Source organism: Haemaphysalis longicornis, unplaced genomic scaffold, assembly GCF_048455015.1.
Source record: "Haemaphysalis longicornis isolate Haplotype H1 unplaced genomic scaffold, Haemaphysalis longicornis Haplotype H1 scaffold_1, whole genome shotgun sequence".
NCBI classification, from domain to species: Eukaryota; Metazoa; Arthropoda; class Arachnida; order Ixodida; family Ixodidae; genus Haemaphysalis; species Haemaphysalis longicornis.
Window position 1 is genome coordinate 446,873,749 of NW_027526203.1, and position 143,568 is coordinate 447,017,316.

The following is a 143,568-nucleotide window of genomic DNA, read 5'->3' on the forward strand; positions in this document are numbered from 1 at the left end:
ACGACCCTAAAATGATCTTTAAAGTTACTTGACCTTGCACATAACCTAGACATGTTACGTTGCTTAGAAAGGATTATTTAGCGTACACTTAAACGGGGCAGCGTAACAGGACATGCCCACCTGTCTCTTCTGACGCACATTGTCCCAGCAAGATCAGAAGATGAATCCAATGCGGAAACGGTCGCTGTTTGTGTATACGCTGCATTGAGTCGGAGCTGATGACATAATGCTTCTAGGTGACGATAAAGCTGGCGGGGGAATCTGGGCTTCAGCTCAGCGTCGAGAGCGGAGAGAAATTGATGATGGTGAAAGGGAAGAGATTATTTCCTGCTTCTTTCTGTAAAAGCGTAGCGTTTATAGTATAGTCGTTTATAGCGTCATTTATAGTACAAAATATTTTTAGAATGCTTGAAAATTGTGGCCTTTACAGGCAGCTTCATCAGCTTTTTAGTTTCCTATGATCCCAGTGACCCACTGAAACACAATACTATGCCCGACAATGCTTTAAAGATGGCGAAGATAGGAAACATCGTGTGCTGCAAGTCCAGATGGGACTGCAGAAGGTTGGCAAGGAAGTTGTTTAGCAAGGAAGGGACAGTACATCTTAAAGACTGCAGAAGATAGTCAGTTCGCCGAAGGGGAACTAGCCACCTGTCACAACCTCGAGTGCGCGAATCACTCTGTTGCATTTTTAAATCGCCCATGCGTTCCAAAAAAGCTCGGTACCTTTCAAATGAAATTCATAAATGTTCTTCACAGACATGATTTTATAATGAGAGAAGAAAGACTGAGTTGAGTGCGAGTAGGGTACATTGGCGATGTAGCGCAGGGCCCTTTTTTTGTAAAGGAAAGAGTCTTTCAATATTTTCAATGGTAGTGCTGCCCCATATGAGAGTACAGTAATGTAAAGGTGCAGCGAACAGGGCATGGTAAATCTGAATTTTAGCTTTCACCGGAAAATAATGTCTACATCGCGCTAGTGCACCAGCCGCTGACGACAGTGATCTAGTCAAGGCTTCTATGTGACCCGTCCATGTCAAATCAGAGGAGAATGTTACTCCCAGTATTTTGTGCTTATTCACTATCTCTATAGGTACGCTGCCTAAAGTTATCATTTGATGCATCCTTGTGTCCGTGTTTTTAGCTCCAAATAAGATGGCTTTTGTTTTGCTGGAGTTAATTTTTAAGCTGTTGGAATGTGAACAGTGGTAAATGATCGACAGGGCCTCCTGAGCCTTTTCCGCCATTTCGTTTGTGTTTTCCGCAATTTCGTTTGTGTTTTGGCCTGAAATAAACAAACTGGTGTCGTCTGCATAGAGAAAGAACGTGAACGTGAACGTTATTTTGCCTGTTTCAAATTTTCAAGCAGAATGCGATAATTCCACATAGTTTGAACAACAAAGCAAGAACTGACAATACACGGCGCCGATAACTATCTCAAATGACCTCCTCAACTCAGTTATTTCAGGCTGCCCTGTTTGTTTCGATAGGTGTCAGTCAGCGATTGCTTCCTTTGTGGCTTCCTTATCAACCGTTCAAAGCTTTGAATTCCAGCCAGCGCCCACATCACAGATACATGTATTGAAGGCGAAAGAATGAAGAGTGCACGGGAGTTTGCTGTGCGAATGGCGCCGTGCAAAAGGATAGTATACGTCCACTCTTGCTTAGCGCAGCCAGTTTCAGACGGGCACGCCGGCCTTTAACACCCTCTTTTAGTACGAACCCTAATTAGCTTGTACTACCCTATGATGACGTCATGCTTTGTCTGTAACGCGCCTGCGCACGTATAGTTGACAGGAATTTTCAGAATGTTAAGGTCCTGCACACCTGTCATGTGGTGGAATTAGATGTGTTTCTAGTTAAATTAGTTAAATTCGAATGCAGTTTAGCAGCGTGAAGTGTGTGGTCTTGTGATATTGTTCGATGTGTTCAAGTTTCTGCGAAAGTGCTTTTACTACAGTAATGTGTTTTTTTTTCTTCTGAGCAGGCATATTTCGAAGAATACTTTCCAAACCAAAACATTTAGCTGCCGTTATTGAGCTAGGAGACTAGTAGCGTGAAAAAATAAATAAACGAAAGGACAATGAGTTCCACCAACTCCTTACGCGCGCTGTTCAATGAACAGAGTACTATACAGCGTAGCGTGTCTTTTCCTGGAATCAGCTCGTCCTAAGTATTTCACGAATAAAGCGTAAAAGTATGTATTCATTGACAATGGTGAGCGAGCCTCATTCATTCTGGGAATTTCACTTTCTATTGTGCGTTTCCGTTCACCCTGCCGAAGCAGACACTTGCGGCGACGAGTCAGAGCCTATCGCTCAGCCGGTAACACCTGTTGTCACGAAATGCCACTGAAAAGCCGAGAATGCACAATTTTTTCGCCGAGATGTTATTCATTAAAGGTCCGCTGGCCTTTATTGTTTGACGCGAACGGCACACGAAGTATACATTCAGTTTTATGCTTTGGCTGATTGTATACGTTGAATGGCGCTTTTCGGGCGATCTACGACTGCTCCTAACGACTCTTGTTCCGTTGCGCTAATGTGGGCGTGGTATAAAGGTCATTTATTAAAACAAATCTCTGTCAAAAATCTGACAGAGGCCGGCAGTTTTGGGTGGTTGATTCGGCTCATGAGAAGACTTCTAGCTGGGCTAGTTGGTGAATAGTTGCCATGATTTGAAGTGCAACAAAAAAACACAGACGAAGAAACGGAGTAGACGAGACTGGCGTCTGTCTCGTCTACTTAGATTCTTCGTCCGTGTTTTTTGTTGCGCTTCAAATCATGGCAACGATTCTGCACATGAAGGGTGGGCATGGATTATGGGGCGGTTAGTGTGGGGTACGAGTACTAGTTCTTTTCATTTTGCCCCTTCTGCTCCCGCTGTTTCCTTACACACAGTCACGTTTTAAATAACGTGTATAGAACTAAAAACAATCACGGTAACCAGTTTTTTTAGGTTAATGTTTGCAGTTCATCTGTATGCCTGCCCTCGGGTTTTAAACCTAGTGTAAAATACATAGTAGAGATGTTCTGGGGTTCTTTTTACTTCCGAGCCAGGGTGTGGAACCTAAAAAAAAAATACCGGTTCGTTTTGGTTTCGGGGGGCCCCATTTCGTTCCCCGTAATTTCCTGATAGACTAAACCAGTTAGCATGACAGGTAGCGAACCGTTTCGGCATTTCTAGATTGATTACCTATATGTAAAGAGAAAATTCGCAGACGATCGGAAGGGGAAATGCGATACAGCGACAACGGCTGAAGCACAGCTGTACGACTCACAGGAGAGTATTTCATGCGGCGTGTCTCAAAGTATTAATTAAGCTCAAAGCCGAGAAAAGCTACTCTACGTGGGCATGTATGTGCCATATACCCATATGGGGCTACTCGCCTGAGGCAGATGACCTTAAAGTTATACTAGTAAGTGTTTGGGTTGCCAGTTTTGATTAATACATTGCGCGGATATATATCGTCTGGCATATGTGCGTGGGCATGAGTCTGCATGGGCAGCAGCGGCATGCATTTCTGGTGTTCCTTTCTACAGTTGCGCCGAAATCTAGGAACCGGGATAAATATTTCGTCTGCATCCCAGTGCCTAAAACAGGCCACAAAACATGCATAATATAGAACCCGCAGCCATAACTATAGTTATCAACAAGGAATCATGGCATAGTGGTTATGATTCCAGTTTCAGCGGAAGAAGGTCCTGGCTTCGCTCCCCAAAACTGCAGAAGTGACAAAAGCGACAAACCAAGCGTTTTTCAGATCTGTGCTCGGCATCTGGCTAGCGCATGCGAGGTGACAGCGGGGACGCACACACGGCGAAGGACACCTGACGGCAGGCGCACGCTAAGGAAAAAAACCTGGAACCATAGAGCATTTTTCTTACATTGCCGCGGTTTCTCATTAATGAGAACAAGGTCCCTCGCTGAGCGAATTCACCGACTTGGACTCACCCTTTCAATGCCGGTCTTACTTTCGTTTGGTGCCATTTCGCTTGGGTTTACTCACAGGGATTTGGTTACAGCCGGCCACGCCTACGTATCAGAGACAAGGCGCCTACCCTGTTAGCCACTCTTCTCGAGTTTATTTGACCTGTACACACACGAAAGAAGAGCATTTTCTTCCAAATTCTCGCATAGTACGCACTTTTCTTCTACAAATTTCTATATTTATTGTGCGATTATTCTCAACAATTTTTTTTCATATCGAAATTTTCTAAATTGGGCACAGTAGCCCCAAAAAAGCTCCCGATCCTGGCCAATCCCCAAAGTGGGTATGTGTCACAAACAAAGGAACAACAACAACAACAACGACAACAACAAATACCGAAAGTTGCAGAGCGTCCCAAGCATAGATGAGAATGCGAAATAATACGCGATTGAATTTCGGACGATGAAGGCTGCATAGCGCCGACAGTGATGTCATTCCTATGATATACGATGCGTCAGGTTCAAACTACGCGCCTTAGGCCGGCCTGCGCCATCTAGTGAGTCAGCCGCGAGGCAGCGCCCAAACGCATGCACAACACCATGTTTATTTATGTTAAGGGAGACTCACCTGTTAACATTTCTATGGGATTTACTACTTCATGACCCACGGTCTTAAAAACCGTCGTGCACCAAACGAAAAGCTTTACAAATACACATCAATGTGACAACGTCCTAGTCTGCTTATTTTAGAGGTGTGTCTATTCTGAACTGAAATATTAAAAAAAAAATTGGCTGGCGATTACGATACTCCCTAATGCGATATTTGGGCGCAGCAGAAGTGCCCTGAGGCGGCACTCACTCGTGGGTTCTCTCGACGGAAGCGATGATGAGCCTCTGCGTCGGCGGCGCGAAGTGCGTCTCAGGAAGGGACCGCGAACTGCGTCTTAAGCGAGCGCACATCATAGTCACGCCCACGCCACCCTCACGTTTTCGCCAAGCGTCGCGCCGTCGAGCGTCTCGTGCGGGGAGAGCATAATGCCCCCTCTCCCCCCCCCCCCCCGCATACTTTCGGAGAGCGCTGGCTCGCACCACCACGGCGAACCTTCTCCCCTCCCAATTTCGCGACACTCTCCTCCTTTGCTTTCTTTCATAGTTCGCTTTTTCTTTCACTCGTCGGTCTTGCCATCGTTCACTCGGTTACGCCGACAACGCGGCTCAGCCCAGAGACGGCCGCCAAAGGGCTGCGCCCTAAAATTCTTGCTGCTATACTGCTAGCGCCATCTAGGCAAAACTATATAAACCAAAATGCATTTCTGGTTTATCTCGGTAAATAAGTGGTGGTATACTATTTCTAAAAGAAGCAAACTAGGCCGTTAGGGACATTTATTTCTATGAATTTGTAAAACTTTTCTAATTGCCACGTGATGCTTTTTTTGCCCATGGATCATGAATTAGTAAGTACCATAGGATTGTGATCAGGTGAGTCCCCCTTAAACTAAAGGCGCGCGCCTTTTCTGTGTTTTCTTCCTCCACTTGTCACCCTTTTGCTTATATATAAAGTGCCTCAAACGCCCTATTCCGTCTGGCGTCGGCGTAGTGTAGTGGTAAAGTCACTTGCCTGTCACCGCCTATGTCTGGGCTCTGATCCCGTACCTCCGATGGTTTTGGTTTTACAGCGAAGCTGTCTAGGGCTAAGGCGAACGGTCTGTCGCAGAAACCCTTCCGAAGCAGGGAGTGCGCGTGCGGAAACAAGCAGTGAGCGAGGGGTGCCAGGCCACAAAGGGAAACGGAATGTCGGATCCCGTGGTCGAATCTTCCGCGGCGAAACGCGTCATGGCCACGCGTTTGTGATGTAGTTGGCGAGCCACAAAGGCTAAGAGCACACTCTCGCAGCAGATCGCGTGCTGGTGCAAGGAACGACGCCGCGAGCAGCGGCGGTGAGAGAACGAGAGCGCGCCCATGCCGATCCTGCGGTTCGAGAAGCAGAACGGGACCGCGACGCCGAGCGCATGAGACGACGTCGAGACGGAGACGACGCTGTAGCCAGATAAAATTAGTCTAAGATGTGATTGTAAATGTAGTCGTACTGTAGTACCACCGTGTCGCCAATAAAGCTTCGCTGGTGAACCACGTTCCCTTTCCTTTTGTGGTTTGGCGCCCTTCGCACTCGGTTAACTTCCGCGTGCGCACTACATGCTGATTGATTGATTGATTATGATGTTTAACACGCCGACGCCACACAGGTGATGAGGCGTGCCGTAGTGGAGGGCTCCGGATTAATTTTCACCACCAGGGGATCTTTAATGTGCGCCGGAACCTCGAACACACGGGAGTTTTCGCTTTTCACCTCCATCAGAAAAGCGGCCGCCGCGGCCAGGAATCGAAACCGCGACCTTGGACTCAGGAGCAGCACGTTATAGCCGCACTCCATGCTTCGAAGCCGGGTTTTCTACTCGCTAAAAGCATAGGGTTTGCCCATATAGGTCGAGCCATCTGCGCTGTAGAAATGCGGCTGGCAATCCCAAATGCCTAAGAACAGAAAACTGGGCGAATCTTAAAGACATGTCGCAAGGACGACTGCAGAAACACAAAGGCAAAGAAGGCACGGGACATGCGCTGACAAAATTGAATATTCATTAATCGGGATCATAGTTATATACAGTAGGTGACCGTCGTGCACAAACAATAATTTTTCAAAGAACACACACATACTCTACCAAATTGTTGTCAGGATAGGATACTTAGTTATCGAAAAGAGCAAGGACTGTTGCCCTCTTGGATGACGAATCATCACCGATGTGTGCGTGAGCGTGAATACGTCGTCGCCCCGCCTGACACGTGCCACAGCGTCTTTCTCCATAATGCGGAGTCCTGCAAAATGTTCGGCGATTGCCAACTGTATGGGATAAAATAGCGCTTGGAACCGAAGACAAAGGTTTCTATTGTAGGTAAAGAGAGACGGGGGTGGGGTTTCTAATTAGACAACAGCTCACCCACTCCGTAATAAGAGTAGCAGTAAACCTACTAGTCGGACTAGTCGGTAAAATTGCACGTCTGAAAAAGGGAAAAAGCAAAGCTAAAGCGCACAAAGCAGCAATAAGGGCAGACGGGGCAAGGTCTACAAACGGGACTGTGCTCGTCCCTTCCACCTTCCTGTTTATGAAAGCGACTTTAGTACCAGGAACCCTGGGCTTTCCACCTTCGCAGTGATCACACGTCTGGTTCTTTGAAAGTCAGGCAAATTAAGGTATGTCTTGAACCAAATGCTTCGGTTTTGTGCTTATTTGATCATTGAAGGCAGCAATTATTCGTGGTCGGTCACCACGTGGATCATTTAAAATCACGTGTATAGGCTTTTCTTTCTCTTTTCCCCTTAGACGCAGATAGTTTCTCAAGTGTTTGCACCTTCTTATTCTTTTATTACAGGGGGACGAGGCGCCGAAGCTACACCTGGGGCTATAAGTCGCGCCGTAGCGAAAGACTACGGATTCATTTTTACCTCGTATGGATCTTGAACGTGCGCCGATATCTCGGCGCACGGGAGTTTTCGTTTTTCGCCTCCACAAGAAAAAAGGCTGCCTCGGCCGGAATCGAACCCGCGGCCTTGGACTCGGCAGAACAACGCCGCAGTCACTTATATAGCAATCGCGTACTGACCCTTTCCAGGCATGCGACCATTTTGGAGCGAGTGAATAAATGTAACAAGTAGGCATTTTTAGAGCGGAGGTTTTTTGATCCGGTTCAGGTTTAGCATGCTGAGAAAATAACTGTTTGCTTTCATTCTACGCTTCAGAAAAAAAAAATCCAATTCGTTTCTAATGTTTGGTTTCGTGGGGTTCCAATTTCAGTTCTGCACCTCGCTTGCTGCCATCGTCCCGCAAATTGATGTTGGTTGCAGTTGTTAGCTGCATTTATTATGACGCTGATTGTTGATAATAGATATACACTATGTGAAGACGTTGCTGACAGATAGGTTTTCTAAAGGAACATATGCGAGCTTCAATAAATTACGATTTTGAACTTTCCGTATACGGATTTCATCGTGAAAAACACAGGCAAGCGAGCTTGTACGTTGACGTGAACGTCGTAGTTGAGGGTGACGAAAAAAAAAAGAACCCGTATGTGCTCATTTACCACTAAATACGCGAATTCTGTGCTCCTGTATAAAGTAATACAACCAAGCGAAATCAGCGCGTAAACAGAATCCAGCCACAGTTTTGGTGCAAACAACTCAAGCGATTCACAACGACAATACACAGCTGCGGCATCTTCCGAACAAAGGGAGCCTTTCTCGGGAGCTCGTAGCGAAACTATCATCTCACAAAAAGGAAGCTTTGGCCTTCAACGCCAGCTGCGCAGCGAGCACTCCAAGGCACACGCTATTTTTTCTACAGTCCTATAAACACCCAGCCAAAGAGCTTCGCAATACTCTGGTCGTCTAGTGTCGCGTTATATATTTCGCGTTCTTCAAGAACGAAGCAGCGATGCAGCGTAAAGGGCGAACCACTCGCGAACCACTCTTAATAGTACCACTCGCGTGAAGGATTAGAATCGCTGATTTTGTTGGAAACGTCCGCACGTGTCTATATTACTCATCGCTATGGCGTGAACTAAAAGTGACATACACGTGAGATTTATTAACGGGGAAATCAATTAACCTCACGACTAACGAGGCCATAAAAATTTACATTTTCTAGGCGCCTAACCTATCTCTTGGGTATAGTTTCTTTTCCATTGCGGCAATATGCCGTTTCGCATAACTTACCACAGTAAATTGTGCCTTCATTTAAGCACAATTTGAAGATATTCTGGATGTATTTTTAATGCGAAAGCATTCAATGGTCCAACATCACCATCATCTTCATCATCATCGTCAGCCTACTCATCTCTTCTGCAGGGCGAAGGCCTCTCCCATTGACCTCCAACCGCTCAGGTCCTGCGCTGCTCGAGTCCAAACTTACCCCCGAATTTCTGTATTTCACCCCTCCATCGGGTTAATGGCCCTCCCCTTCTTCTAGACCCATCTCTAGGTATCCACTCTGTTACCCTGGCCGTGTGCGCGCCAGTGGTTCGTCCATTTTGTCCTCGAAGAGTTTACACTCGCGTGCAACACCGATACCAAACAACCGACTACCATCCGTGGAACGCGCATTGACATAACGTTCACGAAGAATATAACTGCGGTGAAAACGCAAAGTCCGAGTGCGTATGACACCGATCATAATTATGATCGGTGTGATACACACTCAGACTTTGCGTTACGTTCTGAATGTCGTGCTGAAGTGAAATAATCGAGAGGGTGTTACAGGTGCAGTGTAACGGGTGATTAACGCGAGCGGGCCGTAGTCACCCGTGGTAGGTGATGTATCAAGCTTCGCTTTCCAACCACTTGCACAGGGTGGATTGGCCCCCACTTTTTTTTTTTTTTTTTTTTTGTAGAATCGTAAACGCCGCAATTTGCAGAGGGTTCTTTTTATCAATTCTACAGTTGGAGGGCAGAAGTATAATTGACACGTTTCTTTTTTTCAGGGGGAGTTGCGTTTTGTTAGACTTTTGAGCCTTGTAAGAGCAAAACTTTACTATGAGTGGCCTGTTCTGATTTTAATTCCCGGTAGGGTGCCAAAGGCGATACGCCGTCTCGATCATATCTAGGGTGAGAGGGCTGCCGTCGAGCGTTTCGGCATTGTATGAAATGAATCAAATTTCAGGGCTTGCGTCAGGGGAAGGTTCCGCTATCCCATAAAATATGATATCATCGCGTCATGAGCCTGGACTTTTTGCATCGTTTAGACGCGCATTCAGCGCCACGGATTCTTTCCGGAGCGAGTCAATTGCACACTTGGTTTTCGCGCTTGTCTACTTGTACGTTATCAATTTCCAAGATTTTTATTTCAAGGCTTGTTATTGTGTTACTTATATCAGTTAGTCTGGTCACTAGATCATCTTGTTTTTTTTTTTTAAAGCTTGGTAAGTGATGTTTTTAGTGATCTTCGGCTACTTTGAAGACTAATTAAGCGCGCATGCAGTTCGCGGAGTGAATTAAACACCGGGTATCCAATGGTTGAAAGCTATACTGAGTATCAGGACCGGGAATAAAATATACGTCGCCAGATTTCAACAACGGTTGGTGCAGGACGCTCGCCCGATCATACGTAACACGCGAGATCATGCATGCTGGGCTCTTGTGTCGCGTGCCCTTTTGACGCCGTGCTGTCATGTCGGTGCTGTTCTGTCGCGTGCCCTTTCGTCGTGTGCTGTTTTGACAACGCCCCCACTTGTGGGCACGGAAGAAGCAGAAGAAATTTGTCAGTAGAATTTTTTACACTGTAGTCAGAGAAGTCGCTAACCTTCACAAAAAAGCGACAGAGAACGTGAGCGATCCGCATTGTTGTGCCGTTTCCTCTAACGAGGGGCGTCTGATGACGCCAGCGCCGAAAAGTGGGCGGAGTTGAAGCGGCGCTAGCTGCACTGGTATCACGAAGTAGGGAAGACATGGCGATTCCGTGGGGCCGCGCGATGCTCCTGGTGAGTGATGATGAACAACATCGGTTATTATGGCTTGTTAATTAATGTGCCCGTTCTAATGGGGGCAGGGAGTTCAAGATCTTCAAGGAAAAGCGTCAGAGAGCGTGACCGATCGGCAATGTTGTGCTGTTTTCCGTGTCCCGTGGGGCCCGCCGTCTCGTTTTCGGGCAGACGTGCGCATGTGGGCGACGAGGTTTCCTCGGAGACTGGAGTGAGCGAACGCCCAACGACGGTGACCTTTCGCTTGGGTGGCCGTGTTGGAGGAGTTTCAGTGCGGTGGTGGAAAGCCTTCCGTGGATTAATGATCGACACGCCCCTCCTTACGTGATGATGGCAGTTACGTCGCCGTGCGCGATGGCTTGTGCTGTGTGAACGGCTAGTGCCTGGATGTGTGTGCCGTACTTTCGCTGCAGTGCTTGAGCTCGGGCTTCATCTGCTGCCCTCGTGACGCTGGGTGGCATCTTAGGGGGAGGGGTGCCATTCGTATTTTGTCGTTAATGTTTTTTTTTCGAATGTCTTCCATTTTGGGGCTTGGCTGTTGCAGGACCGTGTGCCCAAGTAGAATCAGCGATTCCGGTCGAGGTGGTAGCGACGCCAGTACCCGCGCGCCGTTTATGCACGGCGCCCCAATTGCGGCAGTGACGTCATACTGTCTTGCAATGTGTGTTCATGCTATCTCAGCCTTCTAAACTTTTAGTTCAACCAATTTGAATGTTCTTGCTTGTTCACGCTTATGTTTTACGGGTTGGATATGCTAGGAATCTGCTAAATTTAGCCCGCGGACCCGCTTGCGTGTCGTCATAGCCAACGTCGGCAGATCGACGGGGACGATGACGCCAGGGAAGCGACACTTCTCAACACACTTGTTTCGCCAATAAATACATGTAGGCGACTGAAAAGGCTCTTCTAAACTTTATTCCGGTCAGGTAAAAATGTTTCCCCCCTCGCTGCAGGGGCTGTCTAACGTCTTACCAGCCTATTTATACAACGCGTTCGTTTAAACAGCGAAAAGCGCACTTTTTTTTTTCGCCGCATTTTTACAACTACCAGTATTCGCCCCGCAGGCGCATGGCTCAAATGCTGCGATGTGGCCGCGTTACCCTCAGTTCCCCAGAACTAAGGAGCGGGCTTTTTCGGCAAGGGCGGGAATTACAAGGCAGAAATAACGTTTTAGACAGAGGGATTTGAGACTGCGGAGAAATGCAACGGACACAGTGTGTGCAACGGGAGAAACGCCACGTGTTCGCGACAGACATGCCTACGACGAAGTAGCGACATGTGATGACACTGCAGGCCTGCATCAATAACGCATCGTTTCTGTAAGCTTTTCTCTCATTCGGGAATCTGTGAAGCTGTACAACCACCCATTTTTTTGTCAATATATGCACGGTAGCGACGTCCGTTCGGGTGATCAGCGCCGTATGGCGGAGTGACTGGGCAAACACGACGAGAGTAGCCGCTTGCGCACTAAATAATGGCTGCGGTGGCCCTCGTCTGTACGCTCTTCCAGGAGCTGAGCGCAGTCCCGTATCGTTTCGTTCGCTTATCACAGTGCTTTGCATACTCGCCGTCATTGTTGACGAAAAGGACCGTTCCGTCAATATTTCGTAAATCACTGAAGAAGGCACATTTTTATTTCGCTCCTTATATACTAGGCTGCTGCGAGTAGTCACTTTCACTGGTCCTCTTTGCACCGTTAGCGGTTGTTCGACTGGCAGTCTGATAAGCGTAGGGAAAACTCCGGGGCAGCGTTCTGCTCTTGGAACAGCCCAGCAGACGATGGCGGCCGCAGCCAGTGCTTAGAGCGCATGCGGCAACTCTTGCAGAGTTTGCCATGTCACTCGGTTATACGGCGTGCATAAACAGAACATGTCTGCGAAGCTAAAAAGTTGGGTGTCCTTGATTTAATGACTATCCGAGTTGTCAAATATCTTAAAACCTGTAGGCAAACGCTTCGCCCGTGGCGCTTTTAAACCCGCACTACTTTTTTTTTTTCTGCACGTAGCAATACCCGCCAGCAGTTCGTCCTGAAAGAAAACGACGATTCAGTGCTTGCCGATACCCATGGGACTGCTCCAAATAAAAATGTACCACAAGAGGACAACCGCTGGCCGACAAAAGGGATTTACTGAGAGGAAGAGCTTTCAGTTTACTCAGGCGTAGTAGTTAAGGGAGCCTTTCTTCTTGCCCTGCACCTCAACGACAGCGTCCATGTAGTCCTCGTGTGTAATCTTGTCGCCGTTCCGCCTCATGGCTATCATGCCAGCCTCGACGCAGACCGCCTTGCACTGCGCCCCGTTGAAGCCGTCGGTGCAGCGCGCCAGCTCTTCGAAGTTGACGTCCTTGTTGTAGTTCATCTTGCGCGAGTGGATCTGCATGATGCGTGCCCGGGCCTCTTGGTCCGGGTGCGGGAACTCTATCTTCCTGTCCAGTCGGCCGGACCTCAGCAGGGCCGGGTCCAGCATGTCCACCCGGTTGGTAGCCGCGATCACCCTGACGTCCGCACTCGAGCTGAACCCGTCCAGCTGATTGAGCAGCTCGAGCAGGGTGCGCTGCACCTCCCTGTCGCCGACCTTCTGCGAGCTGAAGCGCTTGGTGCCGATGGCGTCCACCTCGTCGATAAATATTATGGCCGGCGCCTTCTCCTGGGCCAGCTTGAAAGCGTCTCTCACCAACCTTGCTCCCTCGCCGAGGAACGTCTGTACCAGCTGAGGGCCCGCGAGTTTGAGAAACGTGGATTTGGCCTGGGCGGCGCAAGCCCGAGCCAAGAGGGTCTTGCCGGTTCCGGGGGGACCGTAAAGGAGCACTCCCTTCGGTGGATTTATTCCTATATTCGCGAACTTCTCCTTGTGAGTAATGGGCAGAACCACAGCCTCGACCAGCTCTTGAATCTGTTTGTCGAGACCGCCGATGTCGCTGTACTCTTCTGTGGGCCACTCGTCTACTTGCATGGCCGTGACGCGACAGTCGTACTCATGTGGCAGCTTCTCCATGATGACAAAAGAGTCCTTGTTGACGCCGACAAGGTCGCCAGGGCGCAGCTTTTCGGCCTCAACGAGGCCAACGAGTGGCAGAAAGAAGACCTGGCGCCTGGTTGTTTTGACGACGGCGCCCCTTCGCCGAGAATCCATTGTGGCGCCGTCCTCCTGGCCAAGTTCCTGCGGGTCGGCGTCGAGCAGCTCGAGCACGTTTGCCACCATGTGCGGCAGCGCTTTTTTGGCTTTGATCCTGTTGTCGTTCTCATTGATTCGCTGCTTCAGCGATGCGATCTCGTGCTTTACGTGCTTAATCTCGCTCTGCATAACCTTGATTTCGTTGTCCAGCAACTTCATCTTGCGTACCATTTCGTCCGTGGATATTTTCGACACGTCGTCTACCAAAGCTGCACCGTCAGTCCACAGGGCCTCATCGTCGAGCGCTGGAACGCCAGCCATTTTGGTCCACTGCCACGAGGTCTGGCTCTGATGTCGATAGGAATGCGAGCGCAAGAGCACTGTTGCCGAGCTGCGGGCTGCACAAACGCGGAAAAATGAAGGCGACTCAAAGCCTGAAGAGTAGCGGGCCGGCTGAGGATGCCGCTAGGGTACGTCTGTTATGTTATGTTGCGGAGGGAAAGGACCAACCGAACATCCCTCTCCCCCTACTTCCTCTTGGTGACGAGAAAAAACAGCGCTGACAAGGACGAAATGAAGGGGACACACACGGGGCGCTACTTGTGCGTGCCCAAACGAGACCAACGAGCCCAAACTAGCACACTCGGGAACTCCTCTCCCAGTTTTGAGCGCAATAAAGTTTATTCATCATCACAGCAGCTAGCCAAAGAGATGAAGACGCGTTTACAGCGCGTGGTGCTCAGGCAAAAGCAGTTTGTGTTTCGTCTTTGACGTGCGCCCTGTTGCCTGTCGCGTCACCATGAGCTCGCGGAATTGGACGTGCACGCGCACAATGCCAAGCTCAACCACTTCCACAGAAGTGAGAGAGAGAGAGAAAAAAAAATTGGCCGCGTATCTGCTCCTTTCGTTGCAAATGCCGTCAAAAGACGATAGTCTTTATCGGCTTTTGCGAAGTAAATGCCTCCCTTCGCTTTCCCGCTCACCTCTCATGTTGTCCCTCTTGCGTCGCGCTCCTCCCAAGGTAAAGACGCCAAATGTTTCCTAAATCATTCTAAATTTCCCGCGTTCCACTGCTCCAAACCGGGCGTCTCGATGCGAACGCTGCCGTACGGCGAAGACGCGCGCTAATCGATGCGCCCTACTTGAACGTTTATAGAACCGCGTTTCCCTACTCCACGTGCGTTGCAAGCAGAACGTGGAACCTATATAGTGGAACCTTGCGTAGCTGTTGCCGGTTGCTTTCTTAAAATGGCGCCAGAAGCTATAGTGGCGCGTGCGACAGCAGGCGACGGCGGAGTGAATTCTTTTTCAGCAATTGATGAAGTATTTAATTTCGCAAAAGTCAAGCATGTCTGAATTTCTATAAAGGAACGCTGCAAATATCACTTCTGCATTGATTTGTTGTCTCATATTTGCGTAATGTCTTGTTCTTCTTTAACAATGTTGAGAAGTATGAACATTACACCGGACATAGACGGGTAGATTTAGCTGTGACTATATAAGACTATTACGCAGGCATTCTTTTGCTTTGGCCGGGTGGCTGAATCGGGTCACAGACAGACAGACGGACAGACATACAGACACACAGACATACAGACAGACCAAAATTTCTGGGTTTAAGGAGCCCAAGAAAGACTATCGTCTTTAAAAACTATTTCAAGTCTGGTTAAGTGTGTGGGGTGCAACAGAAGCGAAGCGCCCCTAAGCCAAGGTCACACATTAGATGACAGAGGGGAAGAATACCGTGCGAGCAAGGAACCGCGTTGCCACCGGCAACAGCCGGTAGCGTAGGTCGGTGGCGCTGCAGTCGACAGCGTTGGAAGCTCGTCTTCTGCTAGAGTTGGTACTCCATTTCACAACGTGTAAAGCGCGAAATTTTCGACGAGGGCCGATGAGGGAGCGTTCTTTCGTAGACATTCATTCAAAAATTTTGCAGTTTCCACGTTGTTGGACTAGAACTCGTTTGAGGGAGGAAGTGGTTGAGAGAGGATAGAGACCGTTTGCAGCGAGCAGTTCGGCTCGCCTAAGAGAGGCAGTAGGGGCCAACGTTACGTAGGGGCGCTAGCGCCGCCCTCGCCATTACACGCCTTCGAGCACGGGACTGTTTCGTTTCCGCCGCCGACTGTCACCATGCGCTGCGAAGCTCGTTGTAAGGCAAGAGTGGAAGGCTCACGGAAAAGCATGCGCGGTAAACGGGTGTTCTAACTGTAATTGGGACCTGAGAGGGTGGGACAAATCGCACTGTGAGCCTCACGGGCCGCAACTGCGTGAAAATTGTCTGTTTGAAGCCGTTTGCAGTGCACTCTTTTCCTCAATGCGAGTTCGTCTTGTACTCTCCTTCGAATGTTTTCGCTGTACCATACCAAGATGAATGCAGAAAGGAGACTGCTGCGCTGAATTGCCAGCGAATGAGCGTCTGCATTTACCTATTGCAACTGCGGCTCAGACCTTGTGTTCTCAGGGCGTCTTCCAGCCCAAGTACCTTGCGACAGCTACCCTCGCAGCCACAAGTATCGGTGAAATCTCGCGGGAAATAGATCGTTGCGTGAGTCTTGTTCGCGTAGGAGAGGACTTGCCGTTACATTTAAAGTGCAGACCGACACAGCGCGCGCCGTAACTGAAAGGCCGCCACACAAGGTAATTTCGTGCACTCAGCTTTCAGTTATTAAATCCTATATATGCTTCCAACAGGCAAGCCATTGAGCTATAAATAAACATATTACAGCTAATTAGTCGAGGCAAATCGCCGTACGAATACGCAAGTACTAATGAGGGGAAAAAGTAAGGGCGACACAAAACTGTCATGTCACGCATGCTACCCAACGAATTAGATATTGCACAATGAAAAACGTAAAAGAATACTCACGTCAAACAGCCTTTCTCCGAAATAAAATTGCATGTGTTATCAGAATGATCACTGGATTGAGCGTTCAGGAACTTCACTGCACTCTGATTATTTCACTATTTGCGCACGAGCGCCCGTCTCGGGGGGAACAAGTTAATTGCCACACGAATGTGACTTTTTCGTCCGCTATGCGCCATGTGGCAGTTTCTACGTGTTCATTTATGCGCCGAGCGCTGCATCGTTTTATTGCACGTCGATACATGAAAAAGCGGTCAAGGATAAAAGCGCAACTTGCACACCAATGCAGGGCTATTTTGTTTTGCAGGCTTTCAAATATTTTAAATTGTGTGGGCACAGCCAAACATTGAAACATTTTATCGTACACTATAGAATATCATCGTGGCATATATTGGATGACGTTACAGATCTTAGGCGTTGCTGCTGTGATTTAGTACATCGAAATAAAAAAGAAAAATGCCCGCCTATCTGCTCGTATCGTTGCAAATGTCGACGAAGGGCACTAGTCGACTGTCGCCCCTGCCAATTAAATGCCTCCCTTCTCTTTCCCAATCACCTCTCATGCCGCACCTCTCCGGTCTCGTTACTCCCAAGACAACACGCTAGAGGTTTGCTCAAGACAATTTAAATTTACCGCGTTCCACTGCTCCAAGTCAGGTGACTCGATGCCCAGCACTGCCGTACGGCGGAGACGCGCGTGAATCGAGGCACCCGACTACAACGTTTATAGAACCACGTTGCCCTACTCCACGAGGGTGCCAAGCGGAACGTGGAATCTATCCAGTGGGACCTTTCGTTGCGTTTGCCGTTTGATTTCTTAAATGCCGCCAGAAGAAATAGCAGCGCTGGCAACCGCAGGCGACAGTTTTCTGCAGTTGATTTAGTATTTCATTTGCTATCGCAAAAACCAAGCGTCCATGAATTTTCTATTAAAGTAACACTGCAAATATCACTTATGTATTGATTTCCTGCCTTATATTTGCGTAATGTCTTGTTCTTGTTCAACAGTGTTGACAAGTATGAACATTGACACCGGACGTAGACGTTTAGATTTGGCTGTGGGTATATAAGACTTGTGCAGCTTCTGTTTCACTTTGGCCGGGTGGCTGAATAGGGACACAGACAGACAGACAGACAGACATTCAGACCAAAATTTCTGCGTTTAAGTAGCCCAAGAAAGACGATCGTCTTTGAAATTAAGCCCAGTTCCACCCAGTGCAAAATCTGCTGAAACAGCGGAGCAGTGGTTCTCTTTTGTGCCGGCTCGAATGTCAATATGCATGGCTATCGCCCGAGAACGGCAGCGCCATCGCCGCGAAAAGCCTGCGGCTCGCGCAAAGGAATCCATGGCTACACGTCAGCAACGGGCGGCTCCTACACAAGCATATCGGGCCAGAAGGCGCAGCACTCTGATTGGCCAGTTTAAATGACGTCACGAAGCAAATATACAGGATGTGACGTTGCTTTTCTTTTTTTTTTTTTGCGTTCAGATTTATCATGGCGGTGTAGCGTTGGTGAACGGTCGCACGTGTTGCTCTTGACTCGACAATTTTCATAGTGCGGTATCTTTGTCGGCGATGTCCTGCTAAAATTGTGTTAGTATCGACCCCGCTTGTTGCGATTTCTTGGTGCGGGCACAGTTTGCTTTCGAGGACGCATCACGGCTGGCAGACGACGATGTGTGCCCGCAGAATATTTTGTCCTTTTGATCTAGCTTTAGCGCGGCGTGGTTTTTTGGTTCAAGGTACTGCCCGCTACCTCGACTCTGTAGATGCGGGTTCGAAGCGCCGTTCTCTCAGCAGGAAGCATACGACGACGCTGAAGCGCAGACCTTCGCACACTGAACGCAGAGGTAACAAAGGACGCGCTCGTATGTGTACAGTAGTAACTGCTCGTAACTTCTTTTGACTGCGCCTAGAAGTTGCGAGAATTTCAGAAATTTTGCCAGTGTTTTTCGTTTACTGTCGTCAAAAATTGTATGATATGTGAATACAGGCAGAAAAGTGGAACTAATGAACGCATGTTCTGCTTTATGTGAAGTTTGACCTGTAAAGCTAGCAATATATGGTGATAGATTCTTATTATTTTTATGTCTACATGTCTGTCGAAGATCTGTCCCTGGCAGTTTGGATACCACTGTAGATATGTGCATAGATTAATAAAAAAGTAGTTGGTCTGTGCTTGATGTTTCTTTTCTGCATGGCTAGTCTTTCCTGCTAATCTTATCACTGTCATTAGCGACCTGATTTTTTAATCGTGCTTTGCTTATTTACTGTCACTAGTGACCTGAACTCTGAATCGTTCTTTGCTCATTTGTGCATATATTTGCTCCAACAGCTTTTATCTTAGTTCCTAAATTTGTGCGAAACACCACTTGCAAGTGTCCAGAAAACGGAAGCCTTCACTGTGTTCGTTCGATTCAGCCTACACCAATTCTGAATGAATTCATTGCAAAAAATCTTGCATGAGCAGCGGAACTAGACCCGCACTCTTGGTATGTTTCTGCACATCCTTGTCTGGGAGTGCACACAAAGACATACACTTGTATTGCAGTCACCTACAGAGCCAGGGAATCTAATGGTACTGTTCGGGTGCCACAATCTGCACTACTAAAACGAATGACGAAGTGCTGCACCGCCTGAACTGGTTCCTGTTCGTGTACCGCAGGCGAATCGAACTGACCCTCTGTTTGCTATCTGGAAGGCCTCTTGTGAAATCACATGGCAGGCGGTATGGGCAAAGCATATTGTACCCCGGACACACTGCACAAGTAGTATGGCCACCTAGGACAAAGGCCGAAGGCTGACAATGCACAAACATTAGTCGTAGCTCAAAATAAATGCGACAACCAACATGCGCCAAGACAATTTGCTTAGTAGTAACTCCAGTTCATGCGCACCTTTAACCGAGAATAGTTAGCTGTTTAAATGCAGTGCACCACACCTAAAATAGTAGTCTGAAACGGGGCATGGAAGTTGTATTTGCCAAATGAGCGCATTGTTCACCCCATGCCTTTGGTTCGGTTGGCTTGACCTTGCAGTGCTGCGCAAAACACTGCCTGTAGAATTAAAAATTGCCCAAGCGGGGTAGCGACAGGTGCTATTGCTTGTTGACCGTGCTTGCACGAACGTGTCATGTTGCGCTATACTTCAGCGTGCACCTTATGCTAAATGTTCCTATTTCCCAACCTGCCTAACATTGCACAGCGGTAGTGGAGACAGACTGAGGCAAAACGTCCAGGTAATACTTGTTTATTTGGGGTCCATTGCCAAAGTTGTGTGTGGCCCAACTCCCTTTGCGTCGCAGTCACACCACGGAATGAAAGTGGTGAGGGTGCTGCATGGCTTGCCATTCACCTGCCTAAGAACATGCTGCATATAACCAAGAGTCAGCGAACAGGGCACAGAAGCATTAGCATAGCTAGAATGATCATACTCGGGAAGGGTACACCTGAAACAGTTCAATTAAAACAAATATCAACACCTTTATTGTCAGCATACATACGCAGAAAAAAGGCTGGCATGTGGTTTTAAATGGGTGGGGGGCATTATTTAGCAGGCAACTGTAAAATGGCCTGTAGTATGCCACTGATTATGACATTTGTGCCATGCAGTCAATGCCAAAAAAAGTACGCACAAGTTAAAAAGCAGTCAACTTCCGCTCTACGATTCCAACAAGCTCTCCACATTCACACATTCTCTCAGTCTCTACGACTGGTTTCAACATTAGGGAAACCTAAATGTCAGGCTGCGACCACACCACAGGAGTTTCTAGAAAACTCGCTTGCCTACTGTAAAGCACGAATTTCCCATGCAGTCATGCGTCCTTTATTGGCCAGTCCCTTCAGACAACGTAAATAATGAATATAGACTTGCACTAAGACCAGTATAGGACAGATAATTGGAAACATCTACAGTCAAACCCGGTTATAGCGAACTGCAATACGTGCCACGATTAGTTCGATATATCCAATAGTTCGATATAGCCGAACCCGCCTATAACGAGTTTATTGTTACGAGTTCGCAATACGCGGAAATCCCCCTGCCATCCCCGCATGCAGAAACGAACAAAATGAAGTATGTCACTACCATACACAAAAAAATCGATTTATTGCAGATAATAAAGCTACTTTCCGCCTTAACTGCCTACTTCCAAAAAAACAAAAAAAAGCGGTGATTTTTGTTTACTCTTTCGTTTCGGCAGCATCAACTAGCACATCATTCTTTACACGAGACATTGTTTGCACCAGTTCAAGTTCGTGTCCTTCAATATCGAAAAAATATTGGCGGAGGACATCGACTGCCGAAACCACTTCATTAAGCGTCGGACGGCTTTCACCCGCGACATCCTCTGCCTCCTCGGTGCTTTTCATCAGCATCACGACGGTGCTGCTGACGGTGTCCGCGTCCGTCTTACAGTGACGGCAACGTCGTCGTCGACGCTCAGGAAATCTTCTAAGGGCACTCCTTTCGGCACAGCATCGGGAAGGTTGGCGAGCTGCCGCCTTGGTCCGGACTCACTGACTGGCGGGTTCCGTCGGGTGTTCCGCGCGTCGGAAACAGTAAAAAAAGTGTCGGGCGTGATGTCGCTGCTTGCGAGGCGCAGTGTCTCAGTCGCGGCATCTCAGCATCTAAATAGCCGCTCCGAGACCATGCATTTTGGCGGCCATTCTAGGCACGCCGAGTTCGGTATATCAGATGTGAAGTTCGTGATAAGAAATATGTTTCGCGTTTATTTCCGTAACTGATTTATTTTGTTCGATATATAGCATAATTCGCTATATCCGGGTTCGTTATAGTCGGGTTTGACTGTATCATTCAACTGCAGGGAAGAAACAATCGTTTAAACAGCACATGAACTCGCAGCCGAGCCCGCATGCATTTGCCCGTGGAAGCAAAACAATACGAGCTAAGCAAAACAATAAAGGATTCTTTACAATAAAAAGACACATGATATCCGACCAGCAGTGGCAGCCTTTCTGATGAATGCCAAAAAGCCCCCCAAACTGCCTGTACATCCAGATTTTCGTGCAAGGTAAGTATTCCAACCGTGGTCTAAAATAACCCACAACCCTGCACTGCACTGTTTGTAAAGCAAGAAATTACTAAGCTGAAAACTGTTCTTAGTAGTTTGACGCGTGGAGTCAATGCACACAATACCAGACCCATTTCCCCTACATTTTCTTTTTCAAAGCAAAATCTTCCTTTGTTGAAAGTTGTTTTTCTATTACTTCCCCTGCTACTCATACAACTGGCTCATCTTTGATCTTCATGGCTTTCAACCACATGTGCACACTAGTTGCACCATTAGGATGGCACCGTTCTCACGAAAAATGGTTGAAGTCGCGCCTAATGTTGTGCAACTGCTTGGGCTCTGTATTCTGTAGAGATGTTACGTCCTCGTCTTTTCGGATAAGCTTGCACTGATCCTGTTTATAATGGTGCTGATAGGCACACCTTTCTCGAGCTCCTTTGTGATTCCCTGCTCTTTCAGTAGGAGTCATACCTCTACTCTGCCTATAGTGGTGATTTTGATGCGATGCTTAAATAGAAGCCCTGGAGGTGTAAATAATGTCCTCGGTAAAGGTTATGAAGGCCAGAGACAGGTCTTGTCAGTCTTACAGGTTTCCACTTATCAAATGTGCTTCTTTGCATCGCCTTGCTGGGTTCAGCCACTTTTGACCTGTGGCAGCTATGTGCCGGTAACTTGCCACTGGCAATGCTTGAGGTACCGCACCTGCCTGTTTCACAAAGCAGAAGCACTGGCCTTCCTTGTCTAATATCTGCAACAGCAAGGAAAAAAAAGTATACAGATGCATTAGACAGGGACCAAGCACAATCGAAATTTTCATTACAGGTAACACTATGATGTCTTGTGACACTATGAGCACAAGACATCATGACAGCCAATGACTGCAAGCCATAAAAAGGCAGAATGTGCGTTGCTTATAACACCTCCGCATGCGTGGCTACTATTAACATTAAAGCCAAAACACCAGAACAGTTAAACTTTCTAGTGAGTCAACTGCAGTAGCAGCATTAGGGATTAATATTTACATGCGACAGTAACTGCGCGAATTCTGTGCTACTTCTCATCTGATCAGATGCAAATTGGGCTTTATTGCGCCCTTTCAGGCTGGGGATACATTACAAGCTCGAATTGAGACAGCGTGACATTATTTCGCCCGCTAGTACGATCATAAAAAAAAACGTGGTGGTCTTTGAACTGGATAGGGTACTCGTCCTGACGAGCAAAAAAAAAAAAAGCTTTGTGAAAGCCAAGGCAGCCCGTGTGGGCGTATCTAGCACAGTATAACGTGTATCACATCGCGTTGCATCAACGCTTGACACGCGCAGCTGTCACTTGAGTACCACGCTAACAGGGTAGGGTTAATAGAAATCTGAAATAGAGCAAGACATGAAACAAAACAGTCGTTACTTTTACACGCAATACACATTAATAACGTTTACTCGATGAAATAACCAATATACATAAGCTCATATCTACATTTCAATGCATTCAGCGCTACCCATGGACACTGAATTCGTACGATAGTTAACAATGACCCCAGCATTGCGAACTTGTCCGTTTCCTTGCCTCCAGCGCCGCCGAAAACTGCAGCACTACAACCTCGGCGTCCAAGTTGCGCGGTGCACGTTCCTGTCGTGTTGAAGCATGTTTTTTTCGACGCGAGAACACTCATACAGAGCAGCAAGGACTATTTTCATCGCCGGAAGCGATGAAAAAAAAAAAAAAATGGCACTGAACGAAAAAAAGCCAACATAACTACTTCACGTCCGTTGGTAGACCGACGAATCAGCTTAGCTTAAATTGACCAATCAGGGTGCCGTGCTTTCTGACCCGATATGCTTGCGCTCCTACCCCTGTCGCTCCCCTGCCGGGAGGGACCGGAACCCACTGCGCTTTTCTGATGGAGGCGAAAAGCGAGAACGCCCGTGTGTACGAGATTTCGGCGCACGTTAAAGATCCCCAGGTGGTGAAAATTAATCCGGAGCCCTCCACTACGGCGCGCCTCATCGCCTGCGTTGAGTCGGCACGTTAAACCCCACAATCAATCAATCAATCAATCAATCAATCAATCAATCAATCAATCAATCAATCAATCAATCAATCAATCAATCAATCAATCAATCAATCAATCAATGAATCGATGGATCAATCAATCAATCAATCAGTCAATCAATCAATCAATCAATCAATCAATCAATCAACCAGGAACCCACTGCGCTTTCTATCAGTGGGCCTGAAAACCTTTTCGCCGGCGGTTCCCAGACAGCAAAAGGACGCTGGTGGGTCTGGGAACCTGCTCCTTCCCTTGCATGACGTTCGAGCCACAGCAGACGGACAAAAACTCGCCCTACAACAGCTCGACTGTTCAAAGTGCCGTCGGACAGCCGTCGGACAAAACCCGTGAACGGGAAACTAGGCGACGGACGGACGTTATTCAAACTTTCGGTGCGCTTTGCTATTTCATGACTGTAGGCTCCGAAGGTAAGAAAACAGTGCCCATAGCCGTACGCTAAGTCTCCATTCACAGCGACACTGAAAAGTACGTCCATCACGGCGCGCCCGCGCTAGCTGATTCACAGGGGGAACCAGCGACGGCAGGGGTGAACCGTGAAAGACGCCTTCTAAAAGGCCTCCAATGGTGAATGACGTCACGTCGTCAAAGATGGCCGCGCCCAGGCCACCTCACTGTGAACGGTGTGTAGTTTGGCCTAGAGCCAGTAACCTTTTTTAAGATAATGAGTTTGGTCCACTGTAATGGGGGACAAAGGGAGGCGAGGTGCCACCCGCCGCGGTGGCTCAGTGGCTAAGGCGTTCTGCGGCTGAGCACGGGGACGCGGGTTCGATTCCCGGCCGCGGTGGCCGCTTTTCTGATGGAGGCGAAAAGCAAAAACGCCCGTGTGTTCCGAGATTTCGGCGCACGTTAAAGATCCCCAGGCGGTCAAAATTAATCCGGAACCCTCCACTACTGCGCGCCTCATCGCCTGAGAAGCGTGGGCGTGTTAAACCCCACAATCAGTCACAGGTCTCATCCGAAGGTAACGGGAGTTGCTCATCTGAGGGAGGCTTGTGCAAATGCGGCATTCAGCTGCTCCTCATCGCGCTGCATTGGTGCACCACTGACCCTGACGAGGAGTTGGCCACCTGGATCCGCGGGGGAATTGTTGGTGATGAAACGAGTCAAGAAAGAAAAAATTGGGCCCATCTCCCCGCGAGGGGGACTCGAGTAAATGCGTCGCATAGGGGGTGGGTGTATTGCGTTAACGTTTAGTGTTTGGGGAGTTGGTGGTAGTGAATGCGTTGTATCAGCAGCTTCTTGACGTAGTTTGAATGAGTCAAGAATATAAGGCGCGTTCGTAGCATCCCATTCTGTGTCGGCTTTGTGGCGCAGTGGGTATAGCACCATGTACATTGCGTTCCGCCCGCAGGGTCGAGGGATCGAAACCAGGCGCCGGATAGTATTTTTTTTTATATAGTGTAGGGGGAGGGGTGCGGACTACGACTACGGACGTCAACGCGGGTGACATCGTGAGTTACCGAAATGCTCTGCATTAAAAAAAAAAAGTTCAGGGAAGCTTGCACTCATGCGCAAGACTTTAATGGCGAAGCTGTTGTAGGTGAGCACTGCCGAACAGATAATCAAGTTTCAGTATCATTGCTTGTTTGCATTGTTGCGGTGCTAGTAATCGTCGTCATATGCATCAAAGAGGTCGTCGTCTTCTTCGTGGCGAGTGGTGGATGCAAAGTCATCCTTAACATTGTAGACTTTCACCAGCTCAACTGGCGAAACTTGCACCAAGTCGTGCAAGGCTTGAAACATAGCGAAGCTGCGGCATTTCTTTACACGTGAGCACTGAAGGACACATCACCACGCATTTTTACAATTGTTTATTTACATATTCCGTCGTTGCTTTGCACTGTGCTAGTACTAGTCATCGTCATATGCATTGGCATCCTCGTGTTCCTCATGTCAAGCTTTGCATGCGCGGTAGCGCTCGACAACAGCACTGGAGTTTTTTTTTTTTTTTTGCTAAAGCCAATGCGCGAGCCGAGGACTCGGCGGTCGCCTCGAGGCATGGCTTACGAGCGCTCCATATTTTATTTGTATGTTTTTTTCCTGCAACACCAAACTTATGGCTTGTACAGCAGCTCCTCTCTTAGAAGAAGCCTACGGGAATCGAACTCACGACTTTGTGGCCATTTACACAGTACCAGAGCCACCGCTGCAAGTATAACAAAGCTATTCCAATGTAATCCGTCCTGACGACGTTGTTACTGCAGAAACAGCCGACAGTGTTAAAAAAAATATTGGCGCGTATCTGCTCACTTCGTTGCACATGTCGTCGAAAGACGATAGTCTTCTACCGCCTCTGCCTCGTGAATTCCTCTCTTCTCTAGACCAGGCACGTGAGGCTGCGCGTGAGCTGACGTGCTCAACATCGGCTCCGCAGTTAGTGGCAAATTAACAGTGCCAATTCGTGTGAAGAGCTAATCTGTTATTCCCAGCGTGTTCGGGATGACGCAAGGCATCGACTGACACCAATATCGACTAAGGCAAGTGCTTTTTCGTCGATTTGTGGAACTTTGAAGCCATCGAACGGCGCTAGGCCTAGGCGTGGCCGCCGAGGTTCGGCCCTGCGCCGCGTCGGTCGGGGTTGGCTCAATCTTCGAAGATGACAAGTTTAGACGCAGAAATGGAGCCGCCCATTCCATCTACTAGCAATTTCCGCAAGATGAGCGTGCAAGTGGAGGGCGAAGACATTTCGCCGGAGGCAATGAACGAGGCAGGATGGAAAGTTGCCGGTGACCGACTCGCCCGTAGCCAGCAACGAGAGACCGCTTCGGTAACAGACAAGAACGCTACCGCGGCTAGGAAAGCGGCAAATATTGCAAGAAGAACAAGGTCATCAGCAATCAAAGCGGCGAGAATGCCAGCGTTACCCAGGGATAATATCAAAATCGTCATGAGGCCGAGAGGCGGAATCAACGTGGCCAAGTTAGGCCTGGTCGAAGTGACCGCGGCCGTTCACGCAGCGGCGGGAACCGCCAAGGAAGCCGAATACGAAGACACCCTGTGCGTAAACGCGCAGCAGAATATCATCGTGATCTGCACAGCACAGGAAGAAAGAGCCAGCCGCTACAGCCAAGTCAAAGAGATCGCAGTGAGAGGGCAGAAGTACGAGGTGTGGGCCTACAGAACCGCCCCACATGACACGACCAAGGGAGTCATCAGAGGTATCCCGACAACCGAAACTCCCGAGGACATCGATGAAAGGGTGGTCAACCGACGCAACCCGCTGGCGCTAGGAACCAAGAGAATAGGAGAGACGACGACGGTCATCGTCGTCTTCAAGGGAACGAAGGTGCCAAACTACGTGAGGTACGGTTCGGCGCTGCTACGATGCTCTTTGTACTGCAAGAAGGTGGACGTGTGCTACCAATGCGGTCGAGTAGGCCACCGAAAAGACGTGTGCCCAAACCCGAGCGAAAAACGATGTCCGGGCTGTGACAAGCTTGCCCCGGGTGAAGAACACCCGTGCAAGCCGAAATGCAAGCTATGCGGCGGAGAACACGTGTCGGGCGACAGGTCCTGCAAGGCGCGCTTCAAAACGCCCTACGTGGTCAGGAAAAGACAATGGGAGCGGCGCCTCGCGTCCGCAGAAGAGGAGCGGCTGCCGCTGGAGCTAGATTTCCCGGAACTGAACCCCGCAAGAAAGGCGAGGTCCCCATCCAGGGGGTCCTCGGAATCTAGAGGCAGATCACCCTCCAGCGGCGGCATTCTACGGAGGTAAAGTCGTAGTCCCAGCGTCACGCGAAAGGGAAGGTCTCCGTCGAGGGAGCGCGTGAGCTGGGCGGACAAGGCCAAGGGTACAAGGAGGACCGGCGAAAAAGAGCCCAAGAAGCAGCAACAAAAGCAGAGCAAAGAGAACGAAGCCATGGAGACCCTTCGAGAAGAGAACAGGGAACTGCGTAGAATGCTGGAAGAGATGAAAAAGACCATACAGAGCATGACGGAAACCAATAACCTGGTTGCTACCCCGAGCCCCCCGGTCGCGGCGACGGCAGAACCCCCGCCGAAAGCGCAGCCGATGGATATAACGAGCGACGTCCCGGAACCCAGAGAGCCGGCCATAAAGAAGAGAACGGTGGAAAAGCGCGCCACCCAGGAGATTAGTAGCATCGACGCCGGCGTGGAAGAAAGAATGAGCGGCATCGAGGCGCGCATGGACGACAGATTGAACAAGCTGGAAGCGAAAATGGAGCGGATGTTCGAGACGATAAAGGCGGCCATCGCAGAGAAGAGCAGGCTGGACCACGAGCGGTTCGTAAAAATAGAGGGGGCCGTCCAACACCTACAGAGCCACATGCAAGCAGTTATCCAATATCAGGACCCGCGCAGCGCACCGCAGGGAGGCATCGCTAGAACGGAACAAGCATGGACCCAGAACCAACAGTGATCATCTGGCAGTGGAACTGCCGCGGCCTGGAAAGGAAGTGGGCGGTACTACTGCAGCACGTCGAGAACAGCAAGAAGAAACCGGACGTGATATTACTGCAGGAAACACTGGCGACGCATCGGCCGCTCCACGGCTACAGAGCGATCTGGTCCGACGAGAAAGACAGCAGGGGACTGTGCATCATGACCAAAAAGGAGCACACTATGCTGGGAATTCAACTAAAAAATGTCGCAGTCGACCACGTAATCGCCGAGGTGGTAATTGGCAAGAAGAGGAAAGAGAGCGTCTACGTCCTCAACGTGTATAGCAACCCGAGCAAGCGCAAACAACGCTTCAGGGCACTCCTGCACAGGGCGAGCTCGCAGGCAAACGGCTCCAAGCTGCTGGTCTGTGGCGACTTCAACGCCGCTGACCAGTCCTGGGGGTACGCCAAGAGCAACGCCAAGGGCAGGAACCTGGCGCAAGACGCGATCGACAACGGATACGTCCTCGTCACGGACCCCGCCAACCCGACAAGAACGGGAAACTCGGTAACCAGGGATACGACTCCCGACCTCACTTTCGTCAAGAACGTTGCAGCGGAAGACGTCGTGTGGAGAAACACGGGGACGGACTTGGGCAGTGACCACATGATCGTGGAAACTACGATTCGAATGAAGGGGGCTCAAGCGGCACAGACGCGAAAACACACGTGGATCGATTGGGAAGCGTTCAGGAAGCAGAGAAATGAAAGTGCGGAGGGAGATCAACAGGTAGAAGACATCGGGGCCTGGATGGAAAGAATCACCGGTGACGTCAAGGCAGCCACGAGAGAGATCGAAACGGACGACCAGGTAGACGGCATGGACAGCAGACTGGCCCATCTTATCGAAGCTAAGAAGTCCATACAGGAGAGATGGACGAAGCAAAGGCTAAATAGGAGGTTGCGAAAGAAGGTCGCTGAACTTAATCGCAAGATAGAGGAGCACTGCCGCACGCTCGGCAGCCAAAAATGGGACGAGATATGCAACGCGGCAGACGGACAACTGCACAACGGAAAGACCTGGAATCTGTTCCGGCATCTTCTGGACGCAACAAAGACCAAGTCTCACCAGAGGGACAGGCTGGCGAAGATCATACACGCGGAAATCAAGGAGAAGGGAACGGTGGCGGTGGAAAAGAAGCTTCTGGAGAAGTACATTCCCACTACGCAGAAGGTATTTCACGGAGGCTATCTCGGAATACCCAACGAGAAACTAGATAGAGACATTAACGTAGAAGAAGCGCGCACTGCCCTGCAAGAACTCAACAGCAGGTCGGCGCCGGGCCCGGACCGCGTACCGAACAGGGCGCTCAAGAACCTTGACGACGCATCTATCGAGGCACTGACTAAATTCTTCAACAAGTGCTGGAGAACGGGAGTCGTGCCGAAGGAGTGGAAGCACTCGAAGATGATCCTGATCCCCAAGCCAGGCAAGCCGCCGAGCACAGACAACCTCCGGCCCATTTCGCTCACGTCATGCGTGGGCAAAGTATTGGAGCATGTATTGATGGCGCGATGGCAGGACTACCTGGAGGACAACGACCTCTATCCCGACACCATGATTGGTTTCCGAAGACACCTGTGCACGCAGGATGCTATGATCCAGCTGAAGCACCTAATCGTTGACAGGGACTCCCGGGACTCGAGGGCCATAATGGGTCTCGATCTGCAGGGAGCTTTCGACAACGTCAACCACTCGGCGATTCTAAGCCAAGTATCGAAGCTGAACATGGGCGAGAGAACCCATGCGTACATCAGAAGCTTCCTGACGGGTCGGACGGCAGAGATCACCGCGGGTGACATTGCAACGAATGTCAAAGAGGTCGGGAGCCGAGGCACCCCGCAAGGGTCGGTGATCTCGCCGCTCCTATTCAATCTAGTTATGATCGAAGTCGCCAACAGACTCGCAGAGGTGGAGAACGTCGGTCACACTATATATGCTGACGATATCACCCTGTGGGTCGAGGGCGGCAGTGATGCTCGAGTGGAAGAGGCCCTGCAGCAAGCGGTGAGAGTAGTCGAGGACAGCCTGGAGGGCACAGGCCTGAAATGCTCACCGACCAAGTCCGAGCTGTTGTTGTACAGACCCAAGGAAGGCACGCGCGCCAAGAGAAGGGAACGAGAAGAAATCACGGTCTACACCAAAGACGGCTCAGTGATCCCCAGGGTATCAGACATCCGCGTCCTGGGCATGCTCCTTAACGAACGCGGAAACAACGGAAGTACGGTGGCACGGGTCGTCGGCAAGGCGGCCAATGCCATCAGACTTATCAAGAGAGTGTCAAACAAAAAGAGGGGGCTACGCGAGGAGAACCTCACAAGACTCGTGCACTCTTTCGTAATGAGCCACATCACGTACGTGGCCGCCTTCCACAGGTGGAAGAATGGCGAGAAGAATAAGTTGGAAGGGACCATCCGAAAGGCATACAAGGCGGCCATCGGGGTACCCGAGTCTACAAGCACCGGGAGACTGCTCAGCCTAGGCATCCACAACACCCTAGATGAAGTGATTGAAGCTCAGAGAACGGCGCAGCTGGAGAGACTGGCAACAACTAAGACTGGAAGGAGAATCCTCGAACGGCTGGGGCTTCGATACCACGAGCAACAGGGAGTCAAGATGCCGATCCCGGACGAGGTCAGGGGCATGATCCGGGTGGATGCGATCCCGCGTAACGTGCACCCCGACTACAACGAGGGCAGACGAAAAGCGAGGGCCAAGGCACTGGCGGAACTACACGCCGGAGACGCGGGTGCCCGCTACGTAGACGCAGCCGAGTACGAGAACGGAAGCGGTTTCACCGTAACCGTGGTCGACGCCGAAGGCAACGTCAGGGCGGCGGCCAGTACGAGAAGCGACAAACCAGAAGAAGCTGAGGAAGTGGCCGTAGCACTGGCCCTTAAAGACCTAGGATGCACCACTGTTCTCAGCGACTCAAGGCAAGCGGTCAGGAACTTCGCACGAGGAAGAGTCTCCCGAGCTGCGGAGAAAATCCTGAGAGGGGCGCCAACAGTCGTGGAACAGAAGAAAATCAAGTGGTTCCCGGCACACGCAGGAGAGGTGTCGGACGTCAGTGCGAACCACAACGAAACCGCACACGCCCGGGCGCGCGAACTAACAGGCCGCGCCGGGCCAAGCGGGGAACGCCCGTGGCACAGCACGAGAGACAGAATGACGGGATACAAGGAAATAACCCAGGCTTATCGACTTGCGAGACGAACGCTCCCACCGCCCTGCAAAGGGCTGAGCAGAGAACAAGCAGTCGTGTACAGGCAGCTCCAGACAAGAACGATCATGAGCCCGTCCTTAATGCACAAGATGTTCCCGGAGACGCACCCAGACGATACGTGCAGGGTGTGTCGTAAAGCCACCGCGACCCTCGAGCACATTGTCTGGGACTGTCTCAACTTCCCGGAAGAATCCATGACAGGAAGACTGCCACCCGCCTTTGAGGAGGCGAAGCGATCCGATGACCAAGACCTCCAAATCCAGGCCGTCCAGCGGGTCCTCGTAGCGTTGACCAGGCAGGAGCCCGAGCGACCCGATGACGGGAAGCGAGGCTCGGGCCTGGCGGCGACGGCGAGGGCGACTCCGGCCAAGTCTGAAGTCTTAGTGTAAGGCTTTAACCGCCGGCCCAATAAAAGTTTTTCCAATCCAATCCAATCTCTTCTCTACCCCTCCCGTCTAGGTCCTCCCACGATAAACACGGTGGAGGTTTGCTCAAGTCATTTGAATTTTCCCGCGTTCCACTGCTTGCGCGCCATCCACTGGAACCTTTCGTTTCTCTTAGACTTGGAGTGCCGCCATGCAGTCCCCTTGTATTTTGGGGTCAAAATATTGTTTTCAACGCATATTTTTAGCTTCCTATCGTAAATAGCAAGCGAGCCTATATTTCTAAATAAAAGAACGCTGCCTAGTATCAGTAATGCATGGTTGTTTCGCCTCAAATATGTTTAATGTTTTCTTTTTCCTCAACAACGTTTACAACTATGACCTATGCTACCAGGCCATATTAAGTGGTCTGGAAAGGTTTTGCTTATATAAAGTTTGCATTTCAGAATTCTTTTATCTTTTGGCCGGGTGGCTGAATCGAGGGACATAAAGAACATACTTTTCTGGATGAGCAGCGCATGAAAGAATATATCGTCTTTAAAAAAAACATGCGCACGGTGTTTATCCTTCCTTAAGCGATCATAGATGCAGGTGACACGTTGCGCTTCGAGTGACAGCTAATATCCACGTGCTTGTGGCACAGGCCGGGCTGGTCTGTGTAAGATACCGCTTCTGAGTAGCAAGATTGTGAAGCCTAGTGCTTATCCCATTGATGTCCGGTTCTGTTCTCATTTCATTTCATTTGAGGGCCTGGGGGCATTACATAAGTGGGGGTGGACAGACTCGTTATACACATCTTCAAAATTCAAAAAAGAAGAAACAAACACAAAAGAAGGCACACACAAAAGAGGCTTCCACCTCCCCTCGCGGGAACCCCTATGTAGATGCGACGCATAGGCGGAGCGGCGAAGGGACCGCGTTTTATAGCGCGCATAACGTTGAGGGGACTGCGTAAGCCGGTCCCAGTCGATGACGACGTTGGCGTACTTGTAAAGCGGCGTGGGCTCTAGGTGTTTGAGCCAAGCGTGGATGTTGCTTCGCCGGAGAACGGCACACCGGTTATATGCGCAGCACGCCCGAAGGAGAGGAAACCGCGGAAGAGAGAGTACTGCACATGCGCCGGCCCCAGCGCGTCTGCCGCGGCTGTGACGCAACGTGCCGCGGCTATGACGCAACACAATCCAACACAATCCACTTTAATTCAATCCAATCCAATCCAAGCCAAGCCAAGCCAAGTTAAGCCAAGCCAAGCCAATCGAATCCAATTCAATGCCTCTCGCGAGAGTGTTCGCTATCGGAGAGGAGAGGGGGTGAGCGGCGGAGAGCGCAGCTGGCGCGGCGAGGAGAATGGGGGAGGGGCGGACAACGCCGACGACGCCGGAGGGACAAGGCGAGTGAATCAGATGCTCTGCATCTAAAAAAAAAAAACAAATTATAAGGGTACAACCAGTATAAGTGGCGTATAGCGGTAACAGAAAATTGCAGCAGAAAGAGAATACTGAGTTAAAGTACAAATGATACAACTTAATTAAAGTAGAACACGTTTGCAAGGTTGTTTGTTTTACTTGAAATTTTTTTATCGCGTCTGTAATTTGTTTATGACATCTTTTGGCGTTTTTGTTCCCTTTAGATTTGTGTCAGCTCTTGTATTTGTGTGTTAAATTTCAGTGGTTTTGTCCCTTTAATGTCGGTTAAGGCTGCTTTTGTAGAATATTTTTGGACATCAGCGTGGTTTATCCCCGTGTGAGGTGGGTTTTGGTTCACAATTTTTATTTTCAGTTAGCCTCCCCTTCAGGTCGGCTTCGACATTCCCGTAGCTCAGCGAAGGCTAGCTGTGTTAAGCATTGTGCGTTACATGCTTTCCTTTTACAATTGTGGCTATTTTTCAAGAAGGGTTTTGGCTGTTATTTCACTCGGGACGGTTTCTACAGCGAAGCTGTATGTGGATACGGTTCCGTGCATTTTTCTCATCCGTCAGCAAAAATACAGTGCGCTCTCTCTTTGAGCAAGCAGGTTGCCTTAGGCAGCCTTGGAGCTCTCGGTTCTTTTTCTTGATTGCAGAGAGATTCGCGGTCCCGTACCGCGCGGTTATATATAGCGCTCACCGGGATGTTTGTTTTTCCCAAGGAAGGTGCTCGGCACTTGGTTGGCTCTAGCGAGGGACACGCCCCGACTGCTAGTGGCAAGCAGTTTCTCACTTTCTCAGGCTAGCATCAACGGGACTCTCCAGAATGCGTAGAGAAAACATTTCTTTCATTCATGCGATTAAACTAACATGAACACACATGCACCCAAATGACCAGTGCAAGAGTCCCCTAAACCGTGTGTTGTTTTAAAGCGAATTTTTTTGTACCTAGGGTTCCATGCATTTTTTTTTTCTGCGTGTGCAAGAACGCCGTGCGGCAAAGCCAACTTTATCGCAAATGCTCAGGGAGAAAGGCTGTAACTATTGTTTTACAAACCTTCCCCAAACCACATATATGACGATTGGCCGCTAAGACGACTATGTCGTCACGGTGATTTTCATTTACTGTTAGTTATTTGGTAGTTCACAGTAGCGTTGCAAATCTGTAAGTCATCATCATCATCATCACCAGCCTATCTACGCCCACTGCAGGGCAAAGGCCTCTCCCATTATTCTCCAATTACCTCTGTCCTGTGCCAACTGTGACCAATTTATCCCCGCAAACTTCTTGATCTCATCTGCCCATCTAACTTTCTGCCGCCCCCTGCAACGCTTGCCTTCTCTAGGGATCCACTCTGTTACCCTTAATGACCAGCGGTTATCTTGCCTTCGCATTACATGCCCTGCCCACGTCCATTTCTTCTTCTTAATTTCTACTAATATATCTTTAACACCAGTTTGCTCTCTGACCCACTCCGCTCTCTTCTTGTCCCTTAATGTTACACCTATCATTTTCCGCTCCATTGCCCGCTGAGTCGTTCTCAATTTAAGTTGAACCCTCTTAGTGAGCCTCCAGGTTTCTGCCCCGTAGGTGAGTACCGGTAAGATGCAGCTGTCATACACTTTCTTCTTCAGCGACAATGGTAGGCCGCTATTCATTATCTGAGAATGTCTGCCATATGCACCCCACCCCATTCTGATCCTTCTAATTATCTCTGCCTCATGGTTGGGATCTGGGGTCACAACTTGGCCTAAGTAGATATATTCGCTTACCACTTCCACTGCCTCGCCACCTATCTCAAACTGCTGTGCTGTCCCGAGGTTATTGATCATTACTTTAGTTTTCTGCATATTAATTTTCAGGCCCACGGTTCTACTCTGTTCGCCCAGTGCGGAAAGCATGCTTTGCAATTCGTCCCCCGAGTTACTTAGAAAGGCAACGTCATAAGCAAATCTCAGGTTACTGAGGTATTCTCCATTAACCCTTACTCCCACCTGTTCCCAATCCAACGTTCTGAATACTTCTTGTAAGCATGCTGTGAATAACATTGGAGAGATTGTGTCTCCTTGTCTGACACCCTTCCTTATAGGTATTTTACTGCTTTCCCTGTGGAGGATGATGGTAGCTGTAGACCCACTGTAGATATCCTCTAGTATTCTTACATAATGCTCATCTAGCGTAATGCCTGAATGACTGCTAGGGTTTCGACCGAGTCAAATGCTTTCTCATAATCTATGAAGGCTATATATAGGGGTTCAGTATACTCAGCGCACTTCTCTATCGCCTGATTGATCGTGTGAATATGGTCCATTGTTGAATAACCTTTATGGAACCCTGCTTGTTCTTTAGGTTGACTGAAATCTAAGGTTGCAGAGATTCGGTTAGCGATTACCTTGGTAAATACCTTGTAGACGACTGACAGTAAGCTGATCGGCCTGTAATTTTTCAAGTCCTTCATGTCGCCTGTAAGTACGGCTGTAAGTACGGCTGTAAGTGCGGCTGTTGTAAGTACAGTGCACGTCAGGCTTGTCTAGGGCAAGCGAGCGCACGGCTCCGGAGCATGCTGGCGACACCTGCTGGTGCCTGCTGGGTTGGAGATAGCTCGATATTGCGCATGCGCCGATCTGGAACAGGCTCAGGCCAGTCGTCCTTTCGCACGGGCCCGTTTAATTTGCAGACGCCACCACCCACGAGGGGCGCTCCTCGTCCGCAGCGCGAGCCGTAAGTAACGACACGCGAGATAAACTCGTCGTTTGACGCGCAGCGGTATCACCGCAGGCAGTTACATATCGCACAAATGAGGAGAAAAAAATACGTGTACATTCTCTCATCACATATGTTATGTGTATCTGATACAGCTTCACTGGTCATCCACCTTCACTAAGTAGAATGGCTCCAAATGATTTTTTAACACAAAAGTGTTTTATTCCCGGTGACACCACGATTTAGGTGACGTCATATCCGTCAGGGAAGTGACGCCATTACAATAAGGCAAGCGGCCTGTAAAGGGTGCACCCCTGCAAACAGGGTCTTCTTGCGGGGAAGCAACCTTTAGTATTAAAGAGTTCAGGGATATGGGCTGGGCGTCGTTTGAAGTTAGAGAAGCACAGAGTAAAAAAATTACACCATCTTCCCGCGAGGGGAACCATGGGGTAGATGCGACCCATCGGGGGTTGCCGTTGCGTTTCCGTTATGTTAGTGATGTCAGCGTGTGGATTGCTGTTCTTGTGTATCCTATTTACGCAGCATGTTCACCCCCGATGCGTCGCATCTACCACATGGTTCCCCTCGCGGGAAGATGGTGTAATTTTTTTAACCGAGCGCAAGCTGCGCGCTAACGTACAGCTGGCACGGCGACGGGAGCGAGCGCAGCCGAGCGCAAGCTGCGCGCTGACCGCGCTGACGCACAGATGGCGCTGCGGTGAGAGCTGCGGAGCGCGCAGCTGTCGCGGCGAGGAGAATGGGGGAGGGATGCGGACTACGCCGCGAAAACGCGCGTCAAGGCGAGTTAAAGAAATGCGTTGCATCTAATATGCTTTGAGATGAGGTTGGGAGCAATGGATCAACGAAGGTGGGCAGCTAAGGTTTTTAGGTACCTATACTTGAAAAGCGTGGACACGCAGTGGTTAAGAAGGCCTAGACGGCTAACGATGAAATACGGAAAGAACAGTGGAGAATCCAAAACAGCCAAGGTAACCAAAAAAGAGGCAAGGCAGATTGAAACGAATAAATGGCGGGAAAAAATGGAAGCTAAAACGTCGTTAGAGATGTACAGGGCTGAGAAATTGAACATCAGAAAGGAAAATTTCTAGATAATTCCCAGGGCAGTGCTTTGCTTTTTGAGGCTAGAGCAGGTTGCCTGCGAACTAAGAGCTTTGTGGGGAAGTATTCACAAAATGATGGGGTATGCGTGGTCTGCGGAAAAGAAACAGAAATTATGCGACACGTAGTGTTAGAATGTGAGGGTATCCATCCAAATCGACATGAGGTAAATATTCGGCTTCCAGAAGCCCTAGGATTTAAGGGTATCACAGAGAAAGTTAACTTCAAGGCTGTCGAGGGAACGAAAAGAAGATTAGAATGCTGGTGGACGAAAAGCAGAGAGGGGAATATTGCCTAGGAAGTTACCACCTGTAACAGGAAAAAAAAATATTTTGTGCCTAATAAGCTTTTTTTGCCTGCCCTAAGCAGCGCTAGTATTAAACCAAGAGTGTAAAACATGGGTATATTAGTCCTTTTTGGTAAGATGACATGTCATCACCCCGCTACAAGGGGGAAACCAATAGCAATCATCATCATCATCAGTACGTTATACATACTTAGGGTTGTTCGTTTTCTGGTTTTATATTTTAACGCGAAAGCGTTTTATGCCGGAATATATCGATTTCATTGATGTCATATCCGTCATAGAAATGACGAAAGTACCCCTTTGCCGATGCGACCCGCCAGCAGGACGTCGCTCGCCAAGCAAACCGACAAGACAGCTACCGACCCGCAAATCATGCTCAGCTGCAGATTTCGCTGCACATTTCACTTTCGTGTTTTACCGATTCCTGTGACAGAGGAATCAACCACAGTTTTTTTCTTTAGGTAGGTATCTGCGATCGAACGGGCGCATGCATCTACGGGAAATGGATTGCGACAGCGGTGCAGGCGTTCCGCTGCGAGGAAACTGAAACGCGCTAGCACGCATCGTGAAAAAGCTCAAAGAACAGCGCAATAAGAGTGGCTGCCTGCTTTTCTCTCTTCTTCACAAACTGTTCATTTCGGGCAGTCTGTATTCTCGCTGAGTTGTCATTCAGTCGCCCGCAACGAAGCGTCTTTGTAGCATGTTAACACAGGCTACAGGCTACAAAGACGCATTACATTCCACGACAAACGCCCCAGCCGTAAAGTCGACCGTCACGGATTTCTTCAGTAAAAACTGTGGCTCATCCTTGCATGGCGCACAATGCTCCCTCAAAGTATTTTTGTTCAAAAAAAATTTTCTTGTTGTAGCCACCCTTTTATCTCCAGGGTTTGAAGCAAACTTCGGTCTGTCAAAAAAATTGATAACAAAAATTGTGGACTTCATACTGAGGCCCTGAACTGTCCAATGCCGCATTTTAAAAAGATTTTTGCTTTGTTCTGCTCTCGTTACGCAATTCAGAATATGCATGATGGTGCGCATTTTCAAGCTACTCCAGCGAATACAAGCACACACTCTCAGCCAATGAAGCATTTTATTTCGGAATTTCACCATTGTGGACAATTCGTAAAAATATATTGACACTCAAAAAAAAAGAGAAATGTGCCGGAAAACGTTTGTCAAGTTTGGAAAAATCTCTTTCCCGGCCCATATTCACCCCTAAATTGCGCATTGTTTTGATCCTAGTAAAAATATAAAATACAAGGCGTTCACTTGTACCAATTGTCGCTGTTTATTTCAGAAAGCTTAATCGGAACAGTTTTTGTCTTAGCAGCGAAAACATTTTTGAATTTGTACACAGACACTTCACCACGTTGTTCCACAGAGCGCCTTCTCCGCAAGGCATGTGCCTGCCTTCATGAAAAACGCGCCAGCCAGCGGGCTCGCATTGCAAGATTACCTTTCCCTGCAATTGTTCTTCGTAGCGTCAATACGGGAGAAAGGGATAGTTCTCATGTTGGAGGGAAAAGTAGAACGTGGAGCTAGCAAATGTTATGCGTTGTATCCCTTACGTATGTCGAACATTAGGAAGCAAACAATGGCCGAGTCATCGAATTGAACGGATTTATTTGCATGCGTTAGTGGGAATCGCACACACGTCGTCTTGGGTATATGTATCTCGGTATGTGTATGCGTGATGACGAGAGGCGCGATCGGCGGCGCGGAATTTTCCTAAGCGTTAGTTTTCCGCTTCACACGCATACAATTTTGCATCACGCGTAAGAGAAAGCGAATGGGGGTTTTCTCGATCCGCTTCACGCTTGGATGGAAGAAAACAACGCGTAGTTTGAGTCACGTGGTGCTCAAAACGAAGTTTACGACGCCAAGAAGCGTGTTTCACACTTACTACGCGTGACCAATTCAGAGAGTACCGACGTGTCTCGCAGGGCTTGCAGGTAGTGAGTGAGCCCAGCCGTCGCCGCCAAAAGCCAGGGGAGCGTAGCCCTAGGTGCGTCCTTAGCCTCAGGGTAGTCCTAGGTTGGTGCGTAGCCCGAGCGTCCCAGCCCGGCAGCTTGCTTAGCTGGTTCTCCGCCGACGGGGCGCGAGGAATCTCCTTCCAGGGGTGTAGCCTGGAACTCGTACCGTTGTCTGAGGCGTTGTCAGACTCTGCCCATGGTCTGAGAAAGCCGGGCGCTGTTCAAGGTTGTCTGGTTGGTTGGTTGGTTGGTTGGATTGGTACCCTTGAATCATGGCGCATACCCACGCGGGGGATTGACCAATAAGCCGCCTGTAACGATTAGGGTGTGACCCGGTTTATTTTAGAGGGAAAAAATAATAAAGAACGAGAAAAAGATTGAGACAACAAAAAAGAAATTTTAGGGCATAACAGAATAGTCAAGAAAAAAAATCACGAATGAAGAAATAGCTGTCTACCAGGGCAGGGGGCCTGTCGCCGCAACAAGGGAGTCAAGGGCGAGCACACCATCTCTGTGACGAACTACGAGGAACGAAGCACCCAGGGAAAGAACAGCGATGGAAGATAACAGGAGATTAGGCCGATTAAACGTGTATTCAACGTGCGTGCGTCGCATCGAGGAAAAGCTGCGGCAATTTAAAAGAAAGTGTTATATAGTTTCCAGAGCCTTGCAGAAAGGACATTGAGGAGATCACCACATTTCTGTAGATAAAGATTTAAATGTGCATCGAAATTTCGTAATTGCCACATCGCATTTACGAGATTCGCAGAATTGAGGCTTCCATAAGTGAGAGAGGTGAACATATATAGTCGGAGAATGAACGAAGGGCGCCCCGCAGGGGCACCTTGTCTATTCAAGGTGGCGGTAGTGGCGATACCGCGGACCCCGAGCCCGTGTGGGTTGTACCCACCCACGCCCTAGGCTGTGCGTGGCTTTGCCGTGTCCGGGGAAAAGGGCTACCTGGTGGTTACCAATGAATAAGTGCAGGAGTGTTTGGAGAGTTTCTGTGTGCAGATGTTGAATCATTGTATATTATATCCTATCTGTTCCTGGCGCTGAAGCCTTACATGTTCCCAGGGCAACCAAAAGCTCTGTTAGAGAAAATTGAGAGTTGTATGGTTCGTCAGATGTTTTGTTATCCCCCATAAATTTTTTCTCCATGGATGAAGGATTGGGGCTAGCCACGGACGGATCACTTTTCACACGATCATCGCCTAACTTCTTCTGGTCATTGATTGTAGCGTCACTAAATAAGGCTTAGTGACTGTTATTGATCGGTAATTGTTTGGAGGCAATTATTGGTCCTCCCCATTTTGGGAATACTTGGCACCGAGCTTAACTACTTCCGTTCGCAGAGCGTTAGACGCGACGGTTTTTTTTTTTCAGTATACGTGCAAAATTTTGAAAGACTCATGGTTCTAAACGAACTCTGAAATAATAGGCGGAGGCTGCTTCGTGCAATTCAGTTCGCTTTGGTTCGTAGCGTCAGGTTAAACCTGTAGAGGTGCAATGTTGCCTCCGCTGTCGTCCTCCCCTGCTGTCATATTCCCGGCACTGCCGGTCTTTGTTCCATTGTGCTCAGAAGTTTCGCGAACCTCTCCTTTGTCAGGTTGTGTGGATATTATGTGGAACATTCGCGGCGGGTAGTTTTTTATGGAACATAACCATGAAGTTTTTGTGAGTAAAAAACACAGAATCCCTAGAATCCACTGCACGTTGTTCACTTCGCCTTGTAGGAATAACTGCAGAAAGTTCATCGATAAAAAAATTAAGGGCGCAGATTTTATCGACAGTGAGACGGATGAACGTACATGCAAGCATGCACATACGCACACTGGCTATTATGTGGTGTTGCGTCCTGGACTCCTTGATCCAGCGTGCATATAAGTATTCACAGCTATATGTCGGCGCTTCACTACAAGGAGAGCATGCATTTTAATCGCTTGAACACCGACACTGTTAGAAAACTAGTAGCGCTACCTGACAAATCCAGAGTTGAAGAGAGAGGGACTCCCACAGGGCGATATGCCGGAGGACACGCACGGGTGTGCTCTTTAGCATCTTTGTCAGCGCCCCGTGTGTGTCCCTCTTCGTCCTTGACTTTGTCAGACACCCGGAGTAGGAAGCGTTAGCGGAACACGGAGCGCTAGCCCCCCGTATGTGTATCCTTCTCTTTGACCTTGTCTTCGTCAACGCTCCTGTGTATCCCCCTAGCGCCCGGTGTGTGTTCCCACTCGGCGCCCTTGTTTTTTCAGCACTTTTGTTACGATAATGTACCAAAAAGCTAAAACCAGAACTTTATTGAACAGCGTGTTTTGCCCCCTTCCCTCCCTCCTCCCCCTCAAGCTTATGTTGGGTGGAATGGGCTCGGCGCCCCTCACAAATGGCTCCCGGTGCACTTGCACCCCCCCTCCCCCCTTGTTTTTTTTTTTTTTTTTTTTTGTTACGCCACTGCCTGCAGCATGTGCAAAAAACCGGCCTCGAGGTCAGGGAACAACCCTAGTTTAAGTTCAAGCGTCATTGTTCGGTGTTTCCATGCCAATAGCAAGGTCTCCAAAGATGCAGTTACGTCGCAGCACAGGGTGGCTCAGGGTCAGGGCGAGCACAGTTGAGAAAGATGCGCTACTCGATCACTCCTTGGACGTCGTCGGAGACGCAGAGTCCGAGTCGCCGCCCTCACAGATATTATTGCTCCTCAGCATCGGTCTGCCGACACCCTCGACCGTGACTCCTGCCAGGGCATTGCCGAAGACCTCGTTCTGCTCCAGAACACCCCGGCCTTCGTTGTGTGCAAACACTCCATACACATGTCCACCCCAAATCGTGTTGTAATATAAGGTAGGGTTGCTACCAGTTCCGATCTCGACGCCTGGATAGAGGTTGCTGAAGAGTTCGTTCTGCTCTAGGTGACCACGGCCGTTGTCAAGGAAGTAGACGCCCACCAGCTCGTTCGAGTGGATGCGGTTGCGGTGCAGCACGGGCTCGGCGCACAGGAGCACTCCGCTAAGGGTGTTGCCGTTTACTTCACTCATTTCAATGACACCCGTGCGTGTCTCGTGCTCGGAGATGTCCCCGTGATGACCGTGGCGGATTGTGTTGAGACGAACCGTCGGGTCGCTACTTCCTTCGATCTGGATCCCCGCGATTCTGTTGCCGTGAATGTTGTTCTCAATAAGTCCCAGCCCCTCGTATAATACGTACAAGCCATTTTCTGGCCCTCCGTAGACGTTGCCGTGCCGTATGATGGGGTTTGTGTTGGAGGTTATCCAAACGGCAGGAAATTCGTTCAAAGGAATCCCGTTCTCCTCGAACTGACCGCTGTCGAGTGCGTGTACGCCGCTCATCTCGCCGTCCAGGATATCGCGGTGCACCCCCTCCGGCTCAGCGGCCAGCGTCACCTCGACGCCCGCGGTGCTGTTGTCGTGTATGTCGTTGGCCTCGAAGTATCCCATGCCGTTTTCGAAGGCGTACAATCCTGCGCCCGTGCAGTGGTGGATGCGGTTGTGGCGCATGACGGGACTGGCGTAGTTGCTCACCCACACGCCACCCAGCCCGTTGCGGCTGATGTCGTTGCCCTCGTACGTGCCTTTGGCGTAATCGGCTATGCAGAGGCCTCCATTCCGGCAGTCGGAGATAGCGCACCAGCGGAGGCGAGGTTCAGCCCCCTGACCGATCACGCAGACTGCAGCACCTACTGCCGACGTGCTGCGCACGATGCAGTGTTCCACTGTTGGCGAGCAGTTCGCGGTGATCTGCAGGCAGCAGCGCTTCCGATTACGCCTGGACGACGGGGACCGCGGCGTGAAGTTGAGCGTGAGATACCCGAGGTAGGCAGCCCTGGCGCCCTCGACAAATGCAACCGTCGAGCCCTTCCCGCGCTGTATGATCACCTTCTCCGCGACATTACCTCGCGCGGCCCCGATGAGCGCAACAGTTGAGTCCACTGTGATTAACTCATCTTGATACGTGCCAGCGTGCACGAAAATCACAGGCTGGATCATGGCCCTGGATAAATTTAGGGCTGTCACGATGTTGTCTGTGCAGGTGAGCGACCGGCCATCGATGTGCTCCTGGAAGGGTGGACGCACGTGGATGCCTCTGTACAGCTGCCTGAAGCTCTCCTTCCAAGCGTTCGGGCTGACGGCCTCATCGGGGGACACAAAGTGGAACTGGTCAGGGGCCGGGTGAAACAGTGGCAGGTCGTATTCGAAGACGCTCTGGAAAAGGCTCTTCCAGAGCGTGGGGGCGTTGGAGATGTCGTTCAGGCGGCGGCACACCTTCGCCACCCGGCACAGGTCGCGCTCTAGCAAGTGTGAGAATATAAGCACGGCGACCTCTTCCGGAATGTCCAGCAGCCCTACGTGCCCGGCGGAGTTTTCGTCTCCGCTGGGCAAGATGGCCTCTGATGAGGGGGCATGTCGTTGTCGCTTTTCCGGAAGCCAGCGGTCCTGTTCCACGTCCTGGGGGGGCCGCTTGCCTCGCTTCTCGCAGGCCGGTTCGAGGGCGCGGCCCGCAGCCACCTCTGCCGAAGCACTGACGTCTTGGGCATAGCCTTCTATCGTGGCCACGCCGCCCAGCTCGGTCGCTGCGCCGTCGTCCTTGGGGCGATCCTCTGGAGCGTCATCGTCGCAAGTGATACGAAGCATATTCCTCGGGAAGGCAAGATACTGCAAATACCTGTTCTTATCGACTACCTGGCACGGATTCGGAAGCTCCGTCGTGGACTTCTTCTTCTGCCTTCCTAATGGTGCTTTCGAAAGCATCCCATTTGGCGCGCAAATAGCAAGTGCAACGACTATTGGAACACCGCCGCCGCCACGTGCTCACCGGAAAGCACCAAATGCAACCTGAGCAAGCCAGTTCTGAAAACCAGAATAAATAAATTAATATGCTTAAGCTCAAGAAAATAAAAAGCGACCAGAAGCAATTTCAAAATTCATAAATCACAGGTTCGTTGTTTTACTTTTGACCTTCATTATGCGTAATCAGGGCACTAGCGTCGCTTTACTAGTTCAGCAGCAAATTACCCTGCATCGTCGCGGGCGTCAGGTTGCGTCCAGTGGTTTAACGTCCTAGTTTCCTGTCATTGCGGAAATTGAAATCGGGTTTAAAATGGTTTGCCCTACGTAGCAGTCTACTGTGCAGCTTACTAGGGTAATCGGAACGCGCTCTTAGCCTGAGGAATTGGCCACCGCCGGTTTAGAGGAGCACAGACTCCAAATTTTATGGGGCTTGTATAGGGACGAAGGCGCCACCGCTTCTTTTCTGTAGAAGATGACTCTTCGCTCCGGAACGCTGCGCAAGATCTAACCAAATCAAAGCTTACTTTCAACATTTCTCAAAACAAGGTTATGAAAATTCATATAAATGCATGCATAATCGACGTCTGCGTATGCGGAGACGCCCGCCACAAAGTACCAATCGTAGGTGCTGGATAGAACATGCAGGAAACTATCAGAGGCTCTTCAAAAAACTTTATTGAGGAAGCTGCGGGGCTCCTCGCCCCTGAAATTTTGCACAAAGATGTAATTTTATTATGTATTTTGCTCAACAATAACACACGTGACAGCAATAGCCTGGTGTCTAGCAATCGATAAAATTCATGTTTTAAAGCGAGCTGAAACAGACGAAAACAGATTTTTATCACATTGCTAAAAGAAGAGCGAAGGAATTGCTGCTGCCTGTACTATTTCGGGAGAAAACGAATAGAAAATGCGACCTTCGTGCTAAGTTTGAGCGCAACTAAGGCAGCTGCCCCCCCCCCCCCCTCCCCCCCCCCCCTCTTCCCTCATAAAAGAAAAGAAAAAAAACTTGTTTGTGCGGAAACGTTCCTGACGCTTTTCGGCGGCGCCTCGCTCGGTTGTCTGCTCGATTCTGTATGCGAAGCTGCCACCGGGCTTGGACGGCAGCCCGTCGGCCAGGGCCCGCCCAGGTCACTGGCCGCCGTCGTAAGAGGTTTCCACCCTCCACCGTAAAACTTCTCAGCATGGCAGGTGACATCCGTGTTCGCGGTGTCGCCACTCATCGTCATCAATTTTACACGGGGTGCCTTGCCGTGAAATAAAATGTCAAAACCGGAGCAGAACAAAATTATTGAGCATATAGAGCATGCGAAGAACAATAAATAGGAGAAAGAAGGGTTTTTCACGTGATCCAGATGGCTGAAGTATAATCATTTATACTTAGCCTCCGGGCCCCTATCAGGGATCGTGCGGCGATACCCTCGTCGTGCTCTGCGGTGCATTTTTATTTTTACCCAGTCTCCATTTTGCCTTGAGTCGTCTTAAATGTCTTTGTAAATACTTGTAAACTCTATGAATAGACTTTTTTTTCTCATTCTCTACCTCCTATGTCATCGGCATCGGGTGCTCCACACCCCACCACGGCGACACCACCCTACCTCAACATCGAATCGAACTTTACTGGCGCTGTCATTTAAACTACGTTGTAATAACCACAGGGCACACGTAACATCCATTCCGCAGCTTAACTATCGAGACACGTGAATATTACAGGCCATTCCTTTGATCATACCAAAGCTACAATACTTCAGTCTGGTTTTCGTGCCCACCACGATAGAGACATTCGTGAGTCATTCCTGATTAACAAATTTAACACCTCAGCGTCTGGTTTCAACGAAAGTACGAGAACATTAAGCTATTGTCACCGCCCGGCGCGCCCAATGGTAAAGGGAAATGGGCAATCCTTTCTTCGGGACACAAAATTGGGCATTACTCAGAAGTGGTTAACATGGGTGCCTGGCGCCTTATTTCACGTCTGTTTGCTTAGCAAGAGAGATATATGGTAGTGCATTTGCATTACCTTCTCAAATGCACTTTTCCACTTTTTTTTTGCAATGAATCACGTGTGGTTCCTCATAAGCCGGGCGCATTGGAAGGCACCTTCTCTGGTGATCAATGTTTGTTACTCCGATAACGACTGGCCCTTTAGTCCAAACAGTAGTAAACTACATTGTTTTTGTTATATATATATATATATATATATATATATATATATATATATATATATATATATATATATATATATATATATAATATATATATATATATATATATATATATATATATATATATATATATATATATATATATATATATATATATGTATATATATATATATATGTATATCTTGTAAGGGATATAGTTGACCCTCCGGTAGTAGACCGAACGTTGCAATTTTATTGGCAGGAGCAGAAGCAAGGCGAGCGCAGGTACAAGCGTACAGACGATGGCCGAACACACGCGCCAAGCACATTCTGCCGTACTTCTTCCACTGCCACCAGCGTGCGTGCATACCGTCGTGCATAGATTGGCCACGATCGCATGGCACTCTTGGTGTGGCGCATACCCGGATAAGCTGATGGCGTTACAAGAGCTCCTCGTTATCCTTGCTACAATCACCCCCGATGAAAAGGAGCCAACCTGGCGATTTAGGGTGAGGACGACACCATGGGGGTCGTAGTAGGGCTTCAGTCGTTGAACGTGGACTGTTTCACGCCCCCGGTGCCCCCGGCGGCGAAGATCAGAGGAGGGGGTGACTGGTTCAACAATGAAGTTTACGGGCGAAGTGCGGGCGATGACTTTGCAAGGGCCATGATATTTGGCGACAAGTTTTGAGGAGAGACCCGGTGTTGGGCAGGGCACCCAAAGCCAGACATGTGGGCCGGGTTCAAATGTCGGAGGGGTGGTGAAATCGTCACGGCGATGCTTCTGGCGCTGTTGAACGGGCGAGTTGGCGACACTCTTCGGCTTACTGCGCTAGTTGCGAAATCGGTTTAAATTCTGTGCCGTCAGGGTTGTAAGGCAGAATGGTGTCCAGTGTATACAGGTCGGCTCGCGTCCATAAAGTAGGAAAAACGGAGAAAATCCTGTCGTTGTCTGCGTAGCCGTGTTGTATGCATACGTTATGAACGGAAGTACGAGGTCCCAGTTGGAGTGATCCGACGACACGTACATTGATAGCATATCTCCCAGGGTGCGGTTAAAGCGCTCTGTGAGCCCATTGGTTTGCGGGTGGTACCAGGAGCTCGTGCGGTGAACAACGTGGAATTCGGCGAGTAGAGCTTTCACAACGTCCGATAGGAAAACGCGGCCACGATCACTCAGAAGTTCCCGAGGCGCTCCGTGACGAAGTACAAAGTGACGCAAAAGACAGTCGACCGCTACAATTATCCACTGGTTACCGGCAGCCGTTAAAGGCAGGGGCCCGTACAGATCGATTCCAACTCGGTCAAAGGGTTTCGAGGGGCACGGTAGTGGTTGCAACGGGGCTGTAGAGCGAGTAAGCGGTGATATGCGACGCTGACACTCCGGACATGAGCGCACGTACTTCCGCACGTATAATATAGGTATACATGCATCCAATAGTAACGTGGGCGTAGTCGCTCGCACGTTTTCAGGACGCCAGCGTGCGCGCAACTCGGGTCGGCAAGAAAGGCGGAGCGGATGTCGGCACGCAGATGGCGTGGGATAACCAAAAGCCACTTGCGACCGTCCGAGTTGTAATTCCGACGATAAAGGAGCTCTTCACGCAGTTGGTAGTGAGAGGCTTGTCGCCGCAGTGCTCTGGGTGCACCGGTATCTGAAGGACCAGACAGGACGCCGATGATGGAAGCTATCCATGGGTCCTTACGCTGCTCGGCAGTCATGTTGGTGACACTGAGCGACGACAAGCTACAGTCCGCTGCGGCAAGGTGAGACACGTCAGCCGGGATTTGAGAGCGGGAGAGCGCGTCATCATCCGAATGCGCCATAATTCACGCGGATATCATATTCTTGCAGGCGAAGAGCCCACCGCCCAAGACGACCTGAAGGATCCTTCAGGGAGGCGAGCCAACAAAGCGCGTGGTGATCGGTCACCACGTCAAATGGGCGGCGATACAAGTACGGGCGGAACTTCCCAAGCGCCCATATTATGGCCAAACATTCTTTCTCCGTGACGGACTAATTTGTGTCTGCTTTCGTCAGTGCCCGACTTGCGTACTCAACAACATACTCCTCACAGCCGTATTTCCGCTGAGCGAGCACGGCACCGAGGCCAATCCCACTCGCATCAGTGTGCACTTCCGTGGGGGCCGACGGGTCGAAATGCCGTAATATAGGCGGGGATGTCAACAAACGACGCAGTGTCGCAAACGCCTCGTCGCAGGATGGTGACCAAGCAGAAATGCCGCTGTCGTTACCGAGGAGCTTGGTAAGAGGCGAAATGATGGCCACGAAGTTGCGAACAAACCGTCGAAAATAAGAACAGAGGCCAATGAAGCTCCGAAGCGCCTTCAGTGTGGTCGGCTTCGGGAACTCTGCAACGGCTCGAAGCTTTGTTGCGTCGGGGCTGATGCCGTCTTTGGAAACGACATGACCCAGGATGGTAAGCTTGCGTGCGGCGAAACGGCATTTTTTGACGGGAGAGAAAACGACTACGTCGTCCACATAACAGAGGCACGTCTTCCACTTGAGGCCACGGAGGAGACTGTCCATCATTCTTTCGAACGTAGCGGGGGCGTTGCAAAGCCCAAACGGCATAGCGTTAAATTCGTAAAGGCTGTCTGGGCCACATCGCTGAGCCACATCACTGGGCCACATCGCTGTGAGGCATTGCCCACCTTAGTCCCGTAACATCACCCCCCCGGTCGAGGGCGACCGCCCAGGTCGATGTCGAGGCAACGTAAGGATTGCGATGCGCTGAGCGATGCGATGAAAACATACGGTGAAGATGTGCCTGCCGCCACAGATGAATATGACGTCTCTGTTGATGCCTGGCCCCACAGAAGCTATGTCTTCAAGGCACAAACGAACCGTCTGCGGAATTCGAACCACGTCGGACGAAAGGGCTGGGGACACGGCATCTTCTTTGGTCTGTTCTCGGCTTGTATCGGCTGGTCTTCAGTGGCTTCACACGGGCTGGGGACACGGGGCGGGGGACGTGGTCGAATGCAGGTCGCAGTGGGCTGGGGCTGTCCGACATGGCCGACGGTCCCTCGACGATTTCTCCCAAGGCCGAGACGATGCGATGCGGAGGCTAGGATGGGGATGATCCCGCACCTCCACCAAAATGTTACGTGGCGGCCGGACACAGATGAGGCGAACGATGGGATGGGGTGAATCGATCTATTTACAGGATGGGCATAGCGGCCATGACACAGACCTCGCGCAAGACGCGCGCCAGGAACGTCGTCGTAATCGTTCTTCGGTCAAGGGGCTGTGAGGTATTGCCCACCTCAGTCCCGTAACATCATATATATATATATATATATATATATATATATATATATATATATATATATATATATAGTTCCCGCCAGTTACCCGCTTATGGCAGGCTGTAGACGTTCGCGTCACGCCCCGGGGGTTGAAAAGAAGGTCCCCTTCTCCCCGTGTAGTCTGAGTGGCGCTGGCTACAACCCTCAAGCGTCAGATACAGTTGTAGTAAATATAAATACCCCAGAAAGTGAAGGAGAACACAGTCGCTTAGATAGCCGAATTGGTAAGGCATTCGAGATCTAATCGAAAGGCGTGGGTTCGGTCCCCATTCTTAGCGCGTGTTTTTCTTTCTTTCTTTCTCACGTAATTAATGAAAAATAATGTAACGTCACTAACGGTAAAAAAATAGTCTAACCATTCCCCTATGCCTCCTTTGGCGTTGTAGACTGCCGGCATTTCTTTCTGTATTTCGTAACGAGCCCATCATTTCCAAACATATATATATATATATATATATATATATATATATATATATATATATATATATATATATATATATATATATATATATATATATATATATATATATATAGCGAGGGCCTCGGCTCGGTTCTGGCAGCCTTGATGCCAAGGTAGCATAAGAGGGTTTCCCGCCAGTTACGCGCTTATGACAGGCTGTAGACGTTCGCGTCACGCCCCGGGGGTTGAAAAGAAGGTCCCCTTCTCCCCGCGTAGTCTGAGTGGCGCTGGCTACCACCCTCAAGCGTCAGATACAGTTGTAGTAAATATAAATACCCCAGAAAGTGAAGCAGAACACAGTCGCCCAGATAGCCGAATTGGTAAGGCATTCGAGATCTAATCGAAAGGCGTGGGTTCGGTCCCCACTCTGGGCGCGTGTTTTTCTTTCTTTCTTTCTTTCTCGCTTCAATTAATATAAGAAAAAATATATAATTTCACTAACGGTAAAAAATAGTCCAACCATTCCCCTATGCCTTCTTTGGCGTTGTAGACTGCCGGCATTTCTTTCTCTCTCTCTCTCTCTCTCTCTCTCTCTATATATATATATATATATATATATATATATATATATATATATATATATATATATATATATATATATATATATATATATATATATATATATGGAGACAGAGAGCTCGTAAATTATTCAAATGGTTGTTTTTCAAAATATTTTCGTATTTGCAATTCTTGGCTGAATATCACTATTTAGCCTCACCCCTACCGTAGAGACATTATTCACAAAAATACCGTTCCTCTGACTCGTCTCTTCTTTGAATTCTGTAAGATCTCACTTGAAGATCAGACCCTATTGTTCCGACGACGCTTGTCGGTTTCTTTAACATTTCGGTTTTATTATTTTTTTCCTGGCTTCCGACAAATAGTGCGCTTGTCGCCTGTGCCCGTATCTTGTTTTGTTTTGTGTTTGTCAGAAACGAAGTTCTGCGGCCTATTTTATCATTTCATTGTTGTCATCCTGCATGTTCATCGAGATTTTTATTTTCTCACCGTTCGTAACATAATACGGAACCTTCATAAACGTTTTTGTTTTCGGTGTGTAGAATTCTCTTTTCTGTCTTTTATTTGTATCGTCAAAACTCGCGCGTTTCTTGATGAGTGGTTGTTTTCTCTCTCTCTCTTGCGGGAACTTATCAAATTTTCTCTAAAAGCTGCTAAAGTGACAAAGCATTTTGACTAGATGCCTCTTAGTTTCTTGTTTGTCTAATTATGCTTTTCCCTGTAGCTTTTTGTTTCATTTACTTTCTCTAGAATTTGAAAGCACGTCGGTTGCGCATATTACAACTCCTCGAGCATTTTTTTAATGTTAGAGAGAGAGAGAGAATTAATTTAATGGTGACGGTGACGTCAGCCGAGCCGTTCCGCCTGGATATAGCTACTTCAATGAGGAAAAAAATAAAATAACAATTCCATTTGTTGCTGTAGCTATGTCGCTCCCTAAAGAAATAAAGAAAAAAAAATGCACGGAACGCATTCTTTTAGTCCACAACCTGGATCACCACCATCTGGTAGACCGGGCGAGACAGACCGCCAAGACCCAGGGCTTCCTGGGCCCCCACCTGATGGTCAACCCGACAACATTTACTGCTCGATTAAACGTTTATTCCTCCTTCCCTCTCGGTAATAACGCCGTTCGAAACGCCTGCGAGATTTTAACGCAATCTACCTTGTGGTGTATAAATTGTATACAGTGATTCTCGTATTTCCCGGAAAAACCTTTACAGTAAACAGAGAAGTACCGCAGTATGCACCATATATTGCTCGTAAAGTAACTCCCAAAGCGTAATGTATGGTGAAGTTATTGTGCTGTAATCCCCGAGTATTGCACAGCATCGCATTGTCCGGATCGAAATATGACCTAGGCTGTATGAGAAGTTCTTGCAGTTAATGCCCACATGTCGTTAACAGCGGCAGCACTTCATCTTATTGTGCCTTAACACGCATTATGCACTCGTTCGTTAAACAGGGCCATTTAAATGTGATTGCAAGTAGCTTATTTATTTCGTTTTGTTGCGTTATTTTTTTTCTCACTCAGTTGACTATGTAAATGTGACGCAAGATTTTAGATTGCGCGAACGGACTCAGATGGAGACAAAGTTTTCTCACGAGCCGTAAGCAAGAACTGCCTGCAAAACCGATTGGCCAGCTATAGTACAGTGCAAACCGTGTCGAAATCCGCCGTCAAAGGAGTTCGTTCTGCCAGCTTCCTGCCTGGTGTACTTTCGCATGCACGCACGCACGGACGTTGTGATTGAACATTCTTTTTTTGCGCCCTCCTGACAGCGTGATGGTTGCTCGTCCGAAGAGACCTAATGCGGATCAGAACGCCCAACGTGTCAAAGGTTCGATATTGCATCTCTCAACTTGTGCGCAGGTTTGCTCAGAATGTATGCGTACTGGTTGACGGGCCCCTTTTCTACGGATGGACGGACGGGCGGGCGGGCGGACGGAATAACTTTCATTGGCCACAGCCGGGGCCCCGATTAGGCCGGCGACGTCTTCACCGTTGTCCGTCGGCAGCAGGGCCCCTTTTGGGCAGTGGTCCGGTGCCGTACGTCGGCCAAGCGGGCCAGGTCTACTTGGACTTGGGGTATGGATCACTCAGGGCAGCCTCCCAGGGCTTCACGGTGGTGATGGTAGGGAGAATGGGGTGGGATGGTGCCTGGCCCATATGATGTGCGATAGCGATGCGTGAGGGGCAGGGCAATACGGACATGTGTGTATGTAGATTTAGGAAATATCGCAGTCATGATGGCTGGGGCGGGGATGGAGCAGTTCTGGAGCTGGCGATAGATGACTGCCAAGGATCGGGATAGAGATGGGTGAGGAGGTGTAAAAATGGTACGCTCCAAACGGTAATGCGCGAGGATGTCCCCGTATGTGGGCAGCCTGCCCCACATACTATAGAGTGAACATTCTCTACTACTCCAGTTAAACTAACGACGCAAGAGAGCAAAGACAAGGGAACGCTGCAGTGCACTGGCCTAATTTTTGTTTATCGGACTGATTTGATTATGGGGTTTAAGGCGCCGAATTCGCTACTCAAACTATGATGCGCGCCGTAGTGGAGGGCTCCAGAATCATTTTGACCACCTGGGATCTTTACGTGCGCCGAAATCTCGTACACACGGGCGTTTTTGCATTTCACCTCCATCAGAAAAGCGGCCGCCGGGGCCGGGAATCGAACCCGCGTCCTTCGGCTCATTAGCACAACGTTTATCGTATACTGGCGCGTGCACGTATACACACATAACAATTGTTTTGCGCCGCTCGATCGACAAACGCTTGGCAAATGAGCAGCAAATAATACATCTGTTGTAAAACGAGCGTCGCAGCTGCAGGCTGACGCGAACAATAGTATTATTGTATGTCACTAACGTGCTGCGCCGAGAGAGAGAGCCGAACGTGAGCGCTTATGGTACGCGTCACAGTTTCGCAAGAAAAACAGATGTGGCACCTGTGCCGATTTTTTCTAGGAGAACCGTTTTTCCCGCTATAAATTTTATAAAAGCACTTCGCCGAAACTCGGTATTTCAGCTAGCATACTGTGAACCAGAAAACGTTAACTGAGCGTGCGTGCGTGCGTGCTGTTTCAGCAACGCTATAGGAAAAGGTTGAAGAAAAAATCTAAAACCTTGAGCGCCGCATACACCTGGGCTTCGCCAATAGTGTGTGTGTATACATACAGGATGTTGCAACAAAAAAGAAGCGCCTTTAAAAAAAGTATTTCAGAATAGTTGCGGTCCTGTGCTCATGTTTTGCATTTCTGGGTCTATTTGTTAATAATGCAGACAGCTGCACTACTATTTTTCCACACTCTAAGGAAAACCTGTTTTTTGTTCATGGGCGCAGACTAAGCATTTGTTGTTCAGATGCATCCGCGGATAGGGAAAAAATTAATCCGGCAAACTCTTCTCCCGTAGTCGAACACAGATTTTAATCCGTTGCTGAAAACGAGGGTATAGCTGTCTCGTCTGTGGTATTTTTTTATATATAAATTGTGACCATTGTGCGAAATTTCCACGAGAAGGGCTATGGGTTCGTAAAAAGAAATTGTTTAAAGGCATTTTCTTCATTATTCCAACATATATATGCGACGCGTATATCAGTGGAACGGTTGCGTAAGCACCTGAGGGGGTGGGGGGACTGTCTCGCTTCAAATTATGGGCCAAGAGCGAGTGAGGAAGGCAATGCTCAAGGAAACCATGGGCTCGGGTATTTTTTTCATTGCGCGCACAGTCAACGGTAAATGACACGCGATCTAGCTGTGAATCGGAACTCCCAAATTCCGTCATTTCGCTTCGCAGAAAAATAAATTAACTAAAAGCGGTGTTCGTTATTATATTCCATGTGAGCTTTAATGTCTTGAGGTATGGAAAGAAACGTAGAGAACTGGGCGTTCTTCTTTTCTTCGAGTTTCGCTTTTGCTGCAGTGGTATCAATTTCATTGCTATTGCGCAACTGAGTGTGGCAAGAGCAAGTCTCGCTCCCTAAAAACCACGAGAACCCCACTCTATCCGCGCCTAATATTTGTGCACGGTGTAGCCATTTAGGAAGAACAGCAAGGGCGCTCTCTAAAGAGACAACATTACTCCATGAACGGCACACAGTGCTGCAAGTCCCCTAGACGCTGGCCAGGAGGAGTCCGTGGGCCCTGGCCAGCTGTATCACACACTTTCGCACTTGTTGGTCGGAGCTGCATGAGCAGCATGGCCTCCCATTGCTCTAATGCAGTCAGGAGCAGGGAAAGAGTAGGAAGGGGGAGTGTTGGCAGGACAAGCGCCAGCCAGCTAGAGGGAAGCGAAATGCACGCCGCACCACGTGCAGGTGTGGAAATGGTGGTGACTGGTGACACATTGCAGGGTGCGGGGAGGTGTTTGCCTAAGGCGGCAATATTGCGCAACGTCTCGATCGGCCAGGCGATCCCTCCTTTCCGCCCGAGGTGGACCCACCGCCCACCTCGTGAGCCACTCGAAAGGGACAAGTGGGACGGTGAATAACGCACAGGCGGATGCAGTGCTGTTTGCAGGATGCGGAAGCTGATGGAAGATATGTGACCTGCCGCAAAGTTCCCAAGAGCCGTCTATGAATCGGAGGATATTGTCGTGGGTGGAGTAGCGGTAAAGGCGAGGGCAATGGCGACTTCTTCGCTAACTTCAGGATAAGGCGTGGATACTGAGCATGAGGCAACGACGTCTCTTCGAGAGCAATTGAGGACAACTATATATATTCCAAGCGTGGGCCTTAGGGGCCTTGGCCCGGACAAGGCGACGTTCTTGATGGAAGGTGTGATTGATATTCCGCAGAACCGCATAGATTCGTCCAAACTGACATTTTCTCCGTGTTACGTGGCGCAGCAGTTGCCCATTTTTGTCAAGACGGACCGACCCGCGCGCCCGAGTAAAAGTCAGACGGTGGAATTGGGCGTACGTATGCTGGGCTACAACCATTTTTTCGAAGCTTTGGAGGAAAGAAAAAAAAAAAAAAAACAGGTGTGATGGGGCCGGGAGACCCATGGCCAGCCTGACCGCCTTGCGGAGGCGCCCAGTTTCGGTCTGGGTTAACCTGAGAAGAGAGGTGGCGTGTGCGATGCACCAAGCGAAGTAGTTTGTTTCTTTAGGCCAAGGTTGCAATTAGCTACCCGGGCGTTGGCAAGTGTACGGATAGTCCGTTGTTGGCCCCGGTTTCTTAAATGCGGAAGCTGAGAATGCGTATGGAGGGCACGTGCGGAAAAAATGGCATGCCTTTCGCTTCCCTTCACCACATATAGTTGGCGCTTGCCCTAAAGGAGGGGGCACTTGCAACGTGACCTGCATATCATGGGCACAGACATCGCGATGGCTATTCTAGGGCAGTAGAAAAAGAGCTCAGACTTCTTTACTTAGCTCTGTTGTCACCCGGCTTTTCAAACGGTGAATTCAGCGTAAAGGCTGTGGTGCAGGCCCGGGATGCGTTCAAAGAGGGGAGGGAGCTGGAGCATGACCACGTTGAAGAGGAAAGGTGAAATGAATGACCCCTGACACGGTGAACTTTTCTGCTTTTACTGTACTTGCCACCTTTACTTCATAAAGGCACGCGGTCTGATTCCAGGCCTTGGACCAGCGCAAAAGCCATATCGTGATCTATGGACGCATGGAGGAAAGAAAAGGTTTCGGTTGGCTGAGACGCGAAATTTCAAAGCTGTGATAACTATGTAAAACGCTTCCTTTTTATCAGGAGATATCTACCAGCAAGTTTCAAGAGCAACAGTTCAGCGAAACATATTTAAAATCCATTTTAATCTTCGCCCGCACGAGAAAGCCCAGAGCGGGCCGACATGACATCATGTGCTACTTGCCCCAAACTGCCGACGTCGGGGCTCCCGTGACAAAGCCGACGCGCTGGCTGTGGTTGGCGCGCGCTGCTCGGGCGTGTGTACACGTCATGGTTTTGGGACTGACGTCATGCTGCCCGGGCCTGTGGGGACGGCGGAGACCTCGGCCGGTCTGGGCGCGCGCGTGCGCTCGCTCGCGCGCGCTTCCAGAGAGGCAGCAATGCGGCAAGAATGGTGACGTCATGTGATACAGTCAAACCTCGATATATCGAACACGGGTATATCGAATTAATGCCTATATCGAACACTTTCGATATCACGCGGGTAATCACATGCATTTTTTAATTTTTATTTCGAACGGGGACGAACATGAAATGGGTATATCGAACTCCGCCACCCCAGACTGCTCAGACCGCTCGCGCTCTGTTGACAGGTGGCGAGCTATCCCGCAGTACCCTCGAGGATAGCGGTGGCGCGATGGGCGTTCCCCACTGCAGCGCATCGGTTGCGCCGAAGCAAAATTAGACGGTGCAAAAGAAGAATGCGAGCTTGAAGAAACCTGGGGCCAGCTGGAGCGCTTTTTTGGTGCTGAGCCACCAAGCATGTGCATTGATGACTTTGTTGGCGGTGACGACAGCACCGGAACGACGGCGGAGTTGACGGATGTGGAGATCCTAGCGGAGGTTACTACTGAGCGCACAAACGAAGGTGCTGCCGAGGTTGTACCCCCAAGCGGGGATAGTGCCCCGCTACCGACTTAGACCGCGGCTTCAGCGGTTTTGGCCCTACCGCACCGCTACTGAAGCGCTTTAGAAGGCACCGACCTGTAGCTTGTGGAACGTTTGGACTACGTTGAGGAAGTCGTGTATAACACGCCAGGCTACCCTGCTGCAGTACTTTAAGCCAAAAGAATAAATACTTTGAAGCACCAAGTGAGTATTTACTGCACAATTCGTTCATTTATTGATTTGTACAAGTTTTTGACGCGTTTTTTACGTGATTTTATATATCGAATTCTGGTTATATCGAGCTATTCTGTTATGGCGGCCGCTCGGCGTTTTTCAGTCGAAACCGAAACTGGCACGAATAAACGACGCCGTAAATGAATGTTTACGCTGCGCTCGACCGTCTAAACTGTCATTCTATGATTAGTGGGCTGGTAGGCACGCATAGCAGCGAAAAAAACGTAACACGAAAATTTCGTGTCGGTACTCCTTTAAAGTTATTACGACAGTTGCTGCAACAGTCTGAACTGGTCTGAACCTGGCCTTAGGCTAGGCTGTGTGACCGGTAAGTTCGGGGCCCACGCGGCAGAGATTGTTGCTGAAACCTGGCGTTTATGCTTTTGCGTCTAATTCTTATTTCTTCTTTTTTGTATTTTTTGTGTGAAAAATGGCTAGCGGATAGCCGGTGATAGCCACATCCAAATCCATCCATCCCGCGTTAGCAATGGCGGTTTTATTGGAATGCGACTGCGGTAGCTTTATATCGCATAACAAACTTGTAGAAAAGTGGTACAGCAATTGTCAAGGCTTAGAAACTTGCGACAAACTTTCCGTGAAGCTTGTTGACGCGTTATTTGACATCAAAACTCCTGTAAGGATGGATTCGGCTGCAAATAAGCTGGCGGCGAACGCTGAGCGCAGGGTAATGCGTAGGACAAGAGACATTTACATTTGGAAATGGATATGTTTCCGGCAGCCGGCACTTTAGCTGGCAGGGAAGTTTTTCCGGCACTATCTTCCGATTGGTTCTTCAGGTTTACTCCATTGTGACTGGTGTCTGCCAGCCTAGTCAGCCGTGGTTAGCGGGCGCAGTGGTTGCGCCTGTTTTTTCTGATTTTGATGCTGCTGGTTAGATCCCACTTTCTTCCATTTATATCTTTATTCTTATTAAGCCATTGTGTTTTGTTATTTTATTCGCCTTCTTCCTGCTGCTGAAGGGTGATGATTTATTCAGAAGCTTGGTACTAGGTAATACACATCCGCTAGGTTCTGTTGCGGCATCTCGTTTTTACTGTTTATTCGCGACTTGTCTTTATAAGTTTGGTTGGGTTAGGTTAGGTGAGGTTGGGACTCGCCTCTGTTGGTTGGGTTAAGTTAGGAACTGCCTTTATGGTTGGTTGGGTTAGGTTAGGATTAGTTACACAGGAGAAAATGGGAGCTGGTCCCAGCTGGTTTGTGGTTAAATTCCCTGCTAAAACTAGCTGGTCCCAAATGGGACCAGCTAGGACCAGCTGGGACCAACTACATTTTCTCTTGGGTAGGTTAGATGTTGGCTTAAAATACACACGGATAACGCATTCACGAAAAACAACGCAGCTACGCGGGAGGTAGTAAAATACCGATTGTGGGCAAAAAAAACAATGCTGGCAGGATGGTCACATAATCACGACCAGCCAATGGTGGCGCAGTGCCGACAATATTTTCCGCAGCCTACTTTGTCGTCTGCCGGCACAATAGACATTTCCGTCAAATTTTTGCTATAGAACTTTCAAACGAAGGACTTGTGTCATGATCATTTCTTTCAGAAGCGGAAGCGGCGACGTGTTGATGATAGTGCCTTGACGGATTTTGTCAAGGTAAGCGTTTGTTGTACTTCACTCATTGTGTTAGCCGCAACAAAACGTGGTGTCAGTAGTTGACGGGCAGTCCAAAACTGCTCTCACAGTAGAAGTCCTATTGACACAGAAAATATACGAGCTATTGTTACCCTGTTTTGAACCGTACAAACTGGAAAATCGAGGAGAATTACAATTTTGACATTTCTACACGTTACCTGCAGCCTTACGGCCCAGCAATGAACTTGCCTCGTGCGAGTGTCAATGGGTGAACAAAACGCTAATTTTGCCTCATGCACTTGAGGGAAGCGTGCGTTTTTTTAGTTTGTTTTAACGACCTAATATCAAGCACACTCACCGTTGAACTGTCACAGCACACAGCAGCGCAGCGGCCACAAGTACTTGCGGTGCGAAACTTGGGTGTCCTAGAAGTCTAAAATATTTATTAATGCTAACAAAAAGGTAAAGAAGTATCACATCTATTTCGAAGCGCTTGTGTGTTTCTTGTAAATAAAGCCTAGAAACGTGTCATCAACAACTCCATGCGAATAAATTCAACTGTAAAATGAGCTTAGAATGTTGCAATATTTCAGTCGCATTAAATTTAAAACCAATCTGTGCTGTGCCACCAGCGACACGCGTAATTCCAAGCACCAAGTGCAAAAATATGCTGCTTGTTTCCGCACCCTGGTATTTCAAACAAGCAAAACTACAATGCTTACAATAATAATAATAATAATAAAAAAAACTGGTGAGCTCTTTTTCTTGAGGGTGATATACAGAGATATGAAGCTGGGATACTTCAAAAGTGGCTGCATGGTTGGGGAACAGAGAGGAATGTCCAGGTATTTGACCGTCGAAAGGCCGAACAGTGAACTGTCCATGAGCTGGCAGCCCCGGAGTGCATTAGCATGTCTTTTACCCGTGTCAGTCAGCACATAAGGTTTCAGTTTTTTACACGAAGCGTTTTGGAACGTTCGTCGAAGAATGTTAAAGGCCAACTGCACTCAAATCTCACCTGGGCCAAATTTACTTTGGATGTACAGTGCGTATGGCCAAAACAACTGGCACATGACTGGTAGCCCCGTGAGATGCATTGTCATTTAGAAACATTTAAGATAGCCCCATCGCAGACAACGCTGCTACTGCCGAAAGTGACATGCTGGTAGGCTGGGTGTTTGTTCGGGTGTTTGTTCCTCCAGCCAACCAGAAGAACCGGTCGAGCTCTGCTCGGCGTACTTCTCCTAGGGCTGCTGCGAGCTAGTGTGGTTGCGCACAGGTTTGCTCCGGCCAACCGACCGCTCGCTTGCCGGCTGCAGAGTCACTTCAGCCTGGGTTTAATGGCCGTGCCCTTTTGAATTTTGCTTTCAAAATCACTGATTTTTGGTGGTCATTTGCACCGTGCGTACGCGTACTTCAGCTGCCATATTATGTATCTTGCAACCTTTTTAGGCAGACTATATGAAAATAATGTTTTCAAGAGGTCAAAATTTTGAGTGCAGTTGGTCCTTAAGTGCCCATTTGCATGTTTGATATAATCTGTTCAAAGGAGCAGCATGCTGATTCCACTACTGGTTTCGTTGGGGGCAGGATGCCTCGTCACTGTGTCATGGGGAGAGGGATGACCCACTGCTCGTTATTTCACCTCTCGCGTAAAGAGCACAAAGCCTCATTCTGTTCCTCACCGTCTCTCACCGGGAATAGGATTGTGACCCCCTGGCCTGGTCCTTAGTGGGCAGTCAGTAGTGGATGGTGATTTGTGCCGGGATGTGCATGCGTTGTCATGACCCCACTCCTTGGCCTCAGAGTCCTTTAATACATACCAGGTGCAAAACTGTGTCTCGAAATGCGACGCCAGTGTGCAACCTGCGAGGGCACTGACAGAAACATTGCAGGAGCACCCTCGGAATGTGTGCCCAATGTAAGCGTGCTTTTGCCACCAGCCCAGCAGCTGGATCGCGGAAGCGAGCGGCCGAATCGTGCGGGCTGCCCAGGAGGCAGGCCACTTGGAGTCTGGACTGGTCAGCGAACAGGAGGTGCGGGACAACAATCGGGGGGCTCGGACCGCAGCTGCCCTGGCTACTGCGTCGGCCAGTGTGCAGCCTGCAATAGACCCCGTTGGTCTCCACTGCTCAGCATCCCATGCAAGGCATGTGTGCAGGGTGTGCTTCTTCTCTGTACAGGGGTGTAGCAGCATTACCTCAGGGTAGCCTGCTTATATCACTTCCTGCACACAACTGCCCTGAGGTGGAAGCTTCTGGGTTGAGCAAATATGATGAATTGGGAGCGGCTAAAAGTAGGGTAGGAAAGGAAACGGTAGCCGGAATGTAATGTGAAGTATGGGAACAAGGTTAGGAAGAGTGGGGAATTCTGTCATAAAGGTATTAATTTAGCGTGTGCCTCTGACCATTCTTTGTATTACCTGCCTTTCTTCTGTTATCAACTCGGAGGATATTTACCAACGCCTCATATTTAGGGCGCCTCTTGTAGACCATTCCTCTGCTCATTGGTATTGTGTCCAGCAATCTTCGAATAGAAAATTGTAGCCACATCTTGTGGCAGTGTTTTCTTTTCAGGTACAGCTGATCCTCGTTATAAGAGACATGGATGTAAGAGACAAATGGGTATAAGAGACACTATTCACCCACATGGTTGGCTGCCCTATCTTTCTCATTAAATTGACCGCTTTTATAACAGACATCAGACGTAGAAGGTAGTAGGCTATAAAGGACAAGTTATCCTTGAATTTTGTTCAACAGTCTCACTTGTAACGGACATTTTAACTTCAGATGCAGTGCCACCCGTCATTAACTGCAGTTGCTTCCATTGTGGAAGCAAAGGGGGATGACAGACGCCCGCAGTCACTATTTATTATAACTTCAGCAAACACGCAGTGGTTCAATCAGCTGTGAAACGACGACGAGAAGCCGTGCCAATGGAAATGCAACTTACAGAAGTGGTTAAAGCTTACTGCCATGCGTTAGAGCGTGACCGTGCGTGCGGGCTTCTGCGCAAGCCAAGAATACCGGCAGTGCGCAGTCGGCTCTCCCACTCGCGTAGCTCCCAATCAAGAAGCACCGCAGATATTGAGTCCTGTAAGCCTGATGAACAGCCAGAGCACACAGTGGAAGAAGCTGTGCACTCTGGCTATTCATCAGGCTTGTGAACTCGACATCTACGATTTATGTTCCGCAAACAGTGAAAGGAGAGAAAGCTTGTAGAATCTGTTGAAAAAACAGTGTAAATACACTCATGAAGCAAACAAAGATTCAGAACTGTTTCATAAATTCTGGGGGCCAAACATAAATTAGAATGAATCTTTTGCAACTAGCTGTAGTGTTCTTTTGAGCTTACTTTAATCGTACGGTGCCCACTTTGAACTAGGGTCTGATTAGTAAGTGAAAACATGGTTCCCTGCTTATAAGAGACATCTCGTATAAGAGACAGAAACTGCTCCCTATGGTACTTGTCTTATAAAGGGGTACAACTGTAATGTGTATACCATACTGGGGCGGTATTCTCGTAACTGTCCCTTTTGAAAACGTCCCTTTTGAAAACGTCCCTTTTGCGCCCCTTCCTCATGACGTACTTCCGGTTAAGCAGTGAGCGTTGGCAGTAGGTTTGCCGCGCTTGCGTTACGTCGCTTCCGGTTGTTTGCTTTTAGCCAATCAGGGCTTGCCAAAAGGGGCACTTTTGAAAGAGATGCAAAAGGGACAAAACTTGAGAATACCGCCCCTGCTGTCGTCATGTTGCTTTCCATTCGTGGATTTGGTGGATCCAGAAACAAATTCCCTATTTTTGTATCAGAACATTAGAAATTTCACACGAGGGAACGGCTCTGTTGGGTGTCTTGGAATGCAGGCTGCCATCACATCACAGCCACATGGAGCATCTTTCTCAAGCAGAGAACAACAGTAGCTTGCCCGAACTAGGCTGAACAGAGGATCAGCTGTCGCCTCGGGGGAGTGCTTCCTTTTAGGGGCCCATTGGGAGCAAACGTCACCGCCGAGCTCAGATGCGCTTGTGCTAGCTTAAAGGGACCATGAAAACAACACAACTTTGTTTTATTCGAAAGATTTGTTGTTTTATAGGACCTTCAGCACTTGTTTGGATATGGAGATATTGAGCGCCTTTGAGCTCATAGGAAAAGCAGCTTATGTACTAGAATTCGGAGTGCCCTATAATGGGCTATAAAGTAGGTTACATAACCCTCTTTATAACCCCTTTGATCACCGTAAATGTTGCAGCGGCTTTCATCTCGCAGTTAAGTCTGTGTATTGCAGCTTTTAAAGAAATCCAAGTATGAATAGCACTATTTATAACAAGCACCAACAAAAAATAATGTGACTTATAAATTGGAAAATGCAGTCATTTTACGGAGCTAGCAAAGGGGAGTAGAAAACTTTGCAAAAAGGAGGCTTGCATGCAGGTTTCTTCTGCACACGCTGACATGGATCACGCAGATCGCCTATCCAAATGTGTGCTGGAGCTGTAGTCACCAGAATTTTGGCTATTCATCTGTGTGACAGGCTGCTAGATGGAAAGTGTGGAGACATTTGTGAGGTTCATGCTTTTTTTGTTTCTTTTTTGTAAGCATACTTGTGTGGAGACGAGTGAGGCAGTCGTGTGCTCGTTCATTATACAAGTGAGTGCCTGACAGCAATGCGTATAATCTCTGCAGGCTTATCAAGTTTCAGGGGCAGTCGGTATGGCTGCCTGCCAAGGCTCGAGCCCAGCTCGGAGACTTGCATCACCTAGGTCCCTATCTCAGAGGTAGGCCCTCTGTACAAGCAGCCTACCTGCTCTTGTGTGTCCGTATGGTATTTGCTTACCGTCGTTTACTTCAAACTGGGAGCTGCATGGTACTTCTGTGTAGTATTTTTTTTTTAATTTTTGGGCAGTGGCAGCCCACACGGGGCTAGTAATGGAATCCCACTTAACTCCCCTTGTCTCCTGACAGAGTTGCTTTGCTTGGTCGAGCGGTGAGGCCCTCCTTGAGCGTTGCTTGCGCGTGCTTCTTCGAGAGAAGGTGTAGTGTAGTGAGTGGGGTGGCGGCGCACGAAGCGCGCTGAATTGGTTGTCACGTGTAAATACGTACAGTCGAACCACCTTTGCGGGCTGTAGCGTTCGAAACGGGATTGCCCCGAGGGGCACCTGTTCTGCCTGTGAAGTTTGCGATGCCTGTGGCCACTCAGCAGTAACTTTCTCCATACCCTAGGGCACAATAACTTTGCTGCAAAACTCTGGCAAATTTTTGGCATTTAGAGATTTTGACCTTTTGTTTTAAGTTTGCAGAATCTTTTCTCAAATATGTTTAAGAATTATTGCAGCTCTTGCAGAAGTCACGAAGAAACATGCCATGGGGCAGTGTGAGTTGTCCAGTTTGCGTTGTTATAGTCTCATTGGACGCAGTGTACATACAAAGCTTCAGCATTCAGTCGGCTCAGTTCGGAGACACTCAAGGGGTCAACTAAAGGTCTGAAGGACAGCGCTCTCCAGTATGCACCAGGCAGTGGGGAAGGGACGTCAGGACGTCAGTGGGCAACATGTTTCAGAAAAGCTGGTACAACAAAGGCTTTGCACTGGGAAAAGCTGGCCAGAGTGAGGTCAGTGTCAGATTGAATGCCATTGTGCTTTTATACATTTACAGATTGCCATGTCTGTGCTCTGGTTGGTGACATATTGAGGCTCTGCCATAGGCTTTCATATTGAGGCCCTGCCAAATGACATAGACTTTCTGGGCAACAGCAAGACGAGGCAGTTGAAGAACTAAAATTCATTCAGTCAGCAGAACTCTAAAAAGAAAAAGAATAAAGGAAGCCACACACCCTGAAATACTTGCACAACTTTGTATGATGCCTGAAAACCTCCATAAGGAAGGTTACCACCAACACATCAATAACATCACACGGTTCTTGAATGAAATCAAGGGTTCGACGGAAGCCCGTCTGGTCGGGGAAAAGCATGACACCAATTAAAAACTAACACTGACCACGAGTGTTTACAAAAACGAAAAAAGGCATTTCGACTCCCGTACAGGAGCCGTGTTCGCAATGAGCTGAGGGGGCGAAAGTGATCTGGTTATGTTGAATTCAAGATGTGACGTAGCCAACGTGCGTACACGTGTGGGAAGTTGCTGTCATTGCGATTACGTGTGCGCTCCGAGGTCTGGATTATCAGGGATTCAAGATAAAGCTGTGAGGTCCAATTCTTCTCTTTTTCCGTTATTTTCGCATTGGCCCAGTCTGTTTTGCAGCAAGTTGCTTCTGCGTGTTCGGCCAGAGCGTTAGGTGATACGTTTTTCTTTTTCACGTGGTACATGTGCTGCTTGAGCCTTAGTTTCGTTCGCAGTCTGCGCAGGGAATGCTGTACATAACTCCTGGGAACTTTTCTTTCATTAGCTTGTTTTTGACGTTGACAAGGGAGTGCCTTAACTTTTGTGTTGGCACATGCACTACCTGAACACTGTAGGGGCGTAGAACACACGCCAAGTGCTCGCGAAGTCCAGGTACATACGGTATTGGAGCACGGTTCTTGGGACGGGTGTTACTAGACGGTGCCGGACGTTCAAGCTGGTGTTCCATGGAGCGCACAAACGAGTCAGTGTGGCCACCTGCAGACAGGTCCCGATGCATGTGCTGTATGTTGGCTGCGATATCCTCCGGTTTCTTGCAAACCCTGTTCGTACGGCTTACAAGCGAGGCGACTACAGACCTTTTGTGGGAGGCAGGGTTCACAGAGTTGAAATGCAGATAGCGACCCGTGTGGATGCTCTTGCTGTACACGCCAAACATCAAGGATTGTCCTTCGCGCTTGACGAGGACGTCGAGGAATGGAAGCTGTTCTTGCTGCTCCTCCTCTGTGGTAAACTTGATCCATGCTGTTCAGGTGTGCTGTGAACGGCGTCAGCGCCTCCTCCTTGATTACGCTGAAGCAATCGTCTACATAACGTAGAAAGGTTTTTGGGCGCAGGACTGAACGAATTGAGTGCACGTTGCTGAAGCCACTCCATCGTAAGGTTTGCCCCCGTGACCGATACGGCCACGCCCACCGCTGTCCCGTGCACCTGCCCGTAAAAATAGTGCTCGAACGTGAAGTGCCTGTTCTCGAGCAGATCGTCTGGAGCCGCCGCAAATCCGGGACTTCTATAGGTGACGCTCGGGCAAAGTTGCGTCCATTTCGAGGGCTGAGATGCATGCATCAACTGCCAAACCTGTTGGTATACTCGTGAACAAGGACATGACGTCAAAAGACACCAGAATGTCGCCATCTTCCGGGGCGATGTCCCGTATCTTGTCTACGAAGTCTCCGGAGTGGCGGACGTGCGGTGCGCTGTTCCCTACAAGTGGTTGCAGCACTCCAGTCCGCTCGACTGGGCTCAACTGCAGAATTGCTTGTGTTTGGGCGAGTTGGTTTTCCATATCGACTTGAAATTTCAGCTTGAACAAAAAAAACGATAGGACTTAGGAAGGAAACACGGACACAGTGCTGTAGTGTATCTTGCAGCACCACTCTAGATCTCACTTTCACCAAAAACACGAACGAGGCGGCATGGCTCACCACTCAAGAGGACTTGGGCAGTGATTGCTACATTTTGGCCATCAATAATGAACAGGTCCACCCCTCCCAGGGCAGTTGGAAAACTGAAAAATTTTCTTGGCGATTGTAGCGTGTGTTCTTTGTCAATGGCCTCCACAGATAATTGTTTCCACTCGTTGCCCACCTAAGCTCGCAGTGTTTACAGCACAGTCTTCATCAACACAAACACAACTTTAGAACGCAAACACCAGGCAAACTAGAATCTCCAAATTAATCAAACGCCCTATGTGACTAGACTGTCTGAATATTTGCACGTTCTTCACCCACGTACAAACTGCACCCTGCAGATGATTGGGTATACCCTTCTGAAGTTGTTGAATGGGCTTGTATTTATTGGTTTTCATATTAACTCGTGTGCTACATGTATGCTGCATAACTTGTTTGTTCGGAAAGAATATGATGCTTGGGATTAGTTCCTTGCTGTTTTGTGCGGTTTGTTGCATATATTTTATTTTTAACGACTACTGCTTTTCACATGTCGTTATGTGCACTGATTGATGCACTATTTATTGTACTCTGGAATATATTGTATGTCGGGGCTAGAAGTTTTGATTGACACTCACAAGCTGTGTCTATGTATTGCATTTTTTTTTTGTTTCCACCCTGTTGTTATCCTGACTCTGTGAAGTTTTTAGGGCATGGTCAAGTTGCTGAGTGCAACTTTTTACCCTATTTTCTGCCATAACGTGTGTACGTTTATGGAAACTAATAAACAAACAAAGTATGTGTGTGGGCCGTCTTTCAGGGAGCTACGACTTCATCTTGATGGATCCACCATGGGAAAACAAGTCGGCCAAGAGAAAGCGCACGTACGCCACTTTGCGCTGTGACCAGCTGCAGTCGGCACTTCCACTGCCACAGCTCGCCTCACCCAGTGGCTGCCTGGTGGCCGTCTGGTGCACCGCCAATGCACGGAATCTCGAGTTTGTGGCACGTGAGCTGCTACCCTCCTGGGGCCTGGCATACCTGGCCACGTGGTACTGGGTCAAGGTATGGAGGGTGACGGGCCATCAAATTCTCGAGTGCACAGCGTGCGAATGCGCAGGTGACCAAATATGGTGAGCCGGTGCACCCGTTCGACTGCCCGCACAAGAAGCCCTATGAATTTGTCATCTTTGGTGGCCCTTCCTGTTCTTCGATCATCAATGACAAGGTGTTCGTGTCGGTGCCTTCCTCTGTGCACTCGCACAAGCCACCGCTTTCAGGTGAGCACCCTATCCAAGTGTGGAGCAGTGCGGTTGCAACATTTACGATTTGCTGCAGAGCTCGTCCGGCCCTTCATCAAGAATGGCGGCAAGTGCCTGGAGGTGTTTGCAAGGTACCTCGTCCCTGGCTGGACGAGCGTCGGCAACGAGGTACCCTCACGTCTTCCTCGTTCTCCAACCTAATCGCAGATCCCCGTTTGTCATCTGTTGATCCCTTTCTCGTACCTTACATGCACCATTGTACCCAGGTACTCAAGTTGCAGCACGAGAGCCTCTACGAGCCTTCAAACCATGAGCCACCAGCCTGTTAAAATGCTGCCAGTTTTTTCAAAGCTGCTGCCCATGGAACTACTACTGCACCATCGCTTGGAGAATGGAAGCCCATTGAAAAAGGCAAAAATGAAAAAAAGATTTTTCTTTGAGCTTTGAACTTTTTTTTGAGTGCAAAAGCCTTGATGAGGCTTTCCGATGTGACATTCTTGTGAGCACATGACGCTGCACATGCACAGGAGGTGTCAATTGATATGATCACAGCCAGTGAGACTGCATTCTATTAGCGGTAATCTTCTGTAACCTGCAGATACAATTGTTATTGTTATAACCTGCAGATACAAAGTGGTGGCCCAGCTGCACTGAAGTGTGCTGATGTCTGTGGAATATTTCTTAAATATGATTTGTTTTTTGTCTGCCAACATTCTCAAAGCGCAAAACTTGGTGCATTTAAGCACAGTGTTTGATTAGAATCTGTGTGAAGCCCGAGGCAGTTCCACCACGTGAAAGTGACATGGCCACACAGATAGGCCCTTTGCTAACGTCATCATCTAGTACCTGCAGCTTGATGTACGAGTTTGATGTTGCTCGGCATGTCGTAATTCTCACCATTACGGCTGCGTAACGTTAAGCCTAGATATAGGCATAGCATAAGCAGTTGGCTGAGGCTGTGTCATAGTAACGGAGTGAAGGAAAAGATGACGATAATGAGAGGACACGTCCGGCAATCAGACTATAATGCTTTTGCATTCACAACATCATAAGGAGTGGTTAGGTGCCCTCGTTTTTTTTTTTTTTCTTTTTTGTATAAGGGTACGCCACTGTGCACTTGCAGCTTGCAGTGTATCTAAACTGTTCACAGAGGAAAGCTGGTCCTATGGCCCTGCTGGCAGTGAGTTGCTTTTTGAGTCATCAAGCCGAAATTTTCCTGCTTTTGAGGCTGACGAAAGTAAATGTGCCAGAAGGTTTCGAGAATGTTCTGCGGTGTGTTTTTCGGTAGTGTGGAGTTTCAGCCAACGGCTTAGAACGGTAGTTATTAAAACTTTTTACATTTATGCTGTCTGAAAGCCCAGAGGAGTTACATTAGGTGGAGAAAGAACCGTCAAAAACTGGTATGCTGTTTACCACTGTTGCTAGATTGCTAGATATAAGCAACTTCATCAACAATTCTTTAAAGCTGTTGGTTTTTAAAATCTTCAGGTTTCGTTGCCCCATGGGGAAAAACTGTTTATTTTGACAAATGGGGTCCGCAGCATTTAGGCCCAGCCTGAGGGAAAAGGCATTTTCCTTATAATAATAATAATCTTTATTTCAACTGAATACATATTCGGGTCAGCCCAAGCCAAAAAAGGCTTGTGGGGCCATGCCCGGCAGTTGCTGCCCATTACGGACGCAGTGATGCAAATGTCGTTGTCTGTAAAGGAAGAAAAAATAAAGGAAAAAAGTGAACAGAATGCACAAACAAGAGTTGAGGAACAAAGCAAGCACCAGAAAATACATTCACAGCTTCAACAATTCAACAGTCAACCACGCAGTACAAAAACAGCGTCTCTAACTTAAGCCCGGGAGCTAAGAGAAAACAGTTCGGAGTGAAAGGAGTTGAGGATAGAAAGGACATAGAAAGTATGCAGCCGCTCACCATACTTAGTGTGAACCCTCGGCACAGCAAAGTGATCTCGTAAGCAGAGGTCACATTGCGGCGTGTACAGTATACACTGTTCATGGGACCAAATATATTTTAACACCACTGTTTGCTTAAACAACACAAAGAAATCGGGCATTCTTGACAACTGAAAAACATCTACATGCGACTCAAGCGATGCACCGTACATTACTAATTATCATCAATGGCCAAGCATAGAATGTGGTCCTGCGATCAGGATACTGGGCGTTCACCCTGATTCTTACATACTTAGGCCCAACCAACTTGCCCATGCTGGGCATTCACAGTTCATCTAATCTGACAAATACTGGCCAGTGGGTGGGGAGACCCTGATCACGTCACATCCACTGCCCAAGTAATTCAGACATGTTTGGAGACCTCTTCCACTTTTATTCAATAATTGAAGAGAATCTTTTCTGTTGCAGTCAACCTTTTGCACCAAAAGTGGCCCTGTCCATCAGCATGCAGCTAGTGGAATGTTACACAGCCTTTAGAAAAGTTTCGCCTTTAGAAAAATTTCACCTTTGAAAAAATGAAATTGGCCTAGCGTGGGGTTCACACTGAGGACGACCACCTATCTTTTATGCTATCTGCTTGGAGCACTAGTGATTTCATAAAAACATTTCATCGAAAGCTTAACTTGAGGATGCGCGTAGTGTACGCGGCGCTTCCGCTGGATGACGCCACCGAGCCAACCGAGCTGCTCCAGGTGCGATGAGCAGGCGAGCGGAAGCCGCGCCCGCGCACCGCCGCCACAGAGAACAAGAAGAGCGCTCCCCGATGGGCCGCGCGAGCCACCGTTGTAAAAAGAATCAGTTAAATAAAAACGAGTTGTTTCAGTTCAGCCAACGGCTCTCAATAATTCAGACTCTCAATAATTCAATAATAATAATAACTCAACAGTTCAGAAGCGGGATATAATCACAACGTCCGAACGTGACAAGCCGCCCTGCAGTTATGATGGGGCCTGTGACGCGAAGCGCAGCATCTTCATTGACAACGAACGAAGATGGCGCGAACCAGGCCAGCGGTGACGACGGGGCGCGCAGCGACACTAGATCCGAAGACGAAGTCCCAAGTGACTCCACGACACCACAGCCGGCGATGGACATGGCAGCCGTCATCCAAGCAGCTGTACAGGCAGCCGTGAGGGAAGCGATAAACGGTATGGCGCTCCTTCAAACGCAACAGACGCCTGCCACGCCCGTTACGCCCGCGGCAAAGACTTCGCGTCTGGTGCCATCGTTCGATCCCCTTTCATCAGGCTGCTCGACCGTCGACGCGTGGATTCGGCGAGTCGACGACTTGGCTGACATTTACGATTGGTCGGACAGGCTGACCTCCTGCAACGCACTATGCAGATTGGAAGGCCCGGCCAAGACCTGGTACGATTCCCTGTCATCAGTGGACAAAACGTGGGTGCAGTGGAAAGACGAACTAAAGCGTGCATTTCCGTCGACACCAGGAATGCACCGCCTCCACTGTGAAATGGAAGCCCGTTGTCGCAAGCAAGGTGAGCCCATCGAATCTTACTATTACGACAAGCTCGCCAAGGCTCGCTGGTGTAATATCAGTGACAAAGGCTGTGTCGAGTACATCATCACCGGCCTGAACGATCCAGACACAATTCGAGCAGTGAGCGTTCGCACGTACGATACTCCCGAAGAATTGCTTCACTGTCTCAAGCGTCTAGAAGATCGTCTAGGAAATGTAGTTTCGTCGGCTTCCCGCCAAAACGCCAAGCATTTCACCGACTATCAAAAGGGGCTCTTCGAAGGGGCCCATCACCTTACCAAGGCAACCGGAGCCAACATGGCCGACGATCGCCGAGACTCCCTCTCACGCAGACAGAGGAAGAAGCCTCTCTCCAACGAGAAAGGGGAACCGCTGTGCTTCAACTGCAACGAATACGGCCATTTGTCTCTCCATTGCCACTCTCCCCAACGAAAAGCGCGATGCGGCGCTTGCGGACGAGTGGGCCACGAAACGAGAGACTGCAGAGCAAAGAAGGAACGAGAGCCGCGCGTCGCTCAAAACGTTGTGAAATCCGACTTCCGCGCTACTGAAGCAGTGAACGAGAAATATTTCATGCCAGCGAAACTGAACGGACATGAAGCACGTGCCTACGTCGACTTGGGGAGCCAGTGCGTAACCCTACGTCAGGAAGATGCAGAACGGCTGGAAATGTCCTACACAAAACTCAAAGAACCGCTCTCTATTGGAGGGTATGGATCGGGATGTGTGACGCCTTGCGGCGAAGCAAGTGCTACCATCACGGTCGACCAAGCGACAGCTGACGTTCATCTGTACGTGGTACCAAGCCGCTCGCAGTCCATACCACTACTTGTTGGGCAGCCGTTCACGGAACAGCCTCACGTAACGATTGTAAGGCGGCGACAGACAGTCAGGATTTTTGAGGAGCACGGAAACGTCCACGAAACCGACGACACACTGCGTTCCATTGAGATCCCCAATCTGCCCTAACGTTCAGTCTGCCTGTGGGCCAAGGAGTCAACCGTCGTTCCGCAGAAGTATGTGGGATTCGTCAAGCTCTACGCTACGGGTGCCATTCCCAGCACAGATGTGTTTGTCGATGCACAATTCAGGTGTCAGGAAGGACGTGAGCACTGCAATGCCGTGCGTGCAACGATGAGTAAACGAACACTCCTTCCTCGGATCGGCAGGTGGTGGCTTCGACTGCAAGAGTGAACACCTTCGATGTTGAGTATCGAAAGGGCACGACCATGGCGCATGTCGACGCACTCAGCCGCTCACCACATGACCCTCCCGAAGAGACCGATGTCGTTGGCGGCATTCAGATCCTCGCTACGTGCGTGGAAGTAGAAGACTGCCTTGCTATCGCGCAAGTTAACGATCCCAAAATAATGGCACTGAAGGAGAGGTTAGAAAAAAAACAATGCCTCACGAAAGAAGATCGGCGCGTGCAAAGCGAATACCAGTTGCATAACGGCAAGGTGTTCAAGAAGTTTCAAGACGGAGGTTCACAGGAAAGGCTCCTCTGGGTCGTCCCAAGTCAGACACGTTGGAGGGTAGTGAAGGCTTGTCACGACGACATCAGGCATTTCGCTGTGGACAAGATGCTGTCAAGGTTAAGAGAGAACTACTGGTTTCCAGGCATGAGGCGCTACGTTAAGGGATACATAGCCGCTTGCGTTGAATGCCTTTTCCACAAGACGCCCGCCGGAAGAAAACCAGGCAGGCTGCATAGCATCGAGAAGGTGAACAAGCCATTTCATACGATCCACATCGACCATCTCGGCCCATATAAGCAGCAAACATGTTACAACAAGAAGCGGGCTGAACCGTCTGAGTTTCAACAGGGAGACATCGTTCTAGTTGAGCGAGAACCCACAGCGAGCGGAGAATCCCGAAAACTTAAGGTCAAATACAAGGGACCGTACGTCATAGCCGAGAAGCTTCCCAATGACCGCTACCGCATCAGAGACGTCCAACACACCTGGAGGACACGAAGGGCATTATCCAGCGTAGCTCCCGTCGACAAACTCGAGCTTTGGGCGAAGGACGTCGACTCGGAAAGCTCAGAATCGGACGAAGACAAAAGTTCCGACCGGGACGGTCGTTAATGCAGGATGGCCGAATGTACGCGGCGCTTCCGCTGGATGACGCCACCGAGCCAACCGAGCTGCTCCAGGTGCGATGAGCAGGCGAGCGGAAGCCGCGCCCGTGCACCTCCGCCGCAGAGAGCAAGAAGAGCGCTCCCCGATGGGCCGCGCGAGCCACCGTTGTAAAGAGAATCAGTTAAATAAAAACGAGTTGTTTCAGTTCAGCCAACGGCTCTCAATAATAGATAACAGTAGTCACAGAACACACTCAGCTTTTTCACACCATAATTGTGTACATTATCTTAATTTTGGCATAAAATGACTGGTTCAGCATTGTTTATACCCATCTCTCCGAGGGAAGCATGACGCCGCTCGATGTGCCATGCACTTACCAGCGCTTCTCGTCCAGATTTTTCTTTCGATCCTACCAACCTGCTCGTGCGGCCTCGTCGTTGAAACTTGGACTACTGATTTCCAGCAGGAATCGGACCCATCGCCGCTTCTGCTACTTCAACCTCCGGATTTTCCAGTTTGGGATGCCATTCCAAACTTGAGCCTGACCGACTTTCAAGCCTGGCAACGTGGTGACCAGGTCTGGCAACCAGGGACATCGCACTTTGCATATATATGCCCACCGCCGCTGCAGTCATTGGGGTATGACGCCGCTTGACGTGCCGTGTACTTACCAGCACTTCTTGTCCAGGTTAGTTATTTCGATAACTGTTCCTGTATGAGAACGTCAGATCAATTCTTAATTGCGGTGTCGTGCCCCTTTGACGCCAAAAACGCCCTGCTTGCAGTTGCTAAACAACTGATGTTTGCAGTGTACCGTGCTGTTGTGTCGCAATTGCTTTTATTATTTTCGGGTGGCGTAGAGTTGAATCCTGGCCCTACCGAAGTGCGCAAATCATGCACCCAGGCAGAAACATCTGAATTGTCGGCAATCTTAAAAGTAATGACCAGACTTGAGTCTGGTCAGAAAGATTCTTTTTGACATAGCAGATATCTGTAGCAAACAGCGTACCACTGACAAACAGTTAGAAAAACTAACGGAAAGAGTCAATTCTTTGGAGCAAAGGCAGGCCACTTCATGTAATGGTACTGGGGGTGCAGAAAGTGCTTTCAAAGTGCAATCAGCAGAAATAGCAGCGCTGAAGGCATGAACAGACGATGCCGAGAGCAGGCAGCGTCGAAATAATCTTCTGTTTTTTTCTGGTTTGCCTGATAGTAAATCTGAGTCATGGAAAGAGTCCGAGGAAACCGTTGTTTCGTTCTGCAGCGACAAACTTGGGGCTGCACTTGATCCAGTTAACATTGACGGTGCCCACAGACTTGGCTGTTTGGATGAAGACAAAATTCGGCCCATCATTGTACGATCTGTTAGGTTTAAAGATAAAGAGTCTGTGTTGACTTCAGGCATCAAACTCAAAGATACTGAATTTTCTGTGCGCAAAGATTTCTCACGCCCACTACGTGTTGTGCGGAAAAAGCTGTTCGAATTCGGCAAAGCGCAGTCTTCGAAATACACGCTCAGGCGTGACGAGCTGTTCATTGATGGGCGCTGCTATCTTTATGATGTCGTCTCCGAAACTGTTGTGCAGTCAAAAAAGTAGTTTGCACACGACTCCTGGGCTGTCGTCTTGCTACTGAGCATTCTGTGAGTGCGTGTGCCTCAAATCTTGATATTCTGCTTGTTAACTGCTGCACTGTTAAAAAAAAACTGATGAGCTAGCCAGCCTGTTATCCCCCCTAAACACGGATATAGTCTTCGGCTGTGAGTCATGGCTTGACGAATCCATCACCAACTCTGAGGTGTTCCCCCACGAATATGAAGCATACCGTAAAGACAGAAATTCAGGCAGCGTAGGTGTATCTATCCTGGTTAAAAAAAACATCCCGAGTTTGCCAATACATTTTAGCGACGTAAGCTGCGAATCAGCATGATTCAAGGTCGTGCTTCAGAATGGCGAACACATTACGATGGCAGCCTTATCTCCCACCCAGTGACAGCAGTATTCGGCCCTGCCTTTCATCATCCGATCAGCTGCAAAAAGTGACAACAGATTACTTTGTAGTCAGGGGAGATTTTAATATGCCTGACGTGTGCTGGTTAAATAAGATGCCTGTATTTTCCCCCAAAGCATCATTGACTACAGCATTTGGAGACCTTATCGCCAGCCATGGCCTTTTCCAACTTGTTGATGTCCCTACTCGGTGCTCTAGCATTAATGCCAACACGCTTGATTTACTTTTTTCCAATTCTGAATCCCTGATTCAACCCATCTCCACAATCCCCGGCATTAGTGATCATGTGGGAATAACCGCAAAGGTCTTATGTGATCGCCCTCCTTTTTCACCACCCAGTCTTGTAAGGTTTACCTCTACGATAGGGGCGATTATGATGCAATTGTGGTAAATTAGAAAATTATTTTCGTTTGTTTGAGTCTCGCAGCGCTGAATCAGACGTCACATGAAGTTCAAGCAAAAAATATTCACCCTTATAGATTCATATATACCATTTAAGATGCTTTTGGGAAAGCAAAGGTCAGATAAGCCGTGGTTCACAAAAGAAATAAAAACACTTGTGAATAAAAGGAAACGAATGTTCAGAGAGCATAGAGCCCACCCAGAACCGAATTCATTTGCTAGCCTTGAGGAGGAACTAGGTGATTGAATAAAACACAAAATTAAATCTGAAAAAAGTACGTTCTTTCTTTCGTTAGGCTCAAAAATTAAAAATAACCCAAAAGAATCATGGAAACTAGTGTAGTCCAACCACAAAGGTGGTACGGGCATACTTCCACTCACTTTTAATAACAACACTATCCTTAACGATGTTGATAAGGCCAAATACTTTAACGAGTACTTCAGATCTGTTTTTTCAAGATCCCAACCTAGCCAATTGCTGACTTGTGCGTTCTCAATACTTGAGCCTATGCCTGAAATGATCGTTGATGGTTACGGAGTGCTAAAGCTTCTTCAAAACATAAAACCAAACTCAGCACCAGGTCCTGATGGAATTCCAAATCTTGTCCTCAAATCTTGCGCTTCAGTCATATCTAAATATTTAATACTACTGTATAACATATCTGTTTCAAGTCCCACACTACCGGAGGATTGGAAAATTGGAGACGCCGTTCCTGTTCACAAGACCTGTAGCCGAGATTTGGTTCCAAATTATCGACCTATATCGTTAACTAGTGTATGTTGCAAGACACTTGAACACATAATATACACAGCCATCATTAACCATCTCCATTTGTCGATTATCAACATGGGTTTAGGTCCTCCGGCCGATCATGTACCACTCAAATAATTTAATTCTCGCACGATCTATTTAAATCTTTTTATAATGGTGTACAAACAGACTGTGTACTGCTAGATTTTCAGAAACCTTTTGACAAAGTTTCTCACAACCTCCTCTTATACAAGCTACCTTTTCTTGGTTTACCCAGCAATATTCTGTGCTGGCTTCAGAATTATCTAACCGGCCAGTCCAAAAAGGTTTTAATTAATGGTGTTTCATCAACAAACGTTTCCGTGTAATTTAGTGTACCCCAAGGGTTGGTCCTCGGACCACTTTTATTTTCGATTTATATCAATGATTTCCCTGCACACATAACTTCAAGTATAAGGCTATACGCAGACGATTGTGTTTTGTACAGAGAGATCCGAGACGATTCTGATAGGCTGATGTTACAAACTGATTTAGATAGCATCTCTCTTTGGTGCAGCCAGTGGCTCATGTCCTTAAATGTATCTAAAATGCAAACACATTCAATTTTTCCGGAAACGCGAGCCATTCCAAGCATAACGAAGCTATCCCTCAGGTAACCCACGCTAAATATTTAGGAGTCACATTTTCTTGCGACCTAACATGGAACCGACATGTAGAATCTATAACAATGATGACAGCCCGCACTCTTCACTTCAGTAGGAGAAAGACGTTCTCTAAGAGAGCTCTTATACAGCACGAATATCCGTCCTATTCTGGAATACGATATGGGATCCCTTCACACAGAATCTGATGGGTAGTCTCGAGGCCATACAGAACCGCGCTGCTCATTTTGTCGCAAAGAGTTACAGATTTCCAAGCAGCATTACTCGAATAAAAGATTCCCTTGGCTGGCCTACGCTTGCATCGCGCCGCGCCTTTTTTCGTGGGGCTTTTCTAAGAGAGGTACACTTGACAGAACTCCACTCAACAAAGTTGCTTATCTGGTGCCGCCCACATATGTCTCGCAACGTCTTGACCATGCGCTTAAGATTAAAGAAATACCCGCTTGTACAACTGCTTTTATGAATTCATTTTTTCCCCGCACAATAAAATCCTGGAATCAGCTTCCCCGGGAAATCACCCAAGGCGCAAGCGACAAAGAATTCCTTGTAGATTTGCGCAATTATCTTCAAAGCTCAATTTCTGCACCATTCTTCCTAGTGTGCATGCCTGCTTATTGCATACTTGCTTTCTTTTGTGTGCAAGTTTATACACGTTTCTGCACACATGTATTACTTTCAATGCTGCATATTTTTTTGTATGTTATGTATATTTGGTATATTTGTATAATGTATATTTTTCTTTGTTTCCCTGTTTCTTGTTTTTTTTTTCTTGGCACATTTCGTGTGTGAAAATGTGTTTTTACCCCCCTTGTAATGCCCTCTAGGCGAAATGTAGGTATATGAATAAATAAAATAAATAAAACTTCCAGCAGCCTTAGCCTTGGCATTCACCATATTTCACCCTAATTACCAATAATGGGTGACAAAGAAATGTAAAAACCATTGCACTGGTTGTCTACAACATACGAAACATTGTGTATGGAGACACATGTTGCCTACAAGGAGAGGCCAAAATTTTTTGTTGTATCGCTTCTCATGTTCGGACACATTCAACAGTTTTATGACGTGCTTTCCTTTTGAGCTCCTCTCTTGGTGGTGGTCGCTTGCATGGGCCCCTTGCATCTCACACCTCAAGTTGCTCAGGATTGGGTGTTAAAAGTGGCGTGCGATGCACTTATTTTAATATCTGAGCTATTGTGAGGAAAATTGATGGACGTGTTGCAGTGTGTTGATCATTTGCAGTAAAAGCTTGTTTCTTTGAACTGCAAGGGCAAGCCATCTTAATTTGAGTCAGTGTACGTTCGAGCTAATGAAAGTAAAGAATAAGAACAGTACACTGCGACTGGGAAGCAGTAGGGCGTGTTGACGATTTGGTTCTTAAAGGAACCATGAAGACAAAATACAAGTTTGTGTTATTCGAAAGATTTCGTGTTTTTAATGCCCCCAGCGCTTGTCCGGATACAAACGATGCTTTATTCACTGAGATATTGATCAATTTAAGTTAAAATTTTGATTTTCCCGCTATATCGTGTGTTTTCGTGGTCTGCGATGACATCACAGGAACTGACCGCTCTGCAGCCTAGGGTTCCTCGATTCACGCGTCCGCCGTACAGGGTGGAGCTACGTATACGCTGGCGTCGCCTTTTTGGCTCACTAGCTCGCCGCCGAAGCGAGTCATTGTATCAAAACCGCACTAAAATTATCACCGCAACGTGGTTAACTGGCGAAGTTTGAATCATCTTACCTGTTTCGCGTTTCTGGGTCTCATGGGAAACGAAAAGAACAACGCATTGAGCACGTTGACCCAATTGCAGTGGCACAGGACAGTTCAAAGGGTGTCTCCACCCTGTTCAGCGGCGCTGGCATCGAGGTACTCGTGCGTGTTTACGTTACTGAACCTAGATGGCGCCACCATACCGTGGCAAGCCGTTTCCTGCCTTTGGTTTGTTTTTGACCGTATTTAAACCTGGCTTGTTTTTGTTCTGGGAGAAAATCGTTTCGTGAAACATAGTGCTTGCTCGACAAGTATGGTCACGTAAGACACCGTTGCGTCAATCAATCGGCCAGTGCCGTGTGAGACAACCTTAAAGCCCCGCAGTTCTCTGCAGCTAAACAAGCATAGTGTGCGCAGTACCAACAGCAGTACACATCGGTACTTCTGTGTTTACATGTGCTTTCGTAACTTACACTGTTCGTCCCACCACTTACGGCTTTAAAAAGAATGTGCCCTAAATTTAAGCGCAAATAGCTCGTTCGGCAAGCTCTGCCTAATTTGCGTTTTCTTTTGCCACCCTCTGCCAATCGCAGAGCTGTCTGGTATGACATCATAGGTTCTGTTGCGGGAAATGAGCTAGTGGGTCGCATGGCCATTCCCTTTTTTTCTAATTATGTAGCTTATTTGAGTGAAATTTACGTTAAAAGTGTTGTCAGTATGATTCTAGCGAGGGAATCTTTTGAATGAACCAAACTTGTGTTTTCTCTTCATGGCTCCTTTAACTCTTTCACTCCGGCGCCACAGGTAATCGGAAGCCGGCTTCCGATGATTTCAAATCTCCCGCAAAATCTAAAACCCGCGCTCCACAGACAACTATCGCCATCTGGTGTGTTCATTGGCAACTTCTCTTTCAGTTTTGGTTTCGTTTGTTTATGTGTCGTGTGTGGTGGCGGTGTAGCAAGAGAAATTTGAACTCAAGGTAGAGGGGATTAGGAGGAAAATGGCGTCGGGTTCGTGCCGCACTCCACACAGTCGGACTGCTGTAGCAAGCACTTCGGCAGCTCCTGCTGTCGATTTTTCTGATTCCAGCAGCAGTGATGGGTCAAGCAACGATGTGGGATATTCAGATTTCAGATTGGACGACGAAACTCCGGTTCAGGTGCCTCGCACTTCAACAAGCGCTGGCAGGTAATTTCGTTGTGACTCCGCACTGTATTTATAAACAAAATGTGCTTCTTATCTGACGACTGCGGTTTTACTTTTGTGTTTAGGGTCTCAACAACGTACGGCCAGGATGTTTTGCCAAATGCACCGCGCTGTATTGCGCTATCACCTTCAAGATAACCTGGCGCTCGTGTCAGATTAGCGCTGCAGGGCGATGCGCGACGCTTCTTGAGAGCGCTGGATTCTTTTTTGTTGTTGTTGTTTACCACCGAACTAAGGATTTTGTGCGAGAACACAAAAGAGTATGCTTGGATGCACATTTTACAGAGACTCACTCACCCTTCAGTGCCTTCGCGGCGTGGCACAGCCGTCAGTTCCGCTAGGTTGACGGGCCCTCAAAAGTCCAAAACTTGGGGTGTACACTGTTGATTTATATATTCAATCATAGCCAAGGAACGCAGGAACAATTTGTATTTCTTAAAATTCCTGAAATAATTTTTAGTCTCGGTGAAATGGCCGGTTTGTGTTCTTCGTATACTTTTCTTGGGGGCTTTTTTCTGATTACTTGACGAATAAACTGTAAGTAATTGTACCTTTAACAAAACTGCTGCTTTGTGTTTGGAAGAGCAGTCTATGAGCTACAATGTCATGCATAGCAAGGTTGAGTGTGTCCAGTAGCTCAAGAGAAAAAAAAAAAAACGTTTTGTGGGAGCACTCAAAATCGGTCGTTTTTCCGCCGTAATGAAAGAGTAAAAAATGTCTGTGATTGCACTCTGCCTTTTGTCCTTGAATATGGCAGCCAGCTGTTTTCCTCTAATCAGTGAATAGAGCAGAAGCCCCCCTTTTCGCCTTCTCAGAACCTAACCAAACAGCGGCCGGGCCGGCATTCCATCCAGCGAGCCCTTTTGTGTGGACGGCCGTACTGGTGCTTATTTTGGTGTACTCCGCCATACTCCACCACACTCCGTGTCACTGGCTGCGACAGGTTCTGTGCTTTTGATCTGATAGGTGATGCCCTCATCCCTGTCACTGCACCATGCAACACTGCACACGTGTCCACATTGATGTGACCTGAAAAGATTATGTCTTCCATAGCACGAGACGGGGGGGGTTCAGTCTGCTTTTGCCTGATTTTACCGTCCCTCTTCGCTCTTTTCTACGTTCCGTTGACGGCGACACCTTGTGTGTAGGCAGCAGGTGGGTTTATCCGTGGTGGAACCTACTCGTGTTTGAATTAACAGGCTTCTTTATACATAGGCTTCTATGGAGTCTTGGCAGGACCAAATTGTACTGTTCGAATTATCCGGAAATTCGAATTATTGCGTTTGAAATAACGGCTCCCGCAAAGAGCAAGCTTAAACATCACTGATATGAGGACTAACCGACAATACCTGAAACACACATTCATGGTTTTGCTTTCCTGAAGCCAGAAAAAAAATGGTCTTGGAAAGTGCTTTAATGTGGCGCTTAGACAACTATTTGTTGGTTGCTACTAAATCCTTTTTTTTTTTTACATTTGCCCATTCGCCCGATACATGTACCCGTCTTGTCTGGAATTTACCTGCGCTAAGAAATGACAGCGGGCAGTGTACCATAATTTGCACTTCAGTGGATAAGGATACACCACAGGGCCAGATATTTTATGCCATGGAGGATTTTTCTAAGCTTTTAGAAAATTTTTTAGAGGGCGTGTGTCATCATTCAGCTGTTGCTTAGGGCATGCCCAGTAGTGACATACCCTTTGTCTTTGTCTGCCGCAAGCAGATGCAACTTCGAGATTTGATAGAGCTCTATTCTTGTGTACTGGAGTAATCTTGGTCTTTTTATGGAAATTCAAGCCTTGAAAATACACTAATACGGCTGGAAATTTCCACGATTAAAGGCAGGATTGAAATGTATCAATGCCTTTGAAGTCATATTAAACAAGCACAGCATTGTTACGTTTATTGCTGCTCCCATGGGTGGGTACAAAAGTACGTGGTGCAGTTTTTCACTGTGTTCTTATTCTGCTGCAGGGAGAGTTCAACCAAAGGGAACTTCTGGTCAAGTACACTGAAGGCACCAGGGCGGAACCACGCTGTTGGTTGTCATTTACGTTGCTCCCACACGTGCCCATGGGCTGCGATGCTACGCTGGACATGCTGGCGGATTCACTGCATTCGTTCCCTCGGCCAGGGTGCTCTCAAAGAGCCTTCTTTCATGGCTGAACCACTGGGCCGCAAAGCAGAGTGTTGTGGTCACTTTGTGGCGTGGTAAGGTGGCCAGAGAATCCTAGCTTACTGCGTGCTTGGTAGTTTAAAGTATGTGATTTCTTTGCCAATAAAATTTTTTGCTTTGCTTTGTTTGGAATATCTAGGTATGCTGTTATGTCACTGGAAAGCTGTGTGTGTGGGATGGTGAGGGTGGGACCCGCCGCGGTGGCTCAGTGGCTAAGGCGTTGCGCTGCTGAGCACGAGGTCGCGGGTTCGATTCCCGGCCGCGGCAGCCGCTTTTCTGATGGAGGCGAAAAGCAAAAACGCCCGTGTGTACGAGATTTCGGCGCACGATAAAGATCCCCAGGGGGTCAAAATTAATCCGGAGCCCTCCACTACGGCGCGCCTCATCGCCTGCGTTGCGTCGGCGCGTTAAACCCCACAATCAATCAATCGATGGTGAGGGTGGGGTGTAAAGGTGCATTAAGACGAGAACGGTGCAGTTGGGACAAGGACAGAAAACGTGACCCACACAAGAGTTGAACCAACTGTGTATTTGAAAAATACTGCATTATTTTTGAAAAAGCAGTGTATTTGAAAAAAGAAATTCTATATAGCCAAGCCCTATGCTTTCGTAGACTTTGCTCTCGCCAAAATAACTTGGCTTCAAATTGTGAACATTTGAAGTGACCCATTGACCTCACGCAACAATACCTGCTGCCACTCATTGACAACTCATTCAGGAAGGCATCGGAACAGAGTCATTCTAGGCTTCCAATTCATGGTCCCGAACAAATCTTATATTGATGTATTCGGCATCCGGCTCAAACTTCAGTGAAATTCTGAGCAGACACCACAACATCTTGCTCCAGTGTGAAAGAATAAAGCACATCATCCATGACCCACCATGGGCAACATATCGAAGGGCAAGAAATGTCACATCCATTGTTACATCATGTCAATCTAAAAAAGTCAACTGTGCAAACTGTGCAATGCAAACTGTGTTTACTGATGAAACCAACCACAAGTGCACAGAGCAGGGCATCTGCTTTTTCCATGTTATGGTAGCAGGGCATCTGCTACCTTAAAAAAGTTGATTCGTTCCATAATCAACGCCCCAGAACAACAGAGGGTGACGAATTCCCTGAGGACATCGACCGTCGGGCCTTTGCAACTCGTGCTGGGGCATTACGTCCCAGGACCTAGCGAGGCATTAGCCCGCGTATTCAGAAGAGAAGGGTTGCAAATTGTTCACAAGCCTTTGACGACGATAGGCCCCCTAATCCCCTGCTCTAAAGGCTGTGCGACAGTGGGCAAAGTGCCCGGAGTGGTGTACTGCATTCCGTGTGCCGAGTGCCCCTCATCATATATTGGTGAAACCAAGAATCCCTTTGGGAGGATTAAGCAGCACAAAAACAACGTCCGCAAACAGACAAAGAACGCAGCGCCATCGCCAAACACTTCGAGGTGGCAGACCACAAAATTGACTTGGACAGAGTGTCCATTTTCGAAAAGGAATCAAACTGGAGGAAGCGGTTTTTCCTTGAGTCGTGGCAAATGCAGCAAACCTAATGGAGCCTGAATCGCTGAAAGGCTATAAGCCACCGCTGTGGTGTGGCAGTCACCCCTGAAGAAGGAGCCGAGCCGGCTTTGAAACATTGGGTCTCCATTCTCTGTACGATTGGTTGGAGTGTAATTACCGTATTTTCGTGTTTCTAAGCACTCCCCGATTCTAAGCACCCTCCCCTACTTTCAGAAACAAATTTTGAAAAAAAAGTTTGCAAAAGAGGAAGCGCGTGTTGCCCAGGGTGCCAACTGCACTTGTTCGCTATGTTATTAGCCGGAGCTGTCGGAGTGGCGCAGTTTCTCGCTTTACATGCACGGCCAGGCTAGGCTGGGGGCGTGAACGCTATCCTGCTGAGGCTAGCTCGGCTGTTTCGTGCTGCTGCATTCCAACACAACGGAAAAGCTACAGAAGATGTCCCCGTCAACCCTAAAAGTGGATTTCAGACGCGTAAATGCGGGTCCAAGTTGATGTTGTGGCCAAGTCCTTTAAGAAGTGTTAGATTATAAATTACCTCAACGGAACAGAAGACGACCTGCTGTGGGAATACCGAGAGCAGCGGCTCAAGCTTTGCGACACACTCAAGTGGTAGTGAGAGTGACTGAACATCAGACGTAAGCAATGAATTCAGTGTCGGTTCCTACCTTATTTAATGTATGCTGTAAAAATTATCCCTTGCGACTGTGTCGCCCAGATATCGCTGCTAGACGTACGTGTGTGTATGTGTGTGTATAAGAAAAGGGGTCATTTTATTTTTTCGATTCTAAGCACCCCCCTCACTTTGGCTCCGCTTCTCGTAGACGGCACCTCCGGCTTGACCTGCCCGGGGGAATCGCCTGTACTCCCCTTCATCTTTCACTTTCCAATCTTCTTTCTAACAACTTTCCTGTCGCCTCGTTCCTTCTTCAGTTTCCCTTTTTCCTGGCGGCTAGGGTTAACCTTGTGTGGCGAATGACCCTGCTTTCAGCCATATTTGGTTATAGTCGTAGTGTATGGCTGGTGTGGGCAGGACTTGCCCGCGAGTTCCTGTCCCGTCCCCTTGTTGGGCTCCTTGGTGGGTGGCTGGCACCATGGCTGAACAGATTTTTGATTTCATGGCTTCCTTTTTCCATTCAACTGATCCCTCTCGAAAAAGAGGGGGCACCGACGCAACAGCCAAATTCTTTATGAAAAATGTGAACAACTTCCCACGCTTCCACGTGGTGCACAGTAATGACACAAAAAAAACCGCTTGACTCGTCTCGCCTTTTGTCGTTGCAAAGACGTTAACATCCACCATTGGTGAAGGCTAAAACATCAAGCAGCTGGCAAACGGAGACCTCCTCCTCGAACTGCTCTACAAACATCAATGTGAGAATCTGCCGCAACTAACGTCTTTTGGAGACATCCCTGTAACCGTCAGTGAACACAGGTCACTGAATACGGTCCGTGGAGTCATCTGAGATGACGACCTAAAGTATGTGTCTGAGGCGGAACTTCTAGAAGGCCTAAAAGAACAGAAAGTCATGAATGTCTACGGAATCGAGATCAAACGGGAAAACAAAGAAATTGAGACTAAGCACATCGTCCTCACCTTTGCATCAAGCATCCTTCCAGAATCTGTAGAGGTTGGGTACACAAAGATGAAACTCAGACCCTACATACCAAACCCACGCCGATGCTACAAGTGCCAACGCTATGGCCACGGCTCGCTGAGCTGCCGGGGCCAAGAGACGTGCCAAATGTGCCTCCAATGAACACGTTTCCGAGAACTGCAAATCTGAACAACAGCTCTGTGTGAACTTCAAGGGCAACCACGCAGCATATTCCTGTGCTTGCCTGGCATGAAAAAAAAAAAAATAATAATAATAATCACACTTAAAGTGGCAGAGAAACTAACATTTCATGAGGCAAGGAGGCAACTCTCACCGGCACATACCCGATCCTACATACTCCGTTGTGGTGCAACAGAGCGCAGCATCACAGCGGTCTTCGGCGCCTGCTGAAGCCACGCAGAGTGAGGCTCCAGCAACGCCCCTGGCGCTCTCGGTGGAAGCAGCTAGCGCTGCACCACCACCTCCAAAGCGGGCTGCACGGACCCCTGGTTCGGCAGTCTCCAAGGCCTCACCCCCCACATGGTGAGGTCGAACAGTACAACACACGTGCATCCTGCACGAACCTCCAGCGTCTCTGAAGAGACTATGGACGCAACTGAAGGAGGTTCTGCCCCCTCTACATCGGAGGGGTGGCGGAACTCTCTAGACACTGCAAAGAGAAACAAGCCCCAAAGCTCCGAATCACAGGACCGGAAACTTAGTTTTCAGCCCATCAAAAAAACCAACATGGCATTCATTGTCCACTGGAATTGCAGAGGACTGGAACTGCAGAGTCGATTGTAGTCGACTAACCTCCTGGTTAGCTCAGTTGGTGGAACGACTGCTCCGGTTAAGCGGTGGTCCCGGGTTCAAATCCTGGACTAGGATGAATTTTTCTTCAACTGCGAAGTTTCTGAGAAAGCTGTATAGCTTTCCTTTGTAGCTGCATGGCTGCATTCAGGTGGATGTCAAATTTTCCTTCACTCAAGTTTTACTTAATCAATACAACCATTATTAGGCAGATACACTATGGAAAAACAAAATATGTAGGTTCGTAGAAGCTACAGTTGGCAGACTGAGAATAGGTTGGCAGACTGAGTTGGCAGACTGAGAACACTCAACCTTTTAGAGGATGGGTGGTCGATGGGAAGGGTGTCACTACAGCACTGAAACCTCGGCTAGCTAGCTACGGTAGGCAACAGCATCCCCCAAAGTCCACCAAGAGTTCGCACCATCGCGTAGTGATACCAGATGGGTTCGGTTCATTGACAGAGTGTCAACAGGCTTCAAAGGTCCAGGATGAAGCTGGGGCTTTATTAGCCAAATATTATGTTGCATAGTGATTGCATCAACAGGGCAAAGAACTACAACATATTCACACGAGCCTCAGTGACAGTGAAGGGTGGCCCCACTCGTCCAGCTGCCCGGTTCCTGTAGCATTTGAAAAGGCCATCCAGACTATCAGAAGCGCGAAGCTGTCTTCGACACTTCGTTGTGGTTCGGATGTACTACAAGGTATCAACTGCACAGATGTGGTAAAAAAAGCAGTCTGACATGAACCATCCATAGCTTGATAGCTTAGAATTTTTTATTTTTTTTTTCTCGAACCAGTCAATTGGTGGCGGTATGTATTTTGTGCGTGTGTGTATGCACCATTCAGTAATGAGGATTCAAAGAAATGTTTTTCCTTTTTTCTTATGCTCAGAGCAGTTCAGCATAATCCTAGTTGTCTAATAATCTGGCCTCATTATGGTTTTTCTTGTGCTGCTGGCTTATTAAATATGTTCTGTTCAGGCTGCAAGTCGCTGTTGGTACAATGGGGCCCTCAGGTTCATCCAGCTCCATCTTTTGCATCTTTTTCTCCCCTGGTCGCCCATCTGTACACAATGTACACGGTAAAAGAAACAAACTGGAACTGAAGTTTTTCTGAACATGCGACATCTCCGGAGCGAGCACACCCCACCTGTGTTACAATTTTGCAGCTCCTGTGGTGGCACAGGTCGCAGGGCTCTGCTGACCCAGTGCCCGTAGAATGCATTTTGTGCGGTGCCCAAGTTCGTGTAAGACCCTGCATACTCGGCTGGAAAGTGAGGTGTCGCTCCTCAACATCCTAAGCAGCAGCATAACAATTTCTCCGTTTCGTTTCTCCCAGATTGAGTGCGTCTACTGTGTGCTGAAGGATCATCTCTGCGCAAGCTGGTCCCCAGCCTCATCTGGGGACCAGCTGGTCATCCCTGCTTGGTCATCCCCGCTGGTCATCCCCGCTGGTCATCCCCGCTTGGGGACCAGCTGGTCCCCAGCTGGTCCCCAAGCGGGGATGACCAGCTTGGGGGTGCTTCTTGGCAAGCAAGGCCCTCTGTCCGTCCAATACATAAAGCGCTGGGAACTTTTTGTGCTGAATGCTGGATGGCGGCAGTACGACAGCAAAATGTGGCAAAGAGCTGCGCACCTTATTTTACAAACCCACTTCTTTTGCCTATTTGAGGAGTTTTGTCTTACGAAGTGCCGGTGAACGGAAACAAAATGGCTTTGAAGCTTATCGCAGAGGTTAGCTGTAGTGCCACCGGCATGAAACAGGTCCCTGTAAAAGGGAGCCGAAAACTGGGGTAGCCATAGTGTGCGGCATCTTGTTTGCTTATGGCAGAATGCAGGTGTACGTGCTGGGGTGGCTCAGAGTGTACAATGTGGTGGCTCAGTGTATAATGGGTCATTCTACAGAGAGGCAAGTCATGGCTTCATTTTTTGTCCATGATGGGTGTGTTCGAGACAAAAACACCCCCATTTGTGTGTCGATTGCAGTGCAGAAAAAACAGCTCTCTGTGATCCTAATCGTACTTTCTATTGCAATGTGCCTCGAGTCCTGGGTATGTGGTGTGTAGAGCTCCACCATTGCGAGAGGCGAACACTTGCTTCCTAACGTACCGATAACATATTGTAGATTGACCAGAAAACCTAACATATTGTCCCACAGCACACGAATTAACCTACATGAGAGAACACTCAGAACTGTATAGAAACTCTCCCTCTGCTCTTTCTTCAGCTCAATATAATGCCATATACCCTAGTGCTGAACTGCAAAACTATGATCATGCTGCCAGTAATAGTTATCGCATATGCCATACTCATCAACAATGTTTCTTACTCTAAATGCAATACCAGATATGCAATAGAAACAATTTTAATCTTTTTGAAACCAGTGTTTATGGTTGATACTTGTTTCGTTCACTGGAGCAAACATTTGGAATGAAAATATTTTAGAAACAATAGGTGCACGATTAAAGCGTACATTGTTTCTTAGACTACGTTACACTGGGCTGTATAAAGGTGTAATTAAAATTCATGTCACATTGTAAGACTACGTTTCACCACACTAATTTTCTGTTTTTTTTTTTATTGTATGAATCGCAATCTGTACAGTTTTTCAATGGATCCCTTACTAGCCAAGCCGGCTAAGGATGCAAATGCTTTTTTTGCAAATGTAATGTATGCCTTGTCTAGAAAACAAATTATTATTGTTATATTATGATTGTTAGTATGAAACATAAAAAAACTTAATTCTTTTCCTTTTTGTTCACTTTAATCATTGCACCATGTGTGCTGCCTGTCTGTTCATTTCATGTTTCTTGTCTTGCATGTTCAAAATCTTTATACGGTTTCTCTGATAGGGCCCTAGAACGTTTGAAAGCGGAATTGTTAGATCGACCAGCCTTTTGTAGGCTGACGAAAAGAATGCTGCCAACTGTGGCAGTGAGCAGCACAGTAAGATACTGGACAACGTATTGGGCAACACGCTGCAACAGCGTGGATGGCAATCTCCCTTCTGCAATATTCCTCTCTGTACCCTATCAAACCCCCCCCCCCCCCCCCCCCCCCCCCCCCCCTTCCGCTTCATGCAGGTGTTGTGACCTTATTTCTCCACGAGTTCCTATTCCGCGTGCAGATTATGCTTCGTACTTTCAGTGCTATTCATTTCTTCTGAACCACAGGCGAAATCCACAAACTTAGCTAAGCTTTGTAGCCTGCGACGTTGATTGGAGAAGGAGTAGCAGGTTGCAGCCTTTGCTCCTGCTCGGTGTAGAGGCAGAGGACAGCAGCAAATGGGCTAGGAGGAGAGAGTGCATTCAGCGCTGCCCTCATCCAGTGGTGGCGATGATGGTGATGGTGTCGATGGTGATGACAACGTTTATTGAAATGAAAGGGACGGGGAAAAAAGAGAATGGGCTGTGGGTGGCCATGCTGGTCCGGTAGAGGGCGTGCCTTCGCAAGCGTGCTGGCCCGAGAGTTGAAGAGGCCCTGCAGTTTTCAAGCCGTCTAAGCCCTCCCACTGCTCGAGGGAGGAGGGAAAGGGGGGTGAGGAGTTGGCGGGACAAACAAGTACGAGATAGGGCGTTGTGTTCGGGGTATCGGGGCAGTGAGGCCAATCGTAGGGGTTGGTAGTTTGGGAGGTTCTATGAAATTGTGGGTGACAGTAGTAGGTGTGGGTTTGCAGTCGGTGCCAGATGCGAGTGTCTGCCATGGAGAGGGAGGGGTGGGGAGGGGGAAAGGCTAAATAAAAAAGATGAAGGGGGTTTGGGGGAGAGGACTGTTTATCTCCCGCTATGGGCGGAGCAAAGCTGCTCTAGAGATTAGATATATTGAAATATATTTCACCTTTATATATTTATATATATATATATATATATATATATATTTCATCTTTATACAAGGTGAAAAAAGGTGAAATATATTTCACCTTTATAAATTGTATCATTATGTTGAGATTAATACCTTGTAACCTAGCTATACCTTGACTTCGCTATATCAAGAATTTCGATGTATTAGTTTGTTATATCAAGGTCTTACTGTGCGTAGTTTGAAGCACTGGCCAGGTCTGCTTGTGTTGTTTGCTCAGAAAGCTAAGAAATACGGCTAGTTGGTTTTTCAGAACTGTGCTCTGAGTTACAGGGGGTTCACAAAAGTAAAGGAGAACACAAGGAATGAAGAGGGTGTCCACAGAGTTCGGCGTGACCTCCCTAACTTTCTGTACCTGTACCTTAAACCACAGTTGAACAGCTTTTGTCCTCGGGCAGAGAAGCTCCCTCCCCAGAGTAGTGCGAGCCCAGTCTTTTGGTCCAGAACAACAGCGTTCGCATGCGACTTTATGGAATAAAGGGAGGCCTCCTCCCATTCTTTTATTTCCTTTATTTACAGGCTGCAATAAAACAGCAAGTAATGTCGTGCTCTATTGCAAAAAACTTAGGATAATGAAGCAAAATGCACACGGAGGTTTTTGTAACTCGACCATCTGCGCTTAGTCAGGACTGCTGCTTTTTTGTAGCCCACCTGATGCAGTTGCATCTGCGGGTCGATTTTAAATGGCGCTTCCCACAGAAAGGTCATCACTTGCCTGCACTGTCTGCATGAAAATGTCCAGTCCTGGTCATTCCACCAGGTTCGTAAAATTGGGGCCCTCCAATTTGAGAACCACAGATGTGATTGGGGACACGTCAAATTGCCTCGATTATGTAGCAGCACTGGCAAGCGCTACTTCCCTGTCCTTTTATGAAGCTGAAAGCTGCGCAAGTTGCATGCACAATCGCTCTCCTCCGTAGCTCCAAGCGAAGATGATTAAACATGACCCGAGAATCAAATAAATTGCTGAAATACCTAATGCTCTTTGGATTTTTTTTCAGGCATGATTATGCCTATGCATGACTAGTTAAGGCAAAAAAAATGCAGAAACTACCAATTAGGGATTGTCAAATAAATGCTTGAGCCGATTTGCTATGCGCCAAGCGCCTTTAAAGTCGGCGTCACTACTACACACATGCATTGCTGGGGGCATTTTTCCAGGCGCCATATAAGCAAGGCTCTTACCAAGGCAGAAAGGTCTTCGGGCATTTTGTTAAATAACCCCGTAAGGTCCCGTCTGTGTTTATGACGCACTGTAGAATACCCAGCGCCTTAAAGCCTGCTTCTCCACTATACACAGATGCTTCACCAGGAAGACAATTTTTCAGGAGCAACTTCAGAATACCTGTATAAAAATATGGAGGCCTTAGGACCTTACACAAAGTACGTCCCTAAACCTGTATCCTTACAGAGCGCAATACATCGAGCCCTTTACAGACGGCTTCACTATTATGCACAAAGGCATTTGACTTTTTTTTTTTTAAGAAGCATAATAAACAGTTTGCTATCAAATTATGATGGTCCAAGGGCACTTAATTAAATACCTTCAGCAAATCAAATGCATCCTTATAAAACGCTGTACAATGGTCTTTAAAACCGGCTTCACAACTGTGCACAAATGCATTGCAAAGAAGACATCTTTTCAGGGGCAATACTAGTAATATCAAAGGATTAAGGGTCTGGCGCCTTTTCTTGATAGCATTTACGTACGCGGCGACAGTGTGACGCATCAAACATTACAGGTGGTCAGACGGGTTTCCTATAGTTGTGTCCGCACAGAAATGCTTTCTAAGCATTTAACATGAAGCTGGTGCTGATTCCTTCATTTATGGACCTAACAGGCGATGATGATAAGAAAACTATTTTGCCCAAACTGGGGGAGGAAGAGGACGAAAGGGAGCGTTCGACGGTCCTTCCCCGCCAGATCTTCGGCCAGTTGGAGGCTGCGTTGAGTCTCTTGGTCAGAGCTGAGCAACACGGCCTCCCATTGCTCCAGAGGATCCTTATCACTATTATCTGTGATGTGTGTTGTGGTTTCTCGGGACAGGCCCATACTTTGTGCTACAGGTTAGCTATTCCGAGCACCATCTACATTGCTCAGCCGCCTATATAAACACAGACCTTAGGTCTGGCTATAGGCGGCTGTAGGCTACGGGGTTCGGAAAGGTGTTGGACTGCAAGAGTCGCCAGGCCACAGACTGCCACCGACTGAGGGAGGGATGCACCGCCGGGTATTTCAGGCGGCCAAAGTGATAGTAAGCGGTGATGTCACAAGCCCGTCCGTGGCCCCCGTATGTAGCGATTGCTCATCAAGATCGAGACGGTCCCGGTAGCTGAAACCCCGGGCCGCTTCGTGAGCATATATGCTCATTACCTGCCAAGGACAAATGTGCTGGCGTCCATATAAGAAGGACCTCGTGGAATTTTTACCCAGTAAAAGGTTGAAAAAGGCGTTGCGCTTGGGGTGAAATTCTACCCTTCTCAAAGTTTCTAATGGCTGTTTTCGAGTCCGTCACAATTATTTTTGCGGGTGTGGAGGATATGGCAAGTGCAATGACTGCTTCCTCCCCGGTCGCTGGGTGGATTGTATACAAACTGAACAAGCTAGAGGCAGTTGAATTACCCAAGCTGCTGATCCACTGCCACTATGCTCATGGCCGCTCTGTCTGGGTATTCCGCGGCGTCGACGTAGAACAAGCTTGTTTCTCCTCTCGAAGGCAGCGGTGGAGAGCAGCCGCCCTTGCTAGGCGTCGATCAACGTTGTATACCGGGTGCATACTTCGAGGAAGGGGAGATGTCAGTAAGCACTATTATGGATACCAATATTGCTTCGAAGTGTTCAGTAGATGTGGTGATGGGAATTCCAACCACCTGTTTGTAAGCTTTCCTAATAATGCAGTTAAGTTTATCTTGTTCAGCTTTTTTGAGAGCCAGAAATGGCGCAACATAAGTAATTCGGTTGATAATAAATTCCCGCACAAGCCGTACGAGGTTTACTTCTTTGAGGCCATGATGCATATATATGCGATCCGAAAGATGAGGTGACTTATTTGTGTCGCGCTCGAGTGTATAGTGCTCGAATGGTTTCTGAGTTGGAGCCATCAGCTTGTATTCCGAGGCCTAGTACCCTGATGCACGGAACTCGAGGAATAGTGTGCCCTTGTACTTGCAGGTGAATATCTGGGGTAGCTTGAGGGCGTCTGCGCCCGCGAATTGAAGGTTGGTAGAGAAGGAGTTAGGACTTTTGCGGAGAACACACAAGACCTAGAGGGGTTGCGTAATCATGGACGATGTCAACAGCTAAACAACTCGCTACCCTTCGCGTGAAAAGGAGAGCTGTAATGAGTGATAACGCAGAAAGAGCGCGAGGCGCGTGCCACGGGGTGTGGTGTTTTCCCTGTCCCGCTAAGACACCGCGCACTTTCGCTTTGCGCACGATCCATCTTCCCCGGCCCACAGCGGCAAACGCAAGAGTCGTTCACTGCGCAACCTTTCGGGCCAGAAAGTAAATTCTTGTAAAACTTTTAAAAAATTATTGATATTTTATTCTATTTAATGCAAATATATTTTCACGATTTCAAGCCTGTCATTGGACAAGACGAGGAAATTACAGAAAATTTTTGTTTTTTCTGTTAACAGGTTTCTGTTTACTAACCATCACAGAAAATTTCTGTACGGCAACAGACATTGTATGTAAAAGCTCTGTAAATTTACACAATTTTTTTAGAGTGTACAGTCTTAGATCGTTACAGATACACACATATGGTGAAGTGAACACTGCAGATAACTATGTATCGTGTTTTAGTCTGGTTACAAGGCTAATATTCTATGTTGTTAGTATGATTACAAGGCTAATATTCTACAATTCGAATTTCCAAACGTGCACTGTTCACCTTGATGAAGCGGCACGACCAACGCAGGAGGAACGCCTCTTCCACCAGCGTGGCGAGCTCCGCTTCCAGCTGTTCAAACAGACGCGTGCGCATGCGCAGTAGCATTGGGAACATATCCTTGTGAGGCCGGGACCGGAGTGCCGCGATACCACGACGCCTTCATACAACCAGGGCCCACACACATAACAGAAAAGTCACTAAGGCATCGCGCGATTTTGTGCGCTCCCCTAGGCGTACTTTAAACATCCTAAACATCAGCGTCCAAAAGGTACTTGCTACAGAACACTGAAAGATTGCGTGTCGCCAAGTTTCATTTTGTCCGCATATACACCGCGCTGACGGTGTTACGCCCCACGCTGTCAAGCGGTGGTGGTGGTGGTGGAGGTAGAAACTTTATCCGGAGCTGTTTAGGAAGAGGCACCGGTTGGGAGGCACACATGCAGTCCCCTAGTCGACGTCCCGTGGGCCCTAGCGGCGAGTTCGGCCAGCTGGATCACACACTCTTGCACTTGTGGGTCGGAGCTGAGCGGCGTAGCCTCTTACTACTCCAGCGTAGTAAGGGGAAGGGACAGAGTAGGATGGAGGCGATGTTTCGTAGGGCAATTGCGCCCACTATGTGGTGGAGGGGAGCGAAAGGCGCGCTTCACCACGTGCACGTGCGGCAGTATCGCGTGGGGAAGTGCAGGTGGCACAGTGAGGGATGTGGGAAGGTGTTAGTCTGCAGTCGACGCCACTAAATAGACTGCCTGCGCTTTAAGGTTGGAGCGGGGTGCTGCGTAATGTCCCGATTGGTGACCAGGCGATCCCTCCCACCCGCCCGAGGTGGAAAGGCACCATCCGAGACATCCCGGAAGCCGAAATCTCGGGCTACCTCGTTGCCCAGCTCGTTACCCAGAAGGGACCTCTAGTGGGCAGAACACCCCAACCACGCTCCCGCCCGAAATCTGTAACGTCCGCTGGGAGGATCGAAGAAGTATTAAGTCTCCAGCGCGCCTTCTTAGAGAGCGCTTTCTACTCCGCAGTGAGTTCCGCCACAGAAAGTTGTTCGCTAAGTTTGCTTGGGGAAATTTCCTAAACTTCCAAGTCTGGAATCTGTGCTAACATGCAGTTCCCGAAATGTTTTCGTGGCGTAGAATGGCGGCGGCTCCTCTGCCAAAGGGCCGATCACTGTAAAACACGCGTCGCGATGTGCCCAGGAAGTACTAGTTTAGAAAGCTGCTTCCTATATGGTTCGGGCAGGGGTGTGAAACTTCCTATACCGCATTGCATGAGCTCCAACGGCTTGAAACTTTCGTGTGTCAGATATTCCCGTGGTTATCTAGTGGGAGGCGTCTTTCACCTTGAGCGGCACATGCGCGGCTGTGTCGCGTTCATTTTTTGTTTGGTTGGTTTTTATTGCGTTAACGTATACGGCATGTCGGCCAAAGTTTTCGCCGCTGATGCCCGGACACAGCCCACAAGAAGAACATAGACCGAAAGAGCTGACGCGGACAAGGGTGACCTCACGCCCAACCGGTGGCGAGGTAGGCTGTGGTGTCGAGGTGGCGAAAGCTTGAGCACGGTTTCCAACTCTCGGCCTATTTGACACGGCGCGCGGATTCTACTCGTGAACAGCGTGCGACAGACTAGTTGCAGGCTTCTGAAGTGAGAGCACTCCTAGCAGAACATGAGCTCAAAAACACACAAGAACACTAGAACAAAGGCATATAGTACTATAACTCAGAAAAGGCATCTTCAGGTCATATATTTCATTAGAAAGGCATTTTTAGGCGCTAAAACTCCCTATAAGCGCGAAACACAAAATAGGCAATAATAGGCACAATGAACGATTGCTTAAAATGTTTTTCTTTTAGTTCGTGCTTATGTGTTAAAGAGGCTTGACACAGTCCCAATGAAAAAAAATTAGTCACAATAAACGATTGCTTAAAATGTTTCTTTTCCTTTAGTTCGTGTTTTTGTGTTAAATAGGCTTGATACGGTCTCAATGAAAAAAATAGGCAGTTTGCCTAAAGTTCTGGTCTCTGCTTATGAAGTATCTAGACAGCCGCTTGTGAAATAAACAAAGGAAAAAAAATTCCCCGCATTTCCCCGAGGGGAAGAATGTGAAAGTGCGAATGCACGAGTTGAATTTGCGCGGTTCGGTAATGTTCGCGAAAGAGAGATCACACACACACACACAACTACAAAGAAAGAAAGATGCATTTATTCACAGACACCTATTTGTGTTGTCGTTGTACTTGATTGCTAGAGCGGATCTCAGCTTTGAAATTTCGTGTCGATCAGTACTCCTTTAAGCGGCTGCATTAGCCCTTCTCACGCCCGATTCCTGGCCAATCCCCCACGTGGGTATGTGCCATGTCAGCGGCCAGGCAGCGCGCGCCCATCTCCCCCCGTTGCCAAGGAAGACGAGGAGATTCCTGGCCAATCCCCCACGTGGGTATGTGCCATGTCAGCGGCCAGGCAGCGCGCGCCCATCTCCCCCCGTTGCCAAGGAAGACGAGGAGCGCGCGCACCCGCAGCTGTTGCTATGCGGACGGCGGCGGACGCTTAAGGCTCGCTTAAGAAGTGCATTCGCACTTAAAAACCCGCGCACTATCTGCAAAACGTTTTATTAATGAGCAGCAGCCAGGGGCATTCCAAATTTACTTGCCAGATTTCATGCCTTGCGGACTGGAGTGACCACTTGGGGCCGACAAATTGCCGAGTATAATTAAGCTAGTATAAAGAATTTAGCAATGAACCTCACGACCCAAGGTACTTAAGCTGCTGATGTTCGTTTCGCGAGTCCCGCCTGACCAATGGCTTGCACGTAGTCGTAGTCACGATCGGCTTGCACGTCGTGGTCGTCACCACAGGCCTGCATGTGGTCGTTGTCGTTCGGGGGCGGCACGTAGTAGTCGTCGTACGCGGCTTGCACGTAGTCGTGGTGGTGGTCGTCGTTTGCGTGCGGGGCCTGCAAGTCGTAGTCGTAGTTGTAGGCTTGCACGTTGTTGTCGTCGTCGTTCGAGGCCTGCACGTTGTGGTAGTGGTGGTGGTGCGCGGCCTACAGGTCGTAGTTGTCGTCTGAGGCTTGCACGTGGTGGTTGTCGACGTTGTGCGCGGTCTGCACGTGGTCGTCGTTGTAACCGTAGTAGTACGTGGCCTGCAAGTCGTGGTGGTCGTGGCTGGCTTGCACGTGGTAGTGGTGGTGCGTGGCTTGCATGTCGTCGTCGTAGTCGTGGTAGTCGTGGTAGTCGTGGTGGTTCTGGTCGTGGTCGGCTTAGGCGTGGTGGTCGTGGTCGTTCTGGTCGTGGTTGACTTTCGCGTGGTGCTCGTGCTGGCGGCGGTGGCGGGCACCTCGCAGCCCTCGGGAGCGGGAGCGGCGGCCGCCTTCATCCGCCTGTAAAGCCCGAGACGCAAGGCCAGGCGGTCGGCCGGACGCAGGCGGCTCTCTCGCTGCATGCGAGGCAGTATCCGGTCCAGGAACCAGTCCTCGTAGTTTCGGCGTCCCTGGAGCATCCGCAGGGGCACCGCGGCTGCGTCGTGGCCTCCAAGCGCGGGTTCCTCGGCCAAATTTTCCCAGACGACGGTGCGTTTGCCGCGGCGGCGTGGTTCCAGCGGCCTCGCGTCGATGGTGGCCAGAAGAAAGTAGCCCAGGATGAGCACGGCCACCCGCGCCATGCCGCTGCCGCCTTCCCCGGGTCGTAAGCGAAGGACCACGGACCCGCCTGACCTACCCGCGCCGCCCCGGAGTCATGTGCGCGGGATTGGCGAGCGTGCCAAGACCTCTTCTTCATCGCGGCTGCCTTGGGTGCAGCAGAGCGGAAGGGGCAGATGACGACGACGACAACGACGATGAACGTGATGATGAATGCCTAGCTAGACTGCAGTCCATGCTGATTGCACAAGGATTGAACGGAAAGATCAAAGGCGTCTCGATATCATTCTGTCAGGTCCCTGGGAGGAATAATAAACTGTAGGCGATTTAAATGGTCTCAAGATGAAATAATCGGTTTTCATATTCATTGTTCAAGAGAAGCTTGTATTGACCGACTTGCGCCTTCGGTGGTGGCTTACGCCGAAAAGACTTAAGGCATAGCCAACTTTGTACACGCTCTCTAATGAGGATGACGCCCTTGGATTTGTTGGCGTGTACGTGCACTTGGGATAATTGGCCAGGGGTAAAGTGTTGACGTGTCCCTCGTAGGGCTTATAATTTACGTTGGCAAAGGCAACTTTATTCACGTGCTTTAATGACAACGACGACGACGAGGATGATGATGATGATGATGATTACGATGCCCATGACGTGTCTTTTTATCACGCGCGAAACCCAGCGAACACATTTAAGCGTCTCGTTTTCTTTGCCCGATTGGGTGATAAGAAATGCGCTATCCTCACATCTTCATATTTCCAGATGCCGTGATCTAACTAATGCATCAGGTAGCTCGCAATATAGCGTTTTCAGTGAGGGCGCAGGTAAACGCACCAACTGCGAGAGCACGCCAGCCTGTGACCAGAGTACTCTGCATGTATTCAGTGGCACTCGGTCTCGTGTAATTTGTCCATCAACGTCGCTAAGTGCGCGGTCCTGGTGTTTCCAGTATCCACTCCTGTTAACCTTTGTTTGAGTTATCGGGAGAATATCATTCCTCAGTTGACTGTTTTGAAATACTTCGGTATTATTTATGACAGTACACTTGATTGGCGCCCGCACATAAACCACATTTTGACAAAAGGTGAAAGACCCCTAGCATTGTTGCGTAGAGTTAGCAACAGAAAAATTGGCATGCGGAGGGACACCCTACTCTTTATTTACGGTGGTTATGTAAGACCCATTTTAGAATTTGTGTGTGTCCTCTTTTCGGGTGCAGAAGCGCACAAACCCCGTCCTCTTATTCTTTTGGAGCGACGAGCACTGAGATTGTGCCTCGGCCTTCCGCGATATGTGGCAAATAACATTCTGTATTTAGAGGCCCGCTCGCTGAGTCTAGAGTCTCGATTTAAACTTTTAACAGTGCAGACTATGATGAGAATCTTCGAGTCTCCTCTGAGCAAATCTTTGCCATTGATGGTGGCTCAGCTAGCATTGTTTTTTAACTCTCCATGGCCTCGATACAATCGTCCTCAATGTCTGTATGCCCAAACCTTGATTTCACCGCTCAACATCAGTCTGCCAGAAATTCTTCCGATGTTACCTGAAGTCGTACCTACTCCTATGTCCCTCGATAACGTATTCCCTTATAAGGCCAAACTGCTATCCACACCGATACTAATGGGTTTGCTGGACGAGCATCTGGGGAACTTGCGCTCACATGTGCAAGTTGCAACGGATGCATCGCAACGTGCGGAGAGGGTGGGAGTGGGAATTTTCGGCCCACAACTTAATTGGTCATTTTCTTATCGTTTACCTGATTTTACTCCTATATTCGAAGCTGAGTTTTTTGCAATAGTTATGGCCTTAAAAAATTTACCTACACAATATTTAAATGTTTGTATTATTTCTGATTCCCTGTCGGTTTGTACCGCGCTAACATCAACAAAAAATTCATTACTTATCCGTACCTTCAGCCGCCTTGTGCCTCCCCATTTACGCGACATCCGGCTCATCTGGGTCCCAGGTCACAGTGGCCTATGGCTTAATGAAACAGCTTACTCTTTGGCCAGTTCAGCTTTAGATGGCCCTACGGTGGACCTCAGCCCTACCCCATTTCTCCTGGCGCGAGCAAGGTTCCGCAGATATCAACGGCTAGGGATGACACAGGAAGGTACTATCACGGGCTTGGATGACTATGCCCATCTTTCTCACACTTGGAATGCGACATTTTGCGAGTCCCGCCAGTGTGAGGTCACTTTAACCAGCATCAGATGCAGAATACCGGAGCTTAATTTTTATTTGCATCGCGCTGGTCTCACCTCCTCCAGTTTTTGTGCTGCTTGCGGTGAAATTGAAACCATTGAACACTTTTTCCTGTACTGCCGCGGTTTTTCTTTCATTCGGAAACGGTATCTAGCCGCACCAATTCAACGTATTGGCCTTCCTCTGTCGATGCCTGTGCTCGTTTCGTTCGGGGCCACATCCCTGGGGTTTTGTCATAGAGGGATTATTGCGGCCATTCACGCGTACATATCAGAGACCAGGCGCATGCCCTGCTAACCCGGTCAAAATTTTTTACCCTTTTCTCCCAAAAATGGCATCAATCATCGGTTATAGATCTATTATATAATTCGGTTACCGTTTCCCCAATTTTTACAGGCTGGTTGTATAGGGTTATGAGGTGGGCGTTTTAGCCCCTAAAAGCCACCCCATTTCTTGGCCAATCCCCCACGTGGGTATGTACCACCAGAAGAGGAACAACAACAACAATTACTGTCATAAAGCTTTAGACTGTACAGTGCACGACAGTGTCCATTCAAACTTGACATTGGATTTTCGGCTGTTTTTCGGACGTTCCACGGACATTCGTGGCTGCTCGGGTAAATGATTCGACTCGAGTTTGGTGATTGAACCAGTCTGATTGTGTCTTGTTCATTTAGCCCTTGTTTTTTGGTGGTTACTCGTTTGGTCAGGTGGGGGACATGGGAGACTGCATATTGCAATTTTGAAAGGTAGCTAATTCCATCCCGTCCTTTTGGATGATGAGGCCCAAGACTCTCAGCGTGTGGTCGACTTTTCTGAAAAGCCTGACAATGCGAGATTAGGTGGGCCGGTAGAAAGTGGAACATCGCGGAACTACAGGAAGGAGAAAGAAGCCCCAAGGAAGCGCTGTGTGATCACCAGGCCGCACCAACCATATATGGTACTGCCCTGGTAAATAAATTGAACAACACGTGCTATCGTGATTGGGCTGCGTTAACTTTTGCTTGCATTTCACGTACCCTGCAGAGTCGTTTAGCGGCAATTTTCCCAAATTTCTTTACGCAAAGCCTAACGAGGTAACAACGCACTCGCACACCTATCAGCAATTAAAGTACTAATGGTTTCCCCATAACTTTTAAGCATGCATATTAACATAGCACATGTTTTTAGTAAGAGTTAATTCTTTTTCACATTTAATCATTTTAAAATCGAGGCACACCAGTGAATATGGTCAGCGACTTTATTGGTAAAATTGCGATACACGACAAGGACCATGGTTCTTTATTTGTGTGTAGGACAACTTCGGACTCACACGCTACTACAATACCCCAATACTCATGGAGGAGAGAGAGAGAGAGAGAGAGAGAGAGAGAGAGAGAGAGAGAGAGAGAGAGAGAGAGAGAGAGAGAGAGAGAGAAATCATTTCGTCCTTCGGGATCAGGTACTGCAGGTTAAGGAGGCCTAAAGGGCCGCCGCGACCGCTAGGGCCCGAAAGGTGGCCAGTACTTGGCCTGACTCCCCCGGGGTCGCGCAACACCTGCTCCCAGAGGTCAGGTGAGGGAGGGGGAGTGTGGGTCCGCGGGGCATTCGCAGAGAAAATGGTAGTGAGTGTCGAGTTCTCCGTAGGCTGGACAGGTAGGGGTAGAAAAGAGGTGTGGCGAATACAGAGAGGTCTGCTAAAAGCTGCCTGTAACCAAACTGCTGCAGGGATGAAGCTACAAGAAAAAAGTTGCGGATTACATGAGCGTTTAGGTATTAAGATGTGCGAAGCGATAGCGTAACTTCGACGTCGAGGGAGCGTTTCGGACCGGAGTTGCCGCACTTACCATTGTTGCTTTACAACTACTGAAGCTGAGCGAAGGTAGCCCCGCGGCATATATGCCGAGGGACATCGTGAAAATGGAGCGTCATTTGCAACCAAATTTCCGGAAACCCAGCCTGTTCCGGCACACTCGGGAGTTTCGTCAGGAATGGGCCACTTATTGAGGAGGTGGGGAGTCATGCGTCGCAATTTCACAGGCAGGCTCGCTTTTTAGAGGCAAGGCTACGCGGTTTTATCGTAATATTGAAGACACGTTTGATACTGTTTTTTTTCGTTGTGGTCACGTGATCTATTTGGCAAAGTTTTCGGTAGCAGGCAGCCAATTTTCGGAGCCCTTATAAACTACTACATTGGCGCTGCAGTGAAGAAATGCGATCCCTCTGGGATGTTCCACCATGCCTGCCCGCAAGGAGAAGGAACCTAGAAGGGAGGATATAGGTGAAATGACAGAACAAAAGATGTTTGATGGCTATGGCAAGGAAAATGTCCAGAGAAAACGCAAGTTGTGGAATTACTGCGGATTACGGGAGCACCGAAGAAAGGGGAAATGCACAGACTGAAAAAAATGGCAGCATCTCCTCATTAGAGAGCGTGTACAAAGTTGACTTTGCCTGAAGTCTTTTCGGCGTAAGCCACCACCGAAGGCGCAAGTCAGCCAATAGAAGCTTCCCTTGAATAATAAATCTGAACACCTATGATTTTATCCTGAGACCATTTCAATCGCCTACAGTTCATTATTCCTGCCAGGGAGCTGACAGAATGATATCGAGAAGCCTTTGTTCTTTCCGTTCAATCCTTATTTTGTGCAGTCAGCATGGACTGCAGTCTGTGTAGGCATTCATCGCCACGTTCATCGTCGTCGTCGTCGTCGTCGTCATCATCATCATCATCATCATCATCATCATCATCTGCCCCTTCCGCTCTGCTGCACCCAAGGCAGCCGCGATGAAGAAGAGGTCTTGGCACGCTCGCCAATCCCGCGCACATGACTCCGGGGCGGCGCGGGTAGGTCAGGCGGGTCCGTGGTCCTTCGCTTACGACCCGGGGAAGGCGGCAGCGGCATGGCGCGGGTGGCCGTGCTCATCCTGGGCTACTTTCTTCTGGCCACCATCGACGCGAGGCCGCTGGAACCACGCCGCCGCGGCAAACGCACCGTCGTCTGGGAAAATTTGGCCGAGGAACCCGCGCTTGGAGGCCACGACGCAGCCGCGGTGCCCCTGCGGATGCTCCAGGGACGCCGAAACTACGAGGACTGGTTCCTGGACCGGATACTGCCTCGCATGCAGCGAGAGAGCCGCCTGCGTCCGGCCGACCGCCTGGCCTTGCGTCTCGGGCTTTACAGGCGGATGAAGGCGGCCGCCGCTCCCGCTCCCGAGGGCTGCGAGGTGCCCGCCACCGCCGCCAGCACGAGCACCACGCGAAAGTCAACCACGACCAGAACGACCACGACCACCACGCCTAAGCCGACCACGACCAGAACCACCACGACTACCACGACTACCACGACTACGACGACGACATGCAAGCCACGCACCACCACTACCACGTGCAAGCCAGCCACGACCACCACGACTTGCAGGCCACGTACTACTACGGTTACAACGACGACCACGTGCAGACCGCGCACAACGTCGACAACCACCACGTGCAAGCCTCAGACGACAACTACGACCTGTAGGCCGCGCACCACCACCACTACCACAACGTGCAGGCCTCGAACGACGACGACAACAACGTGCAAGCCTACAACTACGACTACGACTTGCAGGCCCCGCACGCAAACGACGACCACCACCACGACTACGTGCAAGCCGCGTACGACGACTACTACGTGCCGCCCCCGAACGACAACGACCACATGCAGGCCTGTGGTGACGACCACGACGTGCAAGCCGATCGTGACTACGACTACGTGCAAGCCATTGGTCAGGCGGGACTCGCGAAACGAACATCAGCAGCTTAAGTACCTTGGGTCGTGAGGTTCATTGCTAAATTCTTTATACTAGCTTAATTATACTCGGCAATTTGTCGGCCCCAAGTGGTCACTCCAGTCCGCAAGGCATGAAATCTGGCAAGTAAATTTGGAATGCCCCTGGCTGCTGCTCATTAATAAAACGTTTTGCAGATAGTGCGCGGGTTTTTTCCTTTGTTTATTTCACAAGCGGCTGTCTAGATACTTCATAAGCAGAGACCAGAACTTTAGGCAAACTGCCTATTTTTTTCATTGAGACCGTATCAAGCCTATTTAACACAAAAACACGAACTAAAGGAAAAGAAACATTTTAAGCAATCGTTTATTGTGACTAATTTTTTTTCATTGGGACTGTGTCAAGCCTGTTTAACACATAAGCACGAACTAAAAGAAAAACATTTTAAGCAATCGTTCATTGTGCCTATTATTGCCTATTTTGTGTTTCGCGCTTATAGGGAGTTTTAGCGCCTAAAAATGCCTTTCTAATTACTAATTACACTGAATTTCTGATTACACTGAACAGCAATTATGTGCAAAATGATATACTCGTTTCAATGCACTATACAACCACCGCTCAACCTTTTCCCAGCGCTTCTCAGCCTCCGTAGCACATTCTTATAAGCAGCTCGCGTTCATACACACCGAAACAATCCAAAAAATTATTTACGAGAGTATGGTAGGAGATATATGAAGCAGAAGACATCGCACCGCGAAAGAACTGTCGGTATTGCTTCGGATACCGCGAAAGAGAGAGAGAGCGACAATGAACGTTTACTGATGTCAGTAGATGGGGTTTAAGGAGGCAAAACCCGTATAACTTGCTAGTAACTTGTTGTATATCTAGGGTTGTTCGTTTTGGGGTGAAACCCGACTTTACCCGATCTCCACACCCCGAACATGTTTCAGGAGAATCGGGTTAAACCCGATTGCTCCCCGAATGGACCTTTTCAAAGTAGAGGAGGAGGATGAGGAAGTGGTTGTTGGGGGTTGGGGGAAGGTGAGATAGAGGCCGATAACTGCCTGGCGTTACGCCGACACCTCAAACAGCCGAACGGAAGCGAGGAGGGGGACAGTAAATAGTGGAGAAGGCGGAATGGAGGAAGAGAAGGAGTGTAATTATGGTGAATTGTAGAGATCTGCAGAATTGTGGGATGACGGTCCGCCATTCTCAACCAGCACTTGCTGGAAGCAAGATCCACTTAACAAGCATTCGAACTCATTGAGTATTGGCACGACTCTGCCTCTCGCTGCCCCCCGGGCTGGCAAATGCTGGCATTGTTGTGCTTAGCGAACGGAAGCTGCGATGTCGAGAGAACTTTCTCCCAGCTGAGATGCGTTCAACGATCGGACAGGTCTTCCATGAAGACTGACATGTTGCGCATGCAGATGATAATATATGTAACCAAGGATGTCTAAAAAATCGATGACCAGCAATTTTTTGGGAATTAAATGTTTCAGTTAATTGAAGTTATCAAGGCTGTTTACTGTCATTGTTACCGATTTATTTCCAAAGAAACACCGAATTTCCTGGAGTATTTGATAGAAAACCCTGAGGCCCCCCGATTACCAGCTTGAAACAATTTCAACGCGTGGGAGTTAAGAAGCTGGTGATACTGCGTAATACAACAGAGTGTATTGCATAGTAAATCTGTAGATTTCACCCGATAGAAAAACCCGAATTTCGGAGTGGTCTTATAAAAAAACCCCTGTATTTAAAAAAGTATAAAACCCGGAAACGAACAACCCTATGTATATCCCCATTTGCGTAGCAAAGTGGGCTTCATAAATTGGCCTAGAGCATCTACGGCGATGCACCTTGCCTGGCATTGGGGAGAGATAAAACGTCCAAAGCAGCCAGGTGGGAGCTTAGGATAAAACCTGATAGAACAGAATAGAGATAAAGAAAAGTAGCTGCGATATGAACAATGGGACTTAGATATACCGAATAATTAGATCGCCCTTAGTAATTCAAGTGGCCTGTCATGAGAAGATCGCCTTTGCCCCAGGGAATAAGTGACAGCGAAAGGGTCAGTCGTCATAGCAATCATCTAACTGCCATCTAGAAAAACACTACGGAGTGACTCCAGGTCCTGGATCGCACAAAGTTCACCGCAGATAAACTTAGCCCAGAGAAGGTCGAATTTAAAGCAAGGAACAGAGCTTCCCGACCAAAATTTGAATGCTTTCACGCTGACACACACGCGTCCGGGTGAATGGCGTCTAGATTTTTATCAGCCTTGGAGAGAAAAAAATTGAGATCCCAAAATTCCAATCTGAACCCTGACAGCCAGATCAGCTCAACAATCTTACTGCCTCTGAAGCCGCACGATCCGGAACACACGTAAAACGTACCTCAATCACATATCCTATCCGAGGTCGGAAAAAAGAGGACTCCACTACTATGATAACTTTAGTGCCCTGATCTGGTACTTAACACACATAGGGGAGCGATTTTTAGCTATTCGGCTATAAGTTGGTTACGGACAATCTATTATTTAATCACTAAAGACACACAAAAAATACCCCGTATTTCTCGGAATCCTGAGATGCGCCCGTGTGGATTACGGCAAACACGGGGTATTCGGATATACACCCATTCAGAAGGGCCGGTAGCAGTGAACGTAAACGAATCGTCATTGCATTAAAACACACATTTTCGTAAATAAACACGGCTTTCCGCAGGTGGTCTGTTGCTAAAATCACGTTATGCAAGCTAAACGAAGTATGGGAGGGGTCATTCCGCGCGTGTACTATAGGGGTGCAGTTCCCTTGGGCCAATAAAATTTTTTTTCACATTGGCCGCTGATTCATTGAGTAACCAAAGACGCTGAACATCGTTTTATGATAGTCCCCAATCCCCTCGTGTACGCGCGTAGGTGCATTCACCCTCTCCTGCGCTGAGGGAGGTTAATCGGTGGTAGTGGTGGTGGTAACACGCATTTATTTTAAGTACAAGGGATACAAAGACGCCATGTTACGCTTTAGCGAATTTTGGTGTCTAGGGGAGAGGGATAAGGTAATGGGAGTTGGTGAAAAGCTATGATACATCCAATGGGGTATGAAATTAAAGGAAATGGTGAAGGCCAGAGTTGTCGACGAAGTTTCATAGAGCAATCAGCAGGCGCCGTTCTTCCCTCTGATTGGAACGACTTGGATAAAGCCAATCATTAAGGCTGGGTGGGCTTGCCAATCTTACGTTTTTGAAGGCTTTTTGTCGACAGTCGTCAAAGCGAGGGCACTAGTCTCACAGGATGTGTGCAATTAATGTCGTTGTTGGCTGAGTACCATGAACACTCGGGATCATCTAGACTGTCGTATCTTGTAGCACGAAAGTCCGCTGTTCTTGCCGATCCAGTTCTAATCCTGTGGATGATAGAGTGCCATTTTCTGGGCCAATGCTGAGGAATGTCTGGACGCTTCACTCCTAGAGCGGCTCGTAGTTGCAACCTCCTTTCCACTTTGCGGCGGGTGCAAAATTCGGAGCTCGAAGTAGGTGAAGGCTCCGCTGTGTTTTCACAGTTCTCATCCGTCTGCTCATCCTGAGATACAGATGATGGCACTATGGCCGAAGGAAGCTCAGGAGAATGTCCATGCTCGAAGAGAAGGGGTGAGCCCGGGTGATGCAGCTTTTCCCAGTTGATGTGTCCCTTGCGGCTTGTTGCGCAAGTGCATGGGCCTTGCCCTTGCCTGAGATTCCCGCGTGAGCCGGTATCCACAAAAAGGACACAAGACGTCCGTGGGTCCGCACCGTGCTGACTCGTTGCCGGATATTTAAGATGACCTCGGAGGTTTCATCTCGTCCTTTTAAGACGGCGTAGGACTTTGATCGCGTCTGTAAGAATCACCGATTCTTTGAAACGTTCTTGCGTTTCTGGCCATTGAAGAGCTCGCTGAATGGCTATCAGCTAGGCCATCTTAGGTGTCGTGTTTTCGAAAAGGTGTATCTTACGCCTTTCATCGCATTCTGGACACACGAAGGCAGCACCCGCACGCCCATTGACTGGGTCAACTGAGCCGCCGGTGAAAACCCTGAGAGCCGTGTTATATTCATCGTCTAGTCGTTTAAGTGCCAAGGATGCTCGGGCCAGTTTTTGTTGTTCGACTCTCCAGCCATGAAGGGCAGTGCGGTGTCCAGGGATTGGAGCACATGCGGGCACATCTGCTGTCCACGGTGCTTGCGGGAACTGCCTTCTGGGTCCTTGCGGTTGCAGTTTGAGATGTTGCTTAATGATGCAACGTCCGGCTGGTGTCATAGCTAGGCGATGCTGCTGTGCTAGATGCCTGTCGGAGGTGAGGTCGGCAAGGGTGTTCATGCCAGCCTCCGTGTAGAGGTCCAAGCAAGGAGTCTGGGCTGAAAGGCCAATAAGGGCTATTTTTATGCACCGCCTGTTCAAAACATCGAGCTTATTAGCTTGGGTCTTGGTAGGGCAGGAGTGCGGTAGGACGTATAGTATCCTAGATTGAATGAGACCTCGGTGTAGGCGTAGGAGCGTCTTGGTAGAACAACCCCACTCATAACCTGCGCACCGTTTGAGTGTGTCAAGAAGTCGTAGGTAAGTACCTCTTAGTGCGCTAACTTGACCTTGGTTGCGTAGGTTGGCGTCGACTATGAGACCCAGTATGTGGGCTGCAAAAACTGTGCGCACAGCGTGGCCATAAAGGTGGAGCTGGATGTCCAGGGGTCTCCGCATACGTGTACATACCATGTAAGTTGTTTTTTTTTTTTTTTCTGGTGAGAGTTCAAAACCACGATTGCGAAGAAATTCCACTGTGACGTCAATGCCTTGCTGGATGGTTCGTTGTTGTGTTATGAAATCACCTTTCGTCGTCCAGAGCGTTACGTGATCGGCATAAATAGTAGTTCTTAGCCACGGAACCTTTCATTTCATTTCATTTCATTTATTTATACTGTTAGCCCAGAAGTGGGCCGTTACAGGGTGGAAGTACAAAATTATTTGCGAAAAAAAAGCACCCTGGGAAGGTGAGCCATCAAGATGCTGAACAGTATCGCTCTTACGATGGCACCCTGAGGGACACCTCGCTCGAGCACTCGAGGGCTAGAGAACTCTTCTCACACCCATACCTTATAGGAACGTTCCAGCAGAAATCCCTCCAGAAACCTAGTTAGCCTCCCACCAAGTCCCCTTTCTCTCAAGAGACGTATTATTGTAGCTGGTTGGGCATTATCTAACGAAATGCCGAGGCCACCTGGTTGCTTTGCAGCTTCAAGGTCATGAGTGATCATCAACAGGCTGTTGGAAGTTGATAGGTGTGTCCGAAAACCTGTTTGAACAGGAGTGAATACATGATCCTTCTCTAGTTGCCAACTCAGGCGGCGTGCAACCATGCGCTCGAAAGTTTTTGCTGAGGTGGATGACAGAGGTGTAGGACGAAGGGGTAGGACGAAGGGCCGCAGGACCATTTAGTAATTTGCCGGGCTTGAGAATTGCTTTGACCCATGCTTCTTTCCATATCAGTGGGACGTCCCCTGTAACCCATATGTCACTGTGGTAGCGCTAATACTACAATCGATGTCACTCCTGGCATGTCAGGTGCATCAAACCCGTTGTTAACGACTGCTAACAGCAGCGAAAACCTCTGAGTTTGTAATAAGTTGGGGATAATGCAAGGCAATATTAGAAAGCGACCGAAGCATGCGGTGGCGGCGACGTAAAGGGCACAGCAAACAGGCACTGTGGGCGGCAGCGACGAGCGAAAAAGATTTGACACGGGCCGCCCCCGGCGGCCTGCGCAAAAATGTAAGATAGGAAGATAGAACCCCTGCATGCACGCCCTCGAAGAAAGCTGTACAGCCGATTCAGTTTGTTGTTGACGAAAAGCAACCGAGGTTGCAGCAACAAACGATTGTGCTTTCTGTGGTATGAGCCAAAGCATATCTTGACATCGTTATGTTATAGTCCGTCTGACTTATCCTAAAAATCAGAACGCAAACGTTTACGTCCAGCGTCTGTGCCAGACATAGACGCTGCTGTTTAGTGATATGTGGACACAAATTTTTAGCTGGTGGGGAAGCAGCAGATATTTTGTAATGTGGACAAGTGAAATTTATGGGTTAACTGAATGGCTGAAATTGAAATATGCGCTCTGGAAACATTGATAAAACCACCGGCTAAACAAGAATTTGAATTCTGTTCGATTACACTAAAGTGCAAATTATCGCAGTTTGTACTGTACTTTATCTTGTACTGTATCTTGTACTTTGCATGCTTCCAATGCTGACAAGGCAGAACATATATTGTCTGCGAGATGTTACACAAGGCATAAGACATGCCGGGCTCATTTGTGCGATATGTCACATGTAAGAATACCTTAAAGACATATTGCAGAACGTCTAGGACTCATCGTTGAAATTTTTATATCATAAACATGTAGTCGATCTTCTTCAACATATTTTTTTACTCTTTACGATATCAAACCTTTATAACCTTGCAGTATGTCGACATCTAGTAGAAGTCCTTATCATCAAAGACATGTTGTTATACTTATTCGACAAGTCGTTAAAATCTTTGCTATAAACACCTTCACGATGTTGATGACAACGAAATGTCGTTGAATCCTTAAGATGTCGACAACATGTCGTAAAAGTTATTTGATTGTCGTTGAAATCTTTGTGATATAGAAGACATCTCGTTGAAATCGTTATGATATCATGCATTTCGTACGGATATTGTCGATATTTTCAGCTGGGGTATACGTACCGGTGCAAGAAAGCGCTGAGAGTTGCATTATAAAAGCTGGCTACCTATACAAAATGCAACTCCCTTGAAAAATGCAACTTATTTAATACACTCACACTGCGCAAAAATATGCTTCTGCTGCCTAATTACGCTGATACATCCAGGACAGTGGGTATTAAAGATTTAATGCACCTGGCTGTCCATGTCGAACAGGCATGTAGATAGAATATGGTATCATTTCCTGATGACTCGCCTGCAAATAATCATCATAAATCACTGAGAATACAACAAAAAGTCAACAAGAACTCCACACTAGAAAAATCATTGTGCAGACCACAACGAAAATTCCGTTGAGTTATCAATGTGTAAACTCAATGAACATTGAGTTTGTGTTGATTTTCCGTTGAATCAATAAGAACTCAATAAGACGTCAACAGAAATTCAGAAACCAGTTTTTCAAGGGCGTGGATGATGGCGAGGGTGCGGAGTACGGGGACTCGAAATGACATCCAAGTTGCGCCCCGAGTGACGTCCGATTTGCGCCGTGAGTTGCTCTTTGATTATTCTCTAAATGTAACTGCAACTCACGGCTCAAATCGAATTTCGCTTGATTTTCGCTTGATGGTGGTGTGCGCACGGATGGACGCGGACAGACATTGAGAGGTCCGAAAGTACTCCGCACCGTTACAGACGAGGGAGTAAGCCGTTTGACTCTCGGGAACCAGCTCACGGTCGTAGCCCTATGGGTAAGACGACTGACACTAACTCTGTCCGGTGTACCAGACACAGGCTCGAATCCTGCCGGTATCTGTGTGATTTTTTGCGATTGTAGATGCTATGCGCACGGACGCGGATGGACATTGTGCGGTCCTAAGGTACGCCGCACCTAAAAATCGCGCCAATCCACCCTGTGAATGTGGTTGAAAGCAAAGCTGTAAACGGCACCCACGATTATTACCCATGCGACGTCACTTAAATTAACTCACGTCGTTCTACAAGTAGTGAAACCAGAGAGAAGTGAAATGCACTTAACCACACCCTTTATTACTTCAAAGAGATATTCTTGGTCAGGTGTAATCAAGGCATGATGCATGAACGGTGGTTGGTTGAGTTGTATTGGTGTAGCACATGAGTGGAAACTCTCTTTATAAAATTAAAGGAAGCTCATACCCGGTGTTAGGCGATCTCACTTCTCCGTCTCCGCCGCTGCGGACGGAGGCGACAAGATCGGCTGCGAAGACGGAGGAGGAGGAGGAGGAGGAGGAGGAGGAGGAGGAGGAGGAGGAGGAGTAAATACTTCTATTCAGATTTTCGAACGGCCCGGAGTGCAGCCCAGGGGAGTGGTTCCTTCTTCACAGGAGCTCATATGCAGTCCGCGCCGTCTGTGCTCTGTCCACCAGCTGAAGCTGGGTAGGCAGAGTGGAGCTGCACAGCAGCATCCCCCATTGCTTTTGCTGGGTAGTTTACGGAAAGAGAGGAGGGTGATCAGGGCTAAAGTCGCACACCCCGATTATGTGGCGGAGTGTTCCTACCTCTGAGCAAAATTTACATTCAGCTTCGTATAGCGATTCGGGTGTATTAAGTTAACACGCATCGGGCGTGGGAAGGCGCCTGATTGTATAAGTCGTAGGGTAGTTTGTTGTTCTCTGGAAAGGTCAGGGTAAAGCGAAGGTACAGTCTGTCTCTGAAGGCTATAATGCTGGGTATGTCCCTGAACGAGACAACCGGGTGACTTGTTGGTGGGCGTATTCGTTGCCCTCCTTGGAAGCGTGAGCGGGTGTCCAGATAGCTGAATGGAACCATTTGGGGAGTGGTTTTTCAGCAGATGCAGTGCCGGTCGCGACATCCAACCCGACTGGTAATTCCGGTAGGCTTGTTGGGAATCGGTGACTACCTTCCGAACCCCTGGTTAAGTCAGAGCCAAGGCGATGGCTGCCTCTTCTGCTGCCGTCATGTCTTCGGTCTTGAGTGAAGCACACGCAAGGAGGTTGGTTCTGGAGGTAGCCACAATGATGGCGTATTGCTGCCCTTGATGTTGGGAGGCGCCTGTGTAGACAACTGCATGATCCCCACCGAGGGCGGTGTTGAGCGCTTGAGCCCGTGCTTGTCGGCGACCCTCGTCATGTGAGGGGTTCATATTTGTAGCGTAAGCTACACTGGCCGAGGTTCAGCAGCATGTTCAGCAGTTTCGCGTGGACCTTGAAGGGCCGTGCTGCGCAAGCGCGAGGAGCATTAGATTGGATTAGCTTGGATTGAATTGGATTGGTTTGGAATGGATTGAATTGCTTTGGATTAGATTGGATTGGATTGGATTGGAAATCCAATCCAATTTGAGTACGGATGTGAAGAGAATTGGGTCTGCACATTCGCCGACCTGCGCATTCCAGAGGAGTGACGTCATAGCCGCGGCAGGCGCACTGGCGCCGGCGCGTGCCCAGCTGTGGGCCTCCGTTGAGCATTAGCCAAGTGTGACTGCGCCGGAGCCGCTTGATAGCCGTTTCGCGTTGCTCCTGGAGAGCCGCGCTGTGCATGCGCGAGGAGCAGTGTCTGGACTGGACCGGATTGGAATGGATTCGATTGGACTGGATTGGAAATCGTTTTAGCAGCAGTAAGCATGATAATCAGCTAATCCTAGATAACCAGGAAACCTAGGAATAACCAGCTGAACTTTAGCTCACGCTACGTATACCCTGACACAGCCGAGCTAAGCCACTGCTAAGTTTTTTCTAAGCAAAGGGAGCATCTTTAGTTCTTGTCGCCAAGAGTCCGGGAGTACATCAAGCGGGAGCGGTGACATTCTGTGCGGCCCAGCCAATCTGGTGAAGGATGCGGCGACCCGCCACAGTTCTGCTCAGTCGAAGCTTCTGGTTAGAAAGATGCCCCTCTATCTGCTCTTCCACCGTGTTGTGGAGCCCCGTGTTAAGCAGCTTCTTTGTTGACGCACGCACTCATGAGAAGACCAATGGCTTGCTCGACCGCCTTTCTAATCATTATATAAAGCATCTTTATGACCTCCTTGCCGAGAAGAAGACAGGGGGTTGAGGTAAATGATTCTCGAAAGGACAAAAGCTTAAATTAATCGAAAAGTATCGGATTTCTTAAGGCCGCGCTTCTTGGTGGCAACTCGCCTGATCATGCGTATGATTTGATTGATGCTGTGTTTGAGGCGCTGAAAGGATACGTCACTCCTGGTGTTGGCCTGGAGATGTAGGCCCAAGATCTTGATGCGGGGGCTTGGAGTGATGGCCAGGCCATCAAGGAGTATTTGAATGTGTTCCTTGGTGTGTGATTTTTTTGCGTGAACACTGGAGGCCACAGGGTTTAGCACATTGGCATACTAGAAGTGAGATGACATGCGTTGTTGTGGGCTTTCTTAAATTTTTGTTACTCCTAGCACACGCGCATTCAAGGCTCGCACAGGGCTGCTAGACGTGCCGTCGGCGGAGCGCACTGCGGCGCGAGAGATTGAGTGACGCTATCACGTGGCGTTCAGCGAGAATGTGAGGGGTAAACCCGTAGATTGGCTGGTGAGTGCACCACCTGTCTTCCCCGCCTTCGCGTGGGCTCATAGCTAAGTCGGTAAGACAACGGGGCTCTCGCTTTGTTACTCTATTAGTTCGAGGTTCGATTCTTGGCGGTGCCAGTAAATTCTTTTATTTGTTCGCGGGAGTTTTCTGTTGACACCAACGGTCGCGAAAGAACCCTTGTGGGGTAGAGGTAAAAAGCTTTGCTTTAAAATGTCCTGCACTACCACGTAATTTGTAGAGGAGCCAGGGAAGATGCATGCCTTGATGGAGTCGAAAAGCGAAAACGCCCGTGTGTTCAAGATTTCGGCGCACGTTAAAGATCCTCAGGCGGTCAAAAATTAATCTGGAGCCCTTCACTACGGCGCGCCTCATCGCCTGTGTAGCGTCGGCGCGTTAAACCTCAGTCAACCATCAAATAAAGATGCATGCCTCAAAATTTCGCAGATTACACTTGGATTAGGAGTCCTTGTGATTTGCCGTAGGCTGTTTCCTTTTTTTTTTTTGGTGGGGGGAAGGGGGGGGGGGGGCCGCTTGTCTCGAACGTAGCTTGCACCACGGCAGCTGGATAAAAGTGCGCTCGCATTCCGAGGGCGTGTATGACGGGAATGCGCCGTTGCCATCCTTCTTGCGAATCTCGCAAAGCCCTAAACCCTGAGCCTCCTGAGGAAGATTGCACTGCGCATGCTCTAAACCAAAAACCGTGGTCATTCCTGGTTTGACGCACATTGATTATCGGCTAGTTTCTTTGATCGGTAATCACTTGAACCCGGAACGTAAGGAAGGCAGGCGGGAAGCGATTATAGCGCTTGATTGCGCTTGAGAAAAAAAAATTACGAGCACACCGCTGTTTGAAACGGGAGTAGACGGTTTTCTAGTGGCGCGCGGTTATGCCTATGCACTACGAAAGCTTTAGGCGGGCACTTTTAATTAAGCCAGCAGCTTACCTGGACCTGCATTGTCGGTCCTCCTCCCTCATTTGTAAAGCGAGCGTATGCGAGCTTATGCACAAATGAGTGCTTCGAATTCGAGGCCCGCATTGCCGACCAAAAATGAGCTCACAACACGCTCGAAGCCATTCCGAGGAGTGACAGGGCCAAGTCCTAGGGAAACAGTGGAAGGTGCGGTAAAGGCTGCCCAAGCACAGCGGCGGGAAAGCAAAAAAATTGGCTGCGTATCTGCTCCTTCCGTTGCAAATGTCGACAAAAGACGATAGTCTTTGTCGACATTTGCCAAGTAAATGCCTCCCTTCGCTTTCCCGCCCACCTCTCATGTTGTTCCTCAGTGCGTCGCGCTCCTCCCAAGGGAAACACGCTAAAGATTTGTTCAAGCCTATTTAAATTTACCGCGTTCCACTGCTCCAGGCCGGGTGCCTCGATGCCAGCGCTGCCGTACGGTGGAGACGCGCGTGAATTGAGGCGCCCTACTTCAATGTTTATAGTACCGCGTTTCCCTACTCCACGTGCGTTGCAAGCAAAACGTGGAACCTATCTAGTGGAACCTTTCGTAACTGTTGCCACTTGATTTCTTAAAATGCCGCCAGAAGCTATATGGCGCGGGCGACAGCAGGCGACGGCGAAGTGAATTTTTTTTCTGCAGTTGATAAAGTATTTAATCTCGCACAAATCAAACATGTATGGTTTTTTTTATAAAGGAACGCTGTAAATATCACTTCTGTATTAATTTGTTCTCGTATATTTCCGTAATGTCTTGTTTTTCAACAATGTTGACAAGTATGAACATTACACCGGACTTATACGGGCACATTTAGCTGCGACTATATAAGACTATTGCGCAGGCCATGTTTTGCTTTGGCCAGGTGGCTGAATCGAGTCAGCCAGACAGACCAAAATTTCTGGGTTTAAGCAGCCCAAGAAAGACTATCGTCTTTAAAAACACCCACCTAATGGTAGTGCAAGATAGAAAGAATGGCTCTTGCACGTAGTAGCGAAGCCCAGTGCCAAGCGAGAAGCTGAACGGAAAGAAACGCACGGCATATCGCATCGACTGAGGTAGCAGAAACTCTGTAGAAGGAAGGTCTAACATGGCAAACAACACAAGTATGGTGGGAAGGCAGGATTTATTCATCCAGGATGAGAGATAAAAAACCCCTAGGAGAGGGTGACTATGAGGTACGATGGTATTTACAAGGGGTGCGGGTGAAACAGTGTAGCGCCAGGAGAAGCATCACACTCGTTCACCGCGGATGCGTCGCGCTAGCTGGATGTCCTTTGGCATAATCGTAACACGCCTTGCGTGGATAGCGCATAGATTGGTGTCCTCGAAAAGGCCGACAAGGTAGGCCTCGCAGGCCTCCTGGATCGCCTGCACGGCAGAGGTCTGGAAGCGGAGGTCGGTCCTGAAGTCTTGGGCGATTTCACGCACAAGCCGCTGGAACGGGAGCTTGCGGATGAGCATCTCCGTAGATTTTTGGTAGCGGCGGATCTCTCGCAGCGCGACGGTGCCTGCGAAAAAAAGCCGACAGTGAGCAAAGGACATGACTTGGGGCTTGCACGCGGCAAGCGAGGGAGGTGCGCCGTCGGCCTGGGCTGTCGAAAGTTTGACGCAGGCCAAGGAGCAGTAAAGCGAGGGTAAACTGAAGAGCAGTGGGCCAGAGTGCCCTATCCCGACCGGCAACATTTTAAAGGGGAGCGAAAACCTACGTGGCACAGGAAGCACGAACAATGCACGCATCAATCATGAAGTAGGAATGTAGAGCGTTCGTAGGTGCGTCTACTTAGTGCGCGAAAAATCGGCTCGCTCTTCGTTTGCAATTTGAGTCTTTGAAGGGCCAACAAGGTCCTTCCAAGAAATCTTGCGGTGCCGCCGAAGCCACATCGCCTATCGCGCTGCCGCTAGACTTCAGTAAGAAGGAATCAGCTGGAGAAAGCGACACTTCAACCGGAATCGTTAGTAAAACCGAACTTCACACGGAAACATTAGAAAAAGGAAAGCCGCAGTAAACTTACCCGGCCTGTAGCGATGAGGCTTCTTGACGCCGCCAGTGCTGGGCGCCATCTTGCGCATGGCCTTCGTTGCCAGCTGCTTCCGCGGGGCCTTCCCACCGGTGGACTTGCGGGCCGTCTGCTTGGTGCGTGCCATTCTGCGTCGACAGTTGCCGGGGCCAGGGACCGAACTGACGGCGCTCCGTTTACGCTAGCCTTTTTATGTGTTAGCACAGCCACGCGCGCATTGTAAGTATCGTTCCGATTCCATGCCGCGGTGAGGCGATTCAACGTTTATAACAGCAGACGCCCACCACCCTGAACCCGCCAGGCTCCGCCCAGCTTCGGCCACCACCTGGTGACTCATCATTCGAGGCCATCTTCTTATCCGATCGACGATGAACGTAGCCATGCGTCCAGACAGAATAAACAAAGCGAGGTGACATGACCGAAATGTTGTTTCTTTTTGAGTTGCTGATTCGTTTTAAACGTTGATAGTAGCCACCATAAAGCTAGCTCGCAAAACAAGTTCGCCGTTTGTGCGTCCTCTGTTGGGTTCGGCAGCTTTCTGTTTTTCGAACCACATTACACTGCAATTAAGGTTAATATTTATTTTCATCTGTCATTAAACGTCGCACAACGCAAAAACTGGCGAAGCTTGCTCTAAGTAGCGCGAGGCTTGAACCATAGCGAAGCTGCAGGATCTCTTTCTACGGGAGCACTGAAGGACACATCACCACGCATTTGTACAAGTTTTACATTCTTTATTTACATGTTCTGACGTCGCTTTGCACTGTGCTAGTAGTAGTCATCGTCATATGCATCGATATTGTCGTCTTCCTCGTGCCAAGCCTTACATGCGCGGTAGCGCTTGACGACATCTGGGGCGCAGCGGTAGCCGTGCACGGCGCATGCGCGGCGTTCCTGGAGTCGCGTCGAGGTTCCGCGGAGCAGGTGTTGCGCCAGCTGGGGCGTTGGTGGTTGCTAGGCAACGCGAGGCGCTTCTCGGAGTTTTCGCCAGCTCTTTTCTTTCTTGCTAAAGCCACTGCGCGTGCCGGGGACGCTGGGTTGTCCCCGCGAAGCACGCGCTAACGAGCACTGGAAATTTTCTTGGTTATTTTAACGCGTTACGTTCCACACATTGCGGCCAGCTACAAGAGCTCTGCTGTTAAAAAAAATTGGCCCCAATCCACGCTGTGGAGGTGGTTGAAAAGCAAAGCTTTAAACGACACCCACAACAATTGCCCATGCGACGTCACTTGAAATCACACACCTGGCTCTATAAAGAGTGAAACGAGAGATTCTTCCAGCCGTTACTTGGAATTCGCGGGGACGGCGTCCCGAACGCAGCAGCGTCGGCCACGGCCGGGCTAGAGCGGTGAACGCCGTCGCCATAGCCCGGCCGTGCGTCGGCAGAAAGAAAACGGAGAGGAGCCTCTTTCGAAGGGTGAGACAGCGGAACCTAGCCATCCTGATGTGCTAGCTCGAGGCTACACCACTGCGCGACACAAGCGTAGACACCGAAACAATTCGGCATGTGAGCTTAGCGATTCCCAATTACACGGATTTAAACTAGTTAGTTTCGTAAGTTTGAGAATTACGAGAAAGCTGAGGGAACTTTTATGATCGCTATTTATCAGGACCTGTTGCTCCTTCCGCCTTTTGTAATACCTCTTAAAACACAACCGAATTGGTATTTATCAATTTAGAAAACGGAGTCCCATTCGTGGCAGCAGTGCGCAAAAGGTAGCGTTTCTCTAGCGGCCAGATGTCTGTATGTGGTCTCTACATTTTGTTTTCCCGCCCTTCAAATCAATCTTTAACGCATCTTTGCCGTACAACCACTTAATTCTGTTCGGTCTGGGTTACCCAGGAGGTGCTGTCGAACAAGTTAATGAAGCAGTGCGAAGGAAGTGCGCAATGGACGCGAAGCTGCGCCAAAACAGGCCCAAAAACAACCGTCGCTAAAGCAGATGACACAGCCGCACCTCCGACACGCCCGCCGGCGAGCAGGCACCTCCGCGCGGGAAACGCTGGGTAAATTCGCTGCGCCATCTACAGTATGCTCCGTGAGTGAAACTATCCCCCCCTCCCCCCCGCCGCCGCCTCCGCCGCGTTGGGAATTTCTTGTCCCGCACGCCGCAAAAGAAGCGTTGGCTGGGAAAGGTAGAAAGCTTTGCTTTAAAAAACAATTTGCCCTAATTGAAGCGTTGCACTGGCTCAGCACTACACGATGGAAATATTACCTGACATTTGAGGCAAGAAATAAGTGCACAGCACAACGCTTTTCGATAGATGGAATAATTAAATTTTAAGGAACACTGCATTACTACTATTTTTTTCGAGCAGCTTGAAAAGGATAGTGCGCGTCTTTTGTACCTACGCGTCCTTTACAGTTTCCATGTCTTGGATGCTTTCAATTTACGAGACAATCTGGGCCCGGCGTTTCCCGCGCACTTGGTGCTCCTTGCTTTGATTCATCACTCACCAACATATACCAGGTGGTGTACATAGATGGAAGATAGAAATGCAATGGGAAAGCTGAAATGGGTCTTCGCAGACTTTTCTCCTGGCTGTTGCTATTACGTGGCCTCAAACCTGCGTGCCGACTGAACCGCCGCTGAAATGTGCGAACCCTTCCATTAACCCTGTAAAGGGTGCACCACCGCACACAAGTTAGCACTGTGGTAAAGCATTAGGTTGGGCAAGCTTTCGTTGATTGATTGATTGTAGGGTTTAACGCACCGACGCAACCCAGGCGATGAGGCGCGCAGTAGTGGAGGGCTCCGGATTAATTTTGACCACCTGGGGATCTTTAACGTGCGCCGAAATCTCGTACACACGGGCGTTTATGTTTTTCGCCTCCATCAGAAAAGCGGCCGCCGCGGCTGGGAATCGAACCCGTGACCTCGTGCTCAGCAGCGCAATGGGCAAGCTTTCGTGGCGAAGAGTGGGATTGTTTGACACGCCTGTAAAGTGCATGTGGCAACTGATAAACAAATAACTAAACACACAAATAAGTAAAATATGTAAAATTGGTCGCGTATTTGTTCGCTTTGCTTCAAATGTCGTCAAACGACGATAGTCTTGAAAAAATACAGCCCGACTTGGACAACGACACAAAGGAAGAACGACGGGACAAGCACTCACTTACAACTAAACATTTATTGAAACATCGTCTCGCATTTATACAGGTATCACTAGGAGCATACGCACTGGAATTCACTATATGGAAAGCACCAAACAGGTGATGGACACAATGAAAGTGACGTTTCAAAAAATTCAAGCTCGGTGGCACGCAATACCACAGATGTATCGCTGACGCACTTGTCCCCCTTTTTCTTAATATAAAACGCTTACAAGAGCTCCCTCGCTACTGTACTATCACTCCTGCCGAGAATTCGAATCTGCTCAAAGAAAGGTCTGCATTTTTCCAAAGAACTGACAGGCCTGCAATCTTCGCAATGCGCGGGTAAATGCGCGCACGTATTATTGCTAAGAGAACTGTGCTCGCGTGCCCGGTAATTCACACATCTGCCCGTCCGGCCGATGTATGCCTCCCCGCATGAAAGCGGGAGCTCGTATACTACCCCGACGTCAAAGGCCCCAAACACTTGGCATGCTTCTTTTCGCACTGTTTTTGTTTGGGCTTCCGAGAAATTTGCGCACACAGGCGGCCAAGTTTTTAAGGAGTAGAAAACACCTCCGGCACTTTGTACCTTTCTGCGACCTTTTTCAGGTTGCCAAGTTCTGCGCTCGCTAACAATACACCGAAAAGGCGTCTTATCCTTATTTGTCTTAGCTGTGAAAAACACGCTCTTGGAACTAGAAACACCACTGCACAGGGGACCACTTTGTTTTCTGTAGAAATAGAAAGATAACACAAATGCAGCTTTAAAACTCTAATGTGGTCTTACACCTCATCATCCCTGAAGGCTCCATATTAATTTCGACCTCTGTGTGTGTGTGTGTGTGTGTGTGTGTGTGTGTGTGTGTGTGTGTGTGTGTGTGTGTGTGTGTGTGTGTGTGTGTGTGTGTGTGTGTGTGTGTGTGTGTGTGTGTGTGTGTGTGTGTGTGTGTGTGTGTGTGTGTGTGTGTGTGTGTGTGTGTGTGTGTGTGTGTGTGTGTGTGTGTGTGTGTGTGTGTGTGTGTGTGTGTGTGTGTGTGTGTGTGTGTGTGTGTGTGTGTGTGTGTGTGTGTGTGTGTGTGTGTGTGTGTGTGTGTGTGTGTGTGTGTGTGTGTGTGTGTGTGTGTGTGTGTGTGTGTGTGTGTGTGTGTGTGTGTGTGTGTGTGTGTGTGTGTGTGTGTGTGTGTGTGTGTGTGTGTGTGTGTGTGTGTGTGTGTGTGTGTGTGTGTGTGTGTGTGTGTGTGTGTGTGTGTGTGTGTGTGTGTGTGTGTGTGTGTGTGTGTGTGTGTGTGTGTGTGTGTGTGTGTGTGTGTGTGTGTGTGTGTGTGTGTGTGTGTGTGTGTGTGTGTGTGTGTGTGTGTGTGTGTGTGTGTGTGTGTGTGTGTGTGTGTGTGTGTGTGTGTGTGTGTGTGTGTGTGTGTGTGTGTGTGTGTGTGTGTGTGTGTGTGTGTGTGTGTGTGTGTGTGTGTGTGTGTGTGTGTGTGTGTGTGTGTGTGTGTGTGTGTGTGTGTGTGTGTGTGTGTGTGTGTGTGTGTGTGTGTGTGTGTGTGTGTGTGTGTGTGTGTGTGTGTGTGTGTGTGTGTGTGTGTGTGTGTGTGTGTGTGTGTGTGTGTGTGTGTGTGTGTGTGTGTGTGTGTGTGTGTGTGTGTGTGTGTGTGTGTGTGTGTGTGTGTGTGTGTGTGTGTGTGTGTGTGTGTGTGTGTGTGTGTGTGTGTGTGTGTGTGTGTGTGTGTGTGTGTGTGTGTGTGTGTGTGTGTGTGTGTGTGTGTGTGTGTGTGTGTGTGTGTGTGTGTGTGTGTGTGTGTGTGTGTGTGTGTGTGTGTGTGTGTGTGTGTGTGTGTGTGTGTGTGTGTGTGTGTGTGTGTGTGTGTGTGTGTGTGTGTGTGTGTGTGTGTGTGTGTGTGTGTGTGTGTGTGTGTGTGTGTGTGTGTGTGTGTGTGTGTGTGTGTGTGTGTGTGTGTGTGTGTGTGTGTGTGTGTGTGTGTGTGTGTGTGTGTGTGTGTGTGTGTGTGTGTGTGTGTGTGTGTGTGTGTGTGTGTGTGTGTGTGTGTGTGTGTGTGTGTGTGTGTGTGTGTGTGTGTGTGTGTGTGTGTGTGTGTGTGTGTGTGTGTGTGTGTGTGTGTGTGTGTGTGTGTGTGTGTGTGTGTGTGTGTGTGTGTGTGTGTGTGTGTGTGTGTGTGTGTGTGTGTGTGTGTGTGTGTGTGTGTGTGTGTGTGTGTGTGTGTGTGTGTGTGTGTGTGTGTGTGTGTGTGTGTGTGTGTGTGTGTGTGTGTGTGTGTGTGTGTGTGTGTGTGTGTGTGTGTGTGTGTGTGTGTGTGTGTGTGTGTGTGTGTGTGTGTGTGTGTGTGTGTGTGTGTGTGTGTGTGTGTGTGTGTGTGTGTGTGTGTGTGTGTGTGTGTGTGTGTGTGTGTGTGTGTGTGTGTGTGTGTGTGTGTGTGTGTGTGTGTGTGTGTGTGTGTGTGTGTGTGTGTGTGTGTGTGTGTGTGTGTGTGTGTGTGTGTGTGTGTGTGTGTGTGTGTGTGTGTGTGTGTGTGTGTGTGTGTGTGTGTGTGTGTGTGTGTGTGTGTGTGTGTGTGTGTGTGTGTGTGTGTGTGTGTGTGTGTGTGTGTGTGTGTGTGTGTGTGTGTGTGTGTGTGTGTGTGTGTGTGTGTGTGTGTGTGTGTGTGTGTGTGTGTGTGTGTGTGTGTGTGTGTGTGTGTGTGTGTGTGTGTGTGTGTGTGTGTGTGTGTGTGTGTGTGTGTGTGTGTGTGTGTGTGTGTGTGTGTGTGTGTGTGTGTGTGTGTGTGTGTGTGTGTGTGTGTGTGTGTGTGTGTGTGTGTGTGTGTGTGTGTGTGTGTGTGTGTGTGTGTGTGTGTGTGTGTGTGTGTGTGTGTGTGTGTGTGTGTGTGTGTGTGTGTGTGTGTGTGTGTGTGTGTGTGTGTGTGTGTGTGTGTGTGTGTGTGTGTGTGTGTGTGTGTGTGTGTGTGTGTGTGTGTGTGTGTGTGTGTGTGTGTGTGTGTGTGTGTGTGTGTGTGTGTGTGTGTGTGTGTGTGTGTTGCACTGAAATGTTAGACACATCTTTTAAGAGTAAAAAAACAGTATGCGATGCACGAGTTTGTGTTATTTTCTTGTTTTTAAGAAGTACTTGTAGCGGCTGTTAGAGATCTTTACCTTCTGAATGTTAAGTCATCACACCTAAACGCCTAAAGCTTGACTTCCTGGGGGTCGCCTTCAACGTTCGTCGTGATCCATGGGTGCGACATCACTTCTTCTATAGTCGCCCTCCGAGTGGGTTCCTTTGTAAGCAGCCTGTATATGAAGTCTTTCCCGCCATCCGATATGTTATCAGGGAACCAGATGTCCATATTACGGATCTTCTTGTACGTTGCGTCCGGTGAGCTCGACTTGAAGGTGGGAATCCCGACCAGGAACTCGTACGTGAGGACGCCCAGCGCCCAGATGTCGGCCTTCTCGTCGTGCGCCCTGTTCTCGAGCATCTCGGGCGGCACGTAGTCCACGGTGCCGCAAACGCCGACCCTCCTTGACGACGGCGCGTGCACTGCCCACCCAAAGTCAGCGAGTTTGACTTGGTCGCTGGAGCTGAGAAGAACGTTCTCCGGCTTTATGTCACGGTGTATTACCTTCTTGCTGTGACAGTACTGCAAAGCCTTGCAGACTTGGTACACGTATCGGGCCGAGCGCTCATCGTCGAACACCTGGGCTTCGCAGAGAGCACCAAAGGTATCGCCCCCTGCGGCGTACTCGAGTATGAGGTAGATTCTTTTGTCGTCGTGGAAATATCCGTACAGCCGCAGTATATTCGGGTGCCTTAGGTGGTACTGTAGCTCAATCTCTCTGCGCAATTGCTGCTGAGCGCGGCGCCCTTGGAAGTCTGATTTTCGCATCACCTTTAGTGCAACTTTGCATTTGGTTTTCTTCTCGCGCGCCATGTACACCTTGCCGAACGTGCCCGTTCCCAGCTTCCTCCCGACGTCGAAATCTTCGAGGCGCCATCCTGCGTTCTTCTTTTGGGCAGTCTCGCCAGTGCCCGCGGTCGCTTCCTGGGCACGTTGGTCAGCGTCGGAATTCGGAGGCCGGTTCTCCTTGTCATCCATCGCAGGTCGGGTGAGCTCAAGCGCGGGCGAGGTTTCGCCGGTTTCGCCACAGACTCGACCACCCGCCAGCGCGCGCCAAGCACCGTCCGCACGTTTGACTGCTTCTTTTGCCATCAGGTCATTTGGGCGTCGCTAAAGGAAATAAACGTAAAACATCCATTATATGTGTTATCGTAAAAATAAAATTTCTTTGCGACGTGTTCACAGAATTAAAAAGTTTAGCATGAACATTTCTTGCATTCGGGCTATTCGATTATAGTTCTGTGGATATTATAGATTCTAGCGTTCTATAGTTCACTCTAGCCGAAGGGTATACTGCGAAGGTAAAGTGACCGAAGTTAAGTTTTGCAGCACGTATTTTTTTTTTTAAGAACGTTTATTTTGCCACCACCGCCGTCGTTGAGTGGACTGTCGTGGAATGCTACGTCTGAAGACTGCTTTCAGCGCTGGAATATTTAATTTGGTTGATAGAAAGTGACACAACAGAGCGAACTGTTGGCGCTGTCAGTCTCCCTGTCGCTGTGATGCATGCAAAGTTTGTGAAGAAAAAAAAAACGATTGCCATTGGTTTCCAGCCAAATGAGGGTAAAGCGAAGATGTTAGCGGAGTTAGCTTGACATTCTCGCTAAAGGGCTTTTATTAGTGTACACGCCTTAAGATTGACTCAGTTTGAATCGTAATCGTTGGCTTAGGACGTGTGAGATGCGTTTATGACACAAGATGCACCAACAATTGCCGCAAGAATGCCACATAGAACACTGACTAAATGACCGTTGTTTTGATTTCACGATGGATTGGCCAATGCATTGCACTGCAACTTCATAGCGTCAGAATGTCTATCCAGTTTGTCTACCGGCTGGCATCGCGCCATATTCGCGCCGCGACTTCACAATTGATTGATTGTATACGGTTTAACGCGCCGACGCAACGCAGGTGATGAGGCGCGCCGTAGTGGAGGGCTCCGGATTAATTTTGACCACCTGGGGATCTTTAACATGCGTCGAAATCTCGTGCACACGGGCGTTTTTGCTTTTTGCCTCCATCAGAAAAGCGGCCGCCACAGCCGGGAATCGAATTTGCGTCCTTGTGCTCAGCAGCACAACGCCTTTGCCACTGAGCCACCACAGCGGGTCGCGGCTTCACAATCATGGAAATGTGTGAAAACGAGGCTCAGAATGCACTTGAGGCTCTTTTTCTGCTTGTTCATTATTCAAAGAAAGCCACTGTTTGCCTCATTGAAAGGTAGGATCGTTTTGGGGCAATTTTTTCCTGTCTACGAACGACGACAAGGACACGAAAGACCCCGACGAAAGTGGCACTATAACAGCTTCGCGAGCGCTGTTGAGGAAAAAAAAAAAAATCAAGCCGGTGCGTTTTCTTTTCTCTCTCAGACGTTGTCCTGGAACATGTAAAATTAGTTGGCATTCAATATATTAGCGATGCCTTTGTTTCACAGGCTGTGGCATTATATTTAGGCGGCCGCTTAAAATCTGCCGAGAAGCAGCAATTCATCCTAACCTTGTGCAATGTTGTCTTTCTAAGCGCTTTAAACGAGCACTATCGAATCAACAGCGCGTTGAATCAACTATTGAATCAACAGGGCAGAGACATTTATTCTGAGAGTAACTATGTTCTGAGTGCAATTACGTTGCCTAAATAAACCCACACTTCTTACCCGGTACCATGTTTTTTTCATGTGCGATGCTCTTTGGTAGTATTGTATAATTCTACTACAAAGATGTAAATGAATGCTAAATCTTTTTCACACTTTTTTTTTTCATTTCTTAATCTCGTGTTTCTTAGAAACACAAAGCCGATTGCGAAACCTCTGTGAATTTATGTACCATAAAACATTGCCACAAATGGTTCCGCCGCGCAGTTTTAGCTTTGGCACCTTCTTCTGTATGTACCCATCTATGCATTTCAGTAAATAAACTATATTTCCAATAAAAACCTTGAAACAAATGTCTTATAACGGCTGCTACTTGCATTCTAATTAATAAACGTGAGTTAAACATTGCCGCATCTTTTACAGCGAAGCTGTGTACACCTCGGCGAAACGTCCGTCCATGTCTAGGAGGCCTCTCCTCAAGAACCATGGAGTGCGCATGCGCGAAAAAGAAAACGGGTTGGGAAGGAGGTAGAATCAAGAGGAGGGGGAATGTCTGCGTCTTTCACCTCGGGGTAACACTTGTTGGTGAAGTGCACACGCGCAAAGTGTGGGGGAGCGAGCAAGAGGAAAGGGAAAGTCTGGTTCTTTCGCAGCGTTGGTGTGAAGTGGCGCAGCCTGCGGGGAGTGCGCACGCGCAACACACTCTAGACTAGGAGGTATTGGTGGTATTGGTACGCGCCAAGTGTGAGGGAGCAGGGAATGTCGCTTACGAGAACTGGAGCCCGCCTGCCGCCCCCGGTGCCACCACACTGCAGAAGGTAGGGTCCGCGACGCTGAGAGTGATAGTCAACTCGGGCCAATCGGGCCCCTCCATTGATAGTGTTTTTGCGAAGCCACATTGGCGGCGTTTAAATAAACAGTATAATAAACACAAGCCAAATATGTCCGTGTCTTCATTTCTCGGCATAAAGGGGCGCGTAAAGTGACACATGATTTCGTAACACACTTGAGAAACACTTCGTATACCCGCGTGATCAACGAAAATAAACACCGCGGCCGCCCACTTTCACCTTCGCTTGTCAACCGCCTCCACAGGGGGTAGGGCCGAACATTTTGTCCAAGGCAATGATTGGCCGCGAGACTGAGTGCATTTCCAGAGCACCTTACCACAAAAGCATGGTTAATAGTTTAAAAAAGCTATGACGCGATGGTTATGCCATTTTTTACGCCGAACGTTTCATATAGGCTATTCCCTGGCACATCCGTGGTATGTGGCCGGCATTGCATTTCCCAAGCACTCAGTGGCTAAGGCGTTGTGCTGCTGAGCACGAGGACCCGAGTTCGATTTCCGGCCGCGGCGGCCGCCTTTCTGGTGAAGGCGCGCCTGTACGAGATTTCGGCGCACGTTAAAGATCCCGAGGAGGTCAAAATTAACCCGGAGCCCTCCGCTACGGCGCGCCTCGTCTCCTATGCAGCGTTGTCGCGTTAAACCCCACAATCAATAAATAAATCAATTAATCAATCAATCAAATAATCAATTTCCCGACCAGTACAGAACTGGCAGCTCCGTCACGTTTCAAAGCATGAATGAATGAAATTCATTGGCGATTTGGGGTGCTTGGTAGCCTAGTTGGGGAATATGGGGCGTGGGATGGCCGTCAGAGTCGTCCGGTCAGGTCGGCCTCGCGCACGAACTCCCACAAAGCAAAGATCGTGCTCGCTGCATCCAGGTGAGGGGGTGGGGTTGTCCTTTCCTCCAACGAGGTAACGCTGGAACCCTTATGCCTGTTCTTCAGCGGGTAAAGGCCGGGCCAGACCCACAGTAGGTGAATTACCGTCGGACAAGCATCGGTATTGCACGTGCAGCACGTCACAGTTGCTGCGTGGTCATCCTTCTCGTTTTGGTCGGTGTTGTCCGCATGTGTTGTAGCGTCAGCGCCACGAGTTATTATAGATGCGGTGTGTGCTCCCCACTTAGCAAGAACATCTTCCGTAAGGGCAGCACCTGTCCTAGCCTTGTAGATTAGCACTTCCGCACCGCGCGGAAGCCCTTTGGGAAGTGGGTGGGGATTGTGGGGCACTTGCGCCCTCAGTTCCCATTTCGCTTGCACTTTTATCCGCTTGCGTTCCTCGTCCGCATCAAGGAGCATCCGATCCTGAGGGGCTACGTCAAGGGGGGACGAGCGGAAACGTACCGGCTCGCTCGCCGCGTCATGAACGGCGTCGTTACCGATGCTTCCCGCATGCCCCGGGACCCAGTCCACCCGCACCATCCCGCCGTTGAGCTCGTGAAGAGTGTGGCAAGCGACTTTCATGTTGTGTGCCGAAGCGCCGGCTCTCGGTGTCTTCGTCGATCTTTTAGTGCCTGCAATGAGTCGGGAAAGAACGGTGAAGGTTTTTCCTTGCACAGGAAGTGGGCTGGTCCTTGCAGACTCCGTTAACTCCTCTAGTGCATAGAGGATGGCCTGCAGTTCAAGCGACTAAACAGGTTGCTCATGGCAGTATTGAAACGCCTGCACGTCCCACTGCTGTCTTCTGGCGGCAGCGACCGCCCCCTAGGAGGTATTTGGATCGCAGGAGACGTCCGTGACAATGGGGCTCTTCGATTTACAGTCTCGGGCTCACCGCGGACTCCCCGAGAAGCAGCCCGGCATTCGATTTTCCCATGTATCCCTATGGCTTCGGGGAATCCTCGGACTACCCGCGGGCTATCCGCGGTGAGTCCGAGACGGTAAATCGAAGAGCCCCAATGGCGTTGTCCTGGAAGTCAGCCCTGTCAGCAAGGGCGCTTCGTTGGGCCGTGTGATCCCCTTTTGTGTGTCGGCGCATGACCGGCTTCGTGATACAAACCTGGACATTGCCCCAGGGAGCGATCGCGCGGAGCACTTCTTTCTTTTCATTATAACTTTGTTGAGCGCAGCAAAGAGAACACAGGACGAGGGATACAAGGACGAGCGCTACTTGCAAACATCGATGGCGATTAGCGTTATAATAAAGGAATGGGTGAACAGAGGAACACGCATAACTGCTTGTTGACTTGGAAATATAGTTTAGCAACGAGTGGGTACGAGCGAGTTGGTAATCCATTATAACTTTGTTGAGCGCAGCAAAGAGAACACAGGACGAGGGATATGAGGACGAGCGCTATACTTGCAAACAGCGATGGCGATGAGCGTTATAAGAAAGGAAGGTTGAACAGAGGAACATGCAAAAGGGCTCGTTGATTTGGAAATATAGTTTAGCAACGTACCCACACGCTCGTACCCACACGTTGCTAAACTGTATTTCCAAGTCAACGAGCCCTTTTGCGTGTTCCTCTATTCAACCTTCCTTTCTTATAACGCTCATCGCCATCGCTGTTTGCAAGTAGCGCTCGTCCTTGTATCCCTCGTCCTGTGCTCTTTTTTCTGCGCTCAACAAAGTAATAATAGATTACCAACTCGCTCGTACCCACACCTAGCTAAACTATCTTTCTTTTCACCCAGCTGTTCCCCGTAAAGCTCTCGCAGCGACTGTCCCGATCGCGGGTAGAGACGGCGGGAATCATGCATGCCTTGCGTTCTGCGATGGTGTCTCTGAGCGCCGAGCGGCGCGGGATGCGAGAGTAGCGCTCCAGCTCCTGGAACCGGGCATGGCGGGGCAGGCCGTTACCACCCGAAGACATCCCCGGCGTAGTCTCTCCATCTTTCAGTACTGCGATTTTATCAGTTCAAAACACGCAGCTCCGTCGCAAGCTTTTGACGTTGGTATAGCTATTGTGAGGGTACGGGCTGTGCATTCGTGGGTTATGCGTCTTAAAAGATGCAGAAGCTGTTTCCATTTAGGCCCCAGCTGCTGCACCCACATTGCCGCGCCTCCGCTATTGTGTATCGGTATGCCAAGAATCTCGATGTGCCGATCCGGAGCCCTTTCGACTGTCTGGCTGGCAAGGCAAAGCTTGATCTTTCCATTCTCAGCCGTCGAGCCACCCAAGAGATTGTATTTGTTTTTTTTTCCGGAGACACTTCATGTCCGTAAGCCGTACTCTTCAAGTAGTTGGCCAAATTTTCCAGGGCATCTTGAATAGCGTTGGCTGAGTCTTCTATTGTCCTGAGAGGGTCACCGGGCTCCGTCCACAGCGTCACATCGTCAGCGTACATGGTGAGGCGTACACCATGAATTTCCCACAGACGTGCACATGTAGCCAGCCCTCGCATCACCAGTTTAAATAGCGTGGTCGACAGCATGGCACACTGGGGAACACCAATCAATACTACTGCTGCAAATCTCAAGGTTCCTATTGCCACTCCGGATCTCAAAGGTGCGTCCCTCCAGAAATGACCTGACGATATTGAGGATGCGGGCCCCCTGGCTTCGTGTCTTCGAGTGCGGAGATTACTGCCTCGTACGTTACGGTATTACGGTATCGTACGCCTTCCGCAGGTCGACGGCTACCAGTATGCCAGGAATCCCTTTACTTTCTCTGCGCTTTCGAAAACAACGAAGGAGCAAGAAAAGGCTGTGTTCTGTGTGCAGAGGCCTTGTCGGAATCCTGTCTATATATATATAGTCCGGGTCGAAGTAGGGTTCTTTCTGTGCCTCTTCAAGGTGGTAGTTAAGCCGGGTGAGAACCAACCGCTCCAAGAGCTTACTGAGTGTTGAGGTAAGCGAGATGGGCCTTAAACTACTGATCCTGTTGGCTGGCTTCCCTGGCTTGGTCATGGGGCTCATCACGAAGTGCTTGCATTCAGCAGTAATTTCGCCTGACAGCCACTCCTCATTGATTTCTTCAAGTAGCTGCACTTTCCCATATTCGTTGAGGTTGCGCAGCTTCTGCCAGGTGATGCCATCCTTTCCTGGCGCACTCTTGGTGTTGACAGATTCGAGAGCCATCATTAATTGCTGCATTATGAAAGGCGGCTCAATATCTTTGTCGGAAGTAGGTGCTGTGCGTTGGTGCGTTGGGATCTGGTGGCACTGCTGGATGCGGGAAGAGCGTCTCTGCTGCCTTTTTTTCGAAGTCGGACGCTGAGTCGCCGGTCGCCAGCCTGACGGTTTTGACGGTGTTTCCAATCTTGCGGTTGCCTGACATGGCCTTGTAAGTTTGCCAGAGCTTCCTCCCGCCAGTCCGTTTGTTGAACGATGCGCAGTGGTTGGGCCATCGTTCCCGAGCGAGCATTTTTGGCGTAACGGCGCGCTCGTGTGGTCTTATTGCTCACCTTGACAAGGTCGACATGTCGCTTCCCCCTGTCGAGGTAAACTCGATGCAGCTGGCTACGGGTGTCCCAAAGGTTGAGAAAATGCTTGTCGGGTGTAAAAAGATGTTCATCCACCTCAATATCTCTGGTGGCGTCCCAGGCAGCTCTGGAAAATTTCTCAAGGACGTTTTCGTCGTCAGCGTCAAAGCCGGATCGAAACCTGTCCTAGCCGACAGCTGCGGTCATTCGTTCTTTTCCGCCTTGGGGCTCGTACCTCAAGTTAAATCCACCCATTCCGTCGGGATCGCGCCTCCAGTCCTTTACAAGCCTTGACGTTGTCCAAACTGATCTGGTATGGTATCGCGCTGCTTGGAGTGAAGGACATGGCGAGTAGGATAATCTGTGTCGTCGGCCAGTGTAAGGCCTTCCGCTTCAGCGTCTTTGTAAAGTCGGCGCCCCCTCTGTGACTCCTTCTCGTACCTCCAGTTCTTGTGTCGAGCGTTGAAGCACCCCCCCCCCCCCCGCAAGCCTGGAATCGATATTTAGAGTACTGATTTCGGAGTTCGCGTAGCCAAGCGAAAAAATTTGCGCTATCCGAATTACCCTTTCTGTAACAGCTGCTCTCTGGACGTAGGTAAGCAGACACCAGGATGTTCTGGCGACCACCAAGCTCACGTCGCACAGCAACCACCTCTTGTATTAGTATACTTCCCAGTGTCGAGCTTTACGTACGTGCGGAACATCTCTACGTACGAGGATTGCCGCTTGTGCTTCGACCACCTTCGTCTGGCTGCTGACCTTGCTTCTTTTTTAGATGCGACGCATCTCTTGCTCTGGGGTATGTCCCTCCTGCGTCGTCGGCGTCCGCACACCACCTGCGCATGTAGAACTCTCCCCCGTTCTTCTCTCCGACAGCTGGCGCAACACTCTCACTCCGTCTCATTATCATAAACAACAACAGCTGCGCGCGCGCGCTTCGCTCCGCTCGCGTCTGCTCCGGCGCGCAAGTGCGCGCATGCGCGACCCTCCTCCGCTGTCTCCTCTCCTTCAGGCGCTGTGAATATAAAGCGGGTAGCGCGCTGCGGCGGTTCAGTCAGCGCTCGCTCTCGTTCCCGCGTATGAGAACACCCGCATGTGATGGAATGCATCATACGCGTTCACAACACGTTTCACCCGATTTAGAGAATCAACCCAATGGAAACACCAGTTGAACCCCCCGATGCGTCGCATCACATCAGGGTTCCCTCGCGGGAAGATGGGCGTAATTTTGTCTGTGAGTGCACTATCGTAGGTTTAAAATGCCCTTCGTATCCCTAGATGCCTGAATTAGTACCTCTTGTCTCCTGCAGTAGAAGTGCCGCCGGTTGCCCTACGTGTCTAAAAAGTGCTCCAAGCCCGGCAGCGCAGGACTTAATTGAGTGACCGGAAATTTCACTGCAGGACGTCTGGCGTCCGTTTAGTCGGTTTATTCTGGCTTATGATGGGCTGTCTGGCAATGCTGTTATAGTGCGGCGGTCACTTGGGCTTGCTGTTCTTGTAGTATTTCCCTGAGTTGTTTTATCTCCTCCGGCTGTGACTGATGCATTATATACGCTCTTTGTTCTGCATAGCTTGAGTGTGTGCTTGCGCTTGCAATCGCATAGACTGCGCCCTTATTTCTTGAAGGAATTGTGTGACCCACGGAGGAGTTTCGTAAGGTATTGGAGGTGCTGCTTGCTGTGACTGCTGCTCTTGCAGAGTCGTCTGCTGAGCAGCGGTAATTACAGTTATAGACTTGCCCGCTGCCTTCCATTTTTTGTGCGTCTGGGGGAGCGACCACCGTGGCTTGGCTCTCTCGGACGACGTGGACTACGTGGACTTCGCCTTGTCAATGCGCGCCCTTTCCTCCTTCCATTCTTTCAGTCGGTACTGAAGAGCCAGTTTTTGCTCCTTTCGCACGTTGAGCTGTTCCTCGAACCTTGCATAAAGCTCGCAACAACTGTGATAGGATACAGCCCGCTCCTAACTCAACCTAAAATAAACTGAACTGGGGGTATTTATTAAAGATACATACAATTGATTTAAAACATTTTTTACATCTAAAAATCACATAACTTAGAAACAACTATAAAATATTTTGCGAAAGCAACATCTATTCCAACATCCATTTTTTTTGCCGCAGGGCATAGATGAAGGAGTATGATTAGATGCAGATGAGTAGGCCTGAAGGTAAGTTGGATGAAAATAAAAATGTTCCCTTCACAAATGAAGTCTACACTTAAGGGGACGATGATGGAGCCCGTGTATGCACGTAATGTAAGTGGACGCGTCTTCTCGATGAGGCAAGTCGCCGCAAGATGTCGGTCGCATCCAAGTCGGTCGCGAGGCGAGGCACGACCACAGTAAATGGTGGGGCCCACTTCTGCATCGCTGCGGTGGAGGGCTGTGCACCAGGGGTTTGGAAGAGAACCTCGGAAGTGAGGCCATTGGCGGGTGACGCATTCCTACTTACAAAGCGTTGTTCATGCTTCTCTGAGGGTATATAGCAAACCGAACGTTGCCGTCATGGGCCAGCTCGTCGTCCGATGGTCGGCACTCCGAGAAAAAAAACATCCAAGGCCATGTGGATGGCCAAGCGAGCACGCTATCCGCTGTGCCACTGCAATGGTCAATCTCCCTTTGTGACACCAGATCACGCCCCTATACGGTCTATTCCTCCTCCGTGTTGTTATTAACAGCAGAGCTGTTTGAGCTTGAGCTTGGTCCACTGGAGTTCGCAAAATGTGTTCGCAAAAAAATGCCACGAAAACACCGAGCGCATGTGAGCGTGCGCCTCGTGGTGAGCGCCCGGCGTCATCCAGGCTTGTGCGTGGGCTTGCGCCATGTGAGGATCGAGTTGCGTCCGCGTCTCAAGTGCTGAGCACACGACAGCTCGCGCTACAGACGCCGAGTCGGTCGCCGCGAAGCCGGTCGCCTCCGGCTCTGGCGAGGTGCTAACGCGGTCCACTTTGGGAGAGGTGTGAAAGCCTGCGGACAAAACGGTCCGGGCCTGCCAGCCATGGAGAACTTTCAGCGGCAAGTTCGGAAATCCATGTGAGGTGCACCAGCCGGGTCTCCGATGAAAGGAGAGGGGCCGCCAGCTTCGCTGTATATATATATATATATATATATATATATATATATATATATATATATATATATATATATATATATATATATATATATATATATATATATATATATATATATATATATATATATATATATATATATATATATATATATATATATATATATATATATATATATATATTAAATGCAGAGCATTTCAGTAACTCACGATGTCACCCGCGTTGTCCCGTCGTTGTCCGCACCCCTCCCCCTACACTATATAAAAGAAAATACTATCCGGTGCCCGGTTTCGATCCCTCGACCCTGCGGGCGGAACGCAATGTACATGGTGCTCTACCCACTGCGCCACAAAGCAGACACAGAATGGGACGCTACGAACGCGCCTTATATCGTTGACTCATTCAAATTACTGCTGACGAGCGCTCTCTCGTCAGCAGTTGCCACAAGTGTAACAACATTAACGTAACGCAAACTACTTAACGTCGTGCGCCCCCGGAAATGCTCTGCATTTGATCGTGCCCCTCGCGAGGGGGAAGTTTCACTGCGTCGCCATGCGAACAGTTTGCCACGCTTTAGTTTCAGTTCTTTCTTTGCTGGGGTGCCGACGAGCGGCGCCACCTCCTCGCACTTCGCCGCGGGAGGATCCACGGCGGGGGTCATCGCCCTTTAATACAGCGAGGCGAAATCGCAAGGCGTTGGTGTGACAACCCCGCTGAGCGCTTCCCCACGGCGACGGCGTGTTTTGAGCGCGAGTTTTCTTCTTTTTGTTTTTTTTTGCGTAGCCCTTGTCCTCCACGTTGTATTTTCAGCCACTGTTGATCACTACTTTGCACGATGCCTTGACAATAGCAAGGCCTTTGAAGCTTCAGGTATAATTTTATTGACTGTATAGAGACAAAGTTTTACAACGCATGCTGCATATTTTTATGAAACTTTCTCCAATATGACAGGGGTGTTGTTTTTACGCACAAGCTCCCTGTAAAAATCCGTTGCAGTTTTTAGGCATCAAATAGCCCACATTTCAATAGAGTGTGCACATAACCCCGGCCTCCCACCTTCCCCCTCCCCGCTCCCCTCCGTGAGCTGTGGGAGAACCTGATCACCGGCGACCACCTGGACGTCCAGCAGCGACTGACATCCAGGGCGTCGGTCACCCTGTCACCACTTGGATTCCCGAACTAGACAAACACTCCTTCGTGACGCAATAAAGTTGGGTACTACTACAGTGAACTCCCGTTAAAGGAGTAGTGACACGAAATTTGAAAGGTGAGATATAACTATGTAAAATGCTTCCTTTTTATCAGGAGATATATCCCAGCAAGTTTCAACAGTAACCGTGCAGTATTACATTGTTTAAATCCGTTTTAATCTCTGCCCGCACGAGAAAGCCCAGAGCGGGCCAGCATGACATCATCTGCTCCTTGCCCCAAACTGCCGACGTCGGGGCTCCCGTGACGTAGCCAACGCGCGGGCTGCGGTTGGCGCGCGCTGCTACACCGTGTGTACACGTGTACCGGCAGCGGTGCGACAAGAATGGTGACGTCAGGTGCTGCCTCTTGTCGTGGCGGCCGCTCGGAGTTCGTTTTGTCGAAACCGAAACTGACACAAATAAACGACGCCGTAAATGCTTGTTTGCGCTGCGATCGACCATCTAATGTGCCATTTTATAATTAGTGGGCTAATAGGTAACCATAGCAGCGAAAAAAAAACGTAACACAAAAATTTCGTGTCAGCACTCCTTTAAGACAAACTCGGTTAAGACGAATTTTCACTTATGCCGAGCTATGTGCGTTTGTTTGGGTTTCCATAGACCCAACGCAAAAAGAATCCGCTTAAGACGAACAGCCTTGCACGTATTCTCGGGGTAAGATGAACAACTTTCGGGGTGACCTCCGCTTCTGGCGATTCTGGGTAGCGAACATGGCAGTATTTGCGGGGTGCGGCGGGGCATTCACGTGACCAGTGGGAAACCAAAGTAAAACCACAACGCGAAGCGAATTTGCGTCACAGAGGAAGGGAGGGAGGGAGAAAAAAAGACACGCGGATAAAGCTACGACTTCTTCCACCTTTCAACCCGCGGAGCCAGCGGCAAAGCAAAGGAAAAAAAAAAAAAGAGCGAGGGCGAGTTTTGTGGCCGCTCTGCTTTGGAGGAGAAAGGCGCAAAACTAGGCGGATAAAAATAAGTAAAAAAAAGCGACGACAGGGACTCCTGTTCGCGAACGTACCAGCTCTCCTGACCAATGCCGTTTCTCAGCGGGAGCATGCGAGTTCGCGTCAGTTCACGTCACGGGTCCCACCGCGTCACCGCCGAGAAAGCGAGGAGTTTCCTCTCTGTCTCTGCTGAGTTGTCGCTTGAGCTAGCGGGTGTACGCTCTCCGTCGCCGCTTGGACTGGATAAAACCAGGCAAGAGCACTTGAAGACATTCTTTTATCAAGTTGCGCAAAAATAAAGGATTTTTTGTCTTTTTCATCCATTGTAAGTCTACTTCATTCACAGCCTTTAAGCAAGATATTTGCATGCAGCTGACCGTGAGGCAGATTCTTATTTTGGAGGGTTTCTGATGAGACGAACAAACCATCATGGTCCCTCCGAGTTCGTCTTAACGCAAGTTCACTGTATACTACTACCACTACTACTACTATATACTACCCGAGATATAGAATGCGCTTGCGCTTACCGTCAGGGCAAGCGTCACGACCATCGAAGGGAGTATGCGTTGTGTTTTGTGGATTTTAGAGGTAAGCACTCGGTACACGCAGTCAGAGACGTGCTTGCTTCGGCTTCAGACAAATCACTCTCTCCACTTATGTCATCCATCCTTCCACTTCGTTTCACGTTGCTACCACGCACCAGTGACAGGCTCAACACCCACCCCCCACCCATTGAAATAGATGGCTATACTGAAAAATTTTCCCGCGCTGAACTAAGTTACACTCAGTTTAGCCTACGCAGGCGAGGAGAAAAGACTGAACGGTGCACATCGCTGGCACAACCTCCCGCCGCTTTATTTCGGCATGCTATGCATATGCAGACAAATCTGACAACACAAAAACAAGAAAACAAAAGGAAATAAAATATCTGGAAAGGAACACAAACTTCTCGTTGAAGGTGCTAGTTAATTGGTTTACTTCAGCCTGTAGCATTTGGAAAGCTGCAGTAACACCTCCTGTGCAGCACCACGGTCATGCTTTGTTAGGACCCATCTCTTCATGTTGGGATGCCGTATCCACTGGACGAAATAACCACTGTCGTGGTTGCCTCAAGCATCTTGGTCCATGCACCATGATCACCTTCAGAGCTCACGAGTGCTCTTCTTATCCGAGTGCGGCAATGACCTCAATCTTGAAAGAGGCCGCGAGCCTTCGCTTCTTCCATGGAACGCTCCAAGGCGGTTATACGCCTATCCATGGCTCTAAAGCCACGTTCCATCTCCTTAATGCTGCGCCGAGCAGCCAGCCGCCGCTTCTTCAAGAAATCCAAATCCACTTCGGTCTCAGTGCCGGTTGCAGGGCACTTCGCCACGTCGGTGGAGTCACTGCCCGTGGAAGCGCGAAGGCCGGCGTGGCTACCCTCCCGCCTGTGCACGCCGCCTTCGTCGACCACCATGGAAGCGGCTGCGCTGGGAGGCGAGTCGTTAGTTTTCTCGGCAGACATCTTCTCCCGCTGGCGGAGACGCCCGGGGAAGGAGGATGTCACTCGAAGACGGTACTCAAGTAGCGCTGGCGTGGGATCTCTTTCAGGGGGACAACGTCTTCGAGACGGAATGCTGAGCGAGAGAGAGTTCGGCCGAACGTGGTCCTCTCGAGGCTACAAGCGGAGCACGGGTTGCACGAGCTCCACAGACATTTCTTCTTTCTCACAAAACTTGCGAGAGCGGCATCACAAAGTATTGTAATGAGCGATTACAGGGCATTTTATAACTTCATTTTTTTTATCAGCGAATACCAGCGAAGCTAGGGGAAGTCACACAATCTCATACCGAAAGCTCCTGTACCACATATCATCGTTGCGACACCGAAGGGGTTAATACAAGCAATCACAAGTTGGTTGGTTGGTTGGAGCATACCCACGCGGGGCATTGGCCAGTAAGCTGCCTGTAATGATTATCACCGTTGTTTACCCCAGCTGTCGGTCGATATCGTCGTCGTTGTTGAAAAAGGGGATTGGTAAGGAAACAAAACATGTAACACGAAGCCAGGACGACGGCAAATACAACCGGCTCCGTCACGCCGGAGCCAAGACAAAGCCGCAATGCCGTTTCTCCTGTGAACCAGCGACGGGAAACATTCCGCACTTATTGGGGGACTGTGCCCAGCACCACGCTTAAAGGCCAACTGCACTCAAATTTTTGCCAACGTAAAAATAATGTCATCTAATACTACACGTGAAAAGAATGATAACTGCAAAACACCGCTTTTCAAACAGGGATGCCGACGACGCAAATGGCTTGTGAAGATCGGCGTTTTCGGAACCGAAACTGGAAGAAAAGGCGGCCATTACCGGCGGCCGGACGGGACCGGAACGGAAACGGGCGTGCCCGTGCCGGCGGCAGCTCGCAGCAGCTTCCAAATGCGCGTGGTAGCGTCGTGTTTCAACACTCAGTAACCGTGGCTCAAATAAAAGCTCTCTCTCTCTCTCTCTCTCTCTCTCTCTCTCTCTCTCTCTCTCTCTCTCTCTCTCTCTCTCTCTCTCTCTCTCTCTCTCTCTCTCTCTCTCTCTCTCTCTCTCTATCTATCTATCTATCTATCTATCTATCTATCTATCTATCTATCTGCCTATCTATGTATCGCGCGCCCGCGTTGTTATTTTTACAGGAGAAGTTCGAGTAACATTTTGCCGAGGCTAATGAAGTTAGGCGCAAGTTTCTCGGTGCTATCGACCTAGATGAAATACACTGTCGGCAGTTATTTTTTGTTTTAGAATACTCCCTGAGTAGGAATCCTAGGCATTGAGAGTAAAAAAGCAGGTTGTTTGTTTGTATGATATCGAAAATCAGCTTTGGTTAGCCGGCGCCTTGGCTATCAGCCCGTTTTTTTTTTCTTTTTTGACGGGAACGAACCGCGCATGGGCGGCGATCAATGATAAACTGTTTTTGTTGTGCATTTACGGGCAGACAGCTCTGTGGATATTTGTTCAGTAACTTTCACCTCACTCCACAACAAGTATTGAATTGTAAAGTTGGTTTGCAACCGTATGGCAGCTTCCAAAGCTAGATGAGGCCCTGAAACGCGACAAAGTTACCTATTTACTGCAATTTGGCACTTTCAGCAGGGACATGTGCAGTTGATAACAGATTAATTTTAGGTAAACTATATTTGACACTCACCCGCCGCGGTGGCTCAGTGGCTAAGGCGTTGCGCTGCTGAGCACGAGGTCGCGGGTTCGATTCCCGGCCGCGGCGGCCGCTTTTCTGATGGAGGCGAAAGGCAAAAACGCCCGTGTGTACGAGATTTCGGCGCACGTTAAAGATCCCCAGGCGGTCAAAATTAATCCGGAGCCCTCCACTACGGCGCGCCTCGTAGCCTGCGTTGCATCGGCGCGTTAAACCATACAATCAATCAATCAATATTTGACACTCTAGAAAAGTAAGTATACTTTATTTCTTGAATAAAACAATAATGTAATTTATCATTTAAAAGAGGAGCAGTTTCATTAGCTTTCGCAGTTCGCGAAGACGACGGCCGATCTTTGTGCGGATGTATTTGTCTGGTTTTAGTTCACTTAGTGAGGGTGGAAAAACTAGCACTATATGTTTTACCGGCGCGTAAAACAACTCAAGTTTGGTCGGCCAACTTTTGGAGGTGTCTAATGTTTGGACGTGGAGTGGGGCCAGCCCAGATACAGCAGATATTGCCCGCGGGAGTGCAAATATATGGTCAGAGATTTATTTTTTTTTAAATTGTGGCAGATGCAATAGGAATGATAAATGGACAGGTAAGTGCGCGTTTCGCGCTACTTGAGCAAAATTTTTATTTTCAAGTAAAAAACTTTTGCTAACTCGAGAACCATCTCAAGGGCGTGCATAGTTTGTTGGCTTCTATAAAATTTGCGGGTATTGCTACCAATGCTGTTAGTCCAAAAACATGTGATGCTGACGGCGGGACAGCGCGGTGGTGTAGCAGAGAAATCCCCAGCGAACGCATCCCTGCGCACGGCAGCTCGCCGTGCCAGTCGCCGGAGAAGCGCAAGCTCCATGGGAGAAGTTCCTATTCTCCGTCACAGGCCATTTGCATGGCCTCCGCTATCACCCCAAAATGCGTGCGGGGTGAGCTCGGAGGCGGGGTGATCTCGGAGGTCATGCCATTCGGAACTTCTATCAGCGACTCTCCGCCAGGTGCAAACGTCATCTACTCGGAGCAACATTAAACTCTTGCAGGTATTGTGCTAAGTGGGATCAGGCTTAGAACTTGGCCATGTCAATTTTTACAGCATAAACAACTTATTCGGATCAAATTTTGGCAAAAATTTGAGTGCAGTTGGCCTTTAAGGTCAAACGCACCTCAGCGGCATGAAGGGGGCCGAGGGATTTGTCCCACTGGTTCTGTAAAGCATAGACGACGTGAGCTATAGTCGCTTATATACCTTTTGCGGGCGGTCCTAACTTTTGCGTTCGGAGTTGCTGGTAGACATCTACCACGTTCACCGCTCTTACCTTCATTAACTACATTGCAATGAACTCACACCCTTACCATCTCTTCCAAAAAGGCCAACGGACTAACCCACTAAAGAATGCTGGTGAAAGAAATGATAGTCCCCGTATTTCGCTAATGTCTGCTCTCCCTTGCAGCAAACAAATTTGAAGGCGGCTGTGTAATCGGTTGGCCGTCGTCGTCACACCGGCAACGTTGAGGTTGGAATCTCAGCACAGCGAATTTCCATCCACAACCAAGTGATTTCTTTGTACACGTCACGTTTTCTTTATTTTTGTTATAACAACATATTTTTATCCAGCAAGAGTGTCACACATCAACCGTTCAGACGGACACGGTGGCGCAGTCGCTAATTCCTTGTGCCGCTGAGCCCAAGGACGTGGGTTTGATCCAAGCCGCGGTGGGTACTTCTCAGGTGGCGACGAAAAGCGAAAGCACCCGTGAATCGTGATTCCGGCGCTCGCTAAAGATACCCAGACGGTCAAGATTACTCCGGAGCCCAGGTCTAGCTTCGGCGCGTTAAACCTCAGTGCTTACGAATTTAAAATGCCGCAGAGGAATGATGCAGTGGGTCTGCTTAACCACAATTTACTTCAATGACCACGCAGTTGAATGCTATCAAACGAGCACAGTCGACTAAATATGAGGCCTAGCATAATATGGCAAGAAACGCATTGTCTGCGTTGCGGCGTTACGCATTAGCATGGCGTTTTACATTGCGCCACGCCAACGCACAGATCTCATTTTCAAGTCAATCTTGTGTGTATGCATGGCCCTTTATTAGTGAGATTTGCTCACTTAGGCGCAGCACTCGGCCATTTGGGTGCACTGTGGCAAAGCAGGTGGACGGAAATTTCTTTAGCTGTGAGGTCCGACGTCGTCAACCGCGGTACCCGCAGCTCCACGTAGAATGCGTTGGACGTTGCTTAATTTTGGCTCGTCGTCAGCCTTAACTTTGGGGGCATACCTTCACGCTTCTTAAATACAGGCCTAAGGCCCTTACTCATAGAGCATAGCGAAGGGTTAAGACGCAAAGGCAAAAATGAAGATAGCCGTGAAAGAGCATGGGATTTCAGCTCGCGCAACGCCGAAAAAAAAATTGGGCCCATCTCCCCGCGAGGGGGACTCGAGTAAATGCGTCGCATAGGGGGTGGGTGTATTGCGTTAACGTTTAGTGTTTGGGGAGTTGGTGGTAGCGAATGCGTTGTATCAGCAGCTTCTTGACGTAGTTTGAATGAGTCAAGGATATAAGGCGCGTTCGTAGCCTTTCATTCTGTGTCGGTTTTGTGGCGCAGTGGGAAGAGCACCATGTACCTCGCGTTCCGCCCACAGGTAGTGAATGCGTTGTATCAGCAGCTTCTTGACGTAGTTTGAATGAGTCAAGGATATAAGGCGCGTTCGTAGCCTTTCATTCTGTGTCGGCGTTGTGGCGCAGTGGGTAGAGCACTATGTACCTTGCGTCCCGCCCGCAGGGTCGTGGGATCGAAACCAGGCGCCGATAAGTATTATTTTTTTATATAGTGTAGGGGGAGGGGTGCGGACCTGTTGTTGAGAGCGAGGAGGGTAGCGTGATGCGGGAGAGGAGGAGCGGGGGAGAGGGCGCGCCTGCGCGCTGAGCTGTTGCGGACGGACGGCGGACGCTACATGTGAGTTAAAGAAATGCTCTGCATTTAAAACTTCAGAAAATTAACCCAGACAAACGTTTACGAGACTTCCGCGGGCCCGCATGCCGGATATCCAAAATGACTTAAAAGGTTTCGTCCGGTCGTTTTAACCGGTGGAGAACATTGATCGCGTCTGTTATGATGACGAATGTTTTTAACCGTGTCTTGTGTTTCTAGCTATCCAACAGCCCGAAAAATGTGTCGGCCACGTCGAATATGTCGTGTTGTAAAGATGTATATCGCGCTTTTTATACCATTTAGGACACACGAATGCAGCACTTGCCCACCCAGTGATTGGGTCAACCCAGGGGCGGATTATCCATGGTTCAAAGGGCTTAGGGCTGGAGAAAAATGGCGGCTAGACTTCGTGGTTTGGTTCGAAACAGTTTGGGCCTCCTGCTGATATTCCCTAATTGAAACAGAGATTATTTGTTTCAATAATGGATGCTTTAAAGGCGGTTCGTTGGATAATGTGCACAATACCGAGGCTGGCAGCTTACAGTTCTTCAGTCTGAGGCATGTTGTAGATTCTTGTGGGCAAGCCATTAGTTTTTTTTCGGGCTTGTGCAGCTATACGTTTTCTTTGCTGCGTCTGCTCATTTCTGGGCTTCACTTGAAACAAAACACGACAGCGGTAATCCCAAAGCAAGTCTCAGACGTGCGCTGGTCAGCGTGAGTGGGTGCAACGAGGGCTCTCGTGGAAGGTACTAAAGAAATTAAAGCCATGTACCTTGATGAAATTATCCAAAGACCATGATGAACGAGCAGAAACGAAGCAGGGGGCAAATTCTTTGCTGAAGGCAATGATAACGTGGAAACTGCGCCGATGGCCGAGTTTTGGGATAGAGTTTTGCAGCGCTTCAACGCCACCAGCAACGCACTTCAGAGCACAACACTGCACTCTAAGAAGACGAGGAGTGCTGGGCACTCTGTCTAGGAGTAAAAACTTTTGTCCCATATTTCACTCCCTTTGGAAGCATTGGGCTACTCTACCGAGGAGTAGCGCGTGGTGGCCAAACGAGAGGCGAAACACTCCTCGTGGGATTTACTTGAGTACTTGAACCCTGTGTGGGAATTGCTATGCCATCTCCAAGGCAGCGTTCCGTCACTCCCTTTAGGCGTGAATCAGCTCTATTGGTTTCGGCGTTCCCAGATACTGCAGACGGGTACTACTACTACTCTCTCTTGGAAAGCATCTCGTTACGCCTCAAGAGCGTTCTGCTATTCCCCGCGAGAGAGCGTGTTTTCGCTCCGCCTGCTACTAGCCCCCCCCCCCCCCCCCCCATCCCCACGATGGTACTAAAGGCAGTTACAAGCAAACAAAACAGGACAAGCTATTTTGAAACATTGAAAAACAGAAAAAACAAGGTCAGACTTTATTTTTCAAAAAAATACCACAGCAATCGGTTCATTCTGCAATTTCACACAAATAGCAATTTATTTGGAATTAAACTATCACAGCATAAAAACGGTTCCTACTCCACATGCACACAGGAGACGTAGCGCCTATTTAGGATACATACAAAAAAATTCACAAATAAAAATGCAGCAAAGCAATTGAAAACACTGAATTACAAACATTAAATTAAGACAATAAAAATGACATTAACATCCACAAATAAAAAGGTACTGGCATTAGCACAAAAAGCTTCAGTAAAAATACAGCAGTGGGAGAATAGTTAACAGTATTAACAGCAGGAAACCGCAGG

General features: G+C 48.9%; 3 protein-coding genes and 2 pseudogenes across 7 annotated transcripts; 1 reads left to right on the plus strand and 4 right to left on the minus strand.

Moving 5' to 3' along the window:
- Positions 1 to 10,383: 10,383 nt before the first annotated feature.
- Mettl4 (Methyltransferase like 4) lies at positions 10,384 to 82,089 on the plus strand. Of its 5 annotated transcripts, XM_077687631.1 has the most exons (10): positions 57,530 to 57,777; positions 58,661 to 58,711; positions 60,634 to 60,839; positions 63,372 to 63,463; positions 67,035 to 67,279; positions 67,335 to 67,494; positions 67,553 to 67,644; positions 67,743 to 67,887; positions 73,493 to 73,714; positions 81,745 to 82,089. In XM_077687631.1, the coding sequence occupies exons 1-8, from the start codon at positions 57,580 to 57,582 to the stop codon at positions 67,803 to 67,805; spliced, it is 1,107 nt and encodes a 368-aa protein (XP_077543757.1). In that variant the 5' UTR covers positions 57,530 to 57,579; the 3' UTR covers positions 67,806 to 67,887; positions 73,493 to 73,714; positions 81,745 to 82,089. The 5 variants fall into 5 exon arrangements, with proteins under 5 accessions (XP_077543759.1, XP_077543758.1, XP_077543757.1 ...); XM_077687633.1 differs by lacking the exons at positions 57,530 to 57,777; positions 73,493 to 73,714 and adding an exon at positions 10,384 to 10,455 and having other exon boundaries at positions 81,745 to 82,083; XM_077687632.1 differs by lacking the exon at positions 73,493 to 73,714 and having other exon boundaries at positions 57,528 to 57,726.
- Positions 12,455 to 14,165, minus strand: LOC144155920 (26S proteasome regulatory subunit 6A-B pseudogene; annotated as a pseudogene).
- On the minus strand, positions 41,604 to 43,942 carry LOC144155919 (uncharacterized). The gene has a single exon (XM_077687628.1). It carries the CDS (start codon positions 43,821 to 43,823, stop codon positions 41,691 to 41,693), a length of 2,133 nt encoding a protein of 710 aa, XP_077543754.1. The 5' UTR covers positions 43,824 to 43,942; the 3' UTR covers positions 41,604 to 41,690.
- Positions 82,090 to 115,539: 33,450 nt separating the features above from the next.
- Positions 115,540 to 116,695, minus strand: LOC144155922 (histone H3.1-like). Its single transcript, XM_077687635.1, has 2 exons — positions 116,448 to 116,695; positions 115,540 to 115,943 (listed from the first exon to the last, which is right to left on the minus strand). Exons 1-2 carry the CDS (start codon positions 116,578 to 116,580, stop codon positions 115,666 to 115,668), a joined length of 411 nt encoding a protein of 136 aa, XP_077543761.1. The 5' UTR covers positions 116,581 to 116,695; the 3' UTR covers positions 115,540 to 115,665.
- Positions 116,696 to 122,732: 6,037 nt separating this feature from the next.
- On the minus strand, positions 122,733 to 123,644 carry LOC144162287 (aurora kinase A pseudogene; annotated as a pseudogene).
- Between the last annotated feature and the right edge of the window lie 19,924 nt (positions 123,645 to 143,568).

What these genes read in the sequence shown, in the direction of transcription:
- LOC144155922 (XM_077687635.1), bottom strand. Translation starts at nt 116,580, where the DNA reads ATGGCACGCACCAAGCAGACGGCCCGCAAGTCCACCGGTGGGAAGGCC. An exon ending in GCCTCATCGCTACAGGCCGG is followed by an intron (nt 115,944 to 116,447) that starts GTAAGTTTACTG and finishes TTTTTTTCGCAG; the next exon opens with GCACCGTCGCGCTGCGAGAG.
- Mettl4 (XM_077687631.1), top strand. Translation starts at nt 57,580, where the DNA reads ATGGCGGTTTTATTGGAATGCGACTGCGGTAGCTTTATATCGCATAAC. An exon ending in CCTAGGTCCCTATCTCAGAG is followed by an intron (nt 63,464 to 67,034) that starts GTAGGCCCTCTG and finishes GCCGTCTTTCAG; the next exon opens with GGAGCTACGACTTCATCTTG. An exon ending in GGACGAGCGTCGGCAACGAG is followed by an intron (nt 67,645 to 67,742) that starts GTACCCTCACGT and finishes CATTGTACCCAG; the next exon opens with GTACTCAAGTTGCAGCACGA.
- LOC144155919 (XM_077687628.1), bottom strand. Translation starts at nt 43,823, where the DNA reads ATGCTTTCGAAAGCACCATTAGGAAGGCAGAAGAAGAAGTCCACGACG.